The following is a 122,607-nucleotide window of genomic DNA, read 5'->3' on the forward strand; positions in this document are numbered from 1 at the left end:
GGGCAGTTAAAGAGTTAATTCCCCGGTTACTGTAAACTGCCTTTTTTGGTGTGGCCCTCTGAGGGGGAGGGGACGAGGTGCACTCCCCAGGGGTCTTTGTGGGAGAGGGGGTGGTGAAGCCATGTGGGAGACGCAGGGTCTGTTCTTCCCAGCCTGGCGGAGAAAGCACGTGGTCCTCCTGCAGTTTACTGTGTAAGATTTTCAGCCTGTAAACCCTCTATCATAATTCTACTAGCCTCATTTTGATATATTTAGTAAAATTAGTTGTTCCTCCTCAGATCGGTGCCGCTGTTTTTGTGTTTTTTTTTTTTTTCTCTTTCCCTCTTTCCCTTTGTCTTCCCAGGTTGTGGCTCCACAGCTTCTCTGCCGCTTTAGCCACCGGACCGCCCGGGGGCTGGCCCTTACCGCCGGCAATTTTTTTTTTTTTCCTTTCCTTCCTCTTTTTCTCGTTTTTTTTCTTTCGGGCCTGTTCCCCTTGTCACGGACACAGACCCTTAGATAATACCGTGACATCTGTTAAATGGAATTAGTTTGTTTTGTTCTGCATACCCTCTGAGCTTAAACATACATTAAAAGTACTTCAGCATATACCTCAGATAACCATGGATGAATAAGGAAAGAAGAATATATCAATATCAAACGGATTACTTCAGGACTTAAAAGAAAAAGCTCTAGCCACAGTGCTACACCAACACTATAATGTTAGCAGTCAGCCAAAGATACCAAAAGTTCAGACACTTCACATCAACATCAGACAGTAAACTGTTCTCTCTCCACTATTAGATTCCCTGCAAACAGGGAAAAAGAGGGCAGAGCCGGTAACACAGATTGCAGACATTGGCTCTCCCACAGAAAGTCAATATTGTTCATAAACTCTTAGCATCAACAATGCTTTCAGCTTATCTAATTTTATGAGCAAGCAAATATTAAATACATTACCTGGGAACATGTGAATATCAACTTAGTCTAAAAATACTAATAGCTAGCAAATAAGGCTGTAAATAAAATTGCTGCAATTCCAACTCATCAGAAGAGACGCAATCAGTTAGTCTTTGCCTAGTTTTGTATTTGTACTCCTCCAAAAACAACAACACAACCAGCTGTTCTATCACTTTCTGCATCTCCCCTGGCTCCCCTATGCCCATCATGCGCTGTGGGAGCAGGGCCAACAGGGACAGACTGGTTCCACTCTGCCTGGAGTGAAACCTGTCACCTGCCCCCAGTCTGCCACGAAATGCTCAGGAGAGCATATTTTAAGATATCTAACAGGCACGCACACACCAAGGGAGAGATGTCAGCCACCTGAAAGATATTTTTGCTGGGAAGTAAATAAGCACCACTTGTACTCCTTGCACATATAGCATCTCTATAGATGCTTTCAAATGAGCGTATGGACCACTTCTTCCCAACTACTTTTAAGTTATTTGCACAAAGGCATCACCACGTAACAGGAGTGCAGAAAGAGCCGTTAGTTGTTAGAACTGCACAATAACTTCCAGTCACCACGAGCCACCCAGCACCACACCCGCAACTCCAAAGAGAAACGAAGGCTCTCAGCCCCTTAGCCCCATATAAATAGCACAGCCACCTCCTCACAGGTGCCGCCTCCGCTTGGCAGCAGCTGATCATAACGCACCGCCGCTGGCACTGACAGGCAGACATCGGTCCGCCCCCGTCACGGGAGCCCCTAGCCTGGCCGAGCCGCGCCCTTGCTCCCGGGACGTTCCCAGGGCACCGTTGGGCCGCTGCCCTCTGCCTGTCCTGGCCCGGGCCCCCCGCCGCCAGCCTCCCACAGCACCTGCACTCACCGCGCCGCCCGCCTTCAGGCGGCCCCTCTTCACGAGCATGGCGAGGCCTCTGCCTTCCCTCAGCACTGCCAGCGCCTCCTCTTCTGCCTCCTCTTCTTCCTCCCCGGCCAAAGGTGGCGGCGGCTCCGGCTCGGGTCTCATTTTGCTCCCACCATCACCCGGAAGAGCCTGGCCGGGCCGCGCCAGACTACAGAAGCAACTAGGGTGGAAAGGAGCAGAGCGAAGCAGGGTAGCGAAGATCCAGCACTCAACGGACCACACAGGCCACCTCCACTGGGACCACGTGATCGCGCTGCCCTAGCAGACACGCCCCCTTAGCTGGATGGAGGCAAGTGGTGCGGTAGCAGGGGTTAGCTGCGCGCATGGGGCTGTTAGCGACCAGGAAGGCCCACACTTGCCTCTGGGCAGGAAAGCACATCGTTTTCCAGAGAGTGTTACTTGTGGCTTCCGTACACCGTGTTGGATTCCTCGCTGTATCGTCGCCGGGAAGGAGTAATGGCAAGCACTCTCTTTGGAGAGAGGAATTGAATTTCCTCTTGTTCAGTTGATGCTAGCTAAGGTACTCATATTGTTCATCACGTGGGCAAAAATTGAGTATTTTGAGTAACGTACTGGGAGTAAAGAGTGTGATCGCTACTAGTCCATGAAAAATCACAACAGCTAGTGAATTGCCGGTACAGAATGAGGTCTGTGCACAGCCAAGTGTGAGAGGCTTTCATCCCAAAAACACTTCCTTCCATCTTGATGTATTACTGGAATCAAGTCATTTTCCCAGGTGCTTCAGGTGTTCACTGTTGAAATAAGGGAGATTTAGGTTCAGAGATTTTTTATTCTGAGCGCAGTGAGGCACTGGCACAGACTGCCCAGAGAAGCTGTGGATGCCTCATCCCTGGGACACTGAAGGCCAAGTTGGATGGGGTCCTGGACAAACTGCTCTGGTGCCTGTCAGCCCTGCTCACTTGTAGGGAGTAGACCTCGGTGATGTTTTAGGGCCCTTCCAACCCAAGCCATTCTGTGCTTCCAAAGACCAGAACTCTTGTTTGCTGGAATCATAGATGTGGGAATCGAATGTTGTTTCTGCATTAGAACAAGATAGAGTTTTCTTGATTTCATGGCCTCTGCTGCCATTTGGGTCCTTTATTAGAACTAATAGTTCTTTCCAGGGGTCTTTCTACTTTATTGGGATTCTCTGATAATTTTCATTACTTATCCTCTAGATAAACCTTCCCCAGCAATGCATACTCATAAGTATACAAGTTTTATATATATATATCCATAGGTATTAGACAGATGGAGTAAGTTATAAGCACAAAGACTGCAGCTCCTGTCTATCCAGCCATCTGAAAAACTTCTGGGTCTTCATTTAAAAGCAAGATAGATGTAATAATACCTTTACAAATCAGAAACCCCTTGATGTTGGAAAACTACTAATTTTTGGTCCTGGATAGACCAGACCTGAGTAACAGAGAATTTAAGGAGGAGAAGTTAAATAATTAATATATATACCCAACGTGAGATTAAGAAAAAACAGTTCAAATGTTGGTCCAACCAGTTTATTACAAATCCTAGGCAATCAGGGAGATGGGGACGGGAAGGCCGGCGATTGTTGCGAATTACGGTGATGAGGAAGGGAAAGCAGGTGATAGGAAAGATAGGAAAGAGCAAGAATGACATGAAGCAGGGATAGTCACCACAAAAGATTGAGCAGCGTCCATCCTGTTGCATGCCGTTCCGATGGTCCGAGGCCGATTGTAGCGATCAGAAGGACTAATGCAATGGAAAAAGTGTTACAAAAAAGTGGAAGGAAAATACAGCGCTCACCCAGATCGGAAGATTTTGGGCTCGCAGGGAAAGGCTCCCACCAAAGAGGGATCTCCAGGAAGAAATCCTTCCTCAGTGGCAGTCAGCCCTTAAATGAGGCCTAAGAGGTGTGGAGCCAGGCTCCCCTTCTGGTTGCACAGGTGAATTGCCTTCACCTGTGCTCCCAGGGCTGACTGGGACTTTCCTGCAGGTGCTCAATCAGTGGTTCAGGCCCCACCCCTTCATGGCATGAACCAATGAAGGAGTCAGCTGGAGGGTGAGCCTTCCGTGATACAGGGGTCCGACACACCGCGACAATTATACAATTGCCCGTCGCGATGCAGGTTACCACAATGTGAGACGATTGATGATCAGTTCGTGGTTGAGGTTCATGTTGTCTCATGGGCCAGTGCTCGATGATGTTATTGGAGGCATGCAGTTGTTTGGTGCAGGTCCGTCTCATGTTCCACCAGTCCCACCAGGGCCATCACCGGGTTTTGTGCTTGATCTCACAGAGACACTGGAATGCTCCGATGACATTTCGCTCCTTCTAGATCCTAGAGACTCAGAAGACTCACAGGGAGCAATACAGGTGTTTCAATGGTACCAAGAGGGGGAGGTCTGCCTTCCATGGCAAGATACAGGCCGTATTCCTGTCCTGGGTCAACACTTCGGCTTGCACTGGGGCACGTCCCAGCCGTCTGTACCACACTCTTTGGCCAGATATCTGTGGCTGCATAACTATATCAGGTACCGAAGGGGGGGTCCTGATCTGCCACGAGGACATGATGATGGTCCCCTTAGCAATGAAGACCGGAGTGTTGACCACAATGTCAGTAGGCCATGTACCAATCACTGGAGGGACTACCGAACCTCCCACCTCCAATAATCTCCCCCAAGGCACAAGTAGGCCACAACACCTTGGGCCTACTTGCACCTTCCAAGGCCATTCTATCCTGTGGGTACCGGGCTCTAGATTCTCAGGGGCAGGGAGCAGAAGGTTATTTTCATTGCCAATTTGGGGTCTTACCTGATTGTCGGTGCCCATAATTTGGATCCTAAGAGGGGAGGCCCATGTTGTCTGTAGCATCTTCAGGGCACTGGGTCTGCCGTCTCTAGGCCTTTCATTCAGGTCCTGCAGGGTTTCACAGAGTCTCTTTGTCCACCCCTGCAGGGACTGAGAGTCTGTCTTCAAAGCAGCCTTCAGGATGCCATTATAACGTTCAATGAGGCCCGCTCCCGTTGGATTATAAGGCAGATGAAATCGCCATTCAATGTTGTTCTCCTCTGCCAAGCGCTGTATCATCACACCTGTGAAGTGTGTACCTTGGTCGCTCTCGATGACCTGTGGAGTCCCATATACCGCCATTAATTTGGTTAAAACCTTGATGGTGTAGGCCTGGTTTGCTTTTGGTACTGGATAGGCCTGCATCAGTCCGCTTGCCTTGTCAACACAAGTTAATGCATATCTGGCCTCCTCCAGTCACTGGAGAGGGCCTATATAATCAACTTGCCACCTTTGGAGAGGGTTATGTCCTCTGGCAAGGTGGGCAGTCATCTCTGGCAAGGCTTTTGGTCTCATTCTCGAGCAAGCTTCGCAATTATGACATGCCTGGATGACATCTGACATAGTTATGGGCAGCCCCCATGCCTTTGCAGCTGTCCACATTGTCTTCTGTCCAGCAAGTCGCAGCTTCTGGTGTAGCTAGTGGGCGATGTTTTTGGAAGAAGAGTTCTCAATCCACCGTTTTCGTGCCAACATATCAGCCTCATCATTTCCTGGTGACTGCAGGGGATAATGTCCAGAAACATGGTACACGCGTATGGTTCTATGTTTAACCACAGTCCATGTCTAACCGCATCTCCTTGCCCCAGATTGGTTGGGCGTGGATGGTCCAGTCTTGGGTGGCCCACTGTGAGCCCCTGATACACAGCCCAACTATCTGTGCAGATGCTCAGTGCACTATCACCAGGTTCCTTGGTGATAACCATCCACACAGCTCGCAGCTCTGCCCGTTGGCTACTTTGACCATCCCCCTCTTCAAACCAGATTGTGTCAGTGGAGGGATGGTATGCCACTGCTCTCCACTTGCTCGGGTTGCCTTTGCTGGACCCATCCATATACCAGGCATCTTCAGGAATGGGATATTTCCCCTCCTGAATGGGACTCTTCTCCAGTGGAGCAACCATTGTTTCTTTCGGTGCATCACAGTGATACGTCACTGGGCCTAAGACGTTTTGAAGTTCTTCTTTCAGTGGTGATGAAGACAAACTACTCCTCTGGCTGAGATAGGCGACCCATTGTGCCATTGTCTGTGCTTGGGCTACCCTTGTCTTAGGAAGGTGGGTCAGATCTTTCACCCACACCTGATTCGGCAAGGCGGTCTTAACTATGACCTCAGATGTTTGGGTTATTGGCTCTACTGCCTGTAATACAGAGTAGGCAGCCAATAACTGTTTTTCAGTCATGCTGTATCTTTCTTCTGCTTCTGCCAGACCTGAGGCCAAAACCCGATTGGGGTCCAAACAGAACTCTGGCAATGCCACAGGCCCCAGCCAAAGCCGTCCTGAGTGACATGAACATCTAATTCAGCTGGGAGGGTAGGATCAAATATACCCAGTGCCTGGGCCTGTTTAACAGCCAGTTTTACCTGTTGGAAAGCCTCGTGTTCCATTCTCCCCCAGTCCCATAGTTGCCCCTTCTTTGTGAGTCTATATAACACCCTCAGCAACTGCGCTAAATGAGGTATAAAGGAATGCCAATATCCCAATATACCCAAGAACTCCTGCAGCTGCTTTGGTGTTATAGGGACTGGGAATGCCTGAACCTTATCTATGACAGCACTGGGTAGTACTTTGGTCTTGCCTGACCAAACTACCCCCAGGAATTTCACAGATAGGCCTGGACCCTGCACCTTCTGGGGGTTTATAGCCCATCCTTTTTCCTGATGATAGGTAGTTAATGAATCTGCTGCCTGCCCTACTGCCTCCAGTGAGTCAGATGTCAACATGAGATCATCAATATAATGATACAAGTTATTATTAGGTTTTTCCCAATTTGCCAGGTCACGCGCCACGAGGTTACGGCAGTATGTTGGTGAATGCACGTACCCCTGTGGCAGGACCTGAAAGGTCCACTGCCTGCCTCCCCATGTAAATGCAAACTGGTCTTGCGATTCTTCAGCGACTGGAATACTGAAGAATGCATTCTCCAAGTCTAGGACACAATGGCAGGTTTTCATTTCCCTACTCAATGTGTCCATTAGGGACGCAATATTGGGTATGGCTGCGTGAACAGGCAGCGTGACCTTATTTAATTCTCTGTAGTCTACTGTCATTCTCCATGTGCCATCTGGCTTCCACACTGCCCATATGGGGGAATTATACGGGCTATGTGCAGGTCTTATGATGCCAGCTTTTTCTAATTCCTGCACAGTCCTTGATATTTCATCTTGCCCCCCCCAGAAGTCTATACTGCCGCACATTAGTGATCCGGCATGGTTCCAGCAGGTGAATAGGCTCATGCTTTGCATGGCCTCTCAATATCGCCTGCACCACCCGGATACTAATACACCTCTGTCGGAGTCTGAACTCTCCTACGGTTGTCTGGAGAGTCAGACCCCACAAAATGTCTATGCCCAAGATGTACTCTGGGACTGAGGCAACAGACACCTTATACTCCCAGGACAGGAGACGCCCAACCCCCAGTTTCAACCACATCTGGGTAACAGGAATGGTCTGTCCTCCGAAGCCACCAGTCATCACTCTATCCCCCTTAAACTTAGTCGGATCCCCATAAATAATTGACGTTTTCACGCCTGTGTCAACCAGTGCCATAACCCTTTGTATGTTCTTTCGGGACCAAAAAATGGTTAGCTCAACATAAGGCCTCCGATCCCATCTGGAGGCCCTAGTTACATGGGGACTAATATCCCTTATCAAGCCATGAATTGGGTGAGAGCCAAGTCTTTTTCCTCAGGTGGCTCGGGCATCATAGCCCGAGTCACCTGGGGCAGCTTTTTCCTTTTATTAGGGACTATAAAGTCCTCTAGATTCCAAGTATTTTCTGGTATTCGTTCAATTATTTGTACCCCTGTTCTTTTGGAGGTACTTTGAAATTTTTGATCGTCCCTTAGTTGTTTCCATAATTGAAGCAAAACATGATTAGGTTGGCAATCAATTTTAGCAAAAGCCACCCCGGCCTGTATGAGGTCATTAAACATCTGTTTATGGGACACTTGTATGGGGCCCGATCGGGGTGTCTGTGGGGCAGCTTTTCTAGTTTTAATTACTGGATATACCTCAGCCCCTTCCACTGTCCTAATATTACACCTTGCCCTTAAGCGCTCCATCTCCCCCAGATCAGCCACCAACTGGGCAGCTTGCTGAACAATGGCCTCTGAGGCCACCATGGAGTTCAGTATAGATAACAGTGTGCCGTAATGGTGGGAGGATGCCTGCTGTAAAATTAGGTTCCTCATTCCGGCTGAGAATTTTACTAAGTCAGGACTTTCAAAGGCATCCTCATAAATGGCCTCTTTCATTCCTAGCTCACAAATATACGTTTGGAGGTCCTCCATAGAGGACCATAAACCTGCATGCACTGGGATATCAGCCTTATTAGGCCAAGTGATATGGCATGCCACCATCAACCAATCCATTAAGGTATGATTCTCCTCATTATGTTGCACAGTGGCATACAGCCTTTGTCTGAGGGCAGGGTGCAAGGTAATGGATGCGAGCTTGGAAACTTCTGGCCCATTGACCACAACACTCACTGCCCCCATGTCCCATAATCGGAGTAACCAAGCTGGTACACTTTCCCTTGGTTTCTGCCGAAATCGTTGCACCAAATCCATCAATTCAGACACCATATAGGGGCAAGCTGTTACATGGAGATGGTTTTGGCCATTGGTCAGGGGGCACCCCTGCTGGTCTGTCCTGTATCTTTTTTGGTTTTTTTGCATCACTACAAGTCAGATCTCGAAGGGATCTACCTCAAGTGGGGCTTCGAGATCCGATCTAGAGATTTTCCCTGTTGGATTACCTGGGTCTACCGGTTCAGGGCCCTGAGTATTTTCCAATGCAATATTCCGTATTTTCTTTAAAGGAAAAGTTAGACTTGATTTTTTCCCTGTCAATAGGTCAAGCTCTTGCTCGAGTTTCTCAATGCGATCACGCAGTAGCTGGTTCTCATTTTCTAAAGTATTATTTGAAAGTTCTGCACAATTTAGAGCCATTAATAGGGGCCATGCCACGGTGGATGCAGCCAGTCAGCATTCCTTTGTAATCAGCATATTTTTATCTAATCCATAAAAATATTTTGCCATGCCAGATGTTGATTGGGAAATATTTCCACTATCCCATAAGGGACCCCAGTTTTCAATTATTGCAGCCAGTTCATAAAACGGTGAACCCAGAAATCCTGGGATGCGCCCCAGCCAGGTTTTATCTAGAGGGACGATGTTTTTCCCCTTGGTCCACTTAAAGATATTCAAAAGGAAAGCCATTTCAATATTTAGGTCTGCCTAGCTCACCAAATGTAGCAATCAGAAGGACTAATGCAATGGAAAAAGCGTTACAAAAAAGTGGAAGGAAAATACAGCGCTCACCCAGATCGGAAGATTTTGGGCTCGCAGGGAAAGGCTCCCACCAAAGAGGGATCTCCAGGAAGAAATCCTTCCTCAGTGGCAGTCAGCCCTTAAATGAGGCCTAAGAGGGGTGGAGCCAGGCTCCCCTTCTGGTTGCACAGGTGAATTGCCTTCACCTGTGCTCCCAGGGCTGACTGGGTCTTTCCTCCAGGTGCTCAATCAGTGGTTCAGGCCATGACTCAGCAGTTCCCATACACCAAAACAGGAGCAGGAGCACAGGAGAAGGCAGCAGCAGAGTGGCTGTCCTTAAGCAGCAAGCAGGTAGTCCAGGAGAAACAGACAGCAAGCAGGTAGCAGGCCCTGGAGAGTCCAGCAGCAGGCAGGTATCACATCACGAGGAATCTGATGTCAGAGACCTTTCTTCTCTTGGTTGTAGGTCCCTTTTTTATACTCCTTCTTCTGCCAATGTGGCATTCCTGGGCACTTTGGTAAGAGTCATGTACACGCATTCCTGGGTGCTTAGGTAAGAGTCGTGTGCAGCACCCTTGAGATGGCTATCTCCCTCGAGATGAGCCCACACAAAAAACCACTTCCAGTCCACTAAGCTGCTACTTATCTCTCTCTCCTTGCCCCTGGCCTGCAAATCTTCGGACAAAAGATTTTTCCAACTTTGACCAGGACTTGTCTGGACTTGTCCATCTGTGTTCCTCAACAAGCTCTGAGGCAAAGGTGCAAAAAGAATAACCTCTTACACTTTCTTACAGGTCTGTTTTGTTTCAAGTAAAAATCAGTATTGTAAGAGGAATATTGGAAACACTGAACAAAGTACAAATATAAACATATCTTTTTATTGTATAGAAAGTAAATCAATAGATATACCTTTGTGGCTTTTCCCAGACTGCATGTCTGTGTAGGGTTTCATGCTTTCTTTCCCATTTCTTATTTTATTAGCAGTGAAGCTGTAATAATGCCTTTAATTTCCCCAAGGGCAGTCATCACTATGACGTATAGGTAAGGTTTTTTTTTGTTGCTTTTGAGGGAGGAAAGGGTTAGAATACAGTTTCAAACAGACAATAAAAGATGGATGTGGATCAATGGGGCAGAGAAACCTAGAAGTTGCTGATTGGTCATTGGAACTGAACTGGAGACCTGAAAACCAGCCGAGGCTGGATCACCCTCTTCAACCGTGCCAAGGTCAAGAATATACAGTGAGGAAGAAATATGGCCTTCATCCCCATGACCCTCAAAGACGACCACCGGGAGGCACTACGCATGCTCAAGGGGTGTGACTCTGGGGTGGAACATATTATAATGATTTTTTTGGAATTAATTGTAATAGTCCCTCCCTCCCTCAGGAATGCTATGAATATGTATGCTTTTGATCTTTAAATATGGAAGTTTTCTGCCTTTCGTTGTGCAAGCTAGGATGGGGATATCCCCCTTGCACCCAGTGTGTGGGCGCAGCACCATAATAAACATACCTGCTTTATAACCTTCCCTGGTTGTAAAGTTTGTTTCTGCAAGTCCCTTTGACAATTTTTCTATTGGCATGAATCCCTTACAGATTTTTTTTTTTTAATTAACAGACTGCAAAATACTGAGATTTTTATAAAATTCCAGCAACTTCCTCAACTAAAAGGGTATAATCTATAGGTTTAATACAGCTTTTGTAAATTGATTGCACATATCTGTCATCATCATCATCGGGTTTGTGTAAAAAGTACTGCTTCAAGTTACCATTGTATTTTAAAATTTTTAGTATAAAAATGTGTAAGTACTTAATCCAATTCAGACATAAATTAAAAAAAGCAACAGTGAGGATATGAAATTTATTATATAATGTTATTCAGCATGACCAAGACCATGAAGAATATCATAAGCTTGAGTGAATGATAAGATGTCAGCTGAAAGTAACCTGATGAATGAAGATAAGTCATCTATGTGGAAAAGAATTCTAATTAGTCACTGTGTTTATAGATCTCTGAATTAGCTATTTCTACTTCGAAAAGATACTGGGAACATTGTAGATAGTCTCCAGAATGCTCAGAAATGGTACAAAGGGAAAGAGAAATCTGAAATTATTAGAATATAACCAGATCATTAAAATGTTGTGAATACTATGTCAAGATACTTTGAATCCATAAAGTCTCTATGTTTTTCTCATTTTCATCTCAAAAAGGATGTAATTAAACAAAACAAAAAAGTAGAAAACTAGAACGTAGAGACAAGGAAGAGCAGAATCATGGAACAGTTTCAGTGTGTTGGATATAGCTCAGGGAAGGGACTAATATGACAGCAATTATGAAACCACGACTGTTATTGAGAAAGTGAGTGTTCACATTATTTGGTATTTTCTTATTTTCTACCTTTCTTGAAGGAAGATGAGACACTAAGTGGAATGATTGGTAATATAACAAGTTGAAAACAAACAAGAGCAAATATTTTCCACACAAATTGTCATTAGATTGTGGAATGTATTTCCAAATAATACTTTGGTTCAAAAGTGCAAGTCGTTTTTACAAAGCAATTACATTAACTTGTGGAAGAAAACTCCATTAAGGACTTTTAAGCATTAGGAAGTCCCTAAGCTGCTGACTGCAAGACAGTGGGTGAGACTATCACTCTGATGTTGCTCTCTATTTGCACTTTTTCTTTCCACATAAGCATTCATTAATTTCCCAGAACCAGAATAGGTGTTAGTTTGGTATAGACTCTCATAGAATCATAGAATCACTCAGGTTGGAAAAGACCCTCAAGATAATCAAGTCCAACTGCAATCTCACCATACTACCCTAACTAACAACCCACCACTAAATCATGTCCCTGAGCACCACATCCAAACTGTTTCTAAACACATTCAGAGATGGTGACTCAATAACCTCCCTGGGGAGCCTATTCCAGTGCTTAACAACACTTTCTGGAAAGTTTTTTCCTGATATCAAACTGTAAACGGTTTACGGGCGTTAGGCCCGATTCCGTGACAAAGGGGACGGGGGACCCAAGGGCCCACGTCCCGGGAAAAGGGGAAAGGGGAAAAGGGTAGGGAGATGGCCCTGAGAGCAAAGAACAGCGGCAACAATCTGAGGAGAAACAAACTAATTTACTAAATAAAATATCGGAATGCAAAACAACACACTATAATTCAATATAATTACAATTTAAGCTGATAAATCCAATACAGAGAGAGAGAATGTCCCAAGATCAAGGTAGGCCTTACTCTACTACCGACGATAAGACGGCTGGAGAGCGAGGTGCTGCCAAGACGAGAGATGGCGGAAAAAGGGACGAGGTCTCGTGATCTGCAAGTTTTTATACTGCGAGCTTCTATCTTTTCCCTCCGGCTGGAAAATGGTAACAAAGGAGCAAAGTACCGTGGGGACTGTAGTAGTCCTTCTCTTCTGAGAACTAGGTATGTCCACTACATGATGTTATGATGTGGAGTACCAATAACCGAAAATCATAAAACCATGACACAAACCTAAACCTCCCCTGGTGCAACTTGAGGCCATTTCCCCTAGTCCTGTCACTTGTCACCAGTGAGAAGAAACCAACTCCGCTCTCACTGCAGTCACCTTTCAGGTATTTGAAGAGAGCAATAAGGTCTCCCCTAGTATTTTAATGCTCACATCTTTACAGTGTTGCAGACACAGACTTTGAAACAGAAGCTTTAATAACACCATCTCACTAAACTGCAAGTATCCAGCAGCAAGTCTGGCAGAAGTATGACTGCCCTACTTCTGTCACTGGCTGTATACTATAGATAACTGATGATAATTTTTATGGTAGTGCTGATAACCATCACTACTGATCAAAGAAATACAAAAGATTACGCGATCACTTAAGCATTCTTCAGAAAGTGACATTCTTGGTTGCACTCAGTGAGACTTAAGGAAGTGTCCTGTGCAGACTATTTAACACTCTCAGCACAGCTGTCTTGGCATGGTGCTGATGAAACTGCAGTGAGTTGTCTGGTGTATGGTGTATTTGCTGTGCAAGAAGTGTCTCAGGTTGATCTACAGAATAGACACTTACATAGTTTCCACATTCAATGCAAGCTGTATTATTTGAACTGTAAGTATTATTCAGTGTGAGCTACAGGTATTATTGAACACCCTCCAGCCTCTGTTTACTCCATACATAACAATTCCTGGTGAGAGGTGTATAGAACTGACAAGCCATCCTTCAGTTTCCGTTTCTTCACGTAATTAGAGAGGAGCTCAGCCAACAGAATGTGCTTGAAGTGCATTTCAGCTGTATGCATAGCCAGAATTTATTCCTGGATTGCAAATTCAGTATAATCTAGTTCCCAACATTCACTGCAGTAAGATTATTTTCTTCTACACTCTTGGATCCCCTTATAATTTTTTAATTTCCTATGACCACATACATGGAGGGAAATACATGCAGTTGGGGTATTTCACAGACGATTGACTACGCAGTTTTGTACTTTTCTACTTAAAATCACATCTCAAAAATTGGGTGGTTGTTTTTCATTATTTTGTTTTGTTTTTTCCACTTTGTTACTCTATGTTTTTTCAGACCTTGTTCAGATAATATAGTAGATAGTATTCCTTCATGTATCATCCATTCCCTCTGAGGAAAAAATGTACTGTGAACAAAACATGGGACTCTCTAGCTTTTATTTATTCATCGCTAATACAAAGTACTCAAAATCAGAGTAAAAAACACATAATATCCTACCAGTTATTGAAAAGGAGTCCCATTAGGTGGGATTATAGTTTCAAACAAAGAGCAATTTTAATCCACAAGTGTTTTTTACTTCTTGTTTTGACTTACCTACACAATCCTGTGAAGTTAGAATAGCTTATCTGTATCTATTCAGATCACCACTATAAATGTTTAAGTGTTCTGATTTATTTCATGCTCATTCTGCACAAGCTATTGTAGTTTTGTTTGAGTATTATTGTTGTATTTGGAGCATTGTTTTCACTGATCATAGTGATCATGATCATGGCCAAATGTCAGTTACATTTATGCTTAATGCAACTTTTCTTATTCACCTCTAGCATTCCTGTAGTGCTATTTTATATGATACCCATATAGCATTTACAGAAAAAAAAATCTGGCACAACTCATTTTCATTTTGATTTAGTAACACATATGGTGGCATAATCTTTGAACAGCTTATAACAGAGGATTATTTATTTATTATTTTTTTATGAAGGAGGACCGATTATTACGGAGTTGTCCTATAATTGATTTCAAAGCCCCCGAATGCAAATACTAAATAATAATATTAAATGTAAATAGCAAATTTTTTTAAGTCCCTGTTACTTCTTAGGTTTAAAAGGCACTTCTCTAGTGAGAATAAATCTAACATAGTAATACAAAAAAAGAAAAATACACAAATTCAACACTGACAAATTGAAGTCATTAGGCAAAATGTATTTTTGATATTGCCTGGTTTGTGCTTATTTTAAAACCTATACTAGTCCTATGTTTCCATATTTGCTGTTGTTATGTCTGCACATTTTCCTTCTTACATCAATTTAATTAATAATTATAATAACACCAATAGCTGAATGCCTATAATAAAGCCTACACTTTAAGAATGGTGATAGAAATCTCAAAGGTCTGCATCATTTTAATGAAGGTAACTGGTGACTTTTAATACAAATTAAACCAAATCAAATTTAGCTTTTAAAATCACTGAGGACAGGAAAAAAAAATAAAAGGAAGATGTGGGCAAGGACAGGAATCTAGGGAAACTAAAAGCAATCTAGTTGTAATACCAGTGAGGGGTACTGGAAAATTTACCAACTTTAAAAAATGTATCAAAGCCCAGTTTTCAAAAAGGGCTTTAACATCTTCCGTCTCCAACTGTGATATGAGTTATAGTTTAGTTTAAATTCAAATAATGGAATTTGTCACAATATGTTGAACTTGAACTTGTATGTAGTATGAGTCAAAGTGGCGCATAAAACAGGTGAGTAGAGCATGAGATAAAGGAAAAAATGAAAGTAACAAAAGAGGTTATTTTTGACTTCACTTCCAATTCCTTGATATTTAAGATTTTTTTTTAATTCTTACAAATGAGCTTTATATCTTAGAGGCTGTCAGAAATACTGTTCTTTGATTCTTGAAACAATAACAACAAGCACAACAAATATGCAGTGTCTATTTGCTTTATTCAGCTTTCTTTAACTAAAATAATTCAGTTAATTACAGTGTGGTTTTGGGCCCTTACAAATGAGGACTCCATTAGGCATCGAATTATTTTACTTCATTGGTTGCAACAAAATAACCTGAATAGCCTTCAGAAAAATCCTGGAGGAAAATTCCATTGCTTTGTGTATCATCTACTTTTCCTAAAATAGGTAGGATGCTTCCAATATGTGTAGGAGATGAGATTTGTATGTTTTGATTATGAGAATACCTAGGAATACTTTTCTCACTAGGAATTTTCATCTTTCTGACTTGAGTATATAGGCTTTATTGGTTTAAAATTACTCCGTTGTCAACAGTACAAAAAAAAAAAAAAAAAGAAGCTATGACTGATCAAAAGCTTACCATCAACAATCTTATTCCTTGAATAAAGAATTTATGCATGTGCAGAAACAAACTGTATATTTATATATATTCACTGGATTGAGCTGTGAGTTTTCAAAAATACAAGTGCTAGAACTGCAAAGATTTTAGAGCGAGAATCTAAAAATCAGGAGCCTACTACCACAGAGGACATTCCAAGTGCCTGTTTTGACAGAGAGGTGTGTTGCAGGTGGAGACTAAAGGACTGCACACTTCACTCATAAGAAGAATGCAGAAAGATATTTATTGATACAAATAGATATGGTAATTTGAACAATGATGGCAGCAACTTTACAAGATTCAAAATGGCTAGATATCCTTGATTATTTGCTACACAGAGGGTGGGGGTGCATAATGAATCAAATAATTAATCAAATCTTAACAAAGCTAGTATAACTTAAAAACAATAAATTGCTTATCAAGGATCTGTTGGCAAGGTGTCACCATGTCCCGAGTGAATCTCTGCACAGGTGTTAAGTAACCTCAAGAGGTGCCCCTACTCAGGGGGATATACTAGTGTGCAGCCAGCTGCTTGCAAGGGGAACTCTCTAAGGAGTTCTTCGGCTTTTTGTTATTTATGGGGTAAGATGCTTGACTCACAGTCATACAATTTGGATCTAATTCAATAGAATTGGATCTATTGAACTAAGTGTCTGTTATCTGTTCTTCAAGCATCCAGAAAATCTTGTTAACAAGGAAAACAACAGTAGGGTCAATATATGAGGGCTGCTCTGAAAGTAATGCCTTTTATTTTATTATGTTGGCTCAACCTGCAAAGTCAGAAAACATGTGAGACTAATACAGCTCCCTCTGAGTACATATAGTGATAAAATTTGTAACTTCATGAACCAACACTGTGTCCAGCTGACCAAGAAATTCAGTGGCATTCTGGGTTGTATCAGAAATACCATAGCCAGCAGTACTAGGGAAGTGATTATCTCTCTCAGCACTGGTGAGACCACATCTCAAATACTGTGTTCAGTTTTTATCCCTTCTCTACAGGGAGGATGTTGAATTGCTGAGAAAAGCAAGAAAGCTGATGAAGGGACAAGAAAACAACGCTTGTGAGAAGTGACTGAGGGAAATGGGGCTGTCGGGTCTAAGGGGAGATCTCATCACTCTCTCCAACTAGCTGAAAGGATGTTGATCTCTTTTCTCAGGTGACAAGAAATAGGATGTGAGGAAATGATCTCAAGTTGTGCCAGGGGAACGTTAGACTGGATGTTAGGATTAATTTATTCATGGCGAGGGTGGTCAAGCATCGGAATATGTTACCCAGGGAATTGGTGAAGTCTTTATCTCTGGAGGTATTCAAGATATGTGTGCATGTGGCACTAAGGGACATGGTTGAGTGTTGGTACTCCATAGATCAGGTTGTTGGTTGGACTTCAATGTCTTTTCCAAGCTAGATGATTCTATGATTCTGTGAGTCATGGTGCCTATGACTTTTTTTCATAAGAAAATTTTTCTCTTTCAATGCACAGTATAAACAATCCTCATTTCATGAAAATAAAAAGAAAAAATTGAAAAAGAAATGCCATTGTATTAGATTGTAGTGTCATCCACTCAGGACATTAGTTGATATGGAATCTCAACATTCTCAGAAGAGATCTCGGTACATGAACTAATAGTGAATTGGTCCAACATTTTGCCAGCCTTAGTTTAGGTAAGCCCCAAAGGAAAATGAACAACTCCTGTATTTTTCAGCACCAAATAAATACTAAACTTCAGGAGAATATTTTCTTCACTGGCGTGTGTTTCCATTTCACAGATGTGCTAGAAATTCAAGAGACTGTGAGAGATTAAGAACACAAAACAGACAAGTCTTAAATGTCACTGCATAAAATTTCCTGTTATACCCTAAACCTGAGTTTTGGAAAAATAATGATCATCATCATTTTGCCAGAATTTTGAATCCTGAAGAAAACAAAATAGTTAGCATCATCAGGGGAGACAGATATGTGGCTTGTAAAATTGTAGCTGCCATGATTTTGCTTGGCAGAGTTATGAGACACATCATAGTTAGAAGTGATAACTGACTTTAAAATTACTAGATGTACCTGAAATATTTGTAAGAGTGTGCACAGGTGCAAATATGCATGTGTCAACATGCTTCTGTATCTGTGTAAATGTACATGTGTAGAAAAGGTTTTAAATTTGTTTTGCACTAAAAGGAAGTTTTCTGCTGCTTATGGAGGAGACTGACATGTTAATTAAAACTGTGATGCTTTTATAGAGCTATAATCCTCAAACTACAAGACAAGACTAACACTCAAGTTGTGAAGTGGTATTGGCAGAAGACAGAAAACAGCAGTAACTGTTCAATTTCCTGTGAGCTGTCTAACTCCATTCCCCTACAGCAGGAAAATGAGAAAAGACTGAAATAACTGATATCAGGTTCTTGTTAGCCAAGGAACTTCCTCTCATTATGATCAATAGCAGGATTTCTCTGAAGAAGGGAACTAAACACTTACTGATAGTTGTTATTCCCACTTTCCAAGAGGAGCCATGCTGCCAGCATGTATACATTGTACTATCATTGGGATACACAAAGGACAGAGATTGCAGAGAGTATGACATCTGATGAAACAGGTAGGCCTTTTGCTATTCTAAGAGCCTGACACTGTCCAGATACATGACAAATCAGAAAATCACACAGCTTTCTCCACATTCCTACATCTATTGACATGCCATGAAAATATCAAACACAAACATGAAGTGTGCTCTTGCAGTCCAGAATGCCAACTGTATTGTGGGCTGCATCAAAAAGAGGAGTGGCCAGAAGGGTGAGGGAGGTAATTATCCCTCACTGCTCAGCCTTCATTAGAACCTATCTGGAGCACTGCGTCCAGACCTGGGAGCTCCAGCACAAGAAAGGCATAGAACTGTTGGAGAGGGTCCAGATGAGGGCTGGAGCACATTTCCTGCATGGAAAATGTGAGGGAGCTGTGTTTGTTCAGTCTGGAGAAGAGAAAGCTTCAGGAACACCTCACTGTAACTGTTCCATTTTCGAAGGAAGTTTATAAGCAGGGAGGAGACCGACTTTTTACACAGTCTGATAGTCATAGGAGAAGAGGAAACTTTTATTTTTAAACTAAAAATAGGGAGATTTAGGTTAGCTGTTAAGGCAGATATTTTTTACCCAGAGGGTGGTGAGGCACTGGCACAGGCTGCCCTGAAAAGTTGCGAATGCCCTATCACTAAGGTTGTTCAAGGCCAGGTTGGATGGGGCCCTAGGCAGCCTGATCTCGAGGGTGGCAACCCTGCCCATGGCAGGGGTATTGCAGCTAGATAGGCTTTAATGTTCCTTCCAACCCAAGCCGTTCTATAATGCTATGATTCTATCTTATGTCTCTCTGAAGGCCAGGAGACAATTGTCCTCCATGAATTGTTGCAACCTGCTGTGATACAGGACCCCGCCAGAATTCTGCCCATTGTGATATGGCCACTATACCACTAGGGCAGGTGCCAAGACCTGAGCTCCAGGGTATATGTCTTGAAAAAGTGTACAGAACTACCTTTGCCTGTGGCTTTGAGAAGTTTCTATCTCCATATGAAACCATAACGATGTACAGATTAGCACTGACAACTATCCAGCAGAAGAGGGAGAGGATAGGAGCATAACACAGTCTAATATCATCCCTGTCTGAGCATCCACCTGTAGCACTGAATGATCACTCTCCATCATCATAGGAGCCTCCTGCCCCCTCCACTGCCAGCATTTTGCCTGCTGTGACACAGCCGTGGTATAACCAGGGCTGACACCTGTTTAGTGCTGCATCAGCAGTGACGTGGTTAATATCTTCCAACATTCAAGTAAAAGAAACAATTGCATTTATGTACATGACAAAGCCAGAGAGAAAAATAAAGTAGCTGTAGCAGCAATCTAAAAGGAACAGCTCAGCAAAGATTAAAAGATATTTAAAAGTAGCAGGTCCTACCCACTGACCATTTAACGTTCGGTGTATACTAGATGCTGGTGTGAAGGCTAAATTCTGAAAGAAAAATACTTTTTGAGTTGCCCGAAAGTGATATTTCACACCTGTTGGATTAAAAACATGTCCAGTAAAAAACTCTGCGTCTATGAGTGACAGACAAGGCTGAGGGTGTTTTAGTAGGAACTGCAATATTCACATAATACCTACCCTGAAATGAATCAGGCATTTAGGGACTGTCCTCTGCTGTACAGCTTAATTGGACACTAGAACAAAATACACGGATTATCTTGCATCCAAATGGTCTCCTGCAGACTATTACATTCTCTTTAATTGACAGGGCAAGAGGCAGTGAGCAGAAACTGAAACACAGGAGGCTGCATCTGAATATCATGAAACACTTTCTCACTGTGCAGTTGACTGAATATTGAATGAGACTGCCCATAGAGGTGGTGGAGTCACTTCCCTCAGAGATATCCAAAAGCCATCTGCACATGGTATTGAACAACTGGCTCTACATGGCCCTGCTTGAGCAGGTGAGTTGAACAAAATGGCTTTCTGGGGTCCATTCCAATGTCAGCCATTCTGTGACTCCGAGTTTAGTTAGACATATTTAGCAGACATTATTTAATAGCTTGCTGGATTCATATGCGAACAGAGAAACATTTATAGAATCATAGAGTTGTTTATGTTGGAAAAGCCCCTAAAGGTCAGCAAGCCCAACTATCAGCCTGTCACTACTAAGTCCACCACTAAACCACATCCCTAGATGCCATGTCCAGCCGTCTCTTAAACACCTCCAGGATGGTGACTCCACCACTTCCCTGGGCAACATCTAGCATACAAAATGTTTTTTTTTCTTGCAATCCCTTTTAAAATATGTAATTGAATTTTGGATTGTCGAACCTGTGAAACTTGATATGTTTCACAAGGGACAGAAAGGAAGGACTGTGAGCAAGGAGCTCAAGAAAATTTTCTTCCCAGATGACTAACTATTCATTCCTTCTAGAATCATCTATGTCAGCAGACATAGTATGTGTTGTTTTCTAAATAAAATAAACACTTACAATGATACTAAGGTGGAATGATATGGAAAGGATATGTAAAAAATAATGGAAGTGTACCACTGTTGTGGTTTAATGTAGCTGGCAGCTAAACACCATACAGCCTGCCTCCCCAAGGAGAGAAAGTAAAGATTACAACTGTTAATATTTTCCAAGATACAGTTCCTGAAGTAAGAAGATGGCTGCAATACGGAATACAAATACCAGATTCGTTTCCAGACCAGTGTTACGCCATACAGAAAAATTGTTTGTCTTAATCCACCCTTGGAAAATGGTAAATAGCACAACATTGAAAATACATAGCAAATAAGATGCTAAATAATATGTTACCACAAAAAAAAAAAAAAAAAGGAAAGAAAAAAAAAGAAAACACCTAAAGATCTCCAAAAGTAATTTAAAAAAAAATAATAACATTCTTAAACTTCTATAACACTTAGAACAATTTTGTTTCAACAAATTGTGATCAGATCACAAACCTTCAAGCCTCACGTTAGGTGCCAAAAGTCATTGTTGTTGTTTAACCCAGCAGGCAGCTAAAAACACACAGACATTCACTCACTTCCTACCTTAGCAGTAGGATAAAGGAGAGAACTGGAAACAAAATAGAACTTGTGATTTGAAATAAAAAGTATTTAGTAAAACAGAAAAAGAAAGAGGATGGAAAGAAAGTGATGATAACCATATATATATTCATATCCACAATGAAATTACTCATCACCCCACCAGCCAAAACTCAGCAACAATACAACTGCCCACAGGATGACAGCCCTCATCAACATCCACCAGTCTCCAAGCAGCAGTCATCCCCAGCCACCTCCCCACGGCTTTATAGCCCTCCACATTATGTCACTTGTTGTGGAATAACACCATGCCTAATTCATGCCAGCAGTCCTGACTCTCTACAGGCCCTGCTCCCTGCCTGGCCCTAAGAGTGTTCCCATCACTCAAGAGAAACTGGAAAATTTGTGTGCCATTAACAATGTCTCGGCTAAAACCAGAGCAACCACACAAATTTTTTATCGAACATGCTTATTCATCAACAGTCATTCCCACTGATTGACTTTGGAGAAGATACCACAGAAGGTGTATATTGCTTGTGTCACAGAAGGACATGAACTTCAGTTAGAACATTTGCTTAACTCTAGACAAAAGCTGCAAGGATAAGAATTAGTTATTACATTGAGCAGCACAGGCAAATGTTATGGATGGGCTGTATAGCATATAAAAACACACAGCAAAAAATAGTGATAGAAATTGAAATGTTTGTTCCATGTGATCTACAACTGCTTGTGCATATATAGATGCCTATGAGTGGTAAATCATAACATGTTTCAAGGAAATTTTATGTAAATCCACAGCTGCAGGAAATGAATAATTTCCCACTTTTAACCAACCATTGTGGAAGTAAATTGCAATTTGATTTTGCTTTAGTTCGAGCACAGATGTAAAAGTGACATGCATGAGCACACAATTTTTTTTAATAGGTTTGCTTTATATTTATCTGTACAATGATAAAAACTTGTTTCCTGACATTTCTGTGAATGGTCATAATGTAGATATGATGCAAATATGATAGCAATAATTCTGGGAAAAATGTGTTATTCTCTGTGGACTGAAGAATATGTTATTCGTGCTATCTTTGTATTTTGTAGAAATATGTCCAAGAGTAGATATCAAGTTAGGTTCTGTTCAAATCAGTTTTGGGTGACCACTTTACTGTTATGTACATGAACATATAATAGGCAATTTAAACAAACTTATGTTTATATTCTTTTTAAAACAAAAGATGTACTTGTTGCTGAGGAGCAAGTCTTATTTGCGAGTTGTTAGTGCTGATCGAGAAGATTTGGAAGATTGGTGTGCGTGAATTTTCTAAAGTTATCTTCCTGAATCATTTTAAAAGGTAGTTGTATGGAATGTTTCTCTCCTCCGCTTGCTGTGAAATTTCCTCATAGCATGGGAAAGGACTAGTCAAAGGCAACTGAGTATTAACATTTTCCCTTGCAGTGTTGCTCCTTCTACGCCAATTAGAAAAACAGTTGCTCAATATAGCAACTCTGCATTGTAAAATGTAGAATAAATAATAGCCCTAATTAATGGTGATAAGTGAGAAAATTCTGGCTGGTCATCAGCTTGATAAGACTACTGAAATAGTATTTTATTCAAGTTCCAACCCTTCCAAGCCATTCTATGGTTTTATAGTTCTATGGTTCTATGGTTCTATAATCTATGACTACGCGGACTTTTCAACTGTGCTGTGCTGGGTAACAGCATCTTCCTTACACATTATCTGAGAAAAATGCAAATCGTAACCCTGCCCATGGCAAGGGGTTGGAATTGGAACTAGATGATCTTCCAGGTCCCTTCCAACCCAAGGTATTCTATGATTCTATTAATGTCTTCCATTATTTTTGACTCTAATGAGTACTACAGATCCCTTAAGACAATCCTGCTGGTAAAAGATATAACCAAATTTTAGGCATATACTTGTAAAAGAAAGATGATGTCCACCAACTGTCTTTAAATTAAGGACCCAGGATCCCTAAAATATCAGTATTTATTTAATTAAACTTCCTTCACAGTCATGCATCATTTCATTAAGGATATTCTCTGAATATCCTTACTATTACGGAACATACTGTTTCTGGTCGTATTGTAGAGTCTGCCACATCCATGTGCCAGTATTGGAAGTAACGTTTACTATTATGGTCTTGGAGGGATCAGCCACAGGGATTAACAGAACTAGGATACATATTTATAAGTCAAAATGTAGTATGCTTTCATTCTGAAGACATGTGCTAGTCTATAGGAGAATACATACACAGTCAATATGGGATATCTTGCTTCCTACAGCAGTGCTTAAAAAATGGACTGAAGTCTTATGTCTGGAAACTCATTTAGTTGATTTCCATTGAGATGTCAGTTAGAAGAAGGGTTCACTCAGTTCCTTTCACTCGGTTTCTTCAGTCATTCTGTAAGGAAGTAACATGTTCAACAATGCCTCAGGCATCCAGCAATGCTGTCAATGATATGTTTCAAATGCTCACTCACACTTGTATCACTGCGCTAAGTCTTGTTCAATATTATCACACTATCAAGGTATGCCTTCAAGTGGTTGAGATCTAGATTTGAACAAGTAAGGGACACTTTTAATTAGTACTATTTTATAAATTATAAGTGTTTCTGCTTTATATGCGCATATATTCCTGTCCTCCGTGTTGCCTGAGGGTTTTGGTAGTGGAATTTAATAACAAAAAAACACCTACGTTAAAATGCAGAAGAATCCTTCTCTTTACAAAGTGGAAGATTAGCTGTTTTCCAAAGTCAAATGCTAGGGTTCACACTTAAGTAGAAAGAAAAAAAGATAGTATTCAACTTTTATTAAAACATCTTTGTAATCTCAGTCTTATCTGTAGTGGGTGCTTCATACTCATGCTATTTTACAACAAACACTTTATCATCTTGCCACATATGGCTACATTTCAACAGTTTGCAGTCACTGTGTAATTTAACAGTTGAAATAAAGAATACCAGGCAATCAATTTGAAACACCCAAAAAGCTCAAGAAGGCAGGACATTTTTACTTAAATCTAGAATTGTTCAACAGATTGAAAATGTGAATGTAAGCAATTCCAAATTCCAAAACAAATCTTTTCCCTACTACCATTGTCTATCTGATGCTGGTGCAACTGTTCTCCCACTTCTCTGATGCGAAAGAAAGGGTTACTGAGCCAAATCCTAGCTTCAGATTTCATAGAAGTACATTAGAAAAAACATCCTTATTATGTTGTGTATATTCTCGACCTTAATATTACCTATATCACAACTTAAGGAAGAAGGCAGTTAGCACTTTTTATGTACACTTACTGAAGTAGTAGAATATGAATGACAGCGTTTTAAGCTGTTTTTGGAGCCTAGAGATTGGAGTATTCATAGCACTTCTCTTTGAATGATGGATTCACATACTGACAAGCATTGCAAAACAGTGTTCAGTGTATTCCTGCAATAGGGATGGCCATAACCACTAACATTGCTTGCCCTGATTTCTCATCCAATCCAGTTCTATGCTTCACTAAAGCAAAGCCAGATTACTGTGTTTCCCAGCAGTATTTCTCTCGGGGACAGTAAGTTTGATCAAGTTGAAATCAAGCATCAACATTGCATCAACTGCAGTTTTTAAAGGATATCTTCAACTAATTGTGGAAACGAAGAAGTGTTTTCCTTCTTTCTTCTCCCTTGCCTGAATTGAGCCCTGACATCACCTTCCTCGGTGAGCTTGGACACAGCTCGGTGAGAACTCACAGACAGATAGATTAGTAAATAGTGCTCTTTACTGAAGCTGAAGAAGTGCAGATTCTTTCGTATTGCCAGCAATAAATGCCTTGTCTGCAGAGCACGTGCAAGTAACTGGAATGTGAATAATACAGCCAAGGGCAAATGCACTAAATTACAGAATGACTCCACAGAGATTTCTTGTGGGGGGAGATTTAACAACAGAGAGCTCAACAGACTCTGGTAGATCTTATCGCTATGAGGCCTCCGGAGTCTGGAGACAGGGCTAAGGTGTAAACAGAATACTCCTTTAGTATGCACAGCTAATGTGGTCACATCTGCGACAGTTAAGGAACCCTTTGTTTGTTATCTATGATGCTGTGAAGAACTTAAGGATAATTAACTGTGAGTGGATTTACTGCTTACCAGTGAAGGATATATAAGATGTGTGTAAAACACAATAAAGAGGACTTACTATTCTGATGCCACACTGACTGAGAATTTCTCTAACGGGACAAGCACTGACAGTTTCTAAGGTTCCCAGAGAAGCACTCAGCCTAACCAGCTATGTGCATCTCATCCAATGGGTACACATCTGGAGGGGGAAAAGAGGCTCAGCCCATCAACTGATCCCAGAAGTCAGCGACGTCCTCCGAGCTTGCATGTGATGGTGTCTTCCTAAAGGACGGGAAACTCTGGCCACAGATACCATTGTTACCATTGCTGTAAATTCTCTTTGCTTTGCTTCTAAAAAAATCCGAGCACATGCTTGAGGAAGCAGGGTCGCACCTTGGAGGCGGGTAGGGTAGGCTTTGGGGTGGCAGTCTGTTTTGGTATGTTAATACGCTTACAATAAGCAAAGTTCACCCAGAGAACATGACTTTAACAGAAAATGACAAAGGGCAGTTTCAGGATGACAGCTCTATTTTTTTGTTAGTTACGCAGTAAAGCCTTCCAGATTTGAATGGAGCTCATAGAGAGAAAGCAGACAGACTTTTCACATGGTCTGAGATGGACAGGACAAGGGAGAAAGTCTTTAAACTTAAAGAGAAGCTATTTAGATTAGATGCTAGTGAGAAATTTTTCATTCAGAGGGCAAAAGTGGCTGCCCAGAGAAGTTGTGGATGCCCCGTCCCTAGAGGTGTCCAAGGCCAGCTTGAATGGGGCCCGGGCAACATCATACAGTGGCTGGCAAAGCTGTCCACAGCAGGGGTGTGGAACAAGACTGTCTTCCAATCCAAGCAGTTCTGTGATTCTGTGATATGGTGCTATGGTCGCGCTTGTGTGTGAACATTATATGACTCCTTGTTAAAAGAGCACAGAATCATAGAACGGCTTGGCTTGGGTTGGTTGGAAGGGGCATCGGAGATCATCTTGTTCTGACACCCTTGTTTGTAGGCGGCGTTGCCAACCACCGTATCAAGGGGCCCAGCGCGCCGTTCAAGCTGCCCTTGAACACCTCCAGTGATGTTTCACCTTCTGAGTGACATCCAATGGAAATCTCTCACCTCTTTGTGTTTAAAGACATTCTCCCTCTTCCTATTGTAATCACATCACATCAAAAGCACATCTACCTTCTGATTATAAGCTCCATTTAAATACAAGGAAGGCTGTAATGAAGTCTTCCCGGATCTTCCTCTTCTCTAGACTGAATGAGCCCAGCTCCCTCAGCCTGCCTTCACAGCAGAGCTGCTCGAGTTCTTTGATCACCTCCATGGGCCTGCTCAGGGCCTGCTCCGGCAGCTCCCACATCTTTCTTGTGCTGCGGTCCCCAGACCTGGAGACAGTACTGCAGATGGTGCCTCACAAGGGCCGAAGCAGGGGGCAAGGGCGAGCTGTCAATCCACTCACTCATCCTACTGGCCACCCTCTTTTGATACAGCCCATGATAAGAGTTGGTTTCCCATGCTACAAGCATGTGCTGCTGGCTTGGGTAATGTAGCTGACTTAGTCCACGGTACAACTAACCACACTAATCTTTGTACAGGTTTTCCATGACTATTGGTTGTGATTTAAATTTCTCTGTACCTTTACTCACAAAGAGCGGTCTTTCAAATAGATGCTATATTGTGAGCAGCAACCAACCATGATCATAACGAATGGAACTTCCTTCAATCAAGCAACTTCTCCATCAGTGTGATCTTCCTAAAACAAGCATAGAAAACAGGACAAAAGAATAATTTCTTGGTCCATCATGACAGTGAAGAAGTACATCAAGTTCTGGAAAGAAGAAAGGTGGAGGACACCAAGAGTGGGAAGTCCTCTTTCGGACCTTCTCTTACAGCAAGCAGAGTAATGAACCTAATACTTACATCCCATCAAAATTTTACTCGCACTTCTTGTTTGAAGCTTGTTCTTAACCACTGCCCTGATCACTGAGGTTTGGAAGATGGCTAAACAAGCTCCACTGCTGGAAAGAACCTGCTCGCTTGTATAACACAGTCTGAACTTTCGGTCGGGCCTGTTAAAGTAAGCAAGAAAGTGTAAAGTGCACGTACAGGCACAGAGGCAAAAGGTGAACGCAACCACCCTGTGGACTGATACATCAGCTACTGCTTGAATTGTGGTGGCACTGCCTCCTAGGCTACTCTGCAGTCTCATGTAAAAGTACCACTGTGCCTCGATCCTCCATGAAGTACAGTGAGTTGGGATAATCAATCACTCCGTACAAAACTGGAAATGCTGCTCCCGGAGCTATGGCCTGATCGAAGGGGTACCAGAACGGTAACAAGCTGGAGAGCACTGGAATGGCATGGTTAGGAGAGGGAGTACCAGGATTGTCTCTCTTGCAAGCTGAAGAGGCTTACGTTTCTCTATACTGACCTTAATCCCTCCAAACTGACTGAGAAAGAAGACGAAGGAAGGGTGTGCTTTCACTTATTGAAAGACGAGCAAAAAGAAAAGAGAAGGAGGGAAAGAGAAAAAAAAAATCAAAGGAAAGAAAAGCTAGTCACCACTGCGGATCCAGGAGTGCCCTGAGGGTCTGTTCTCCTCCTTATTCTGGCTGGTCGAGGACATGGTGGGAGGAGCGCTGCCAGCTGTGGGGTTTGCAAGGCCTTTATGCCATATGATGCTCCCTTCCAGTTGGGCCAGGAGCTGCTGCCAGGCACGGAGTGTCCCGTATCATGCATTGCACTCATGCCACCATCTGAAATCAGGCAAGAAAACTCTCTAACGCCAGTGTGGTGTTAGAAAGTGGCATTCCTTGATTCTCACGGTACAGAAATGGAATCTTCAATTATACCCACAGCTGTTGACCCTCATTCAGAAGGTGGTAAAACTCTCGGCTTGACACATCTCTTCTCTTTCCCTCTGCTCTGGCATTGAGTCAGGCTTTGTATTTTGGTCTTTGTGTTCTCTCGGGAGATCTTGCAGTGCGTGATTTAGAAAGAAAAGATCACCCCCCAAAAAAATGAGTATACTCCTCTGAAAGTAACGTCTGCTACTTATTTCCATGGAGTAGAGAACAGATAGAAAATGTACAATAACATTATTTGATAGAGCAAGTTATCAGCTGCAGTCCGCTGTTGTTCTGCACAGTCACCGCCATTAGCTTCGCATTTTTCACCAGCGATGAATGAGAACCAGCACGCCTTGCTCCTAAAAAAAAAAAAAAAAAAAAAAAAATCTGCACTCAGTGGAGGTGACCAACCCTCTGTCAAACAGCTGCTATGATGGCATTGTTCCCAGGAAAAGGTTGCCCACACAGACCATTTTTCCACATGCTTGAATAGATGGAAGGCACCGAGTCCTTACCCACTCTATACAGTACAGCCTTCAGATCCTGTTCTCTCCAGTCTACAGTTTTTTGGCGTGAGATCATGTTAAAGGCCTTACAGAAATCCAGGCAGATGGCATTGCTCAGTACTCTCGCCGACTGACGCCACAAGTCAATCGTAAAAGGCCACAAGATTGGTCAGGCGCAAGCTGCCCTTGGTGAAACCATGCTTCCTGCCTCAAATCGCCTCCATGTCTTGCATGTGCCTTTACATAGCTTCCACATTCCTAGAGATCACAAGCTCAACCAGGGCACGTTCTTTACAACCCAGGTTACCTTGTGTCTCAGCATTTTAATGAGCTCACCTGCATTGGTCAATATATGGCTTAAGTATGCCCTAAGTAATCATTGATGGTGTGTGTAAGTGTAATTGTTGATGGTATGTGGAAGTGTAATTATTAATGTTATGTGGAACTGTAATTGAGGAAGTTCCACAGTGGAACTGTGGAAAAAACAGCAAAAGGGTGAAGGAAAAACAGTGAGTTTGAGATATTAGAGTTTGTGATCTGCACCGGCCAAGGCAGATGTGTGCCGGCATGAGAACACTCCCCTGCACCACCCCTGTGCTGCAGCTCATAAGCAGAAATCTCAGAGCAAGTGAGAGGGAGCTGGGGCTGGTGACTCCTGTTGGGAAGAGTGTGTTACTTGTGAATGGGGCAGGTAGGGGACAGGTCTTTGGAAGCCAGAGTAGCCTTCATCTGCAGAGATGTAGGAAACCAGATATTACAGTGTTAGCACTGGAAGCCTCTGGGGGAAAGGAGGTTAGCATTTTTGTAATAATTTTTGTAATTTTTGTAATAATGAAAGTTTGGAAAGTGAAAAAGGTTTGAGAAAGACACAGGCTGAGGAAGGCAAAGATGAGCAAGGTGTAACAGGGATGTCAGGACCAAGAAGAGAAGTGAGGGATTTGGAAAAATTGATTGAGGAACAGAGATAGTAAGGAAATTGGGAAGAACAATAGCAGCTGCTACTGTTCCTTCACTAAGGGGACGTATAGATGGACTGTCAGCTGAATATGAGCCAGCAGTGTCCCCAAGTGGCCAAGAAGGATGATGGCATCCTCGTTTGTATCAGGAATGGTGTGGTTAGCGGGTCTAGGGAAGTAATCAACCCCCTGTACTTTGCACTGGTGAGGCCCCACCTCGAGTTCTGTGTTCAGTTTTGGGCACCTCAGTACAGAAAGGACATTGAGGTGCTGGAGCAGGTCCAAACAAGGGCAACAAGGCTTGTGAAGGGCTTGTAGAATACGCCCTGCAAGGAGAGACTAAAGGAACTGGGGCTGTTTAGTCTGGGGAAGAGGAGGCTGAGGGGAGACCTTATTGCTCTCTTCAAATACCTGAAAGGTGATTGCAGCGAGAGCGGGGTTGGTCCTCTTCTCACTGGTGACAGGTGATACAACAAGGGAAAATGGGCTCAAGTTGCACCAGGGGAGGTTTAGGTTGGATATCAGGAAAAACTTCTTTACAGAAAGGGTTTACAGAAAGCACTGGAATAGGCTCCCCAGGGAGGTTATTGAGTCACCATCCCTGAATGTGTTTAGAAACAGTTTGGATGTGGTGCTCAGGGACATGATTTAGTGGTGGGTTGTTAGAGCAGTATGGTTAGGTTGCGGTTGGACTTGATGATCTTGAAAGTCTTTTCCAACCTGAGCAATTCTATGATTCTATGATCAGTGGAGAAGCTGTCGCAAGTTGAGTGGGAGGGAACTATCTCTGATTGCAAAAGCTGAATGGCAAGAACCTGGGAAGTTACCTGGGAAGTTTACCCTAGCAGAGCCACTGGGTAAATTCCAGCTAGGGGAGCAGGGTAAAGGGGTTTATTTTCTGGTGGATACAGGTGCCTCTTACTCTGTGCTACATCAAGAATTATCACCCATAGATGCTGATTTTGTAGCAGTAGTAGGAGCTACTGGCTAACAAGGTAAAGCTTCCTTTTTTGAGACCAGTTAAATACAGGCTGGGAAAACAAGCAGGAATACATGAATTCTTGTACATGCCGGGTTCTCCAAAAACATTACTTGGGCAAGACTTATTAGAACAAATGGATACAGAGATTAATTCAGTAAAGAAAATTGGAGGTAAGAGTCAAGGCAAGACCAACTGATTGAAAATTTTAAGTCTGGCCTTAACACAAACTGGGAAAAACAATGTTGTACCTCCAGAAGTTACAGAAATCTTAAATCAGGTATACCCAGGTGTGAGGGTGTCAAGGATGCCTGGCAGAACCAAAAAAGCAGCCCATTACAAGTTAAGTTGAAAGTGGTACCCAGCACAGTCAGGGTAAAGCAGGTGCCCTTTGAGGATTCAAAATTGTAGAAGGATAGAAGAAATAATAGGTAGTTTTTGGAGTTCGGATTATTAACTGAATGTGAATCCAAATTCAACACCTTGCTGATGAAAATTTGGATGGCAAGAGCTATAGTTTGGTACAAGATTTGAGGGCAGTTAATAGAATTGTTAAAGATACATACACAGTCATGGCAAATCCATACACTTTATTAACTAAGTTAAGGAATGAGAAGGTGGGGTTTACCATCTGGATTTGAAGGATGCCTTTTTTGCCTGGTTTTGCCAAAGAAAATCTAAAGTTATTTGCCTTTGAGTAGGAAAACCCCAGTATGGGGAGAAAAGACTCAGTTCACCTGGACAGTGTTATCTAGGGTTGAAAGAACTGCCCAGTGATTTTTGAGAACCAGTTAGCTCATGAGACTTGGGTTCTTCCATCCCTAGGTGGAACTTTACTGCAGTACATGGATGCCACAGAAATGAAAGAAGACTGTGTACAATGGACTGTGAGTTTGCTGAATTTCTTGGTTTAAACGGTTATCAAGTTTCTCAACAGAAAGCTCAACTGAAAGCTCAACTCCAGGAAAAAAGCTCAACTCAAGGAAAAGGAAGCTCAAAAAAGCTCAACTCAAGGAAAAGGAAGAAAGCAATTTGCCGAACACCAACACAGAGCTACCTCCGAGCCAGCAGTGCGTGACTTCTTGGAGACTGTCTATGCCAGTCAGCCAGATCTAAAGAAGGAACCACTGGACGATGCTGAGGATTCCTGGAATCATCGATGGAAGCAGTTTTGTGAGACAAGGAAACTGTAAGGCAGGATATGCAGTAACTATTACTGACAAGGTAATAGAAGCACAACCATTACCTGTATGGACTTCTGCTCAGAAGGCTGAAATAATTACCTTGACAAGAGCCTTAAATATACGGACAGATTCTAAGTATGCATTTGGGGTGATACATGTTCATGTTAACATCTGGAAAGAGAGAGGATCACTCAAACATAAGGAAAACAAATTCAGCATGGTGTACATCTACCAAAAAGCGTGGCTATTATACATTGCAAAGGACATCAGAAAGGTGACAGTGTACAGGAAATTGGAAATAAGATGGTGGATCAGTTGGCAAAACAGGCAGTTAAAGGAAAAGAAATTGGTGAACTGGCTTTAATCCCAGATGGTAATCTTCAAATCTCTGAACCTGAGTCTGACCCTGTAAAGTATTCTAGAGGGGACAGGAATCTAATTAATGATTTAGAAGGGAAGAGAGCAAGCTGGCAGATGGGTGCATACCCAGATGGATGCATTGTTGTGCCCTTTAGTATCTTACGGAAATTGGTTCTAAGAAAACATGGCAAAACATACTGGGGGGACAGACACTCTTTGTAGGTACTTGAACAAAGTAATTGTACAATCCCTGTACCAGGAACAGGGTAAAAGTGGGGCCTTCTGGGAAAGGGAACCTTCCAGGACAACAATGGCAAATAGATCAGAATTTGCTAGAAAAGGGGGGTCTTGGTACTAATTAATGCTGACACTTTTTCAGGTTGGCCAGAAACCTTTCCTCAACAAACAAATAAGGCAAGGGAGGTTTCATGGATATTATTGAATGAAATAATACCCAGGTTTGGAGTGCCTGACATGATATTAAACGATAAGGGTACTCATTTTGTGAATGGGTATAATAACAAGTTAGTAAGATCCTAATAATCAGTCGACAACTACACACCCCTTATAGGCCCTAAGCAAACAACCAGGTAGAGAAGATGAACCGTCTACTAAAACAACAGATAGCCCTCCTACAAATAAAGGTCAAGCCTCAGACTTGAGGCAAGGGACTGTATCATCCTAACTGTTCTATCAATCCAGGGGATTTGGTATATGTTAAGAATTTTTCAGGTGATCCATGGGAAGAGAAGTGATAGGAATCCATTAACTGAAAGACCAACAGCTTTCCAAAGTTTGGGAAGGGGGGGAAAACCCCCCCTGGGGGTTACCAAATTGGAGAAGGAGATTGTCAATATTTCGGCCACCACGGAACAAATAGAGAATGCAACCACAAGAGCCCTAGAAAATCTGCAAGTAGAAGTTTCATCCCTAAGCAAGGTAGTGTTACAGAACCAAGTAGCCCTAGACATACTAGTAGCTGAAGGAGGAGGTGTATGTGCACTAATTAATACTAGTTGTTGTGCCTATATCAATAAAGAAAAAGAGGTAGAAATGGATATACAAGCAATCTGGGAAAGAGCAGCCTATTACATCAGGTAGCCCAGGATGATACTTCATTTGGGTTTACAGACATGTGGAATAAACTAATTAACTCGGTTCCTAACTTTGCTTGGCTAAAGCAACTGTTTGTAGCAATGGTTATACTAATTATATAATATACTAATACCTTTATAGTGTTACCTTGCATATTTGTACAATGTTCTCTCTGGTGCTGTTGGAAAGGCCTAGATGATTATGCCACCTGGAAGAGACATCATATGAACCACCAGGTGTTAACAGGAAAATACTTCAAGAATGGACAATGGGGTACTGCGGCAAAAGAACTGAAGCTGAGAAAACTGACAAAAAGTAACTTGACATGCCACTGAGTTATGTCAAGCAGGTATTCCCTTTATTATAGAGCTGGGTGCATGGGGTATCGCTCCACCACCAAGCGCACCAAGAGAAGCAACGACTACATATTTAAAGGTGTAGTGTACACATATCCATTACCTTCTAAGGACAGGCAGAAATTCCAAGAAATGATTAACACCTCTGGTGGTTGTGGGATACATCCTCACTGTAAATTTCCAACCCTGTAAGGGGGAGTAGCCCAAACCAGTTCCCACTGACATTATATTGAGCTGAGACATCTGTTTTGCCATCTTATCTTCAACAACAGGACATCGGTTCTACTTCATTATCTTCACTTGACAACAAGCTTTGCGACCTCCTTGAGCTTGAGCTTACATTTACACAAGCCTCCTGTCCTTCAGTTTATATCCACTCAAGTTACACAAAAAGCTGTTCTCATGATTCAACAGCTTAACAGCTATCACAAATCAGGAACTGGGTCTTAGTGACCTTTAGATATTTCCTGATATGCGTTTCTTCTTTTTTTAAACATGGCTTTTCTAAGTAGTGAAGTATATTACGAGATCACTCTGTCTCGAATCACAAGAACTTGTAATCGCAAGGGTGAGGAAGAGAGATTAAGGGCACTGAGGCAAGCAAACAATGAGAGGTTGACCAGCAGGCGTTATGATGAAGACAGTTCAAGGAAAACCACCGGATGGGCTATGATAATCTGAAAAGACCACTAGATGGCAGCAGAGACTGCTGACTGATGATATGGGGGGGCGTGATAATATTAATGATTTTTGGAAATATAATGAACGTGTAACATCTGTAAGAATATAACATGTTTGAAAACTACTAATCGGGGAAGCACTTATGGAAGATTCTTCCCCAGCACTGGCAATATCTGCTTAACGGTAATAAAACTTTTGCTGCTGAGTTTTTTCGCATCAATTTCTTCAGTTCAGGACCTAGATCTGCTTAACTACATGCCATCAATGCATTTCATGTCCATATCTCCTCTGAGATGCTGTTTGCTCCCCTGGTGCAATTCAGCCAATCCCATTAGCATCAGTCTAAAACGTTATAACAAGAAAGAGTCATATGTGAAGACTTAAGCAGCAATGCCATTTTGCACAGATGCTGGCCCTAGTATTCTCCTGTATGCATGCATGTATAGATGTAACCTGCAACTCTCCTGATAGAAATCAAATAGCTGTGTCAATACAGCATACAAGATGGTGAGAAGAAGAAAATAAGCCACAAAGAGGGAGGCAGCAATAGCATATGCATTTGAACTGAGGAAAACATAGCCACAATCTAAATCCCTATTTTGTATATCTAGGTATACTCACTTCCTTCTCCTTCTAATGTGTGCATGCTTTGATGTTGCTAATTGGCTGGTCCATATTATTTCTTTTGATTCATTAGCTGTCTGAGTGAAAAAAAAAAAAGAAAAAAAAAAAAGAAAAAAAAGGTTTATTTTCCACCAGCCTGATGAAAAAGCTTTTGAATTCTCTGGAACCACAGATAGAAAACATCAAATATCACTTCCCTTAGTCTTGGTACAATATACAAGGGCTACTCCAAAAGTAATGCCTGCTATCTTATTATGTTGGCCCATGATGGCAGAGGCAAATGTTGATGGTACAACAGCAGAGGCTGAACTTTCCCACCAATATTCTGTTATATTTTCTTGCCATGTGATGGATGGCAGCAGAGGGGCAATCAAACAAAACGGAGTCTGACATGGAAGTGAGGATGAAGCAAAGGTGCATGTAACAATCACAAAGATCAACGTGATGGAAAGGTGATACAAGAAGCGTAATGACAGAGGGACTAACACAATAGAAAGGTGTTATAAAAGAAGGAAAAGAGACTGCTCACCTGCCTCCAAAGATCTAGGCTCACAGGGGAAAACTCCACCAATGAGCAATCTCCAGAAAGAGATCCTTCCTCAGTGGCAGTCAACCCTTAAATGAGGTCTAAGAGAGGTGGAGCCAGGCTCCACTCCCAGGGCTGCCCGGCTCCTTTCCCCAGGTGCCCAATCAGTGGTTCAGGCTGTGACTCATCAGTTCTCATACACTCCCTCCCATCATGGCATGAACTCAATGATTGAGCTGGTTGAAGGGTGAGCCTTCCCCAATACAAGGATCCAACACACCGCAACGCTTGTACAATTGCCCGTCATGATGCAGGTTGACATAACATAAGATGATCGATAGTCGATTTGTGGTTGAAGATTGTGTTCTTTCATGGGCCAGTGCTTGATGACATTACTGGAGGCACACAGTAGCTTGGACCTGCAAGGGTTCGGCCTGCATTCCATCAGTCCCATGTAGTCCACCACTGGATGTCATGCTGATCTTACAGTGACACTGGAGTATCTTTATATCACGTTGCTCTTCCCAGTGATTCTGTGGACTCAAAGAGACTCACAGGGAGTAGTGCAGATGTCTTAGAGGTACTAGAAGCGGAAGGGCTGCCTTTCAAGTCAAGATACAGGCTGTGTTCCTGTCCTGGGTCAACACTTGGGCTTACACTGGGGCATGTCCCAGCCATCTGTACTATACCCTTTGGCCCAATATCTGAGGCTGCATACCTACACTGGGTACCAAAGGGGGAGTTCGAATTTGCCACAGGGATGTGATTAAGTTCTCCTTAGTAATGAAAACCAGAGTGTTGACCATGACATCTGCAGGCCATATACCTATTACCAGGGGGACGACCAATCCCCCAGCCTCCAATAACCTCCCCAAGGTGCAAGTAGGCCACACCATTTTGGACCTACTTGCTCCTTCCTAGGCCATTCTGTTTCATGGGTACCTGGTCTCTAGGTTCTCAGGGGCAGGGAGGAGAAGATTATTTTCATTGCCAATTTGGGGTCTTACCCAACTATCAGTACCTGTAATTTGGATCCTAAGTGGAGAGGCCCTTGCTGTCTGTGGCATCTTCAGGGCACTGGGTCTGCAGTCTCTAGGCCTTTCATTCAAGTCCTGCAGGGTTTCATAGAGTCTCTTTGTCCACTCCTGCAGGGACTGAGAGTTTGTCTTCAGGGCAGCCTTAAGAATACTGTTATAATGCTCAATAAAGCCTGCCCACTTCGGATTTTATGGCAGGTGTAATCGTCACTCAGTATTGTTTTCTCCTACTCAGCATTGTATCATCGTACCAGTAAAATGAATTCATCGGTCACTCTTGATGACTTGAGGTGTCCTGTAGGCAGCTATCAACTTGGTGAGTGTCTTGATAGTATATGCCTGCTTCGCTCTTGGCTCTGGATAGGCCTGCATTAGCCCACTTGCCATGTCGACACAGGTCAGAGCATATCTCGCCCCCTCAGACCGAGGGAGGGGTCCAGTGCAATTGACCTGCAATCGCTGGAGAGCATTGCGTCCTCTAGCAACGTGCGCTGTTGTTTTGAGCAATGGTCTTGGTCTCACCCTGGAGCAAACATCACAGTCTCAGCATGCCTGGTCGATATCAGACAGCTGTATGGGCAGACCCCATCCTTTAGCAGCTGCCCACATTGTCTTTTTTTAGGCATGCCACGGCTTCTGATGTAACCAGTGGACAATGTTCTCAGATGGTGAATCTTCAGTCCATCGAACTCGGGCCAGTGTGTCAGCTTCATCATTTCCCAGTGACTGTATAGGTCACTGGCCAGAAACATGGTAGACATTTATGGTCCTGTATCTAATCACATTCCAGATGTCTAGCCACATATCTCTACCACAGATTGGTTGGATATGGATAGTCCAGTCCTGGGTGGCCCACTGTGCAAACCAAAGAGTGAGCCCCCAGTACACAGCCCAACTGAACATGCAGATATTCAGTCACCGGGTTCCTTGGTTATAATTATCCACACAGCTCGCAGCTCTGCCCACTGGCTACTTTGACCATCCCCCTCTTCAAACCAGATTGTGTCAGTGGAGGGGTGGTATGCCACTGTTCTCCACTTGCTCAAGTTGCCCTTACTGGTCCCATCCACATACCAGGCATCTTCAGGAATGGGATATTTCCCCTCCTGAATGGGACTCTTCTCCAGTGAAGTGGCCGTTGTTTCTTCCGGTGCATTGCTGTGATACATCACTGGGCCTAGGATCTTCTGGAGTTCTTCTTTCAGTAGTGACGAAGGCAGACTACTCCTCTGGCTGAGATAGGTGGCCCATTGTGCCACTGTCTGTGCTTGGGCCACCCCTGTCTTACGAAGGTGGGGCAGATCTTTCACCCACACCTGAATTAGCAAAGTGATCTTAACTATGATCTCAGATGTTTGGGTTATTGGCTCTACTGCCTGTAATGCAGAGTAGGCAGCCAATAACTGTTTTTCAATCATACTGAACCTTTTCCATACCAAACCTGAGACCAGAACACAGTTGGGGTTTGAAGAGAATTTTGACACTGCCATAGGCCCCAGCTGAACCCATCCTGAGTTATGTGGACATTTAGTTCAGCAGAAAGGGTTGGATTGAATATAACCAGTGCCTGGGCCTGTTTAACAGCTAGTTTCGCATGCTGGAATGCTTCTTGTTCCATTTTTGGAATTTCTTCATGAGTAGATACAAAGGCCTCAGCAGCTGTGCTACATGGGATATAAAGGCACGCCAGTATCCCAATATACCCCAAAATTCTTGCAGCTGCCTTGGCACGGTAGGGACTGGGAATGCCTGAACCTTGTCTGTTATTGCACTGGGTAGTACTTTGGTCTTACTTGACCAAACTTCACACAGGAATTTTACAGACAAACCTGGTCCTTGCACTTCTTGTGGGTTTATAGCCCACCCTTTGTCTTGCAAATGAGCAGTTAATGGATCTACTGCCCTTTCTAATGCCTCCAGCTAGTCAGATGTCAAAATGAGATTGTCAGTATAGCGGTACAGTTTAATCTTATCAGGATTCTTCCAGTGTCCTAGGTCACACACCACTAAGTTATGGCAATAAGTTGGTGAGTGCACATACCCTTGCAGCAGGTCCTGAAAGGTCCACTGCTGCCTCCCCATGTAAATGCAAACCAGTCTTGCAATTCTTCATGAACAGGAATGAAGAAGAATGCACTGGCCAGGTCTAAGACACAATGGTAAATTTCTATCTCCCTACTCAATGTGTCCATCAAGGAGACAATATTGGGTAGGGCTGCATGAATAGGTGGCATGACCTTGTTTAACTCTCTGTAATCCATTGTCATTCTCCATGTGCCATCTGGCTTCTGCACCAGCCATATGGGGGAATTATATCCTTATAATCCCTACTTTTTCTAGCTCCTGTACTGTTCTTGATACTCACACTCCCCACCCCCCCGCCAGGAGTCTCTACTGTTCAGTAGAAGTAATCTGGCACAGTTCCAGAAGGTGAATAGACTCATGCTTCGCATGGCCTCTTAATATTGCCTGCACTGCCTGGACACTAACACACCTCTCTCAGTTTGAACTCTCCTATGGTTGTCTGGGGAGTCAGACCCCATACAATGTCTATGCCCAAGATGTATTACCTGAGGTCTCAGGTAATAGCCACTTTATACTCCGGGGGCGGGAGACACCCAATCCCCAATTTCAACCACATTTAGGTGACAGGAATGGTCTGTTCCCCAAAACCACCGATCATCACTCTGTTTCCTTGGAATTTAGTTGGATCGCCATAAACGATTGATGTTTCTGTACCTGTGTCAACCAGTGTCATAACCCTCTGTACACTCTTTCAGGATCAAAAAATTGTCAGTTCAACATAGTTGAAGTCCTGACTGGAGGCCCTACTTACAGGGGGACTAACATCCCCTGTCACACCATGACCTGTCTGATGACCAGGTCTTTTTCTTCAGGTGGTTCGAGCATTGTAGCTCAAGTCACCTGAGGAGGCTTTTTCCTTCTATTAGGGACTATAAAGTCCTCTAGGTTCCAAGTTCTTACTGGTATATGTTCAATTATTCATACCCCTTCTCTTTTGAGGGTATTTTGAGATTTCTCACAACTGTCACCATAATTGAAGTAAAATATGATTAGGTTGCTGGTCAATCTTGGCAAAGGACACTCGTATAAGATAATTGAACATTTGTTTCCGGGACACCCATATGGAGCCCAACCAGGGTGTCCAGGGGGCAGCCTTTACGGTCTTAATGACTGGGAGTACCTCAGCTCCTTCTACTGCCGTAATATTACACCTTGTTCTTAGGTGCTCTGTCTCCCCCAGATTGGCTACTAACTGGGACTGGGCAGTCTGTTGGACAATGGCCTCCAAGGCCACCATGGGGTTCAGTATGGATACTAAAGTTCCATAAAGGTGGGAGAGAGCCCGCTGTAAAACCAAGTCCCACATCCCCACCAAACATTTTGCTAAATCCAGGCTTTCAAATGTTTCTTCATATATTGCCTCCCTCATGCCCAATTCACGGATATACATTTGAAGGTCCTCCATGGAGGACCATAAACCTGTATGCAATGGTATATCAGCCTTATTAGGCCAAGTAATGTGGCATGTTGCCATTAACCAATCTATTAATGAATTGTTTTTGTCCTGGTGTTGTACGGTGGAACATAATCTTTGCCTAAGGGTAGGGTGTGAGGTGATAGATGCCAGTTTAGAAGTTTCTGGTCCATTAACTATAATGCTTTCTGCCCCCAAATCCCATGATCTTAAAAGACAAGCTGGCATACTTTCCCTAAGGTTTTGTCAAAATTGCTGTACTAAGTCCCTTAATTCAGTTGCTGTATATGGGCAGGCTGTCACATGCAGATGAGTTTGACCAGGGGACCATTCATCAGGGGGCACTCCTGCTAGTCTATCTTGTACTTCATTTGTGTTATTATAGGTCAGATCTCAAATGGATCCATCTCAAGTGGAGCTGCAAGATCCAACCTTGAAACTTTGTCTTTTGAATCATACAGGTCCATTGAGTTACGAGACTGGGTATTTTCTAATGCAACATTCCAGACTTGTTTTATAGGGAAAGTCAACCTTGATTTCTTTCCCTTTAAAATGCCAAGTTGCTGTTCTAACTTATCAATATAGTCATGTAGCAGTTGATTTTCATTCTCTAACATGTTATTTGAAAGTTCTGCTTGATTTAACACATTTAATAATGGCCAAGCCACAGTGGATGCAGCTACTTGTCACTCTTTTGTGAGAGAAAAGTCTTTATCTAATCCATGGAAGTAATCTGCCATGCGTGATGGGGAAGAAATATTTCCACTAACCTGCAGGGGATCCCATTTTTCAGTTATGGCCACAAGTTTGTAATATGGCAATCCCAGAAGTCCTGGAATATGTCCAGGTATAGTTTTATCTAGAGGGGTAACGTTCTCCCCCTTGACTCATTTAAAGATATTCCACAGAAAGGACATTCTAATATTTTTAGCTTGGCTGGCTTGCCAAATGTAACAATCAGAAAGATCAACATGACAGAAAGGTGATACAAGAGGTGTAATGACAGAGGGACTAATACAATAGAAAGATGTTGCAAGGGAAGGTAAAAGGACTGCACACCTGTCTCCAAAGATCTAGGCTCACAGTGGAAAACTCCATCAAGGAGAAATCTCCAGAAAGAGATCCTTCCTCAATGGCAGTCAACCCTTAAATGAGGTCTAAGAGAGGTGGAGCCAGGCTCCACCCCTTCTGGTCGCACAGTGAATTGCCTTTATCTGTGCTCCCAGTGCTCCTTTCCCCAGATGCTCTATCAGTGGTTCAGGCTGTGACTCAACAGTTACCATACAGTGTGCAACTGAATTCCTCCATGTGGGAGGAAGACCCATGGGCATTCATCAACAATTTCTGAATGTTTGTGGAGACCAAACAGTGGATGTGAGAATGGTGAGGTGGTGGATGATGCGTTTCAGCAGTGGCAACAACAACGTGAAAGACAAGCCACATTCCAGCTGGCTATGCATAGCTGTCACACCAAAAAATGCTTCTCAATTAGCTCATCTATGTGAATCAGCTAATACTGGTGACAACACTGAAAAATAGTGTTTTGTAGCTGAGAATTTGCTCTATCAAATAGTATTGTTCTGCTATTTGTATTTCTCGTGGTTTGAATGGAAATAAATAGGAGGAATTACTTTTGGAGCAACCATGAAATTCAGAATATGATTGTCAACACTGTCCGTTTCCGCAAGCACTTCAGACTTCCTTGAATGGGATGATTTTCTGCAACTAAACTCACCTAAGTTCTAAGAAGGAACTTATCATTTATTTGGCTTTCCTAATGAAAACAAATTTACTCAGGATCAAATATTAAAAGGAAGAATTTGCATTGGTCTTTTTCAAACCATTTTGTTCTGTAGTAAGCAGCATTTCAAATTTGTTTACTAAGAGAAAGCACAAGGGCATCACTTGTTCGAAATACCTATATTCAGAAATGTATTAATGGGAGTATAAATTCCTGGAGGCTGTTTAGCTCATTTCAGATGCAGCTGAATCATTAAAAATTTAAGCCAGAGCAATCTGAAGCAAATGTCCTATATTTTTCAATATTGATTTTATTTCCATTGGATATATGTCCTCTCCAGTTGTCACTTGATTTCAGGTTATGATTTTTCTGTCACTGTAGAATTGAGTAAAATTCTCATTTTTCTATGGTAGGAATGTTTTCCTCATTGAACCATTTGGAAATCCATCATTTTTTGTATTTTTTTAATAATAATTGTTTTGTAACCGTCTCCTTTCTAGAGTCTCCAAGATGTAGAAAATGGCATAAAAAAGTAAACTAATCAACTCTATGTCTTGAGATTATGCATGCAAATTTCAGTACACGGGAGTCTGTTAATCAGTGTTCCAGGCAAAAATGTGTTCATGGAAGGCTGAAAGAAAAAAAAAATTATTTATCTACCTGTTTGTGGGAATTTTTATTTCAAAAACATACAGCTGATGGAAGATTTCTAGATGTTTAAATGCAAATGCATAGGCTGGGGAAGAGAGCACTAACAAACTTAATTGATTTAAACCCGAATGCTAGATATGTTTCTCCTTCAAGTTAAGAAGGGAAGAAAATATTTAATACATAGGTAACAAGAACTTTACTTCAATCAGCTCCTATGAGTCTTACCAGTATTTACAATGTAATAGTTAAACTGTATGTCATCTGTGTATCATAAATATGTATCATCTATGTTCTGTCCTACTCAGTGGACTAGAGTGAGGTTAAACTTTTAATTCTCTGTGAGGTAACAAGAAGTAATGACAGTTATGCGAGGTTGAAACGAATCATGAATTTACTTAAAACTCAGCAGAATTACAACAGATAGCAGTTTGGCAAAACTTGCAACAATATTAGCCCCAGATAAATTCAGTGGAATTATAGAAAATAGTGGCTTAGCAAACCTCAATGATTTAAAACTCACCAGAATTACAACAGAAAACAGCTTTGCAAAACCCAACAATATTCAAAATTTGTAACAACAGAAAACAGCTTTGCAAAAACCCAACAATATTCAAAATTTGTAACAATGCTATATTTATGTGCCAAAAGTGAAGTCAGAGACTGAGAAGCAAAAAGTAAGGATATCCTTCACCTTGGATCCAGTCAAAAGTGAAATCAGAGAGAGATAAGAAAAGGCACCACTACCCTTGGATCCGGCAACAGTCTCTACTTGTAGTCATGGTCCTCTCGTGGTGGGCATGTGCAGATCCTTAGGTTTGTGCCTTTTATAGTATGGCTCATACATGTTCAGACTGCCACTGTTCTAGGGCATTCCAGAAGGGGGTTGAATTGTACTAATCAAGATTAAATAATAAAAAAAAAAAAAGTAGAGAAAAAATTGATCAGCACCAGCAAGGGTCTGGCAAATGTTACTGAGGGATAGAGTAGAAGTGAGTGCTAGTAGTAAATATTCCCACTGAAATTTTAGACCATATGAACTGAAACAACATGTCAAAACAACATGCCAGTATTTTGAAGTATAAATAGATATTTTTATTCTCCTTTTATGAAAGTTTCCCTTAGGCTTGTTTTTGAAAGTATTTTTTTATTTCCCCAGAAGAGAAAGAGTAAGGCACAAAAGGTAGTTATTTTGCATAAAATGCACTGCCATTGCATTGGGGTCTCCATCCTTCATTGACTGCTTGGCTCACTGCTGATGAGCAGCGTGGCTAACCCATGCTGTTTCCATGAAGACTAATGATGAAATTACCACATTCTGGTAACTCCATACATACAATTCCTGTATTTTGATGGCTTGTCTGTGGAAGGCACCTACAGAAATGGCTGCGAAGATCTTCTGTTAAGTCTTTTACCCATTGTGGTAGTGTAACCTCTTCCTGTTTTTTGAACAGTCTCCCAGAAGCCTGTCTCTGGCAAGCCTCATTGGCCTGTGGTGAAATAGGATTTATATGACATGCTTTCTTCAATACATTTAATGAATTCTCACAAATGGGCTGGTATGTAATAACTGTTCATCGCTACATATTGTACTAATTCAGTTTCTTTTTAACTTTTTTTTTTTCAGTCCTGAGGTCTCATACAGTATTCCCTTGTGAATTGCTCATACTTTACGAAACCATTTTTAGGAAGTGTTGCAAGTACATATGTATATAAAGGAACTGATGCTTCTGTGCAAGTGCGTGTTTTAGGTGGTTGCTGGTTTTATGAAGGCAGAAGTGTTAGTGTATGAGTTTAAGTGCACCTAGTAGTCTGTAGGTTATCATTTATTTTTATGTTCATCATTCTACTAAAACCTTACAGGATAAATATCCCTGTCAAAGCAGACTCACTTATATCCATAGACAATCAGAGCTGAGACAGCACTAAAATATAGTAAATCATGCTACCAAGTTAGGTACGTACTCCATCTGCAGTATCAACACAGAATACAATAGAGTTCAACTTTCTTTTCATACAAATTATGTGTAAAAAATAGTAAATGCATATACAATGAAAGTGACATGATTGTAATTTAAGCAAAAAAGGGTAATGAAGAAGTAAATGAAAGCAGATGAAAACAATAAATACAAAATCATACAAGTACTGTGAAAAAGAAATACAATAGTCTGCAGTATCTATTAATTAATCAAACATTACTGGAAGAAAAATCACACAAGACTATCTACAGAATATTTTCCATCTCTTATGGAAATAAACTTAGCTTGCTTAAAATCTATTAGTATTTCATAATCTTTTCTACCTCAGTATTAAAACTTTGAAAGAGCAGTCTCCATATCTTCTCCAAAAGCTCCCAGTAGATTGTTAGGATATCATGTCTTTTTCTTATATTTTTTTCATGATGTTGTTGTGTTGTTTTCTTTTTTCTTTTTCTGCCACTGTTGTCTGAAATGCAGATTCATTACTCAGTGTGCAGTAAGCCATTTTCATACACAGAGACAAGATAATGATTTATTGCAAAGTTGCGCAAGTCTGGCTGCTAGGTAGACATCCACAAAGCTAGAAATCTCCATAATTTTTATGATGCTTTTTTATTCATGTTTTTATCATCTGACCACTACACTGACACAAACGGTCAGTTACAGATAGGGCTAAACTCCCTACCTGAAGGCTATACTAGTTAGGCTAATTAACCACATATTTTTTCAAGATGCTTGAAAACTTGTCTCAAAGACAAGTTTAGTTGTCACATTGTGATTAAGAATTCTGCCTCAAGGGTGGGCATCCTGACGTAGATAAAAATACGTACTTGCTATATCTAAGTATACACATACAAAGACTTGTACAATGGTTAGTTCTTACTTGACTGACAACAATTCCCCCCTTTGAGACTTATCTAACAATACAGGTTAGATCAGTCTAATTTTCTCTAAAGTCTTTTTAATGAAAATCAAGCAACACTTAGATATACACTGTAATATACCATACAAATAAAGTTAGCATTACCAGAAATGCATCTGCAGAATTCCTTAATTCATAAACTTACATCAGGAAACCAGGAAGCTAACCTGGTGTGAAATATGAATACTTCCTTAAACCCATAAGTCTTACTGTAAAGCAGTCAATCGAGAAACTCCCTAAGACTCAAGTAGGAGGGTTAGGAAGTAGGCATTCTTTAATAACAGCATTGGATGCGTGGGGAATACTCTCCTCCTATCATGCATACCTTACACAAAAAAGTCTTCAGTTCGCATACATTCAGAGGCCTTCCTGGAGGTACATACATATTCCATACAAAGTCTCCTGGAACCTTCCTTATCTGTACAAAAGTCTCAGGAACCTCCCTTATCTATTTAAATACAAAGACGCAGACCCTTCCCATTATCTAAACAAACTACAAGGTTATCCATTAAAGGGACTTAACAAGCTGCAACTTGTATCATAAGCATTGCCTTTTTGAACCTCATGCAATATTTTTGTCTGCTTCCAAATTTCTTCCAAATCTGTAATAATCCTACCACCTGGGTCTTCATACAAGCAACAATTAGTGAACAAACCCCTCCTTTTGATGCTAACAACACATAGAGGGCCATTCTATTTTGAAGAGCCACCATTCCTGCTTGAGACACTTTTTGTAATGCATGTTCTTCCTTCACTAACTGTAAAATTTGTCCAAATCCACAAGTTTCTCTAAGATACATTAGCTGAGTACCCCAAATATTGAAATTTTCTGCTCAGCATGTTCTGGAAGATGAGCACAAGCCCAGCAATCAGACTTAGCAGCAATCTGAACTGTCTTTTAGATTATTTTATGTAAGATATTCTGATTTCATGAGTTCCCTCGTTCCCACATACTTCCTTCAGTTGTCTTACTCATTCAAAGGCAACAGAAGAGTAACATCCCTCTTAACTCCTTCCTTAGCTTCTTCCTGTAATGAAATCTATGTAGCTACACAAATGAGGAAAATATAGAGCAAGTAAAATCAGAGATACAAAAACAAAATAATGTTGCCCGAGTACCTTGTGTATTATTTTTTTTTATTTTTAGTTTCAGTGAATTGACTTCTTCAGCTTTTCACTTCTCCTGTGGATCTGTCTTTATACTGGTGTAATGAACCCGAAAATTAATCCTTTTTATTTTTACCACAGTATTTGTTGCTAGGAGTACCAGATAAAATCCTTTCCACTTCTCGGCCAAAGATTCAACTATACAAATTTGTAGATATACTTGGTCTCCTGGTTTGAAGAAATGTACAGGCACATTCAAGGGCACTGGAGTTCTTATTACAAAGAACTCCTGCCAAAGACAAGAGATAACTCTGTAAGTATTTGATCACCAGGTCCATGCATCTGATCACATTTTCCAGCCAAATTTATAGTATACTGTTTTCCATACAAGACTTTACTAACTACTTACCTAACTCCAGGGGTTATTCAAATTCTCAACAATGCCAAAATGAGAACTTCTACACATTTCACAGGTGTTTCCTGATACATTTTCCAATCTGTCTTTTTAATGTTTGATTCATTCTCCCTACCTGATCCACTTGACTGCGGTCTCCAACACACATTTAATTTGCAGGAACCTAGATATTCCTTGGGTTATTTCTACTACAAAATGAGATCCTCTATCTGACAAGAGCTCTTCTGCAACACTAAATATTGCAACTATTTATTTTAGTAAAATTTGACTATTTCTCTTGCTTTGTTGTTTTGGCATGGGAATTTCTCAGGTCACCCTGAAAATGTGCCAACCAATACCAATAAATATTTATACCCATTACTCTTCAGTCATTCAGAAAAAATCAATTTGCCAATATTCCCTGGGTACAGAACCCCTTTTTAACTTCTTCTGGGGGTGAGGGTTTCCTCTGAATGTTAGGATTATTTTTGAGACAAATCCTGCACTTCCGGACAGTACTTTTGGCAATGAATAACATATTCATTTCCATTGATTATCTTCTTCCACTTTCAATTAGAGCTTCTGTTACCATATGAATACTCCTGTGTGCTTTTTCCATGAACCCTTTCATTATTGGAGGGATAAGTCCATTGTCTGTGAAAAGTTTAACCATCATCCTTCAGTATTTTTAGTACAATTTCATATCTCCACTAACTTATCCTTATTTTTGTACAAACAGGAGTCTTAATATTTAAGAACTTCTCAGGAAGAAAGATTCCTGCAGTTACTGACAATGATAGTTTCCTGGTAGCTTCATCTGCTGTTCTATTCCTTTTGATGACATCAGCTTGTCCAGACTGGTGGGCCTTGCAGTGACTTGCTGCCAATTCTCTTGGTTTAACAACTGCATCAAGCAATCTCCTAATTTCTGTACTATCCTTCATAATGTTGGAAATATCCAAATAATTTATCAGGACGGTATCTCTGATAAAAGCAGATTTTATTCGCAATTGCAATGGCAGGCACCCTGCAAGCAGGAGAGCACCTATGGACACAGTATGACAGCTTTTGTACCTTGTTTCCCCCCCTTGCCTACCGTTCTCCCGTTTCCCCATTGGCTGGGTACTCCAGGTTCACAATCTTAGCGAAGGTCTACCTTTGTTAATTACATTCTGACACTTGTTCTATCTTGTGCCAATCAGTTGCCATCCTGCTGTTTCCAAGATGTCTCAGTACTCTTCTTATCGTGTTGATATGGTGATTTTCTCCAAAGCTTCTTCCATTCTGTCCGAAGGACACTTCCTTTGTTAAACAAAGAGCACCGAGGGGGGAGATGCCAGGCCTTCCCAATGCCTCTTTAGGCATTTCTTGGGCACGTCAAGACTTGTTCTCTGGTTTGATTAATCTCGTGCAGAATATTCTTGTAATGCGTATGACAAAGTATAACACGTATTGTCATGCTGGCTATACATAAATTGTTGCTAGCTCATATATGTATACTGTTAATTATTTAACTTCTCTTCCTTAAATTCTCTATTACTCAGGTCCTGTCTATCCAACACCAACAATTGGTAGTTTTTCTAACTTGTAAGGCTCAGAGGTATTTCAGATGGCTGGATAGACAGGAGCTGCAGTCTTCATGCCTATAACTTATTCCATCTACCTAATCTCTATAGCTATGTATGTATATATATATTACTTTACTTATATACTGAGTATGTGTTGCTGGGAAAGGTTTATCTAGAGAATAAGTAATGAAAACTATCAGAGAACTCCAATAAAGAAGAAAGACCCCTGAAAAGAACTATTAGTTTTAATAAAGGACCCAAATGGCAGCAGACACCATGAAATCAAGAAAATTCTTATCGTGTTCTAATGCAGAAACAACATTAGATTCCCACAGCTGGAATACACTTGTTCAATTGTTTGCAAACAATCATGAAATAGCTCTTCTCTCTCATTTACATGTAAAAGCGATGCAGGATATAAGATATTTTCAGTCACGCCATAATCCATGTTTTTCTTCGGTACACTCCTTATCCATCTAGTCCCAGAAAATTAAACAAACTAAAAGTTCTTTAATTACATTGACCAATGATGTCCGCTCCCAATAGAGTATCATCTATGTATTGTAGTAAAGTAACTGATGAGTTCCTACTTTGCCATTGTTGCAGTTTTCAGCTAGTACATTACCAAACAGTGAAGAACTGTTCTTGAATCCTTGGAGAAACATAGCATAGCTAAGTCTTTTGTTGTTGGGTTCTATCATTCAAAAGCAATCAAGTTCTGGCTCTCTTTTTCCAAAGGAATGCAAAAGAAAGCATCTTTCAAATTGTTTAGCTCTTGACTTCAATTCTACTTTTACCAGTTCAGCAGACTTGGCTCTCTCAAGCTTTTCTGTTGCCCGTATGAAGAGGAATACTGAATCCACGATTTCAGATGGTATTTCAGTCACTTGTCTTTCCTTACTTTCTTCTCTTTAACAGATTCCTGTGAGCTGGGAATTGGGGGCCTTGAGTTTAAAGATTAAGGGTATTGCTTAGCTATTGCCTAGTTTAGCTGTCCGTTAAATTGCTTAGCTTAGCTTTTCACTGTCAGCCATTGCTTAGTTTAGCTTTCCATTGTTAGCTCAAGGAAGTATTGCTGCAAGCCAGCAAGAAAAGAACCAATGGGAGAACAATGAAAGGGAGAACAGGTATAATAAGAAACTGCAAAGGCATGCAAGATAGGAGAGCCTCCTCAAACTGGGACAAAGGTCAGGAAAACATGGTGAGGAAGACTTCTGACTTCATCCAAGAGCAACAACCAGATGGGGAGGAAGACCTCGAGCCTTCATCCAACGACCACCAGAAGGAGCTACAACGCATGTGCAAAGGGGAGGGACAACATGCAAATGAATTCCCGGAAAAGTAATGAATATGTAACATGGCTCAATGAATATGTATAAGTTTTGGCTTTTAAATGTCTAACACTTTTGTCTAGGGGTGTGCGAGCTTTGAAGGGTGAAGGCCCCCTCACACCCGGCGTGTAAGCGCAGCGCTGAATAAACATACCTGCTTTATAACCTAGCCTGGGGTTATAGAGTTTGATTCCACAAGTCACCTGTAATAAACTTGTGCTTGCCAGGCATCATCTCAAGAAATGTGTATCCAAATCTTGTCCTTATCAAAAGTTACCTGAGCTCGTAGCTTGTTCAAAAAATTCCATCTCATGAGCGGTAACGGGCATTCTGGCATATACAAACACAAGTTTCACACATTGATTTTGATAGAGTTGCTATTACACCCCTAGCCCTTGTCCTCCGCCCTGGCCACTGTGACTCACTCCCAAGAACCTCCTCTGAGCATTCCTCTTCCTCTTTGATTTGTGGCATGGGCTATTACCATTGCCAAGAAGCTTGCCTGCATTTTATTATTCTTTTGCTTATCCTTGGTTTTTTTCTCTTTTCTACTTCCTCCCTATTGTTGTATATCTTATAAGCGATTTCAATCAACTGTTAAACAGACATCCCTGAAACCCCATCAACTTTCTGCAACTTCTTCAAGATGTAAGGGACAAACTATCCAATGGACATCTTAATCATAGTTTAATTCTCTTCCCCTTCTGGGTCCAAATCCTTCTAGATGTCTCACATAACCTCTCATAAAATGCTGATGGATCCTGAGTCAGGCTCTGTGTCATCTGATACAATTTGGATATATTATTTGGTATGGGTACCCCACGTTGTACCCACATGTGGGAGATAAAGTAATGTTTTTCCATAAGTAATAGAATGCTGTACCAAAGGGACATACCTCAGGGCCCTTGACATAAGTTTTTATCTCTGGTTAAAGAATAGAGTATGGGCATTCTTGAGAGATAACAGGAGACTCTGGCTGGCATGTTAATTTGCGTACTCCTCTCCCTTGGGGAGATAGCAGGAGGGAGGGTGGGCTACCGGAAGTAAATGCTGTAAGACATGCATCTGTACCCAGAACCGCATAATAAGTAATGAATTTATCTGGCAGACCTAAGGCGGGAGATAATGGCTTGGCGACTGCTTTATGAATTCTGCTTACTTGGAGAAACAAAGAGACGTATAAGCTACCTAGGAGATAGCAAGATCAGTCATGAACCTGGAGTACTCAAGCAACGAGGAAACAGGGGAGGAATTCTTAGCATCTGGGGGACAGGGACTGTGATGTGATTTTGGTTGTGTACTCTTGCTCGCTGAACCCCTGCCATTGCAATCTCAAATTAAAACAACTTCATAAAAGACCCGGTCTCCGAAAAATCATTTATTTCTCACACATATAATATTAACTGTTGATACTGTTTAACAGTTAGCTGCCGCCCATCAGTATTTGGATCCCATTTAGGTTCTCTTTCAGATGTAAACTGTTCTGGATCTTCCCTTGCATTTATCCTTCTATTCTCCTAATTAGCTTTCTCTAAAACCAATGGCTTTTCCTCAGGGAATAATAATGCATTCAGCAACACCTGTATACCTTTCCAGTCGGGGTTACAATTTAAAATAACCATTTGAAGGATTCTATGAACCCTCGCTGGGTTTTCCCTATAGACCCAGTGGACTCCTTCCAGTTTACCAAAACAGAGGTAGAAAAGTGGACCTGTACCCATACAGGCACTCCCGAAGGCCCCACAGTTTGTCTCAGCGGAGCCTGAATGACAGACAACTATTGTGATCTAGTTCATTCCAAGACAAGACTAAATCCTTAGGATCCCATTGCTTGATTTTCTCTTAGTTCCTCCCCACTATTACTCGGCACATCATTATCAGTTCTTCCCCCTATGCAACCAGCCACTAGCAATTGTACATATTCTTCTTCATCATTTTGCTTAATGCAATTTTTCCCAAGGTGCACATACTAATTCATTAATTATTAGTGTTGTTAGTGATAATTCTGATATTAACAATTGTAAACTCTTTTGTCTGGTGTAAATTAACAGTGATTAAGCATGAGCAATATGAGCTTTTGCGAAAGAATTTGCAAGCTTATTGAAAAGGGGGGAGCTGATTTGAAGAAGTAATTACACAAAATATTCTGTTAAGATATCCTTATAGAGATAGCCACTGTATTGTTGTATAATATGATTAATGCTTGCTTGCAACACCATAGTAGTCCTTAGATGTTGTCAGTAATAACTGCGATGTAGCACTGTAGATGGTGAGGCATGCTGTAAGGCTGTTCTGCTTTAACAAGGCAAGAGAAACACACAAAAATAGAAAAGCTGCACACCTGTTTTTGCAGTCCCTATGAACAGTTAGACTTATCAACATCAAAAGAAGCCAGGACCCCTAAATACACTCTGCTCTTAGGCATCTATGTGTATAAGCAAATACCAAATGTCAGCTAATTATCAAACAAAACAAAGAATCCCAACAAATCTAAGCTTCTTATTCCCCCCAACATCATAAATCCAATACCTTGATTTAAGCATTGCACTTCGGTGTCATTTAATGCACCAGCAGGGGAGAGAATCCAACTGAGCCCTCAAACAAAACATCAGTGTATGTTGGAGTCCAATAACTATCCCACTTCCAGCTGGCTGCAGCAAGACAATCCAGGCAAGGCCACACAACTGTCCCACCTGAGTCATCAGAAAACTGTTGTCTGAAAGGCAGCTTCCTTACCCAGTGTGCAGTAAGCTAACCTCACACACAGACAAGATACTGATTTATTGAACGGTTGTTCAAGTCTGGGTGCTAGGTGACTTTCCAAAAAACTACCACACTCCAGGATTTTTGTGATGCTGATTTTTTTCCATATTTTTTTATCCATGACCCTGATACAGCCTCCCGGCTAAAATTGTTAAGTTAAAGATAGGCCTAAACTCCCTACCCGAAGGCTAAGCTACCCATGCTAATTTTTTCAAGATGTTCCTATCTCAAAGAAAGTTTAGTCATCACATTGTGATTAAGAGTTCCTCTACTTAATCACATTAGCACCTCCAAGAATGGTCATCTCGATCTAGATAAAAGTACGTATTTGTTTCATCAAAGCATAAACATACAAAGACTTGTAACCTTTGTAGATTAGTTCTTACTTGACTGACAACATTATGTACTTTGTTTTGAAGAAGAAATTACACAAAATATTCCGTTAATATATTCTTATGATGATAGCTGCTGAATTTTATAATATGATTAATGCTTGCTTACAACTCCATAGTAGCCTTTAGATGTTGTGGATGATAAATGCTATTTAATACTGTAGATGGGGACGTATGTTCTAATACTGTTCTGCTTTAACTAGGCAAAAGAAAACACAACAATGGAAAAACTGTGCCTATTTTGTGGAGTCCTTATCAACACCAGAAGGAGCTGGGACTCCCACACCAGGTCGAATTAGCCTAAAATGTGATGGACAAGCATCAGGACATTCCCCTTTGTATTTCTTATCTGTCTGTACGGAGACTCCTCCGGTTGTCCTTGTATTCCACAGCAATCTTTGGCTGGGACAAAAGGAGTGTTTTTAAAATATAAAGACTGTTGGAGGAAGTAACCGATCCTTCCCTCCCCCTCCCCCCGCCCCAAGGACTAACAATGGACCATCACGATACTAGAAGCATGCTAGATGACATCAAAGACCGCCACATAAGGCTGTATCTGCTAGGCCATCACTGGGAGTGGATAGTACAATGATTTGGGGAATGTAACGAATATGTAATACATATGAAAATATAATCTTTGCACAAACTATCAACTGGTGGAGCATTTTTGGAGAGTTATCCCAATGCTACCCCAGCCCTGCCAATAAGAATATGTGCTTTACAGTAACAAAACTTCTGCTGTTAAGTCTCTTTGCATAGATTTCTTTGAATCAATGTTTTTAGTATTATTTTAGTATTATTCCTAGGTTTCCCTGGAAAGCATTAAAGCACATATCACAGACAGCACATGCATCTCAAATACTTCCAAATCTGCTTTAAAATAAAAATTTTCTGGATGAAAATGAGTATAATGTGTTTGCAAACTAAGTTGCTCATCAGGCTTCTCACGTTCCATAGTCCATCCAAAGACAATAACGAAGGAAAGATATATTTTGAAGTACTATCTTCCTTGTCTGTTACAGTTTTTTTTCTACTTACAAAAAAAAACCAAACAAGCAAAAAAACAACAAACCTGCTATATACTTTGTAAACCAAAAGTCTGATGACCACTACTGCTTTGTGTAAGTGAAAGGGAGGAGAGAAGATAAAAGAGAGAGGAAAAGGGTTTAAATTTCTGCAACAGTAGCATGATTCATTTAGTATTCTCTCTTGCTGTGACCAAAGGAAGTCTGTGAATAAGGGTCTCATCTTACATGACAGAAAGTCATATCTGTTTTAACGGGATGTCTGGGTAATGTCAGTGACTTCTCTTCAGGCACATTTACTAGTTTATCATTCCTTTACACATAGAAAGGGATCATTTACTTATCAAATGGATGTAACAACACTAGTAAAAAATAATTTTGCTGACTGGATGAAAAATCTAACCACGGATAGAGAATAAACTACAAACAAAGCAATTTTTGCCACTAAAAGTTCCCCATATTAACCAAATACTGGAAATGAAAATCCTGCCTAATTTATAGGTATTTACAGTAAATACATCAGCTCTCTACTATTAATAGTTCATTTTTGAAAGTCTTTTGCTGAATTGAACTCACTGAACCCAATAAACCTGAGGCTGAACTAAAAGAATCCTCTCAAACCTCAGGTAGTTTTCAGGTTTTACTAGAATTGACCATTATCAATTTAATCTCTTTTAAACATAATATCTTACCTAATTTTCACACATTTTTCAATTTTAAATAACGCAGACACATTGAAAGCCTGACACTGTAACACATTGAGCAGAAGTCACCAACTCTGACAGCAAAAGGTAGAAATGTCTGATCCAGTTTGAGTTTTATTTCAGTAGATGTTGGAACATTTCTCTTAAAAGTTCACCACTTCCTCATATTTGCAAGCATTCATGTAAGGCAACTTTTAAGGTAGATCACATACATTTGAAGCTTACTGCTATTGTACTGAAGTTATTAAAAGATAAATGGTTGATTCCTGTAAGCATGACACATTGCATCAATGTTGAAACCATCTGATATAGCAAACCTCTTGGAAGGGGGCCTATAGTTCTCTTGATTTAAGTAAGTCCTCTGTTATTCGAGCAACTTGCTTGGAAAAGACAAAATGACTAGGGAGCCAGCTAGATAACTGCTCCATTAAGGCAAAGCTAAAGCAGAAGTGGCTGAGTGATCCCTGCATTTAAAGTCAACAGCCTAAGAGGCAAGCTGTCATTCATCTTCAAATTCAGATCTTCCCACTTGGATTCATAAGTTTAATGACTCTATCAAAAGGAGGATATGATTTTTCAATAATTAAGGCTAATTCATTTTAGGCTGGAGGAGATCAGAAAAACAACGCTTTTTGGAATCACGGAGAACTTGGTTCCTATCCAAAGCTACCCAATAGTACCGAAAGCTTGTGGAAGAGTTTGGCCGCTCTATTTGGAGAAGAAATAAGTATTACACCAAAGCACTAAAAAGTTCTGGGAAGTTTATGTACAGCACTCTTTTTTAAAAAAGAATAAGTTAAAAGACAGTTCACAGGATATTATTCACTGGGCTAAGTTGCATTTTAATTTCACAGCATGACAGCCTTCAATCAGACTCTGCTCAACCCTTTGGTTATAGGAAGCCAAAAGAGTGGGTTTTGGCTCTTTTCATGTACTGAACGTTGTTTTACACTGTTTGAACAGAAAGATTGTATCACATATGATATACTTCCCATTCACTTGTGTTATATTTGTGTCTAACTCTCCCTGGACTGCTGCCCCTCTTCTAGAAGTCCCTGAATTTAACAGTCCAATAGATTACACTTGTCTGTCATCAAGCAATTGCTAATCAACTGTCTTGATCATCGGTAGGTTTTCCCCCATCTGGCACCTCAGGTATCATCCTTCAGCCACACAGAAGTTAAAAGCTGGGAGAACCCTGAACACTCCATCTAGACTGTACAAGGAACTTGTAACTAGCTTGTTCAGCTGGAATTTTAGAAACTTTGAATCACCGAAGTTGGAAAAAACCTCCAAGATCATCCAGTTCAACTGCTCACCTACCACCAGTATTTCCTCACTTAAACTATGTCCCTTAGAACAACATCTAAACGCTTCTTGAACACCTCCAGGGATGGTGATTCATTCACCTCTCTGGGAAGCGTGTTCCAGTGCCTGACGACTCTTTTGGAGAAGTTCTTCCTGATATTCAACCTGAACCTCTCCTGGTGCAACTTGAGGCCATTCCTTCTAGTCCTATTGCTAGTTATGGCAGAAGACACTGACACCCACCTTGCCACAACTTCCTTTCAGGCAGTTGTGGAGAGCTATAAGGTCTCCCCTGAATCTCCTCTTCTCTGGATTAAATAATACCTCTTCCCTCTGCTGCTCCTCATAAGACTTGTGCGCCTTTGGAGAATATCACTCATTCATCATCAAGCACCATCCGGATTTAACTCCATTCACCAACACTCTCAGGGTCCAGCCCTCCAGCCAATTCTTTACCCATCAAAGAGTGTACCCGTCCACACAACAAGCTGCCAGCTTCCCTCAAGAGAATACAGTGTCAAAGTCTTCGCTGAAGTCTAGGTAGGCTACATCAACAGCCTTTTCCTCATCCACCAGGCAGATCACTTGACCATAGAAGAAGATCAGGTTGGTCAAGTAGTGTCCCTCATATGCACACAAACTACTCTTTTTTGTTTGTTTCACTGTTCCCTGGATAGCAAGAACAATCTTGAAAGGAATCCTACTTCAAACAACCCCATCACAGAAACAATTCTGCCTCTCCTCCTACAGGAAGTCAGCTTAGCACCATTCTCTGCTTTGTCTTTTTTTCTGAGATCACACTACAGTCAACCCGAAAATTTGATGCTGCAAATTTATTCCAAGTTGGCCTCTATCACTAACACACATTACCTACTCATGTGATATGCAAGGAGTCTGCCCCAACTTGGTCTTCTCTGTACAAGCACAACCACTCACAGTTTCCCAGAAATCAGAACACCATTTGCAGGTAGTGTAACACAGCTCCAAGCTCTCACCCAGGCAATCCACTACATCACAGTCTGAGTCTGGTTGAACTGAAGCAGAAAGTCACACCCAAAACTGCAAGGTGTTAAAGAAAGGTTTTACTTCGCCTAAATGTAAGACAGGAGCTGTTTGCAATACAGAAGAATGAGTAAATGGGCTTGATGGGCAGTCTGCCTCCAATTGTCTCACTCAGCTGGAAATTCCTTTCAGCCAGTTCAGGGATCACACCACCACTAATGAGTTTAGGATGGGAAAGCATGATCATGCAATTCTCTTTCTCTGCAAGGCAACTGCATTCTTTTGTGGACAATGCCTAGCACCCAGAGAACATTAGGATGTTCTGCTAACTCTTGATGAGCCTGATCTGGATGGATTTCCAAAGTGATGCATCTCTGGAATCTCCCTTTTGTTCCTGGAAGACAACCATTAAGGACTGCCTTGACTCAGCCCAGGATCACTAGCAATCTTTTATTCTCTGCCTAAACTACCCCAAACACTTTTTGCACTAAGGGACCATTTTTCTTAGTACATGAAAATATTAAAAGATTCCAAGTTTTTCATACAATTATACGGTAACATTAACATTCATACAATTACAAATGCAACATGAAAGAAAGGTGAGGAGATCCAGACCAGATACTTGGACAACAAAACTTCAAGACAAGTGTAATTCTCCTCACTGTGTTTTTTCTTTCATACACATTCTCATACTTTGTCCTAATACTCTTGGAAAATTCTTCAGTCATCTTTGCAGAAAAAAATCCTTAAATTGTAAACAGACAATCTCCCAGCTTCTGGAAGACTGCCTATGAAGAGTTCCAAGAGATATAGCCCATGTTCAATGAAATTACAAATTGTGAAATGAGCAGAGATGACTAAAGTTACGAATGCATCTTTCCTGTTTTCCCATCAACACTCTTAAGCAAAATATAGACGCTTTTACATTCATGTTCTCGTATTTTCTCTCAAAAGACGACGGCTGGGAATTTGGACCTCACCTAGCAAACTTTACCGATGCCAAACTTAGAGATCCCAAACGTGTACTTACTTGAACTAATTTCCGGAAATCAACTTCAGTTGCTATACAGTAACTGTACCTGTCTCTCCCGGTCATGTCCTACACATAACAATTTTTAATGGCTCTGCTCACACCTTAAATTTTGTCTTACGAAAAAAATCTTCCAGAGGACTACAGCCTACGCATGCGCACTACGACGAGAAGCCTCGGCAGGGCGGGAGCGCACTTCCTGCGTTCCTGTCGCAGTTCAGGCGCCGCAGTGCGCCTGCGCGACTCATGGAAAGGTGGGGGGGGACGCGGCGGCGGAGGGCGGCGCTAGGCCCTGTGTTTTGAACGGCTCTATGCGGGTGGCTCACTATTTGGCAGGAAGGTGAGGAGGCCTCTATACTGGCGGCTGAGCTTGCGTAGGGAGAGGGGGTTCCAAATGTGGCAGAGGCGAGCAGGAGGCAGCGGTGGCGACGGCGGAGGGGTGCAAACGAGACAAGGGGAGCGGCCGTCCACGCTGCCGCCGCGGAGGAGCTGAGCGGCCCGGCGAAGCAGGGAGGGCTGTGGCGGCAGCGCTGGCACCCCTGGGCCGCCCGCTTGGCACCCCCGGGTGCCCGTCCCGGCGGCAGGTGAGCGAGCGGGAGAGGAGCGGGGGGGAGCGCGGCCCGTCGCGCCGCCCTTGGCCGGGCCCGGCCCAGTACCGGGCAGCGCCGGAGGGAGTCGCTGTGGGGGGACCGCGGCCGCCGCCGCCGCTCCCTGCCTTGCCTCGTTTCCCCACCCTCACTCCCCCGGGCCAGTGCTATGTGCGCGCCCGCGGCGCCCACACCCTGCCCCCAACGCCCGCCCGGCGCCCCTTCCGCTGCGCCCGCCCGGAAGCCACGGGGGTCAGGCGGCAGTCGGCCCCGGGCCCTGGACTAGTCCTGCAGCTCTCTGGCGGCCCCCACCCTTCCGGACTCCGGGGAACCGCCGCGTTCCCCGGCGCGGCCTCAGTACCCCCTTTCCTCTGCGGGGCTGTTGTGTCGCGTGTTGGGGCCTGCTCTGGGGCTGCTGGCGGCTAGCGGGGGTGGGGAGCAGCGCCGCGGAACGGCGGGGCGAGGGGTGTGCGCGCGGCGAGGCCGGGCTGGTAGCGGTGACCGGAGACTGTGGTTGCGGGAGATGGCGCGCTGACGCTCCCCGTGGTGCGCGCTGGGCTGGCGGCCACCGTGAGGCACCCGAACGTGTGCGTGAGCGCGAGGGTGTGCGCTGCGCCCAGTAGTGCGCCGTCCTTTGTCTCCTGCCGCTGCCGCCGCTTCCTCCTCCTCCCGCCATTCCCTCGCTCTCCGGTGCCTCTCTCCCCTCCCTCCCCGTCTCTCTTTCTCCCTGCTTTCCCCCTCTGTCCCAGGCTCCTAGCGCTGCTGCAGCTGCAGGTTTGTAAATACTCGACCAACACATACACACAACATGGCTGACGTTCACCCTGCAGCTCCGCCGGGCTCTCCGCCTTCTCCCTCTGCCTCCGCCGCTTAAGCCTCTCCTCCATGTAGGCTTTGTTTCTTCCCCCTCCCCCCTCAGCGCCCTTCAAAAAAAAAAAAAAAAGGGGAAAAAACAGTTCACCCTCCTTGTTGCACGCATGGTGGGATTTCAAGGGTAAGGATCCTTGCTTTGGGTGCTTTCTCCTTTCGTTTTGCTGTTTGGAACAAAATGAAACCTAAAATCAGAGCGAGTTTGGGAACCTGGCAAGGCTGGGGGAGGGCAGAAGGAAGGGGGAGAGTTAGATGAGCCCTGCAGAGGGAGGCTTGGTTGGAATGTGCGTATCATTTTCTTTTTTTGGGTGGGGGGAGGCTGATGCATCACATTGCTGGCAGAGGTGGAATACTGTATTACACTTGTAGAACGATCGAGGGCTGTTTCCTTCATTTCAGGGTGTAGTTTAGATTAAGGTAACAGCTCGCCACAGTCAGGTTGAAAGACCTGAACTACTGGAGTCAGAACAGGCATTGTGTAGGTAAAAACAATACCACAGGCTTTTCATGTTTTTTTTACATTCCGTATTTCATCTTGTTCATAGCTCAAACAGCTGGCAGGTCATGGAATACAAACTGGAATTAACATGTGCCCAGTCCTCATGTTGGTAGTTTTCTGTCACAGATTAATTTGCCCTTGTGAGTACAACAGCAAACTGAAGCACTTTGTCCTTGTTAAAAGGAACACTTCTGCTTTCCAGCTTTCCTTTTTGTTGAAAAGGTATGGCATTCTGGCTTAAGGGAGCTCCTCTATGGAAACAAGACAGCGTGCTTCTGACCTCGCCTATCACCAGGCGAGTGTTCAGTTTGTTACTCCTTGACCTCAGTTATTCAGAGCACCTCCTTCTGGCTTCGATAAAAATTGCTTATTTTATTGCTTTCTTGCAGCCTAAAACCAAAATAATGTTTGTTGTTGGGTTTGTCCAAAATGACCTGCTGCAGAGCCAATTTACATGTCAGTTTTAACTGTAGGGGTGAATACTGAAAGTGCAGAGATAAGATACTTGCTTTTGCTTTCAAGAAGTGTTATTGTAACTCATAGTAAATATTTGATTCTTCAAATATTGTATTTAAAGACGCGAGCTTTATTCCGAGCCTACAGACATGGATAGCCACGGCTTCTCTTAATACATGGACATTGCCCTAAAGTAACAAATGTAGTAGGCCTGTCATCTTTGTCTACTCTGCTTTGGAAGTTTGTAGTTGATGAGTGCTGGGACAGCATAGTCATATAATACATAGTTACTTAATTGTAGCATGAAAGTGTAGTATCACATATAAATACTTCCTAATTTTGTGACTTTTTTTTTCATCTGTTTTTTCCTGTCATTAACAAGTGTTGATTAACTGGGCACAAGGAGAAAATAAATGATAGTAATGAATTTACAACAACGTAAAACTTGACTGGAGTCATCCAGGTTACAAGATCATTTTGGAATGTTTATCTATGTCATGGCTCCTGAGCCAACTGTACTACTCTGATGGAAAAGTCTGAGCAAAAGTCTGTAACATGTTACATCATTAGGTTCCTGCACAGTTACAGTTTCTTTATACTTAATAACCTGCCCAAGAAGGCAATGTTGGTAAAGCCACTAGAATAGTTTACTTGTTGTAGGTAATATGTCGTTATTTATCATAGCCACTAAATTTTGCAGTCACACTGTTTTTCTGCTAATAATGTGAAAAGTTTCTGAAAGCAAACTGAGATATGCAGCTCCTGCCTCTAAAATAGGTGTTTGGATACTTAAGTTGGTCCTTAGGCTACTGAACAAAATGGTCAAAATGTACAAAATAAAAATACACCATACACAATGCATGTGTTTAGATAATGGATTTGTCTGAAAAGAACGACTTTAATAGTCACATTTCTTACTCTGTGACCTAGTTTTGTTTCTATAAATTGTTCTGTAAAATTCACTTCCACTTTGTTCTGGTTAATTGACACCTAGAAGATAGTTCTTCTGCCTTAGATGTGTTGATGAGTTGGTTAAAAAAAGATCTATAATCAATCTATCTATATATATGTATATCAGTACTGTTGGTTAAAGTGTCCCATGATAATCTGATCTAGTTCCATAACTTGCCAAATTGTCACGCCTCTGGTGTCTTGAAGTGAGGACAAACAAGTGTTTTTTTTTTGTTTTTTTTGTTTTTTTTTTTTCATGTGGATAGTGTAAGGCTATGTCTAGCTAACTTAAAAGCTAAATCTTAGTAAAACCTTCTTTTCTGGAACTGTTCACTGTCTCATATTGGGAATCAGGCCTGAGAGAGAAGCCTTTGTGATCAGTTTGTTGGTTACATTGGAAATGAACAGATACATTTTTACAAAGAAGTATTTTTCTGTGAATTCTTTTAAGTCATGACTCACTGTAGTTCTACATATCTGAAATTATCAATTAAAATGTCAAGCCCTGAAGAGAACACATACCTTTAGTTTATCTCATGCTTTAGTATTTTCTGTGTACTATTTTGATTTATGTAGCATTCTTATGTTGACTTCTTGTCCTTTACCTGCATTGCTTACAGTTGCCAAGCTCTGTGCTCTTTGATGTCTTGAGATCTGTAAATAGCCAGCTGATGCAGTAGCTCCTCTAAAGTGTTTAAGTTTGTTGATTGTTGTTTTTTTTTTCTTAGTGTAATGCATTACTTGCCTAGTGTTAGAATAATGAAAGAATTTCAGTAAAGTTCTATTCTGAAGAAAAGACCAGTCTTTGCAGACTTTAAGGCTTGTGACATTCTTTTATTTTGTTTTGCCTGGCTTACTTTCCTCTCATGTATTAGGTCAGACTTGACTTCCTAATCGTATGGGTATCTGAGTATGTTTTTATAAGTTACCCTAAAACTGATGTGACAAATAGTTTAAAACAATAGTGTTTAGAAGTTGTTAGCTGAAGTTAACTAAAGGATAGAATCACTGTAATGGAAGGTCATCTTCTATGACCAGGCAGCTTGTTTTTCATAAGAGGTAGGAGAGATTTTTATTATAGATTTTCTCATTTTCTTTGTCTGACTACTCTTCAGAATTTGGTAGTTTTATGGTAGGAGAGCAGATGGAGATCTTGATTGTTTTCCTGGTAAGTACTTTCTGTGTATGAAGATGCTTGCTATGCAGATGCTACTTAGGTGTCAGCATACTGCATGACTTAAAAGAATGGGGAATCTGACCTTCCTTCCATCAGGTTTCAGACTACTTCCCATCCCTCCTGTCCACATCTTCATAGCATGGATAAGTGTTTAGTTCCTTGAAGTGGTGTAGTTAACTAATATGTATTTATGTGTATACAGTTGATTCTAGTGACAAAGAGGTGTCATATCATTAAAACATTTATCAAATGAGGGTAAAATTATTTAATTCAAGGAGTTCTTTCATGATGTGGTAGTGGTTTGATTTAACATCCCATTATAGTCTAAAATGTGAATTTGCTGAAGAATCTAGGAGGTGAATTGATTTGGTTGTTGGGTTGCTGTGTATGCTCCTGCAGATGCACAAACATCTTTATTTGCTTTGATTTTGTAAAATTGCTAAATCCAAGCTATGTGAGGTCTTGTTTGATCTACGTACTTGCAAACTTTATTGTAATGGTTCCACAAAATGTTGTTAGAAACTGTTGTCATTAACTGTGGTGAATAAATACTACCTGATTATATATTCCTGTATTTGCAATTATTGAAAAGCAGTGGAGATGATGTTGAGGTATATGATATGTTTTATATATATATTTAATTTTTGGCATCTGTTTGCAGTATAAGATTTACTAGAAGTACTGTAAACACAGGCAGATATTTATAGCCTTTTGGTAAAGGTTAGTTTTTATGGGTTTTTCTTACCACTTGGTTGTGATTTTTTTGTTTGTTCCCCTTGCTTTTTGAATACTCAGAAACATTATTCAAGTTATACACCTGCAAATGCTGGTGAGAGTAGTGTTTGTTTTAGGAGTAGTTGCATGGATTTCAATTATTTTAGAATGACAATTGAGCTTCAATTTTATATGGTGGTTTGAACAGCAGGTAAGTATCATTTCACCTGTTCCTGTGTTGTGTTCTCAGTTTTGCATTTGCTATTACGTAGCTGACTTATGGTAGCTTTTTTATCACGATAATCAGTTGGTTAAATCCTTAGCCATCTTTGATGACTTGTCTTTGTTTACACTTGAATTCTGGCATTGCTGTATGCATACACTTTTCTCAGATGATTCTGAAGCTGGTAGTCCCCATGTAACTGTGCCAGCTATCCCAACTGAAGAGCGTGGGGTTCACTCACTAGTGATTAGTGGCATGTGGTAACGAAACAGTTCTTAATACTTGCTTCAAAAAAAAAGTTTTTTTGTTTGACTTAGCCCCAAACAATTGGGGAGCTACTTTAGTGAAGTCTAAGACTACTTGTATCTGTAAATTTGAAAATGCTTGCAAGTTAAAGTGCACCAATAAAATGTATTGCTGTACTTAAGGTGAAAGGTGAATCTTTCTTTTGTTTTTAGAGTCTTCCTAATGCTTCAGAGCTAGTCTTGCATCATAAGTTCCCAACCTAGACAAAGTAGGTGTCTAACTTTGGGAGTAAGTAGCCTGTTAAGGTGACAGTTCCTTCTGAATGTGTACCTGTCCTGGTTTCAGCTGGGACAGAGTAGATCTTCTTCATTGTGTCTGGTTTTGTAATGGCAGAAGGACCAGCACAATAAGAAAACGTTACCAAAAAAGAAGAAGAATGCTCACCCATTTCTGTGGATCCATGTTCACAGAAAAAAACTCCACAAAGGAAGGATCTCCAGTAAGAGATTCCTCAGTGGCAGTCAACCCTTAAATGTGGTCTAAGAGGGGTAGAGCCTGGCTTCACCCCTTCTGGTCACACAGGTGAATTGCCTTCACCTGTGCTTCCAGGGCTGACTGGGTCTTTTCTCCAGGTGCTCGATCAGTGGTTCAGGCTGTGACTCAGCAGTTCCTGTACACTCTGCCCTTTCATGGCTTGAACCAATGATTGAGTCAGCTGGAGGGTGAGCCTTCCCTGATACAGGATCCAGCACACTGCAACACTTACACAATTGCCCATTGTGATCCAGGTTGACACAGTGTAAGACAATTGATTGGTTCATAGTCGAAGTTGATGTTTTCTCATGGGTCAGTGCTTGATGGTATTACTGGAGGCATGCAGTTGCTTGGTGCAAGTCCGTCTTAAGTTCCATCAGTACCACGTAGGCCATCACCAGGTGTCATGTTTGGATCTCACAGCGACACTGGAGCACTTTGATGACATTTCGTTCCTTCTGGTGATCCTAGAGACTCAAAAGAGTCACAGGGCGTAGTACAGGTGTTTCAGTGGTACCAAGAGGAGGAGGTCTGCCTTCCATGGCAAGATACAGGCCGTATTCCTGTCCTGGGTCAAGATATCAGCTTGCACTGGGGCATGTCCCGGCTGTCTGTACCACACCCTCTGGCCTGATATCTGTGACTGCATAACTATATCAGGTACCGAAGGGTGGATTCTGATCTGCCATAGGGGTATGATGAGGGTCCCCTTAGCAGTGAAGACCAGAGTGTTGACCACAATGTCAGTAAGCTATGTACTGATTATAGGAGGGGCTATCGAGCCTCCCACCTCTAATAATCTCCCCCAAGGTACAAGTAGTCCACACCATTTCGGTTCTACTTGCACTTACCAAAGCCATTCTATTCTGTGGGTACCGGGTTCTAGATTCTGAGGGGCATCGAGGAGAAGGTTGTTAAGGGTCTTACCTGACTGTCAGTGCCTGCAATTTGGATCCTAAGAGGGGAGGCCCAGGTCGTCTGAAGCATCATGAAAGCACTGCATCTGCCATCCCTAGGTCTTCTGTTCGGGTCCCACAGGGGTTTCATGCAGTCTCTTCATCCACCCGTGCAGGGACCAAGAATCTATCTTCAGAGCAGCCTTAAAGATACCATTATAACATTAAATGAGCCCTGCTCCCATTGGATTATATGGCAGATGAAATCGCCATTCAATGTTGTTTTCTTCCACCCAGCGCTGTATCATCATGCCTGTGAGGTGTGTACCCTGATCATTCTTGATGACCTGTGGAGTCCCATATACCACCATTAACTTGGTTAAAGCCTTGATGGTGTAGGCCTGGTTTGCTTTTGGTACCGAATAGGCTTGTACCAGTCCACTTACCTTGTCAACACAAGTTAATGCATATCTGGCCTCCTCCAGTCACTGGAGAGGGCCTATATAATCAACTTGCCACCTTTGGAGAGGGTTATGTCCTCTGGCAAGGTGGGCAGTTGTCTCTAGCAAGGGTTTCGGTCTCATCCTCGAGCAAACGTCGCAATTATGACATGCCTGGACGATATCTGACATTGTTATGGGCAGCCCCCATGCCTTTGCTGCTGCCCGCATTGTCGTCTGTCCAGCGTGTCGTAGCTTCTGATGTAGCCAATGGGCGATGTTTTTGGAAGAAGAGTTCTCAATCCACCGTTTTCGTGCCAACATGTCAGCCTCATCATTTCCTGGTGACTGCAGGGGATGATGTCCAGAAACATGGTAGACACGTATGGTTCTATGTTTAACTACGTTCCATATGTCTAACCGCATCTCCTTGCCCCAGATTGGTTGGACGTGGATGGTCAGTCTTGGGTGGCCCACTGTGCGATCTAAAGAGTGAGCCCCTGATACACAGCCCAACAATCTGTGCAGATGTTCAGTGCACTGTCACCAGGTTCCTTGGTGATAACCATCCACACAGCTCACAGCTCCGCCCGTTGGCTACTTTGACCATTCCCCTCTTCAAACCAGATTGTGTCAGTGGAGGGATGGTACGCCACTGCTCTCCACTTGCTTGGGTTACCTTTGCTGGACCCATCCGTATACCAGCCATTTTCCAGAATGGGATATTTCCCTTCCTGTTTGAGACTCTTCCAGAGGAGCGACCATCGTCTCTTCTGGCACATCACTGTGGTATGTCACTGGGCCTAGGATCTTCTGGAGTGTTTCTTTTAGTGGTGTTGAAGACAGACTTCTCCTCTGGCTGAGATAGGCGACCCATTGTGCCATTGTCTGTGCTTGGGCTACCCTTGTCTTAGGAATGTGGGTTAGATCTTCTGCCCCTCTCCCCCCCCCACCCCGAGTTGGCAAAGTTGTTTTTACCGCAATCTTTGCTGTTTGAGTTATTGGCTCTACTGCCTGCAACGCAGAATAGGCAGCCAATAACTGTTTCTCGATCATACCTTATCTTTCTTCTGCTTCTGCCAGACCTGAGGCCAAAACCTGACTGAGGTCTGAATGGAAGTCTTGCGTTGCCACAGGCCCCAGCCAAAGCTGTCCTGAGTGACATGAACATCCAATTCTGATGGGAGGGTATGATGAAATATACTCAGTGCCTGGGCTTGTTTAGCAGCCAGTTTTGCCTTTTGTAAAGCCTTTGTTCCATTCTCCCCCCAGTCCCATAGTTGGCCCTTTTTTGTGAGTTTGTATAAAGGTCTCAGCAGCTGCACTAAATGAGGTATGAAGGAACGCCAGTATCCCAATATATTTAAGAACTCCTGCAGCTGCTTTGGTGTCGTAGGAAAGGTTCAGGCATTCCCAGTCCCTATTACGGCAGTGGGTAGTACTTTGGTCTTTCCTGACCAAACTACCCCCAGGAATTTCACAGACAGGCCCGGACCCTGCCCCTTCTGAGGGTTTATAGCCCATTCTTTTTCCTGCAGGTAGGTGATCAATGAATCTGCTGCCTGTCCTAATGTCTCCAGTGAGTCAGATGTCAACATGAGATCATCAAAATAATGATACAAGTTATTATTAGGTTTTTCCCAATTTGCCACGTCATGCGCCACTAGGTTGTGACAATATTTTGGGAAATGTATGTACCCCTGGGGCAGGACCTGAAAGGTCCACTGCCTGCCTTGCCATGTAAATGCAAACTGGTCCTGAGATTCTTCAGCAATTGGAATACTGAAGAATGCATTCGCCAAGTCTAAGACACAATGGTAGGTTGTTATTTTCCTACTCAATGCCTCCATTAGGGAGGCAATACTGGGTACGGCTGCATGAACAGGCAGCGTTTCCTTATTTAATTCTCTATAATCTATTGTCATTCTCCATGTGCCATCTGTCTTTCACACTGGCCATGTAGGGGAATTATACGGGCTATGTGCAGGTTTTATAATCCTAGCTTATTCTAATTCCTGTGCAGTCCTTGGTATTTCATCTTGCCCCCCAGGAATCTATACTGCTTCACATTAGTAATCCGGAGCGGTTCCAGCAGGTAAATAGGCTCATGCTTCTCATGGTCTCCCAATATTGCATGCACTGCCTGGACACTAACACAACTCTGTTGGAGTCTGAACTCTCCTATGGTTGTCTGGAGAGCCAGACCCCATAAAATGTCTAAGTACAACTTGAGTACTGGAGCAATAGACACCTTATACTCCCAGGGCGGGATATTCACAACCCCCAGTTTCAACCACGTCTGGGTAACAGGAATGGTCTGTATCCCAAAGCCACCGATCATCTCTCTTCTCCCTGGAATTTGGTTGGATCACCATAAATGGCATTTCTGTGCCCATATCAACTAGTGCCATAACTTGCTGTATATTCTTTTGGGACCAAAAAATAGTCAATTTGACATAGGGCCTCCAGTCCCATCTTGAGGTCCTAGTTACAGGGGGACTAACTTCCCCTGTTGTGCCATGACATGTCCAGTGACCAGGTCTTTGTCCTCAGGTGGCTCAGGCATCATAGCTCGAGTCACTTGAGGAGGCTTTTTCCTTTTATTAGGGACCATAAAGTCCTCTTTTTCTGGTACTTGTTTAATTATTTGTACCCCTGCTCCTCTGGGGGTATTTTGAAATTTTTGGTTGTCCCTTATTTGTTTCCATAGTTGAAGCAAAATGGGATTAGGTTGGTGATTGATTTTAGCAAGGGCCACCCCGGCCCGTATAAGGTTGTTAAACATTTGGGACACCCGTATGGGGCCCAGTTGGGGTGGCTGTGGGGTGGCTTTTCTGGTTTTAACAACTGGATATACCTCAGCCCCTTCCACTGCCCTAGTATTACGCCTTACTCTTAAGTGCTCCGTCTCCCCCAGATCGGCCACCAGCTGGGTGGCCTGCTGAATAATGGCCTCTGAGGCCACCAGGTGTTTTAGTATAGAAAGTAACATGCCGTAATGGTGGGAGGGTGCCTTTTGTAAAATTAGGTCCCTCATTCCAGCTGAAAATTCTACTAAATCCAGGCTTTCAAAGGCTTCCTTATATATTGCCTATTTCATGCCTAGCTCATGGGTATATGTTTGGAGGTCCTCCATGGAGGACCATAGGCCTGTATGTACTGGGATATTGGTCTAATTAGGCTAAGTAGTATGGCATGCTGCCATTAACCAATCTGTTAATGAGTTGCTTTCCTCATGATGTTGTACAGTGATATAATCTGCCTAAGGGCAGGGTGCAAGTTAACGGATGAGAGCTTAGAAACGTCTGGTCCACTAACTACAATGCTTTCTGTCCTCATGTTCCATAATCAAAGTAACCAAGCTGGTACGCTCTTCCCTTGGTTTCTGTTGGTTTCTGCTGCATGTAAGCATTGTACTTTTCAGTCATACTTAGGCCTCTAAGCACATTTCTGGGAGACTGTACATTTGGGTGGGGTTGGCACAAGGTTAGATATAAAGCAGGGATCCACATGACAGGCAGGAGTGGTCTTGTGTGCACTCTGTTTATCTACTGGACAAATAGAAATCTGTATATAGAAGGTTAGTCTGCTTTTATGAGAATGGATACCCTGCCTTCTGAGATGCTATTTTCATTGTCAGATGTGTATGTTTTTCCCTTTCTGAATTTCTTTGTCCCTGTCTGTGAGAGGCGGTTTCTGAACCCTTCTTTTTTTTTTTTTTTTCTTGGCTCAAAACTTGCTTTGTGAGGCCTTTTGGCAATAAGACTCGGACTGGCAACTGCTGCTTATCTAGGAGGCAAGTGGTGGGAGTCACCGTGCCACAATACTTCTGCTTATGATTGTAAAGATAAGCAAAAGCTGGACAAGCAGGCTTTTTCGTGGCCGGGGGGGGTTGGGGGGGGGGGAGGGACTTGAAGGAGCTGACCACTGCAAAAGGCAATAATGCGTGTACATTGGCAAATGAAGGACCACTCCCTGCTGTCTTATCTGGAGGGCCAAGAGTGTCTTGCTAACAGTGAGAAAAGAAGGAAAAAAAAAAACAAACACCTGAGAAGCTAGGGATAAAAGGCCCCCACTAAACTAAGCAGTTGGGGGAATTCCCTGAGGAAAAAAAATTCTCTTAAGAAGGAATCCCCTGGGGCCTGCTTGCTGCTACGGTGCAAAGCTTCTGGGCTTTCTCCCATTCCCCATGGTGACTGGATGAGTTCCTTGGACCAATGGATGTACTATGAGCAGCGCTGGATCCATGGTGGTGACTGTCTCTCCCGCTTCCTACAAAGACTCCTTGCTTTTATTTCCTATCTCTTTTCTACTGCCCGTCTTCCCTTCCCCGTCTCCCTAAGCAGCTAGGATTTGTAATAAACTGGTTGGGCAAACGTTTGACCCGTTGTGTCTTAATCTCACTGTCAGGTTTACATATATCAAATAATCTTCTCTCCCTCCAATAATTGGAGCTAGACACCTTCTCTGTGAGTAGACTCAACCTTGTTTAAATACTAAAGATCAGTTTAGTTTCTCTCTCTGCATCTGTACTTCCAAAACAAGGAAGGATGTGTTTTTTCTTGTTATCATTAACTGGAGTGATTCAAAATCTCAGAAAATCTCAAGAAATAAGTCGTAGTTAAAAGTTTGTTAGTCGATCTGTTTCAGGTCAGATACAAAGCTTTCTGCAGAGATTGCCAAACTAAAAGGGAGAGAAGGACCTCTATCTGTCTACCTGTTGTTGCTGATTAAAGATGTTATTCTTGATGTTTCTTGAAGTCCTGTCTTGATGAATGTGCTTTCTTATTTTTCTCATTTTTGCAATAAATTATTTTCATATGCAATAAAACAATTTGAACACAAGATTTTTGGCCAGAGTTTACTGTCATAGTCCAATGAATGCATGTTATCTGTGAGGGAACAACAGTGATTTCAAAGCAGTTTTCATTCTTAGTGGCTTGACTTCTTGCCCTCATTTTACTTTTCTCTTTTCCCTCTCAACTTCTACATATGGAGGATGCGTTTTATTTTCCACCAGAAAATCAGACCTGAATATAAGCAAAATACCATATTATGTTGAGAGCTGAGGGTTCTCATCTTTTATTTAAAAAAACAAAACAGTATAATCAGCAGCTGAATAAGTTCTTACCATTCCATTTCACATTAATCCAGTGTTGACGGAGTATTTAAATGATCAGTATTAGAGATCTGGGTTTTTTTTCTCTACAGCAACACAGCTCTTCTACAAGTAAGAGTTTTCATTTCAAAGTACTCTGGCCATCCAAATTTATTGGAAAAGAATGACAAAAAAACTAGCTTATTTAGCTGTAGCTGGTAATATAATGCAGGATTTTGTTCTCAGTGGCTTGTGTATTGCAGCTATTCACCATATAAAGCTGACAATCTATTTAGGCTGGTAGTTGCAGTAATGTCATAGATACAGAATGAATACTCAGCACTTGATCTGAAAAACAAAGAGCACGTTATCTGTTAGTAGCTGTGGCAAAAGAATTAAAATTCTTACCTTCGATCACTTAAGTGATATACTTTTCCAGTGCAGATAGTTACTTGAGTGCTAGAGAACTGTTTTAAAGAAGAATAAACTCTTCTTTAAAAGAGAGGTTTAAATACATGGAAGTGGAGAAAATAGGTAAGACAAATTCAGCTGATGACTGTAGTTGCTCAGGTTTTTCAAGATGAAAATAAAAGGCAAGGTATCAGTTTCGGTGAGTCCAGTTTTTTTCTCTTGATCAGAGAAAGGATGAGGGTGATTACTACTGATTTAAAGTGTCTAACAGTGTCCGTAAGCTTTTCCTAGAATCAAATGTATAGGTAGAAATGACTTTTTTTTCTACTCTTTCATTAGTGGCTTAGTATCTCTGTATCAGCATCAACCTGCAAAATGTTAATATTTAGTCTTTCATTACAGTAACTTTCAATGAAATTACTTGTCCATTTTTCATGTGACTAGAGGAGGTTTTTTCAGTTCTAACTTACTGTCTTCAATTCCTTTCCCAGTTAATTTAAAAAAAGAGAACCGAGATTTTGAACAGTGTTGAGGCAGTCAATATTTGGGTAAGACAGAGATCGAAGTGAATGTCTCTAATACATTCTACGCTGTCTGTTATGATGTTACTATACTGTTAATTATGGAAGAAGTATAGGTGTGCATGTCTCAAATCCATGACTAAAGGGCTCATAGAACAACTTGTCATCTTTTTGATTGTATATAAAGGTAATGCATTGTAATTGCTTTTTCAGAACTGTTCCATGTCAGTTATTTTGTTACTCTGTATTTTTGTGTCAAATTATTATTTATTTGTCAATATCCTTATTGGTTATTTAGCTTAAGGTTTCTAGCATTTATTTATTTATTTATTTTTATTCATTGTTCATATTAATTTTATTCAGTGTGAACAGTGGCTTGTAATGATAAAAATTTTGAATGTTCATTATCTTTGCCTGCTTTTAAAATTAGCAATTAGTTGCTGTGTCAGAAGTCTTAAATATTGATATGAAGGCAACTGATGTCATCTACCTGGACTTCTGCAAGACCTTTGACATGGTCCTGCACCACATCCTTATCTCTAAATTAAAGAGAGATGAGTTTGAAGAGTGGACTATTCAGTGAATAAGGAATGGTTGGATGGTTGCAGCCAGAGGATTGTGGTAGTTGACTCATCCAGGTGGTGGCTGGTCATGTGTTGGGTCCCCTAGGGGTCAGCCTTGGGACTCTTTTTAACAGCTATATCAATTTCACAGATGATGGGATTGAGGGTGCACTTAGTAAGATTGCAGATGACACCAAGCAGAGTTGTGCAGTTGCTACAGCACATGGAAGCCATCCAAAGGGACCTTGACAAACTCAAAAGGTGGGCCTGTGTAAACCTAATGAAGTTCCATAAGGTGTTGCACTTGTGTTGGTGCAGTCCCAGATACATGTACAGACTGGGAGAAGATCACCTTGAGAGCCCTGCTGAGAAGGACTTAGGGCTCCTGATAGCTGAAAGACTTGAGTCAGTAGTGAGCACTGAATACCAACTGCATCCTGGGCTGCATCGAAAGAGGAGTGGCAGCCAGGCAAGGGAGGTGACTGTCCTCTGCTCTCCTCTCGTGAGGTCCCATGTAGAGTAATATGTCTGGGTCTGGGGCCTCCAATTCAGGAAAGATGTAAAGCTTTTGGAGGTAGTCTGGAGGAGAGCCACAAGGACGATCAGAAGGCTGGAGCACCTCTGCTACAAAGACAGACTGAAAGAGCTGGTCATCTTCAGTCTGGAGAAGAGGAGGCTCTGGGGAGACTTCATTGCAGCCTTTGAATATTTAAAGAGAAATTATAAATGGGAGGGAAAAAAACATTTAACACAGATAGATGGTGATAGGACAAGGGGAAATGATTTTGAACTAAAGGAAGGGAGATTTAGATTAGATGTTGGTGAATTTTTTTTCTGAGAGTGGTGAGGTGCTGGAACAGGATGTCCAGAGAGGTTGCGGCTGCCCCATCCTTGGAGGTGTTTAAGGCCAGGCTGGATGGGGGCCTGGGCAGCCTGATCCAGTGCTTGATCCCAGTGGCTGGCAGCTAGGTAATCTTTGAGAGATTTTGAAGATTTTGAGATCCCTTTTAAATGAGGCCCTTCTGTGATTCTCTGTTGTATGTAATTACTTGGCTTATTTTGCTTCATGGTGGTGTTGGCTTGTTATGACATTAAATTCCCTAAACTGATAATCTGCCACTGCATATCTTCAATCAAAGAGTGATTTCTTTCTGAGTTATAAAACAGCTGCAGAAGTTGAATGTGGATTCTTGAAGACTGTCATGTCTGAGGGCAGGAAACAAAATATGTTCTTGATTGTGGAAGTTATTGAATGAAGTTGTTGAAGCCTTAGGAAATAATGTTCCAAATATGTAATCAAAATAATTGCTCTACAAAACTAATGTCAAAAATTCTTAAGATTGCTTAGAAAAATTTTGTTTATTATCAATTCAGTGTCGTGGTGGCTTCTCTTAGTCCAGTACATCGTTGAGAATTCAGGCATTCTGGATTTGTAAGTTCTGAAAAAGCATTGCTCAAGAAAATTCTTTTTACTTATAGTCTACAGAGTACTGATGAAAGTGGTCTGTGAAATTGGCAAGTCTATTTTTTCCTCTTTCTATAAAAATATGATATCAAACTTACATTCCTTCAGTTGCAGCTGTATGTAGCAGCATCTGCTAGCTTGATTTGTTGAGAGCACTGGCGGTTGGACCCTGAAAAATGTTAGTGAAAGATCAAACAGCCTCTTGGATAGATGTGAACTCAAGAGTTTGATTTACATAGGTTGCCACACTTCATTCAGTTTTACCACTCCATTACCTTCTAACAGCCAGGCTGGTATGTTTGCCCTGGTATTGCTCTTCAGAATGTTTGGGGCATCCTCGTGCCTTCATTTCTCAGACAACAGCAATTAAAACTTAGATCATCAGCCTTTGTTGAAAGACTAGCTATGACCTATGAGGAGGCAGTTAAACAGAGAACAGAGAAATACCTCACTTTTCAGGTAGATGTTTCCTTGTCTAATTTCCAGAGATCTGTCTTTGTAACTATTAACCAAGCAATAAATCTTCTTACAAATATATTAAGTGAGCTGCATCTTTAAAAGAATGAGTAAGGCCAAAACACTTGCATTGTAGTACTTAAAGCTGCATTTACCTTAGAATGGTAGCAAACACAATGATGGGCAGTGCTGTATTATGATAAAGTGTCCCAAGCAGTTGTTGGTTTTGTGTGTATGCTGGTTTCAGGGAGGAGAGTGGCTGTCTGTTAGTGATGAGAAGCTAAGAGAATTCAAATTTGCTACAGTGCAGAAGTTTTCAACTTAAGGCAATTGTAGTGACCTGTAACAACTTGTTGCCCTGATGTCGATAGATGTTCTTCCCTATGGTTGAAAGCACAGTAGTTTGAAGTAGGCTGAACAATTATGGACAACTTAAGATTACCTTTGGACTTTGGACTTGAGATTTGCCTTTGAATAAAGTTATACAGGGAAGATTCTCTGGGATTTTAATAAATACTACATCCTTTCAAAATATTTGTGAAAGCATAACCTTCTAGCATTTATTAAATGATCAGTCACTGGAATTGGAACATACACACAAGGTTCAGTCAGCAAGTAGTTTCGAGTTGCTGTTTAGAGTAACTGGGAATGGTCTAAGAACCCTACTGTGCTTCAGAGTCCTGGCATGTTTTGTAAAGCCACAGGAAGAATTGTAGCAATGGCACAAGCAGAAAAGTCATACCTTAATATTACTGAGAGATATACTAATATTAGGGAGGGATTCATTTTACTGTTTTTAAAGCAAGGTGGCTAAACCGGCTGTTTTTGGAGTAGAATAGAAGAATGCTGAAATTGTGCTGTTAAATTTCTGTCTCATAAGTCTGCTTTTGTTAGGTAAACATATTGTTCCAGAACAACACAAGTTTTTCCTAGTCAAACTGCTTGAGGGAAGAGTAAAGTACAGCTCTGAAAGAACTCTTTGAGAATGCTGTTCTACACTTGTGTCTTCAGAGTTCTAGTATTGAAAGTATGCACAGTATTGCAGTAATTAGCAATATAATTTTTGGAAAATTGGTTTAGTTGTGCCAAAGAATGCATATAAATAAGTATTATGGTTTTTCTTCCTACCTGTTGAGAGGGAAATAGATTAGTAGTTAGTTTTTTTTAATTTAAAAATCTGTACATGAATTAATGTGGAAATTAAAAGTTTATGTTAATGAATAATTTTTTAAAGTGTGCTATTGCAAGCTCATTTGACTTTAGCCTACTCTCTTTCTTTTTTTAGCTTGATTCCTGTCCAGTGGAACAATCAGGATGTGTTTTTAATACCAAACTTTGGATACATTTTTTTTTGATTTTTGTGTTCTGTTTTGGTTTGTGTTATTTGGATTAGTTTGGGAAACAAAGAACTCTTCAAAGAACAACCATATGGCAAGATGTAAATATGGCAGTATTTAGTCCGTTAGCTAGATATTATTACATGTAGTTGTGATGTTACTGATGTGGGAGACAGGTCAAATAAGCAACTGTAACATTTAAATCAGCTGGCTTTATTGTTGGTAAACTCTAAAAGCAGACTAAATCTGTGAAGTTTTTTCCAATACCTTCTCTTGGAGAAAACTTTCTTTTGTTCCCTAGGTATTATTTACATATTCTTGAAGTGTAGTCCTTTCTCCTGATACCTGGAGGGAATTTCAGAAGGATAATTTTACTTAATTCAACCAAACTTCAAACCTATAATTTAAACAAGATTGTTGGGGTTTTCTTTCTTATTATTTTTTTGAGTGTGGCATACGTGTGTCATTTCCCATTTCCAACCCCTTTACCTCAGGATTTTAATTCTTTAATAATTTCATTACTTCAGTTTTGTCAAGGCTTTTTTTTTTTTTTTTTTTTTTTAATGTGTGTTGTCTGTCTTTGTTCTGTTTCAAGAAAAATCCTAAGCCTGTGGTTAATTGTAACCATCAGCTGACACATACTGATTGCCTGTCTGGTTTAGTGAACATACAGTGTTATCATCCGTTACTTATAGTCAGCCCACGTGACTTGAGGATTGGCATTTAAATATTATTACCTTTTGGATGTAAAACCCACTGGTGTACCATTCCTTCTGCAGTAGTTTGTAGGCCTTTCTTCCTTCTCCGAAAAACTGCAGGAGAGTAGAGTAACCGGTAATTAACAGGTAATTAAACATAATGCAGAAGGATTTGATCAGGAGTTCCCAAACTGCTTCCAGTTTATCTAAAGCCCAGAAGAGTGGGAGAAGCCTTGATCTCTGAATTGTTGATTCAAACTAAGGTGAATGTGTCTTGCAGATGTGCTTGTCAAAGGAACATCAAAAACTTTGAAAAACTTTAGACAAAGATGAGCTAATTCCTGTGCAGAAGCACCAGTTTGAATAATGCATCCACTCATGGCACTTCTGCTGTCTTTTACGAGAAAGCAGGATGAAAAACAGATCAAGTGTGTTTCTTACAATGAAAGCAAAGCTAGTCATCCCATTTTTATCCTTTGTCCATATTTTTAAAGTCCACAAAAAGGAAAAACTAGCTGGCCTCTGGTTAGCTTATTGTTTAGAGGGATGAGATGCAGGGGAGACAGAGATATATCAGGTCTTGTATATCTGTACTTCCATTGCAATTGCGAAATTCTGGTGTACATGAGTGTATACATATCTGTGTGTGACAGAGTCTGCATGCTATGCAAGTTCCCAGAGTTCAGAGAAATTCTTTAATTTGCTGTGTATACTCAAGATAAAGTTGTCTACTAACTTTTTTTTTGTATTACTTTGCCTTTAGCGGTTGTTATTCTTACTATTTGAGTAAGCATGTAGCTTGAAAAAAGCTACACTAGAATATTTTATGGACACTTTGTTGCTCATAGATTTTACAGGAGGTTTCTACAAATCTCTGCCAAAGGATTATTCTTTCTCCTGTCAGTAAAGTGTTCTTCTCCGAACAGTTTCAACAACAGTGTCAGCCACTAGAGGGTTTGCTACTTAGCCACATTTCACAGCTGCCTGTTTGAGGATTGAAAGTAGTTTTTCCAATCAAATAATATTATTAAAAGCATGTGAAGGCAAAAGAGAAAGTTTGTTGCTGAAATTAGTTGGGTTGATTTTCTTTTTTGACTGTGTTCATGCAGATATCAAAGTATACTTAAAACACTTTGTGGTGATTTTTCAGGTGTTTATGTGTGTGTTTATACCAGATTGCCAGGCTGTAAGTTTGTCATAACCCCATATTTATTTACTAGTTGTATTTTTATAAACTGTATTTTTGCTCTGCAAGGATCTGTCACAACGGCTAGTCTGTTTTGTGAATTTTGGAAAGAAAGACTGTAATCTAATACAAGTATTTTTCTTAAATATACTGGAGCCTAGTGAGGAGATTGTATTGAAACAGGTGGTAGGCTATTGCTATTTACATCAGTGCATATCTATCTGTAAGTCATCAAATGTTCCCTGCATAATCTGCTAACTTGTTTTTGTAGGTGTTTGTTTTGCCAGCGGATGAGATCAGCACAAAGGTCACAGACACCAAGTTAAAGAAATACATTTATCTTTTAAGTTTAAAGCAGTGAAGTAATAAGTGAAACGATACAGCAAGAATAATGCAGAACAAGGCAGAGCACCTAACCGTTACTGCTTGAGGATAGCAATAGTGATTAAGAAACATGCATCACCAGTTTCCCTAATACTTTACCATCATCGAGATCCGCAGTTGATGGGGAACCCTGGTTGCAGCGAGGATTTGCAGAGCCTTTCCTGGCAACTGGGAGGTCCTACACAGTGCGTCCACTTGTAGGTAAGGTCTCCAGCTTCGCTGCAAGAGCATACAGCTTTCATATTGTTGAATAAACAAGTCCACAGTTAGGTGGAAACATCTGGTTTTGTTCTCCCTTTGGATTCCACCTCAAGCCTGGCCAGGACTCAAGGAGGAACGAAGTAAGTTTGTGTACTAGTAGGCCTTGACACTATGCTTCTAAACAAGGAAAGGTTAATACATTATCATAACACTTTATCTAAGCTACATCTCTTGCTAATGATGTGTTCTGTCCAAGATACATATTTTGCAAATGATCCTATACTGATGATATGTAATGCTGGGTTGTGAGATTGATCTAGAGATCAACTTTGGTTTGAGGCCTACTGTTCAATCCTTAGTACTTCAGCGTTCCACAGAAAATCCAAATATGTAATAGTTCAGATTCTTTAAAATGTCTGTTTAATATAACAATAAAGCCTTTACTTAAAAGTAACCAGCATGGATGGGGTGTAATGGTAAAACTTGGGAAACTTTTTTTGGTGGATGGTAGGTGCTGCTACTAGCTGCAGTGAGGAAATTTTTCATACTGTTAGCTGGAAGGAAATCTTACTCAGTAGCCCTGTACCCTGTGAATTAAGCAGCAATGCAGCTCTTACCGTGATTTGAAAAATAATAAGGTTTATTTCATCAATCACTTAGTCTTCTTTAAATGAAAAACTCTGGCTTGCTTTAACCTGCTTATGGAATATCTAAGTATAAAAAATGAATTACAGATGTGCACTAAGAGGTAATATTTATTAGCAAGGTTAGTTTCTTCCAGCTGAAGATGGTTCTTGTAGGTATAAAATGTGAAATAGTCTCCTGGGGAGTTCTAGTAAACAGTGCTTATCATGTGCTTGGATAAGTTTTCATTCAAGTTCAGTTAGTGATTTGAAAGGTAAAATGAGAGTATGCTTACATAATCTGAGAAGAATTTTAGGCAGCGTAGTTCCTTAAAAACAGGGATGGAAGATATATAGGAATAGTAAACAGAAAATGCAAAATATGGTCTAATGTCTGGTAAGTAAACAGATCAGAGGAGGTGACAATTTTGGGAAGTATTTAAGGCCTACTTCTCTAAGATGCTATTTCGTTATACATGTTGCAGAGAGGAGGGGGAAGCACTTGCCTGTCTGTGCAGCCTTCTGCATACACAGTAGTTGAGGAGCAGTTGGAGCAACTAGATGGATAATATAGACATCTTTAGGAAAACTTTCTTTATTTTTACATGATATCATTACCATTATTTTCAGAAACTTTAGTAGAAGAAAATACTAATAACTCAAATACAGCTCAAGAGATTAGTTATTGAAGATGTCCTTCTACTGTTTTCAAAAAACAAAACATTAAGTTTGAAAAATGCTTTTCTTAAGCTGTATGAAGAGAATTTAACACTGATAAATTTGTCTTGATTAGAAGGTCGCAATTATCGTATTCTGTCAGGACTGGACTTCCTACATGTTAGTAGAATTAATCATTAAGGCTTCTAATGGAAGAAATAAAACTCCCAAACTTATTAGTTAAGTCATAATTCCTGGTATTCCAGGAAATTAAAGGAATAGGAGAGAGACTTTATCTAATCTTAGTGGGTTTTTTTGTTTTGTTTTTTTTAATGTTACTACAGAAGAAACATTTGCTCCGACTCTACTGGAGGCAAAAAAAATTCCTTAAGTACTTACTTAATACTTCTTGCAGAAATAAAATTATATTAAATTGCAGTTTACGTTTTATACCACATTAGCAGTGGTCCTGAGCATAATAATTTTAGGTCATTGGACAGGGACAGTTGCCTCCCTCTCTGCTGGCCACCCCTCTTCTGATGCAGCCCAGGATACTGTTGGCCTTCCTGGCTGCAAGCAGACACTGCTGGCTCACGTTAAGACTTTCATCGCCCAGAACTCTTAAGTCCTTCTCAGCAGAGCTGTTCTCAAGACTGAGAGTTCTCCCAGTCTCTGTACATATGTGGTATCGCCCCTCTCCAAGGTGGTAACAGGAATGGATTTTCTGAATGTCTGCTATTGGGAGTCTTAATTAGTTCACCTGTTTTTAATTATAAAATAACTTTTAGCTCTTCCACTCATTGGCGTTCTTACTCATTCTGTGTACCTAAAGACTGTCACTAGCTTATTGTTTGCAAACTATCTGCCATATAGGATAATCAAATTTTAACTTTATCTGTTTTATTAAAGGCTTTCATGGTTGTAGAGCTGTTCCACCTTTTAAACCTGTGAGATGATGATGTCAACTAAGTTAGTAGTATAGTTCTTATAAACAGTTATGCATGCATGAATGCATGTGCTTAAAATACATTGACCAGTGCTTGTTTTCACTAGCTGTCTTCCTAAGTGCTGTGAGGAAAATGAAAGTTTTTTAGTTAATATTCATTCATCAGGGGAAAAAGGCTGTTGTGGTTAGGGCTAATGAAGTGTTACTTGACAGAATTTTACCTCTTAGCAATGTTGCTTTTAGTCCATTTTCAAGAATTTGGTAAAATTATTCGAACTCTAGAGATGAAAAATGCTTCCAAATCCTTTTCTTTTGTTTCTAAAATAATGACTAGTGGCTTAAGATGAAAACTGTGAGCCACTGAATTTTATGCATTGTAATGGAACATTTGTTGGGATTACTTAATGTTTTTTCTTCCAAATAATATTTTGAAAACATTCTCTTAGATATATGAAACTGCATTTATATGGCCTGCATTGTGCTGTAGCATGGCTTAAATCTGTTAAATACTTAACTGAAAGTGATTTGTAACTCGACTCGTCAAACATTAGGTTAAGTTTTTTGGACAAATATGGTTCCTTAATTAACAGTCAGTACTAAACTGCAGTGTGTTGATTAAGAGCTGCCCAAATGCTACAGAGTGTATTCATTCACCTTTAAGTTTTCATTAAAGTAGTAGCTGATTAATGGAATTTTGCTGTTTATGACTGTTTATGAATGTGGATAACCTTGTGAGTTATAAACGTTACTTGATTGGTTGGAAGGTGGGAGAAGACTACCCTGGGATGCATCGGGTCCAGCACTGCCACCTGGCAAGGAACAAGGTCCTGCTCTGCTCTGTGCTGTGTGGCCTCACCTAGGGTGCTGGGTTCAGGGGGTGGTGTCACAATATGAGAAGGAGGTTGAAACTATTGGAGAAAGGAACAAAGATGGCATAGGATCTGGAGAAGAAGAGGTATGAGAAGCAGCTGAGGTCTTTTGGTTTGTTCAGAATAGAGAAGATGAGGCTGAGGGGAGGCCTCACAGCAACCTGCAGCTTCCTGTAGAATACTTGCTAGAGGTGTCTTGGAAATTAAACTTACATTAAAGGTATGGCATTGTTCACACATCAAGGAAAGGTATGAAAACAGAGTGCAGCTGGTATGCAAGGAAGCCATTCTTTGCAGAAGTTCCCTAGGCAGCCTTCGTTGTTGGCAGCATCATAGAGCTTGATGTGCTTGCTGACTGTAAGAGAAACAGCACAGAGGGTGGAGTGAAGATATTGCTGCCAGGCTCTGTGATATCACCTTGCCACTCTGCACCAATAGATTATTATTTTTTGACAGAAAAATAGTTAGGTTCCTTTGGGTGAACTTTCTTCACTGTAATCTCATTGTAATACCAAAACACACCTACATCCCAAAAGCTACCTGTTGCCATGATATGGCCACTTCTCATTTAAGTTGCGTCCTGAGTTCTTCTAATCTATACCTTTAAAAGTGGAGCAAGAAAATTTTGCACCAGTCATAACAGAGGTGTGTATCACTAGAATCACTCAAGCTCCACCTGAAAAATAAGAAATTGTATAAAAGTTGCTTGAGAGAATGGATGTCAGGGAAAATACCATTGGATGTCAGGCACAGTCCACCTCTGACTTGTGAGATCAGTTGACAGGCTGAGCGTCTCTTTCACTCCCATAGGGACACCTTGGGTTAAGATTCAAACACATGGTTATATTGAGTGTTTCCCCAGAAAACTTGGAAATCTCTGTTATTGTTCTATAACTTCATGCGTTTGTGTCCAGGGTGTATTTTTCTCATTCTTCGTCTTTGCATGTGCTTTGCAGACAGTGAATTTATCACTGGCAATCCAACAAATCTGTAGTTTACTTAAGCAACAGATAGACACTATTCATCAGTCTAGCCATGAGAGTTCTTACTGAGTGCGACCAGATTCCTTAAGTATGGCTGTGGGAGTTCACTGAGTGCTACTAGTCTGGAAGTGTATTGTGTTGGTAGTACACTTGTAATTGTGGTAGTTCAATATATTGAATATGACCAGACTATTAACCCTGAATTGGGCATCATTCAGAATGAAAGCCCAGAATCCCCAGCCCCTCTTCTATCTGAGGACAAGCTGGGATGCAAAGGTGTTTATTTTCTGCCAGATTACCTTGTCCTTTAACTCACTGGGGAACAGAGGGATGGGGGCTGATCTCTGCTCTCTGGTGACAGGGACATGGAATGGCATGAAGCTGTACCACAGGAGGGTCAGGGTGGACATTAGGAAAAGGTTCTTCACCAGAGGGCACTGGGCATGGAACAGGCTCCCCGAGGTCGTAGCCCCAAGCTGCCAGAGTTCAAGGAGCATTTGGACAGCACCCAAACAGTAGAGTTTGAATTTTGTGTGTTCCTGTGTGGAGCCGGGAGTTGGAGTCAGTGATCCTTGTGTGTCCCTTCCAACTGAGGATGTTCCATGAGGCTGGAGTGGTGTAAATGTAATGGGTGAAAGACTATCCTTTATGTATTTGTTTGATTCTTATGTAATAGTAATACGTTTTAGCAAGTAACAAGGATCCTATTATTGGAAGGAAAAAGGTTGTAATCATATAGCTAAATACAGTAACAATTATTTTTTTGCCAGAAGCTTCTGTAGAATAAAACTCTTGCTTTATAAATTGTTGAGCAATGTTTGAATGCAAAAAAAAAAAAAAAAGTTTGGTTCAAGGTTTGTTTTTTGAATTGCGCTTTTCCTAATTTTTTTTAATTACGGCTGAAATATTTCTTATTGTTTTCAGTATGCACTGTATTGTATGCTGCATCCTCTCTGTGTATTCAGATTGAATAATTTTTGTGCAGTTTTTTCACTACTGTGAAATGTGAGAATAAGTGAAATGTAAACATCAGTTTTGTTATTATATTGGAGTTTCAGCAGCTCTGAGAGTTTATATCATGTTTCTGTAATAACTTGATCTATATTTTCTGAAGCAAGTTTCTTTTCAGATTTCTTACGCCAAAACCATCTTGGAGTTCTAGATCCCAATTTCACTTCAGTTTAATAGATCTTTTAAGAAAACGTGCTTGGAATTAACTTCCTGAAACTGATCTCTGTTGAAACACAAGTCTTATGAGGAGTGGCTAAGGGAACTAGGATTGTTTAGTCGAGACCTTACTGCCCTCTACAACTGTTTGAAAAGAGGCAGTGGCGAGGTGGGAGTTGGCCTCTTCTCCAGGTTCAGCCTGGGTATTAGGAAAGTGAACTTCTCAGAGTGGTCAGGTGCTGGAATGAGCTGCCCAGGGAGGTGGTGGAATCACCATCCCTGGAGGTGTTCAGGAAATGTGTAGGTGTGGTACTAAGGAATGGGCAACACTGATGGTAGGTGGATAGTTGGGCAAGATGATTTTGGTGGTCTTTTCCAACCTTGCTGATTCCATGATTCTATGATTATGGTAAAATATTTATCCAATTGCTAAAATGTTTTTAAAAGCGTTTATAAATAAAAACTATACTTTGCTGTCTCTTGCATTCTGCATTGTCCTCGCGGAGTTAAAGTACAGAACTTTGCTGAAAGGTAAAAACACTTGTATTTAGTTCCAGAATAATTACACATTTTTTTTCTCTGTTGATAGTAGAGTGTATTTTATTATGTTAGCTTTTAAGAAAGTCGTCTTTGTACAGTACACTGCTTTCTTGAAGCATCTTCTTTTCTAAAGCAAAAAAAAAAAAAAAGTTTCTTTCCCTTTGTACAGAAAGTATATTATTTACAGCCCCTTCTTAACAGAAGCCTTTCCTGTTGGCAAGAAGTGGTTGCTTACGTTTCAGATTCTTTCAATCTTCTGTTGAATCATCTGCAGATACATCAGTATAGCATTGTAGACAGAAAATTTATTTTTTAAATGTGTGCTTTGTTTTTGTATACGTGAATGCACAGGTGTATGCCAGTGTTATTAGTTTCTGTACAATTCTAGACAAATAACAATGCACCTATGAGTTTAGGAAAAACTGTAGAGGCTGCTATCGGAAAGTAATACTTGATTTAGTCGTCAGCTGATAAAAAATCCATGATTGAAATGTATTGCTCTTCATGACTGTCCGATTTTCAAATAACCTTTGTGATCACTGGGTTTATGTACTGTTATCTTTCTTGTTAGGTGTTATCAATCCTCGAAAATTCTGTGTATAGGAGTAAAATTCCTAACAAGAGAGGGGCTGATGAGCCTTCAGATTACTTCAGCAAAGGCTTAGAATTTGAATGGCTAAATTCTCACAACACAGGAAAATAGGATTTTGTTGTTATTTTTGTGTTTTTGAAAATAACATAAACTAAAAGTAGGCGTGTGTTTTTATTCCCCCAGTTATGTAGGGGATATTTTAACATTAGTACCCTCTTTTGGAGAGGGAAGATTGCATGGAATTATCATTTCTGTTCCTATGCTAAAATTCAAGTCTAAATAAGATACCTGCTTCATCCAACTAGTTAACACTGAAGTCATGATTACTTCACATGCATATACTAACATCTCAGAGCTCAGTTACAGAGACTGAAGTGTTATGGAACCAAGAAATTCCTTCAGCCAACAAACTTCATTTCAGAGTGACTCCTTGCCCTAAGCAGTCTCCTGACACGTTGCTGGCCATTGCTGAGCAGGCTATCAGTGCAAACCGATGGAGAGTAGCAAGCAAGAGGAATGTTTTCGGTACCGCACTGAAATGTTAAGAGTGCATTAGGTGGTGCCAGAAGGCCTTCTCCCTCACAGCTGTTAATACTGGAGCAGACTTTGGAAGGCAGAAGACTTTAGTTGTTATGAGAGATGCATATTCTGAATCTACAGTTGTGTATCTTGAGTTACAGAAAGATCATGCGATATTGCACTGTCTCTTTCTAAGCATTTCCCCCTTGACTGAATCACTGCCTCAGCAAATTTTGCTGTTTCCTTCTGTGTTAATGGTGATTAAAGGTTACATACGCTGTTCAGGGCTGAAGTCTTCAAGGTTGCATTTATTAGTATTAATTATCACTGCTGTGTTTTGTGCTGCCTAGTACTCCATTTCCATGGTGGTAGTATGGTCTTGCTTTCACAAGAATGCAATAAACATTTTTTGTGCTGTGTATTGCAGTGAAGTGCGTATCATTTGGTGGAAAAGCTAACATGAACATTAACTGAAAGTTAAGCTAGAAAATTGTTTTAAGTGGTTATATTTATTTTTACAGAGCTGAAAGCTCACATAAAATGTTTTCATTTTTATAGGTAATTAAGTATTTGTAGAGAACTGTTAAGTGCTTCACAAGGAAGGCTGCATGTCTAAATGCATCCTGCTTTTTCTCCTTTTACCTTTTTGCTGGAAAAGTACTTCTTTTAATGTAACACATCTTTAGACGTGATTTATCTTCTTCCCCACTCTGATAGGATGATTTTACTGTTCTCATTAAAACTGTATGACTGATAGTTTGTAGGGCTTGCTGATTTTAATCTTAACGCTTAACGTTTATTGCGTGAAACATACTGCAATAATTAAAACAATATCAGACAACATATTTATCTAACTTCCATATTATTTTTTATAAGTATGCTCAGATCTAGGAAAGTCAGGAGTGGATGGGGTCGAAGGGAAGTAAAAAATCAGTTGCAGTTGATTACAAGTCAGAATGCCTTTTTTTTTTTTTAATAAATTCTGCAGCTGAATTGTTGGTGACCTTTGCTGTCAAGTGTGAAGTAAATCAGTACGAAGTAGGTAGTCTGTTCTGAAAGTTACCAGCAATCTGTAAAAGGCTAGTATAGTTTGTTTTAAATGTGGAAGTTTGCATTCAAAAAAGCTATTTGTCTTTCCTTTGCTATGTGACTGTAGTAAAGGGCTTTGCATTTCACGAGGTTTTTCTTTTCCTTGATTTTCCATATTAATGGCCTAAAATATTTAGGTGATGGTACTAGTTATGTTTTTTTTAAGAATCCAAAAATGTGTTGTGTTTTTTTAAAATCAGGTGAGAATCCGAAGTTTCATATGCTTTAGAAATCAAGATGTTCTCAAAGTGCATCAGTTGGTCTTCAGAAAACCTGATTTTATCCCTCCTGTGGTGAAGACATTGAAACTGAAATGTGAATTGAATTCAGAATAATAGCTCTAGAAAAACTTGTTTCAGTGCTTTTCAGCAAAAACCTTACATAAGTCTTTGAATTAGTGAAAGTTACTCCATTTTTAGAAAACCTGTTTGTACTACTGAATCAGCTCTTCAGTAGTCTTGAGCCTTTGGTTTAAGGGAGTAGGAAACAATGCTAGCAAATGAATTTTGACTTTAAGAGGGTTAGGAATTACTTTTCTTTTTAAAAGGAAATTAATATGTATAGCATAATAGTGACTGGGGCCATGTCTTGTCATTAAAATGCCAAAGGTTTTATGGTGCTTTAGTTACCTTTGAAAATATAGCCTCTTAACAACTGCTTAAATTAAAATATGTCGTACATCATATTTTTGCCATAGACTAGGAATCTGGGGGAAAAATAAACACAACATGTAATACTTTTTAGTAGGAAGTATAATAGTAGATTGAAGTTGATTCTGTATGAACTGTAGGGAAAAAGGTACGTTTATCTTAAAGCGTACACACAGTGGCTGTGAGATTCAATATGGTAATATATCTGAGCATGTCTGTGAATTCAGAATTTGTCTTCACGATCAGGAATGCTGCTGTTCTAAAATATTTTAATCTCTAATACAATGGTTTTTTAGCTTGGTAAGGAAAAATGATGTTCATGCTGCATTCTAGAAAAGTGGTTAAAAAAATTCCTTCATATTCTTTGGCATTGTTGTGTATACAGTGGTAGATTGCAGAAGAGATGAAACATGGAAAAAATTACACGGTCCTTTAAAGAATTTTGAGTTTTAACTTCAAAAATTTGTAAAAGTTCCTGACTGAAAGTCCACCGTAGTTTTTCCAAATGCAGGTCTTTCCAAAAACTGCAAGTTGACAAATACTTGCTTAAACTAAGAACACCAAAAATTAGTATGTAATTTTGTCTCCCTATTGCTCTTTATTCCAAGGAGTATGTCTCTGTATTGTTCTTATATACCTAGAATTTAAGGAATGTAAGTCATGGAAGAACTGGCAAATGCTGTTAGATGTAAGCAGATCTTTCCACATGATGCTTGTATCATACCTCAAGACATGTATATTCTATTGTTTTTCAGTAAGACACAAACAAGATACACATTGTCTCTTAGCTAGGACACGGGTTTAAGTGTATTCTTCTGTTTTTAGCCTGTGTGTCAAAATTGACAGCAGGTTCCAGTATCTAATGGGGACCTACAGGGACAGACTCTTGAGCAGGGTCTGTAGTGACAGAACAAGAGGAAATGGTTTCAAGCTCAAAGAGTGTAGATTTAGGTTAGATACAAGGAAAAAGTCTTTCACAGTGAGGGTGGTGAGGCACTGAAACAGGTTGCCGAGCAATGTGATTGATGCCTATCTCTAGAGACTTACTAGGTGAGGCTGTACAAGGCCCTGGGCAGCCTGATCTATCTGTGGTCTCCCTGTTCAGTGCCGGGGAGTTGGACTAGATGGCCTACAGAGGTTCATTCCAAATCTAAGGATTCTGTGGTGGTCTATCCTATTATGTTGATCTATCTGTGCTGTTTTTAAGTGTTATCCGGGTGCGTCCTAAATACCAGCACAAGGAATCAGTCACCTCTTTAGGAACCCTGTTCCAGTGTTTGACCACCCTCACATTGCATAGAAAAAAATATTTAAAACCCAAAGTTTTTCCTGATGTCCAGTCTGAACTTGGCATGGCTTTGTACCATTACCACATCATGCCACTGATCGCAGGGGAGAAGAGATTATCACCTCCCTCTAGTCTTCCCTTCCTCAGGGAGTTGCAGAAAGCAAGGAGGATGCCTCTGAGCCTCCCCTTTCCAGACTGGTTAACCCAAGTGTCCTCAGTGTATCCCCATAGGATGTATCTTCCAGCCCTTTTATCGGCTTTGTTGCCCTCCTCTGGAAACTTACAAGTACTTGATCATCCTTTTTATTTTGTGGAGCCCAGAACTACACACGGTATTCAAGGTGAGGCTGCACCAATGGTAATTGTAGTGGAAGACTCACCTCTTTTGACTTCTGGCTGTGCTGTGTTTAATGTATATCAAAATGTCATTTTCCCCTTGGCTGCCTGGGCACACTACTGGCTCATGGTGAGCCTGCTTGTCACCAGCACCCACAGGTCCCTTTCTGCTGAGCTGCTCTTCCTGCCGCTCGTCCCTCAGTCTGTTTCTGTCTCTGGCATTACTCCATTCCAGGTGCAGAACTCAGCTTTTTACTGTGTTGAACTTCATTTTTTTGCTGATTGACCACTATTCCCATCTACTTAGATCCCTCTTCAGGGCCTCTTGTTACTCCAGGCAACACTGCCTCCCAGTTTAGTGTTGTCAGACAATTTTTCATGAGGCTGCCTTCAACTTTTATACCTGCATAACTGATGGATGTGTTGAAAATGGCTACAAAATTGTACACTGCGGAACACTGCTACTGTCTGTTTGTCAGCCACGTCTAGCCCCATTAACTGCAAGCTGTGTAGCCAGTTCATCACAGTTGTACAATTTGTCTAAGAGGATACTGTGGGTAACAGTGTTGAAAGCCTTGATAAAACCAAGGAAACCTACACCCACCACCTGCCCTTCGTCTATTAATTGGTTGATCTTATTGTTGTGGTTTATCTCAGCAGACAGCTAAGCACCCTCTCAGCTGTTCACTCAGTCCAGTGGGATGGTTGAGAGAACCAGGGGAGTGGTGGGGAAGTAGGACTCATAGGTTGATATCAAACTATTTACTAAGAAAAGGAAAAGAGAAATAATAGCAATGATAATATATGTGTATGCAGAAATAATATATATACAAGTAATATTTGTATATATTTACAAAACAGATGATGCACAGTACACCTGCTCACCACCTGCCCAGCAAGTACTCAAGGAGCAGCTGCCCCTCCTCATCAACACCCCCCCAGTTTTATAGTTTTTTCACATGATGCCACACGGTATGGAATATCTCTTTGGCCAGTTTAGGTCAGCTGTCCTGGTTCTGTCTCCTCCCACACTGACAGGACAGTACAAGAAGATGAAATGTTCTTGCCTCTGTGCAGCATTACTCAGTAACAATTAAAACATTGTAAAATATCCATGTGTTATCAGCATTGTTTTTCTTCTAAAGCCAAAACATAGCATTATACCAGATGCTGTGAATAAAATCAACTCTGTCATAGTTGAAACTAGAATGGTTATCAAATTAGTGAGACAGGCTTTTCCTTTCAGGAACCAATGATGACTGCGCGTGGTGGTTGCTGTGTCCTTTAAGTGCGTTTTTTTCAGGCAGTGAATTTGTACTAACAGGTCTGTAATTTCTAGGTTTTTCTCTTGTGCCCTTCTTCAAAATTGGGATAATGTTACCTTGTTGACATGCAGTTCTTCAAAATTCCAGGTAATCAAGAGGTTCCTTTAATTTAAATCCTAAATAGAACTTCCAAAAGTCCTCAGTTACCTCCTTGATCATCTAGATGAATATGATGACTAAATAGTTCAGGAATTAGATGAGTTTAGAGGTAGATAATCACCAAGAACTTCTGCAGGTCTTCTACAAACCAGTGACTCATTCAGCTAGTTGATGACTTGAGTCTAGCAGTGGAGTTCATGTTTTTGGTATCTTAGTGTTTCCTTTTTTGTTCTACAGATTTCTTTTTCAAACTCAATGTAGAGAAGTTACTCTGCTGTGTGGGTCTTGTAGGAATGGAATGTTGTTTCTCCATTTGAACGAAGTATTTTATTCCGTGGTCTCTGCTGCCATCTAGCGTCCTTTATCAGTACTAATAGTTCTTTTCGACGGTCTTTTTATTTCATCGGGGGTCTCTGATAGTCTTCATTACTTGTCCTTTAGATGAACTTTCCACATTGGTGCATGCTCAGTAGATAGGTGAAGTAATTTGTAGTCACAGAGATTAGGTAGACGGAGTAATTTATAGGTATGAATACTGTGGCTCTTGTCTGTCCAGCCATCTAGAATACTTCTGAGCCTTGAGTTAAAGACAAAGTTAGACATCCCACTCCTAAACAGTGTGATAATGCCTTTACAAATCAAAAACCCTTGACAAGGATATCAGTAGGCTTATTATGTTTGAAGACTACTAATTTTTGGTGCTGGACAGGCAAGACCTGAGTGATAGAAAATTTAAGGAGGAGAAGTTAAATAGTTAGCAGTGTATGTGTTTAGCTAGCAACAATTTATGTTTTGACAGTATCCATATGTTTAGTTAAGTGTCAGGAAGATTTGTGAACCTGAAGTACTTATCCAATGAGGAACCAGGGGAGGAAAAGGTAAGTGTTGGGTAATAGGTCATAAAAGATGTAACACTGTTTCTGCAGGAGCGCTCCTGCTTGCAGGACATCTGCCATTGCAATTGTGAATAAAATCTGCTTTTATCAGAGATACCATCCTGACAAATTATTTGGATATTTCCAGCAGACTGAAGTGCGTTATTTCCAATAAGTAAAAATAGTAAATGTGAGCTTTACTTCTGGTGAAAATAGTACAATTTATTCTTATGTCGGTCAGTGTTTTTAAGCTAGTAGTCATTCTTCCCTGAGCTAAGCTAAGTTGTTCTAAAGAAGCCTTCCTCCATACGTGTGTGTGCAGTTGACTTTCATCTGATATGGAGCTTTCCCATGGATATGAGAGGAAAAAGTAGTAGTCTTATTGTTTGTTTTGTTGTCTTCTGGTCTACGTGCCCTCTGTTTGCTGAATGTGCTCAGGGACTTCCTTTCAAGAATATTTTGTTTCATTTTAATGCTTATTTTTAGTTAAGTCTCAAATGAAACTACTTACTCTTTGCCTACTTCGTTTTTCAGAGTGTTTCTTCTACGTTTGAGGAAGAACAAATTCAAGATTGAATAGTGGATTAAGTAGCTGTTTATCTTTGAAGAGTAACATATCCTGAGAACTGGGAAGAACTGGATTTTCACCCTAGTCCAGCAGCTTTGCTGCTCACTTAAACACAGATGAATGAAGACCCCATTTGGAAAATCACCAGGTCAGCGATCCAGAGCTGATGCAGGTAAGCCTGCTTTTCAGGCTTGTGGATTTTGTTTGCTTGCTTGCTTTCAGTAGGTAAAAAGCATTCTTGCTTTTATAGATAGTTTTTATGTATTAATCTTTATACAGGTGTTATTACTTGTGTCTTAAGAGTGTTTACTCATGTTACAGAAGCTGACAAAAGACTTAAGCAAATTTAATTTAACCATGCAGACCTGCATATAAGAAGTGCTTAATAGTCTGTAATGTAAAAATATTAATGGAACTGTAAGTTAAACACAATTTTAAGGAGGAAAAAAATGAGTTTGTTGTAGACCTACACTGACATTTTCACAGAAGACTTTTTCTTTTGTTTATCCCAGAATTGCTGAAACAAATAGAAATGTATTCCCCATGTATTTATAAGTTGCTATAAAACTTCATCAAAAATTGTAGAAGAGCATCTGTTAAGCACTACAAAAAGGTTTGTTTAGATCTGCAGACTATTGGTACTATGTGTTTTATCTAAATTGAAGATAAGTCAAAAGTACTTTAAAATCACATAAATGCAGAATGTAAGTAAGCATGCTTTATGACCAGTTAGGCTTGTTTAAAGTTTTACAGTTTAATAGACTAACAAATCTCAGTCAGTCCAGTGTACTCTGTAGTAAGGATTATCAGCAGTGTTGCAAATAAAAGCATGAAGTGACTAAGAATTTTTCTGTGTTTTTCTGCATGGCCCTTTAGAATCTAAGCAAGTTCAGTCTTTGTTTCAGTTACTATTTAAGTAATGTAAATCATTCTATATAATTAGTCATTTTTCTGCTGTGAAATTACTTAATGTTTTTCAGGGAGAAATAAAAATGCCATTTTTATTGTGTAGTGAAATGAAACTCATTACTGACCAACACAGTAAAAAGCTTTGTAGATGCATGATGTAACGCCTTACCTGAAATCAGTTGCTTTTCTAAAAATGTCAGTAAACCAAATGAATTTAATGCAAAATTGGGAAAGGCCAGTCATCTTTAAAAATATCAAAGTCAATTCTGCTGCTTTCAAATACTTGTCCAGTTCATTCAGAACTGAAGCACCTCATGAAGGAAAATTTCTCTGAGACCTTTCAGTAACTTATTGTTTTTATGAGTGATTAGCTTCCACTAATGTTAATTTGCTGTCTGTTGTTTGAAACATCTACTGATTTCAGATGTGACTTCTGCAAATATTTTTAATAAATGGTGTGAAAGGAATAATCCTTTCCAAAGGAATGATCCATTGCAAAGACTTAGGCAGTAGCTTCAGTGAGTTTTTATACAGCCAGCAGAGAAGCGATCTTTCTTCTTGCCACTGGCAGAATTCCTGTGAGACGAGAATTGTATTTGTGACAGAATAGAAAGGAAAACAGATTGTGACTTGGTATTTAATTTCAGTGTTGTTGACTTCTAAACGTTAATTAATTAATTAAACACTGCACCAAGTTCAAAGAATTCCGAGTCTGATTTTTTAAGGAAATTGTTAGAAGAATTTTTGTCTAATAACTTAATTGTGATATACATTTAACAACAAAATTGCAGCACAGGTTTGAGGTACCATAAATGAAAATTTATTAAAAGGGTGATGATGTGTCTAAACTCCTTATTAACTCCTTATATTAAAAAAAAACTTTGAAATTTTACTTCAATGTTCCATTGAAAATATTGCTTTCTACTTGTTCTTCCAACTGTTTACGAATTCTTTTTTATTTTCGAACATATTTTGCACTTTCCATTAATATCCCATTGTAGTTTATCCATCACAAAATCATTTCTTCAGATACTCCATTTTCTTTTTAGTATCCCTGTACAGCTTTTTCACAGTGAAGTTTTCTGATCTTAACTGAAAAGTCCTTAAATCTATATTAATTTCATGAACTTAGTATCACTGTCATTTAAATACAACACATAAGTTACATATGTTTCGTTGTCATCAACTCTTGCATAGCTGCTTGCCTAGGCTGGGATGTTGCCAGCTTTCTCTAGCTTTTCTTTTCTTGAGGTAGACAGCTGCTGACTTTCTTCTGTTTTCATTGTATTTGATGGCTTCTTGCTTTGTAGGAAGAAAAATATGAGGGTGAAATTGTCTGCTGTTTACTTCCTTATTAAGGATAGGTAGGACAGTGGGCACTTGTCATTAGAAGGACTGCATAGCCAACTCGCAATGAAGGCTGGGTAAGAGATTTTGTTTAAAGACAACTACTGAGCAAGAAAGAGAACATGGGCTTATCATAGTAGTTTAACTGAGACTGATAATTTCCTTTCTGTAAAGAAAAGCAAAAACAATAATTGAGTTCATCAGTTTATAAAACCATTTTGAAGTCAGGAAGAGAAAGGCCTTGCAGTGTGATATGGATTAGAATTGTAGTGGGTTAGTCATATTTTTTGTCTTTGGCAGAGAAATCAAAAGTACGGCTAGGTCAAGTGCTAGAGTGGTTAAGTGAAGACTGCCTCTTCCTTGTAAAATTTGTCATTGGAAACAGGTTAAGAGTTGTTCTTACTCAATTACATGTTAATAAGTTTATTTGCCAGGGAGGAATGACTGAGTTGTTACCTGTGATTGTCACAAAATCACACCTGTTCTGTGTGTTAGGATTAAATATGTCAGCAATCTTTGTGACTGTTTATCGACTTAGTATATTGTTCTCCTTTTCTAATTTGAAAATGTTAAGGATCTACCATACTATTGATAGCAGTGATCCTACTAAGGATAATCCTAATAGGATTTATTCTCCTAGAGATTTTCAGAAGGAAGCAAATGCATTTGTGATTACTGGACTTGACCACTATTTTGTTTAAAATAATTGAGAACAATATTAACAATGTGGAGAGAATAAGATATTTGGTACCTACACAATAATGTTTAAACAACTGTGAAATAATTTGCACATTTATAAGTAAGTTTTAAACAGCATTTGCTGCTTTTTACAGCAGTGTTGATGCAAATGTCTTTGCTATTTTGACATTTATTGCCTTCCTTTTTTGAAGATAATTGCCACTTCCAAGAAACTACGTGAACAAGTAATTCCTTTTTTGCAGAACAGCTAGATATTTCCAATGGAAAAAAGTATTTAAAGTCTTGCCATCAGAAGTAGCATTGTCTGAGAGTAAACTAGATTAAGTTGGTATATTCTATTATTAATTTTTCTTCCTAATTTAAGAGAAGTTATCAAATTATGCAATTTTTAAAACATTTACACACTTTCTTTCATTTGCAGATGATGTAAAATAATCATGGAATTGTAGGAGACTGGGGTCATGTACAGGCAGCAAAAGACAATCTGAGGATCTGTAATCTAGTGATTGTGTCAGGCATTCATGTGGGTGATGAGAATTACCATTAAAATTAATATATTAGCAGAGCTTTTTGCAATTGATATTGCTTTCATTCAGTGGTAGAGACTTATCAATTCGTGACATTGCAGGTATAGCAGCTTCTTTGATTAAAAAAAAAAAAGAAAATGCTTTTCTTTGCTGTAAAGTAAGTGTAAACATACACTTGATTAAAAAACTTAGGTTTCTGAAATCTAACTCTAATAAAGAGCATGCTTCATAGGTCTATCTTGAGAAATAAAGGGGAGGATGGAGAAGGAAAGGTGGATTTTTTTATTATTATTTTTTTCCCCCTCACAACAGTAGCTGCCCTCTGATTTTCCCAGAAATGTAGAGAAGTTTTCCAGGATGTAGATTTGGTAGATCACCCAGCTGATACACACCGCAAGCACAGCCTCTCAGAGTTCAGGTTCTACATTTGAGCAGTTAAGATACGCATATGCAGTACTTTGGACACGTAAGTACATCCTAATGTCCCTTTGGGCATGCTCAGTGGTATATAGGGTGTTCAAGTGTCCAGCTGCTTCTTCCCTAGTTTTCACCATCAGCTTAATCGCTGAAATCTTTGACCCACTTTCATCCACTTTTCCCCAGTTCAGAAGATTTCCATTGCTTATTTGGCCATAGTGAGCCACTTTTTAAAAACAGTGTACGTGGAACCCAAGGAGAACGTCCTTGCACATTTTGAGACAAAGATGGTAGTATTGTATTGTGACTCCAGTACTTCTCATAAGGCAAAATCATTGAGGCAGAAGGTGAAAGTATTCCTTTATGTCCTTAGTGCAGAGTTATTGAGGAAAACAAGACTGTTCACCCATTAAAGCTGAAATGGAAAGTTTTAAAACTGTCGCTTCTGGATTCCTTTTTCTTATTGGTTCTTAAACGAATGTACTAATCCCTATTGCTAAACAAACCAGCCTATATCAGTATCAGTACAACACTATAGGTGTAATTCATTAAAATCTCATTCATTTACGAACGAGCAGCTGATAAAGAAACTTGACAAGCTCTTTGTGGTTCTGAATAGGAAAGAAAAATCATATTTCTTGCCACTGAAAAATAAGTTTTCTCTGTCTTATTTTATAATAGTTGTATTTTTTTCCTTTGATCTTGGGGAAAAAAAAATGAAATACATAGGACTTAATATGTCCTAAAACATTAGAAGGATTTTAGTACTTCAAATTAATTCTTTGAACTCCTGTAGGGAAAAGAAAAATGGAAAAGCATTTCACATTTCTAAATGTAACTTGTTATAATGGATTTTACCATTTCAAAGGAATAATGTTCGCAGCCCGTTAAAGACTGTCTCATATTAGCTGCTTGAAACAAATGTTTTTATCTTGACAAGGATCAGATGGTATTCTGTAAGAGATGGGCAGTATAGGTACACGTTAGTGCATCATCAGTCCTGTGTGTGACAGGGGTTGCTCAGTGTATATTTTCACGCTTTTATTAGTGGTGCTTGTTTGTGGAACATTCTTTTTGTGCCATCTCTGACCTTTTGTACAAGTACCAAATAAAGAAATGTTCTTCCACACGCTGCTGTTACACAGATAGGAACATGTATATCTTGCTAAAGCAGTGTTGAGGGTTATATGGTCTAGTGTTATGTAGCATGTAGTCTTTAGCTGAGAAACTTATTTTCGAAGGTTAAAAACTTCATTTGCTTCTTTAAATAACATCTAATTATTTTAGCTGTTATTTTTAAAAAGTAATTAGGTTTTAAAACCTTTCTTAATCGGAAAAACAGCTGTATGAGAGTTTTTGTCTTACTACTGTTTTACCTAGACATATCTTCGTCTTCCTGTGCCTGAAAGATACTCAGGCAGGGAAATCTGTTTTGTGACTTTTAACTGTTAACAGTACTACAGTTGTTAAAGTTGAGCTGTCCTCTACATATGTAGTTAGTTGGGACCCACCCCCCTGCCTGTCTTGATTTAAAAATTCTTACTGATAATTGCAAGGATTATTGAGGTATTTCTTCAGTGTATCTTGTTTAGCAGTAACACACATGCTGTCAAGAGTGATAAAGTGGCATGTGTTACATCTTGGAGACTCTTTCCATTCACTTTGAAGTATAGCTACAACTCTGAATTGCCTGTGGATGCTCTTGAACTTTCTAGTTGTAATGCCAAAACTCTTGCTGCCTCTGTTCTCCTGAACAAAAGGAGACTTGCGCAGGCTGATTTGTTGGATTATTTTGACTTTGGCCTTGTTATAAAAGGTTAAAATTGGAATATGGACTCTTGTTTCATCCCCCTTAAGAAGGAGAAATGATCATGAATCAGTGAACTATTGCTACAATTGGAGATCTGCTAGCTGAGTGAAGTGCTGCATAATTCAGTAGTTTAACCTAAGATGTCTTTAAAATGAGTTTGCATCCTTCTGAAATGTTAATGGAAAATATGGAAGTGACTTCAGGACAATAGGCTTATATTTAGTTCTGCAGTGGGTTTGTTCTATTGGGATCTTCACATATGTATCATCTTATCTTCTTGTAAGATTGTTGTATCTAAATGCTGTAACTTATATATTAAATATAAATGTCTAAAATATTGACGTGAGGAGCTGAGCATTGGTCAGTCTCTTCAATTTAAAGCTTACTTTAAGGAACAAACAAGTTCCTTCAGGAACTGTCAAGCTTCAGCTGACAGCAAAAAAGAGTAAAAGTCACCTCTCAAACCCTTAGCAGACTTTTGTTTTTAGCATGTGTTAGCTTGGAATGATGCTCACGTGCTTTCGTGAAACAGGGTCAAAGAATGCACCTACTCAGCAAAGTACTGAGGAATGACTACCAATACCAACACAGGATTCTGAGAGAAATGCAGTCCAGCACAGAGCTAGACAAAAATGTAATGAGGTGGGTGAGCAGTTGGCTGGCACGTCAGGCTCAAAGAGTTATAGTAAATGAGATTGCATCAGGCTGAGAGCCAGTCACTAGTGGGATGCTGCAGGGCTAGAATCTAGAGCTAGACTTCTTTCAAATTTTTATAAAGGATCTGGATGTAGGACTAAGTAAGGTGACAGATGATACTAATTTAAGAGGCTGGTGAATCACAGACCACATGAAGTTAGGGCCACAAAAATGATCCAGGGGCTAGAACACCTCTCCTGCGAGGACAGGCTGAAAAAGCTGGGGCTGTTCAACCTGAAGAAGGCTCTGAGGTGACCTGATAGCAGCCATTCAGTATCTAAAGGGGAGCTGCAGGAAAGAAGGAGACAGACTCTTTATCAGGGTTTGTTGTGATAGAATGAGGAGAAATGATTTCAAGCTTAAAGAGAGTAAATTTAAGGTAGGTATAAGGAAAAAATCTTTTCTAGTGTGGGTGGTAAGGCAGTGGAGAGTGGATTGCCCATAGATGTGGTGGATGGCCCATCCCTGGAGAGTTTCAAGGAACAGGCTCTGAGCAACCTGCGGTGGATGTCTCTTTTCATTGCAGGGGAGTTGGACTGGATGACCTTTAAAAGTCCCTTCTGACTCTAAGGATTCTACAAAGAGTAACAAGAGCTAGTGTGATATTCTGTGCCAGGAACGCACATCTCTGGGTTTGTTCAGTCCAGAGAAGAGGAGGCTGAGGGGAGACTTCATTACAGCCTGCAGCTTTTTCATGAGGGGAGTGGAGGGGTGTAGAGATCAGAAGGACCAACACGATGGAAATAGCATTACAAAAAGAGGTGGAAGGAACAGCACAATAGCAAAGCGCTACAAAGGAAGGGAAGTAAATTGCTCACCCGTATCAGACGATTCTGGGTTTCCATGGAAAGGCTTCCACCAAGGAGGGATCTCCAGAAAGAGATCCTTCCTCAGTGGTAGTCAGCCCTTAAATGAGGCGTAAGAGGAGTGGAGGCAGGCTCCACCCCTTCCAATCACACAGGTGAATTGCCTTCACCTGTGCTCCCAGGGCTGACTGGGTCTTTCCTCCAGGTGCACAATCAGTAGTTCAGGCCATGACTCAGCGGTTCCCATACACTGGGCAGGGCTGATCTCAGCTCTTTCATGATTAGCGGTAGAACCCAAGGGAAGGGCATGGAGCTGTGATAGGGAAAGTTCAGGTTGGATATCAAGAAAAGGTTCTTTGCAGAGAAGACTGTTTCATTCCACTCAGTGAGTTGTGAAGAAGGTGAGTCTTCGGAATCTCCCAAATAGCGATACTCTCTCTGTTTGACAGGGGTTGCCAAGAAAAACCAATTCAGGCAGTTACTCAAAGGAACAATACAAGACAGTTTACTGAGCTTTCTAACAACAATTAATCAACTACTTCAAGGCAAAATTAGGCAGTTTTCTAATGATAGTTACTGGTCATTATGGATAAGGGTACTTGGCATTGGTGTTTTTTCCTTATCAGCTGCTTTTGGGCAAATGTAGGCAACAGTTTCTGAAGAAAAATGAGTAAAAGAAGATTGAAGGAAAGAGGAGAGACAGGCAGAGAGGGAGAAATTTCACCACTTAACTTGGATCCAGGGTTGTCTTGAATCTTGATCAAGGGGTAGTGGGTCAGCAAAGATAAACATGCGTGTTCAATGTTATATACTGTAGTTGGTCGCAGACTGCCCTTGGGGTGGCAACCCACCTGAGTCTAGAAGATTTCAGGAATTTTCAACAAGGGTCTGGTGATCATGCACTCCCTCCTCAGTTAATACTGATGTTTTTTCTACAGCTTGTGCTTTTCAGCCTTAAGAGGAAGTAAGGATAACCAGTCTATCACTGCCTTCACAGAGTGAGGGTCCATAAATCCTCAAAGATTCTGACTAGTCATTTAGACCCCATTCTTTGTTGTTCTGTAGCCAACAAATTCCTCCTTGGTCTCAGACGAGGGTGATCATGTACTGGAACAGGCTCCACAGGGTAGTGGTCATGGCACCAAGCTCACCAGAGTTCAGGAAGCATCTGGACAACTTTCTCAGATGTATGGTCTGATTTTTGGGTGGTCCTGTGTCAAGCCAGGGTTTAGACTTGATGATACTTATTGGCTCCTTCCAACTCAGGGTGTTCTGTGATTCTGCTGAGCTGTTTTAGGCAAAACCATCATCAGTAATTTGAAACATGTTAATGTTCTGATGATGCAGATCCTTTATGAGAAAATTTTTATTTCTTTTTTTTAATATTTATAGTTTTAGTTAAACACCCCCATACTTTTAATAAAATAAATGTTGTTGAATTAAGTATAAATCAGACACAGCCAGCTCATATACAGAAACAACTTTAGTTGCAATCAATTCCCAAATTCTTTAGTGTTTCTAATGAAACTTTTTGTTATCTTCTTAAATTATTATTGTTTTCTCATTAAAAGTTCATATGAACATGCTTAAGTACAGTTCTAATTGTATAATCTCCTAAAAGTCTAAATTGCAAATAAGATCTCTACTGTAGTATTTACCCTGAAAGGCTTGTTTTTGTAACACAGACCTTTTAGATGTCATTAGAACTGGATGCACAATTCTGAGGATTTGATTCAAGCCTGAATGTTACAAATGTAAGATACAGTATTATTTTAATTCTGCCATTTGTTACTTTATATGTCCTCTCTATTTTTCCATTTGAAAATGCAAGTATAAGAGTATTATGGAGACAGATGGTTAAGAGTAGTGTTAGTGCTTGACTCTCTTGTGTGATACTACTATGACTATCACGAAAGATTTGAGAAAATGCATCCCAAAGCTATGCTTGGAACACATACATACTGTTAAATATAGAAAGATTGGTTTGTTTAGAGCTGCAGAGAAACTTGATTAAATATTTCTCTGTAGGTGTTTATTTAAGCATTAATAGTCAAAATTCTGAGCATGCTTATACACATGAGCATTTACAGGTGCTAGTTACACATGTCCAATTAGTTGCACATTAGTTCACCTCTCTTGACAAGGTTCTTCTGGGTACTGCCCACAACAGGGTTCTGTTTTAGTGCCCACTTTACCCCTGTGAATGTATTTGATGTTAGATGGGATTTTCATTTAGCAGAGCAATACATCGGTATACCAAAATTACAGCACAATCATAATATAGCAGTTGCACTGTGATGGTGGCTGTCATGGTGCCTTCCTCCTGGCATTAGCCACCTCCTGCCTTTTGTTCTCAGCACTATAAAGCTCCCCCTCTAGCAGGCCCACAGTTAGCTGAAAGCTTCTTGACACTGTACTGCCAAGGAAATTTGAGGGCTCCCTGACCTGACCCTACAGATTTGGGTCTGTCAAGCCTGTCTCAGGTGACAGATTTTATTAGAGCTGTTTGTAACTCTTGAGCATTCTCCAGCCAACATTAACCTTCTGATCTTTCTCGTCCCTCCTGCTCTCTGCCACTGCCCTTAGCCATAGCTGACAAGCCGTTGTCTGGCACAGCAGACAGGATGAGGTCTGCCTATTGCAGTGCTGATGTTTATAGGAGTAGCCTTGTTTCTAATACTAAACTTTGAGCCTCATCTGTGCAGAAGATGACCTGGTTTGCTCCAGGTTATGCTTATCACTATAGGGAGGCATCCATTCTAGGTATATATTTCCTGGCTTAGTTTTGAGATCAGTTTATTCCAAGGAGTGCATAATTATCCAAAGTGTGCATCTGGTGCTTTCTCAATTCATATGATAGAAATAACCACTTCGCAGTTATTCTCTTTTTCTGAATATTATAAATAATCACGAAGAGGACTGGGAGAATCAGAATCAAGCTAGATGAATGCTCCTGAGCGTTCATAATCCTCAATATATACATAGCAGCTATGTCTTTAATAGGGTCTATTTGAGTAGACTGTAGGAAATAATCTCTACACATTGGGCATTCACTGTGTTCTGAGGATGTAGTTTTGATTCAGAAAACTTACTTTGTTTTTTTTTCTAGATATGTTCATCATGTTTTGTCCATCATGTTATGTTTCATGCAAGAATCAAATGCTAAAAAAAGGTTATCTCCTAAGTTAACTACTGTTCACAAGCAGCATTCTAACAGCCATCACCAGCCTTCTTTTCTCCTTTTCTTTCTCTTATTATATACTTTTAAGTTTTCAAATTCATCCCATTTACCACTGGAGTAAGTGCAATGCCCTTCTGTCCATGAAAAATCACATTAAAGATTTCTGTCCCTCCTTCAAATTTATCTGCTAGCTTCTTCCAGGCTTTGTTTGCACTCGATGATTGTTCCTCACCTTTTAGGAGCCCATCTGCAGCCAGTGTTTTCACTACTTTTCCTAAATCACAGTGTGAAGTACCTTTCTTTAGAGTATTTATTCATGTCTGTACTGCTGAATTGGAATTCTTAGTATTGCTTAACATCTGCTTTGTGATGTCATGGACTTTCTTGTGCATTATGCCCTCTACTGGCAAGAATGCAGCACTCTCTTACCAGGTTCTTTTACATACTTCATGAAAGGAGGTTTTAACTCTTTAACACCTTATTTTAATTCTTTAGACATTTCATTGCTATTTAATCTAGCAGAATATTACAGCAATTAAATCACAAGTGTAAGTTATGCTTGTCAGAATTAATACAGTAATTGCAATGTGCAGCTGAATCAAAATACAAATAAGATTCTATTTAATTGTGTCTATAACATGCTTCTCATCAATAATAGTAGACATTCTTGTTTGCTCAGAAGGAATATGTGACTTGAAGCCAGATCAAGAGACCTGCTCTCTTCATGCCCCTTTTTGTTTATTGCTTAGTTTTCTTATGTTTCATAGGCTGAATCATGTCTACTTCCTCCATGTTGGTCTGATTAATTCAGCAAGACATAATTTGCATTTTTTTGGTTAGCGTAAGGACAGAGTTACAAGGTCAGTTGTTTTACTCAACTGTTGTAGCTAGCTGGACATCTCAACTGTTGTGGCCATTTTTCTAGAACACAGACCGTTCAGGTCCCTGTTACGTGAAGTTCAGCTTTCTTTTTAGCTACTGTAGCCCCACCACTCTTCAAGCTTCACAAGGATGTAATCGTTTCTTATTTCTGTAGAGCCTTCTCCCATTTCAAGAGTTCACTGATCAGTCACAACATGAAGTTTTTGGATTGTGTACATTTTAGTGTTCATAAGGAAATTTTTATATAAGCTAGATTTTTGTGACATTGTACACAGGCTTTATTTTTCAGTAATTCCATCATTATTTATGTTGTAGGTCATGCAGGAGTCTCTGCCAGCATGATGAAGAAAAGAACTTCCCACAAGTAAGTTGTTAATATTTTTACAAAAATGTAGCTGTCTATAACTGGAAGGACTGTTTCAGAAATATATCTGCATTGTTCCAATCGCTTAGCTTCTGTAAAACTTAGGGAATAGTGTTCAGTCTTTTTGTGTAGAGTCAGACTTCAATTCTTTCTGGAGGGTGGTAGGAAAGAATAAACCACTAAGGGATGTTTTAAGCGTCATTTTTGAATGTTACCCTGAAATTATCTTGTGACTACAATTTACAATTACTCTGGAATTCAGAGAGAAGAAGTTGCAAGCCAGAAACTGGTCACACGTACTCAGAGACCTCTGTTAATCTGGCGAAATGTTCATCTGTTGTTAACAAGGTGACAAAAATTGTAAAGCATACTTATTGGTAGACCAGTATGGAAATAACCTTAGAAATATTTTATCTTCCATTCACTAGAACTGTAGTTTTGAAAAGGGATTTTCACTTTTCTGAAATAAAGATTATACTGAAGTATGTCTGTTAGAAGGCTGCTATTCTTGTGTGAAGGATATCTTCTTATGCTGTACATTCATTACATGCATTATTTTCTGTACAAGGTCTTTAAATATTAGCAGCTGAATACTGCTGAGTAGCTGTGAGAAAATAGTTAATACTCTGGGCATTACTGATCTTAGTGTCAAACAGTGAGATGTATCCGACTGCATCTTTGGGGGAGAAATCTAGGTTGCTTTAGCGTGAAACTTATTAAAAAGTTACTAATTCCATTTTAAGTGTGAAGTCCTATAATGGTGGTATACGATATGCAGCAATCCAAAGCAGTTTGCCTAGCAAGTGTGTTTTCAGTAATTTAACATATTTGAATGAGTAATAACTGTTTCCCAGAGACAGCACTTGATGTAAAACTACTCTAATCCCTTCCACCAACTCATCATTATCCATTCTTGTCTATCTTCATAGAAGGCAAAGACATACGTTTATTTGTCTAGAGGCAGGTAGAGTTGGTTAAAACTTAATTTCTCTTGTTCTTTTTCAACCGCTCAGAGAAAGGAGTGTATGATGGGAAGACTATCAGAGGTGGGTTGCCTTTTGTACTTGAGGGTGGCTAGATTTGTCTTTACTGTTGTGTTAATATACAGTTTTTAAATACCTAAATAGGTTGTGCATTTGTTAGCATAAAGGCTATATGATATGATTTTGAGGCATTTAACTATCCGGCTTAGTTTTATGTTAATTTAGCCTAGTTCAATTGTTTCTGGATCATTTAGTAAAGGTTTTATGTGCCAAACAGAGATATGTGCTATTCACTGACTTACCTGAGAATAAGAGAGACTAGCAGAGAATTGTTTACATGCATAGTTTACAGTAAGAAAGTGAGATATGGATGATTCTGTAAAAATGCATGCTTATAATACTCTGAGCTGTTACAGTAGACTGTAAGTTAGTAATGCACACTTTATTGTTGATTTAGTTACCATGTCTTTTATATTCCTCATTTAAAACAAAACAAGAGGAACAAGCCTATTGGTATGCTAAGGCCATAGGGAAGACCTCATACACGCTCCAGAATTTTTGAGGCAGAGGGAAGAGCAAGGAGCATGTAAGAGAGCATGATTCAAGGAAGTGATCATATGAGCAGTGCGGATTACTCTTCTGAGCTCATTACTAAGTGGTAGTCAACTGTTGAGCCTTTTGGAAAGGATTCACACATGGTTATAGGTCAGTTGCATAAGGACAGATCTTCCAGATGATGTCAATGGATAGTGACGATCTCTGTAAATATGAAGCTGACCTCATTGGCATCGGATCAGTCAGTAGTCTCTCGTATGTCATTCTTTTTCCACTCTTGGTGCTTAAGAAGAGAGTACAAAAAATGATGTATATATCAATCGTTTCTTCTCCCCACATTTCTTGTAGTTTGCAGTTTGAGGATTTCAAGGTGCAGATCGTACCTGCAGTTTGACTACCAGTGAATCTAGCCTTTTGAATTTCTGGTCCCTCTTTAAACTGACTTGTAATCTTGGCTCCTGCAGCATCATAAGATTTTGCAGTTGAATGATGAGTTTTGAGGGAGTACAGAAAGCGCTTTGTCTAATGTGCCTCATAGTCTGAATATTGTGAAAAGTAGTTAATAATAATTCTCTCATTGCTGTTCTGCTATTGGTGTTAGTCTGTAATAAGATCACAACTGTAGTAAGTTTGGGGTCCTATTTTTAATAGCTTTTCTACTTTATACCATGAAAGCCTGAAATTGTTTGGACTATTGCCATTATGCTCCACCTACACAATTTCAGAGTTTTCTTCACAGTTTTTTTTGCAGCTGTGCCTTTTTTTTGCAAATCTTAGGGATATGGCTTTCTTTCATCATTTGCTGTTTCTTTCCTTAGTTCTACCTTGTGATGTTTCTCTGACAGCTGGGAAAAATTTTAAATTTTAAAAAACATAATTGAATGGACAATTTGATAGACTATTGGAAATTGCCACGCTCCTTTTATAAATACCGATTTGTCTTGTAAGCACGATCCTGAAGTAATGGTTCTCAACTGCCAATCCTAAGTAGTTCTGCAGTACACTGTTTTTCCTGATGGCAGCTGCCAAATGAAAGTTTGTATGAGGACAATCTAAACATAATCGAAGAAGTAGGAAGATTTCTTTCTGCTTGTGTAGTCTCTGGCAAACCTGGTTTCGATAATGAAACCTTTTCACATAATTAGGTTTTCTTTACCAGCTTAATGCCTTCAAGATATGGAAGAGGATCTGAAACACTAACACTGAGGATATATCTGATGTGTTGAGAGCTATTTCTAAGACTTGCTATTTTTTGGTTTGTCTGACTCCATGTGTTACATGTATTTAGAAAAATTGTTATGTCAATCTGAAAATCTTAGTGGAATTTTTAAAGAGAATTCTAATAGAGGTAAACATTTTGGGTCTTCTGTATACAGCATCTCAGAAGGTTATGTGTATTTTTATTATTTGGTGTATTACAGAAACAGCATACTGCTGAGGAGTTACTTGGGTTGATTACTTGCGTCTTGTATGAAAACAAACTGGTAGCTATTGCTTAAAAAGCTGTACTTTCTTTCTTACCACATATTCATATGTAAGAGAATATAAATTTTCCTTGGAAATTTACTAGTTTAAAGATCTCATTTCTTACATTAAAAAATACTGCAAATGAGAATGAATGGCTGTTTAGTAATAGAACAGCCTTCAAAAACAACTTGATCTGCAAACATACTTGGCTGGTGTTTGACTTATAACTACATTTGCCATGCTATTTACTCTCTCCAAGGCATTTTAAAAGGTAGTTACTAGTTTGAACTCACTTATGTAGTATTTTTCCATCACATTATTTAGAATGACTGTGAAGCTTTTCACTTCATTGTTTCACTTTAAACATTACAGGGAGATTATGCTTTATAGGTGGAAAGCAAAAATCAACATTGAACAGTACCTTTAATCTTTTCAACAGTCAGATAATTAGCAGTATATACAAACTTAAAAAACTGACATTATTGTAACTATTTCAGGTTTTTTTTTTAACTTTAGTTTGTTTTATTCTGCCTTATATAGAACTAAGATTCATTAGAACTAAGTAAATGTAAAACTCATTTCTATTGATTAATCTCACTTAGTCATAATAAAGTATTACTGAAACTATTATAATAAAAAAAAAGAAACACTTGAGCAAGAGTTTGAAAATGCATTATAGTTTCTGCATAAAATTAAAACCAACTGTGAGAAAGAGCCTCTTGGCTGGATAGTTTATAATAATTTATGCTTTCAGAAGTTCGGACTACAGACTCTGTAGGCTTCTCTTGCTGAAAAAGTCAAATCACAAAAGGGGAATTTTGGTAAATTGTACTATTGAAGTTCCTGCTAAGATCTTTTCTGGAGGTGGGACAAGCTGTTGAAATAATAAGCTGATGAAATGATCATATATCTTGTTTTTGATAGAATTTTGATTACATCTTCAGCATTATGCATTCTAGTTTCATATAGTGAGTGCATTATTCTGCAGGACTGAGATTTCACTGTTATTTTGTATTTTTGTTATGTCTTCTTTGGATCACTATCATACATACACTGCTCTGTGAGCTCTCATAGTTCTTTGAGGCATTTATCTTCAGTTACTGCTGTCCTTTGCTTGCAACCATTTTCCTTCTTTAGATGTTGCTTTTAAGAATGTTACTGCATATTTGACTGCCGTATAAATGAAGTATGTAACAGGTAGTAGCTAATAAAAACATTTATTTCAGTATTAGTTGAGATTTGCAAGTATTTTGATGTGTCACCGCCCCGAAATAATTATATTAAGAATTAATATGTGTATCCTAACATGCTAAAATAGACATAGTACTAATTTATTAACCCCAATATACTGTCATAATGTTTGTATGTTTCTTCCAATTGTATTCAAATTGTCAGTGATTTTAATAACTGCATAGAATAAAACTTGTATGAAGCTGTCAGTGCTTTGAAACTGTCAAATAGCTTATGTGATTGCTGATCAGAACAACTGATATTCACCAGAAGAAATTTTCCTGCAACTTCCATGAAAACAAGAAGGGTAGAAAAATGTATTTAATGAGTTTAGTGCACTAAGAAGTGTGCCTTCTATTGCCATTACCATTACGTATCATTTTTAACTGTGTTGTAATAAAAAAGAATGCTAGAGGAATGTTATTGCTGACATACCTTTAAAAGTACTTCAACTCCAAAATAAGAGCAGAAGGAAGTTAAATATCCTTCAGCTGAAAACAGGTTACAGGAGAAAAAAAATGCCTTAGAAGAATTTTAGTAACCTGCCAGTAATATTTCCACCCATTTCTTCATACCGGTGTGAGGGATTTATGTTTACTATTCACAAGAGAAAGAAACAAGATAGTAAAGTTATGTGAGATAACTTTGTGCTTAGAGACGTGATCAGGTGAGTTTTACAACTGATAGTGTAGCAATTTTGTTATTAAGCAAACTACTTTTAAATATATAATTATGAAACTTGCTTTACAAAACGTTGTCGGGAGTAATCCACTACTTTTCAGTACAATTTTGTTGGGTTTTTTTTCCAGCATAGTGTAATAAGCTTTATACTTCTATTTCTGTAAGATATACTAAGCTATAGACAAAGTATACCCGTCTTATCTGGAGTAGAATTTTGAATATGTACTTGTTTAATATTATGTTTGTATCTGTGTACAGAAAGCACAGAAACAATGTGGGACCAAGCAAACCAATTTCTCAGCCACGAAGAAACATTGTGGGCTGCAGAATACAGCACGGATGGAAAGAAGGGAGTGGACCTGTAACACAGTGGAAGGGCACAGTTCTAGACCAGGTTCCTGTAAATCCCTCTCTTTATCTTATAAAGTATGATGGATTTGATTGTGTATATGGACTAGAACTGCACAAAGATGAAAGAGTTTCTGCACTTGAAGTCCTTCCAGACAGAGTTGGTAAGTGTTTTTTTTTTCCTAAATACGCAGCATATAACCTGACACTTATTTTTGAATGTTCTCTCTCAGTGTCTCCTGACATCCCCAAGATGACAACTGAACACTTTTATTTTATTAATTAATTTTTGTCACGTGGCAGATAATCTTAAATGTTCTGGTTAAATTTACTGATTTCACAAAGATTTGGCAATACCAGAGAATCCAGTGGTGTTTTTGGGGGGTTTTTTTGGTTTTTTTTTTTTTGGTCTTTAAATAGCATATAGTACAGTCTGTGAGTTTTGTTTAAGGTCTTACCTTAACAAGATTATGAAAAGTTAACTTTGATTTTTCCATTAAAATTTAAATTTTAGATTATGTTGGTTGTGTGCAGCGTCTGGTGGTGATATTTTTCCTTCTGTACATTCTCTAAGTATTTCTAATAACAGCAGGAGGCATTTTCAAAGACTTGAACTTCCTAGAACTGCTATGTGTTTGGCTTCTCTTCCTTTTTCTTGGTTGCCTGACCTACTCCCTGCCCAATATCTATCTAAAATACAAAGTGCTTTCATTGTTGTGGCCTACGCTGGTTTTCCATTACCTTACATTATTATTATTTGATCTTGAGCAATACAGTGATTTGTTATTTTAACAACCTTACTAAAATTCTACATTTCTTCACTAAGTAAACTCTCTGGAATGGACAGTATTTGCTTTGTATATGAATTGACTAACTTCGAATAAAATTTGTTCATGAATTATGAAAGAAAACCTGTTTTTCACAGTGGCATATATTTGTGCTTTTGAATGAACTTACGGAATGCTGTCATTGCAGCTTCATCTCGAATTAGTGATGCCCACCTGGCAGATACAATGATTGGCAAAGCTGTGGAACATATGTTTGAGACAGAAGATGGCTCAAAAGATGAATGGAGGGGCATGGTCTTGGCTCGAGCTCCTATTATGAACACATGGTTTTATATTACCTATGAGAAAGATCCTGTCTTGTACATGTACCAACTCTTAGATGATTATAAAGAGGGTGACCTTCGCATTATGCCTGATTCAAGTAAGTAGGCCAGTTACATCTTTTTTTCTTCTGGAAAGTGTTACCTTTTTATATAAATATTTGCTTGTGGTTTATTTATAGACATGGGAGTTTTTTTTTTGTGGACACAATCTTGTACAAATGCACTTCTGTTAATCTGAGAATTTGTGGGGGTGGTTTATTTGTTTCCTTGTTTGTCTATTTAAAAGTGCTCACTCACTCTAGATACATTTCTGGAGATACCTCTAGATTGGTCTAGAGCTGATTGTGGATGCAGTTCCAGATTTGATTCTAGAGGGTTTGGGTTGCATGGAGCTTGCATTTGGCAATTATGTAGTTGAGAAGATATCCTCTGCATAAGGGCTAAGGAAAAGCAAATTTGTGGATGAACAGTTGTCTGATGTGTTGGGGTCAAAGAGTTGTAGTAAATGGGGTTACATCAGACTGTTAGGGTTTCCAAGGCTCCATTTTACCGCCAGTTCTCTTCAGTGTTTTTATAAGTGATCTGGACACAGTACTCAAAAGCACACTAAGTTTGCAGGTGATATAAAAATAAGAACTGTTGAGAAATTTCATTTTTAATCAGTAGAGGCTTATGCAGTAAGTAGAGGAAAGCCATTTTCTGTAATTATTCCTAACTTTGCTGAAAATATGTACTTGCTACTATGTAAGAGATTCTATCTGGATTTTTTACTAGAAACTGACAAATGAGAAGCTTTCCACTATTGTTCTTGCATAGAAAGAGGTATTGTAGCTCACAGAGATTGCTTTTGATTTGTATTTCTGAAGCAGTTCTTAAAAGAATAATATTTGGAGGCTAACTAATGTACTCAGATTAATTTAACTGTGGTAGGTATCTTCAAAGTGGAAAACTTTTGAGTAGTTTACTGGGGGAAGGAAACAAACTTGAAAATTCATTTCCTTTCACATGTTGCAAGATAAAGAAAAAAATCAGTAGATTAGTGGAATGTTTTTTCCTTGTTTCTTGAAGTGAATTTGTTTGTGGCTTTTCCTAGTAATGCAAAGAATTTTCACAGAATAAGTATTGTTCAAGATTATTGGATGGTCAGTACAAAAAAAAGAGGGGAAAAAGCTTGTAAATAATACTTCAGTTTTATTTCTTCCACACAGCTAACACACTCATATAACTTAAGGTCAAATTAGTAATCAGATAACTGTAGTAGTTGGCTACATAGTGCTTGTAAAAAGTAAGCCACAGATGTTAATGATGTAGGTGACCTTCCTATTCCTAACGAAATAAAGCCAAGTGACTGTCTTCTGCTTCCCTCTCTTTCTAAAACTCTTCAAAGTATGTGCTGCCTTCTCTGAATCTGGATGATCTCCAAGTAGTGTAAATTGTCCTTATGTCATGATAGAGTGGCAACCGTAGTATTATTTTTCAAATCAGATTTTAATTTACCTGGAATTATGTCTGTAAGTTTGGTAGAATTTGCCGTAGTGTTAAAACTAAAACTTAGAGGGAAGTTTCTTTTTGTTTTCTGAAGCACAGGTCATTACTTGCCTTTGTGTACGTGAGGACATTAAAATGTCAATAGCTTCTCTTAAGCTTTTTTTTTTTTGTAAGGGAAAAATACATTATTGGTTTGGATACTAAAACTGTGTAAATACTGCACAATTCTTTCTAAATTAAAGTGTGTTAAGCATACGTTTTTGTCAACAAATGCTTCATATAAAACTGATTTTGTGGTAACTATTTGTGATGATGCATTTATTGAGAAACTACACTTTTACAGAGAAACTTCATAAAAGAAGCAGAGAAAGAATGTTTGGGGTTTTTTTTAGGTGAGGTTAGAGTACACTGCTATTACTGCTTATCACATTTGTTCTGTAATTGACTTGTCTTTTTGCATCCACATTTGGCATAGACATTGTCCAAAAATAGAAGGGCACTTCTGGGTAGATTTTGCTAGCCAAGAAAATAATATGGTTAGACTTTACTTATGATATCTATTCCGGTGTCAAATCAAAAGCCCTTTCTAACAAAGAGGTTACACGTAATAGACATCTTAGAGGTGTGCTTGTTGCGTATATTCAAACATCACATTATGTGTGTGTAGAGGGTAGAAAGAGCTGCTGATGAGATCCAGTCTTGTCCATACTGGAGGCTTAAATTCAGTAATGCACAAATTGTGCATTACAATTGTAAATTGCAATATTTTTGATAACATGTATGTAAACAATCAAAAGTGCTGTTTTTGACTTTGTAAAATTGAACTGTTGTATTATTGGCAGGCTAAAAAAACATGCAACTGTAGTTTCCAGAAGTACAATGGTTATTAAGTGTTTGTCTGAACAAAACTAACAGTTTACTATGTATTTAAGAGTTCTGATAGTTTCTTAATGGTTTTGCAGATAAATCCGATGTTGCTTTCCATACTGAAAGTCCATCTATGCCTACCAGAGTCCAAAGTACACTGTTTTTGTGTTACAGATGATTCACCTCCTGCAGAACGGGAACCAGGTGAAGTTGTGGACAGCCTGGTAGGCAAGCAAGTGGAATATGCCAAAGAAGATGGCTCAAAACGGACTGGCATGGTCATTCATCAAGTTGAAGCCAAACCATCTGTCTATTTCATCAAGTTTGATGATGATTTCCATATTTATGTCTACGATTTGGTGAAGACATCCTAGACGTCATTGTGAACTTTGCCAAATTTGTGGAACTAATAAATGTAAAATTTGTAGACAATAAGACTTGACTGCTTTCCAGTTTAATGAAAGCTTAAATGTCCCTGCGAACCCACAATCTCTGCCAGCAAAACTGTTTTGTTCTGAATAATAGGAGAAAAATTATGTGAACATGACACATTTTGTGTAAGAGAACTCCTTTTCTTGGAGAAAGTCAGTATATCTGGGCAGGAGGGAGTTAAGAGCAAAAAACAGCTGCAAATTCAAGCTGTGTGAAGTTGATCTAGTATTGTAATCCTTAATCTAAATTTTTTCGTAGATTTTAACTCACTTCAACTTTGCACTCACCTCATCCAAGTGTAGTTTGATATTTTGATATGCCTTCTTTTGTAACATTAATTTCTTGGCTACTGGCAGTCCTTGTTTTCAGGGTTGGGACAGAATTGATGTTTCTGAAAGGTTTGAACGATTTGTGCAGCATTAAGGAGTGCCTAACCCAAGTAACACCAGTCTGCTATGTTTCTACACTTTAAATTTAGCTTCCTGAGAATTTGCAGTACATGGAAATACTTGTGCATTTTTAGTAGTCACATGGCTGTAGGATATCAAGTGTTTGACTTGCGCACCTTTCAGTGAAAAGTCTTTAAACTATAAAAATATATTTAATCTGTATAACCAGTTAATTAGAAAATGCAAGGTTAATGGCCCATATTTACAAATTGTAGGAGCCAGTAAAATACACGCAACAAGGCTGCCTTCAGTCCTAAATGTTGTACTTCTTTATTTGTTCGTTACACAATCTTAGCAAAACCCAAGTGCTTGGTGCCACAAGTTTAACAGTATATATGCTACTTCAGAAGAATTTAGACTACGCATTGGCAATCAGTAGTCCCTCATCTAATACAAAATCCAGCAACCTGAATGTTTGTGTTAGATGCCTAACAATAGTTAATATTTTACGTGGTAAATATAGTCTCAAGGGGGATGGAGGGCATGGAGTCATTTTTTATTGAAATCTTAGTTGTAGAGAAGGAGGGGCGTTTGTTGCCTTCTGCTCAGTCTGTTGCATTCTGTTGTTGTTTGCTTGATTTTGCTGTTGTTGTTCTGTTTTGTTTTCTTCTTTGATTTTTTGTTTGTGTGTTTCTAACCATTCTGGTTCAAAAAGGCACCTTCCCAACTTATTCTTTTTCTGGCTTTTCCACATAAGGAGTGTCCAGACAAATCTACAGCTTAAATCTGTTGTTGCCTTTTGTGGTGTACATTGTACTTGCTTTGCGGTATGCTGTTACTTGAATTTCATTCTGTGAACACTACAGTTCTGCATGCCAGTGGTGTGCTATCTCATGGAAGCTATAGGCAGTCTCAGTGGTTCAGCCATCTGCATTAGATTGTGAAAGTACATAGCAGCCCACAGCAGCAAAATCCTTTCACGGTTTTAATCTTGCAGGATAGTTGCAAATGAAGATTAGGGTTGTTGGCCTTTTTTTGTTTTGTTTTTGTTTGTTTGTTGTTTGCTTGTTTTCTTTTAAGTGTGGCAGCTTTTGAAAGCATGAGAATGGCAACAACAATCAGCACAGCAACAAAATTGTCATGTTACACTAAGGCGGAGCTCTGCAAGTTTCAAAGAACTGCTTCATGGAAGTGCAGTTTTGTGAAGACAGCGCTGTTGATGGAACGTGTACTCTGAAATCCGCCCTTACGCCATTAGTGGAAAGATGCAGGAGAGATGCTGTTAATCAGAGATCAGAGGTCTGTGTGGCCTTAGATTTGGGTTTACTGAAGACTCGGTGGTTTAAGCCCCTTTCTGTCCACTTTTTTGCCTGATTTCGTATTTTAGCCTTAAGGCTTGTGCCTCATTATGCTGTTGAATGGTAATAAATACGCTCCATATAAATACGATACCTTAATTCTTCGTCCATTGCTATTATATTGCATTATGTCTGGTTATTTCATCATGGGCAACCAAAGGCAGGCTATTGTCTTATAGTGAATAGGTTCTCAATGCAGTCCTTAAGCACTAAGTACCTGAGTAGATGTTCCTTGTGTTTTGAACAAAGTGAGCAGATTTGCAACACAGTGTTTTCATCCTGCAGATCTGTTATATGTGTTTTCTATTGACTCTTAAGAGTCCTGCATGTAAATCTCAAAGCTGAGCCTGGCTCCATGAGCCCAAGTTGATTTTTCTGGCACAAGAATGAGTGAGTGTATTGATTATACACAAGACACACGAATAGCTTAGTACACTGAATTTGGGGCTATACATCTAAGGAATATGTTTGTTTTGAAAGATCTGAGGTTTAGATCTACCAGAACATTTTTAGCATTAGGCTTGCATTTGTGGGTTGTCTGCAAGCCACTTTAATACACCACATATTCTGCCAATTAGAGAATAATCTATAAACTGTAAACTTTATGGTTGTTTTTAAATGTCCCCATTGTCTATTGTATGGGTATTCTTTTCATCTTTTCTTCTCTTAACTTTTTCTTTCTTTCCTTTTTTTCAGTAGCTTAAACCAACTTTTTGAGGCTTGAGACTAATTCCACTCCCTGCCCATCTTCTTTGGGCTTTGTTTTAGGCTCATGTTTCAGATCTGCATGCAGTGCTTGCGTTACCCTGGTAACTAAATGTTGGTTCCTTGTTCTAGGGGTTCAACATTACTTTCCAAAATTACATAAGGCCTGTGATGGCACAGGCCATGGACCTTTGTACAAAAGTTATTGGCCTTTCACATTCACCTGCTGTAGTATTGTTGTATATTGTGTGCGTGTGCGTGTGTGGTGTCAGGCTGCCGTGTAAAACTTTTTAAAAGGAAAAAAGTTAAATGCAGACCATCCTTTTTTGCATGCTTTAGAGAGTTAGAACGTTCAATGTAACAAACTAAAGTTGCATGTTAAAAATGTTTAGGTTTTGGTTTTGTTCTGTTTTTATTTTGTGTTCAGTTTTTTGTGAATTTGCTTATTGTGCTGTTTTAATGGTTGTTAGTAGGATTAAATGCACCGGTGAGACAAGCATAGTGCCAACAGAAGGTAATTTTCCAGTTGTGTGTGTCATGCAGCATTTAAAGGGACCGTGTATTCTGTTTAACAAATAAATAAAATCACACCTAATCAGTAAAACACTGCATCTTTCGAGTGCCAAACCCTAAACTAAGTTGGAGTGAAGTATGGGGAAGCCCCTTTTTATTGAAACAGGTAGATAATTTCATTTAAAAAAAGAAATAAAAATGAAGGCTTTGTCTTCAGATAAAATTAAGTAGTTGCTTATGGGAAAAGAATGACAGTAAAAACAGTTTCTGGTTCCTTGAAAATGCTGTTTTTTGTATTTTACATCATTAGTGCAATTTGGATGGTTCTTGGTATATGTATAGCTCAAAGGTCTTCGTGTTCACATTTTAAAATTAGGTAATGACTTCATCTTTAGAGCTTGGTTTCATTATTTTTATTTTATTTTGAACAATGTAGACAGTTCCCTGTTCTCTGCATTTAGAAGTATAAACACTTCAAATCTGTTACTTAATTCTGTAAGTAATTTTTATAATTATGATGTAACTCTATCCTTAAAACATTTAAAATAAACCCTTTATGTGCAACTTATGACTGTAAACTCTGTTCTCATGAAGAAAATGTAGTGATATGTTTTCAGATTGTGAAGAAGCAGTTTTACAGTTTTCTAATCAATACTGAGCAATGTATGCTGATATAATACCTTATGAAATAGGATTGCTTGCAAAGCTAAATCTTTATTTGACGAATGTGAAGCATACTGCTTAAATCGTATTTTACCAAACAGAAAAATGCCCCTTTGGGGGATTACACAATGCTCTTATGAAGAAGCATTTATTTCCAGAGCACACAAGAATTATTTCAGTGGTGGGAAAATGCAAAAGCATTTGGTAATTGTTAGGTGATACATTTGTCTGCTTTGACTTACTTTATTTTTTTGTTGTTGTTCTTGTTGTTGGTTTTGTTTTTTAATTACTAAGAAGAACATCGAAAACAGAGGTGACGAGTAGTGAATCACAAATTTTCTTAAGCTATAGGAGCTTTTCACACTACTCTATGAAGACTTCATTCATTTATGTTAGTAAAGATGAATTACCAAGGCAGACGTTCCATGTTGAATCTCTACTTTATTCTTCCCTCAAGGTGAAAAGTATTGTACAGATACCACGAAATACATGTTTTGTCATCAAATGGAGAAAGCTCATTAAACGTAGTCTGAAGATCTGTGTGTAGCATGCTAGCATGCTGTTGGGATGAATACCCAGGCCTCTTCTATTAATTTAGTTCTCTCCTTTTTATTATATCCTTTTGCATGACAGACTGGTCCCTCTGTATATTGTATACCTCTGCCAATTAGAAGGATCTAAGAATGCTTAGCAGAAGCATCACATTCATCGGCCAAATGTTAATCTGCACGGGCTGCCTACATTAAACTGTAGTGAAAAAACATAAATATTTTGACTAATGCCTGAACTTGTTCTGTATTACAGCTGTTGAACCAACCTCTGTTTTGTAGTATCTGTTCTCTTTTCATTAAGGGAAATTTAAACAAAGCCTTATTTAAATGAAGACATTTACGTTCTCCATTACTGTAGTTAGAAAAATTCCCCGTGAATTCTGGTTGCTTAGGAGGCCACTTACAAGCACTTCCACTGTCTGTGCCTTGAAGACTGTAATGATGACAGACATCAAATCACAGAATCATTTAGGTTGCAAAAGACCTCTATGATCATCTAGTCCAACCATCCACCTACCACCAATGTTCCCACTAAACAACGTCCCTTAGTACCACACCTGCACATTTCTTGAACGCCTCCAGGAGCGATGACTTCAGCCATCACCCTGGGTAGCTTGTTCCAGTCCATGACTCTCCTTCCAGTGAAGTAGTTTTTCATAATATCCAACCTTAGACTCTCCTGATGCAACTTGAGTCCATTCCCTCTAAACCTGTTGCTGGTTAGGTGGGAGAAAAGGCCAACCTCCATCTTACCAAACCTCCTTTCATGTAGTTGTAGAGAGCTCCAACTTTCCTGTCTCCCATGGGTGTCCTCCAGACTAAACAGTTGCCTCAGGTGCACCTCATAAGACTTGTGCTCTAGACCCCTCACCAGCTTTGTTCCTCTTCTCTGGACACTCCAGAGCCTCAATGACTGCTTTGTAGTGAGGGGCCCAAAACTGAACACAGTACTCAAGGTGTGTTCTCACTAGGGCTGAGTACAGGGGTTGAATACCACCCTGCTCCTGCTGGCAACACTTTCTGATACGAGCCAGGATGCCACTGGCCTTTTTGTCCAGCTGGGCGAACTGCTGGCTCATGTTCAGTTGAGTGTCAACCAGTACCCCCAGGTCCATTTTCTCTACACAGTCTTCCAGTCACTCTGCTCCAAGCCTGTAGTGTTGCCTGGGGTTGTTGCGACCATAATGCAGTTGGTCTTGTTGAACTTCATCCCAGTGGCCTCAGCCCAGTGATCCAGCCTGAGAAGATTCCTCTGTAGGGCCTTCCCACCCTCAGACAAATCAACACTTCATCCCAACTTGGTGTCATCTGCAAACTTACTGAGGGTGCACTCAATCCTCTCACCCAGATCCTCAATAAAGATATTGAACAGAACAGGCCCCAATACTGACAGCTGGGGAGCACCACTCATGACTGGTTGCCAGCTGAATTTAGCTCCATTCACCACCACTCTCTGGGCCTGGCTCAGTTCTTTTCCCAGCAAAGAGTGTACTTGTCCAAACCATGGGCTGTCAGCTGAAGTCCAGGTAGACTACATCAACAGCATTTCCCTCATCTACCAGGCAGGCCACTCAATCATAGAAGGAGATCAGGTTTGTCAAACAGAACCTGCCTTTAATGAACCCATGTTGGCTGGACCTCATCCCCCAGCTGTCCTGCACGTGCTGTGTGATCTCACTCAAGATTTCCTGATCTGTAACCTTCCTGGCACCAAGGTGAGGCTGACAGGCCTGAAGTTCCCCAGATCATTACAACACTTCTTGTAAATGGGAGTCACGCTGGCAAGTCTCCAATCCGCTGGGACCTCTCAGATTGACCAGAACCATTGATAGATGGTGGAAAGTGGCTTTGCAATCACCTCTGCCAACACCCTCATCTCCCTTGGATGGATCACATCTGGCCCCATATACTTGGAGTTGTAGGTCTCTGTCTCCACCTGAATTGTGGGGGGTTTATACTGTTCCCTATCACAGACTTTCAGGTCAGGGGTAGAGTACCCTGGGGATAAGAGGTCTGACTTTTAAAGAGAGATGTGAAGAAGGCATTGAAAACTTCAGCCTTTTCCTTATCCTCAGTGGTCACCTTCCCCACCGCATCCAGTAAGGGCTGGAGATTCCCCATAGCCCTCCTCTTACTGTTAATATATTTGTAAAAAAGTGTTTTGTTCTCCTTTAGTATGGTGGCCAGGTTGAATTCAAGCTTGGCTTTTGCCTGTCTAATTTTCTCCTTGCACATCCTAACAACTTCGTTGTACCCTCCCCAAGTCAAATCACCCATCTGTCATGGTTTTGTGATTTTTTGTTGTCGGTATTCCACGTCATAACATCATGTAAAGCACTGGCAAGTTAAATAGTTAATGTCCTGGTTTCTGCAGAGTGCCTTTTTTGGGTGCTTGGTTTTCTGAGGGGGAGGGGAGGAGCTGCATTCCCCAGGGGTCTTTGCATATGGAGGGGGATGGTGAAGCTGCCTGGCAGACTAGGAGTCTTTCTCTTCGTACACAGAGGAGAAGCACGTGGTCCCCCTGCAGCTTACAGGATAAGAATCTCAGCTTTGAACTCTCTCTGTTTTGATTTGCTGGCCTCAATTTCGATAGAATATTTAGTAAATTAACGTTCCACCTCTGATTGGTGCCGCTGTTTTGTTTTAGATATGTTTATGATTTCCCTACCTTTCCCCTTTTCCCTTTGTATTCCCCAGGGCGTGGGTCCACGGGTTCTGTTATGGAAGGGAGAGAGATTTGAGTTTGGTTTTTTTGTTTGTTTTTCCCTATGCTGTTTGTCCCTATGCTGTTTATCCCTTTAAATATGAGGAAGGAAAAGTGACATCATTATACCTTTCACACAGAAAACAGATTTTGGTCTGCTGATTTTAGTCCTGCTGCACTAACTAGCAGGACTAATCTACAGCAGAACTGCACTAACTATACACATGGTATGTAATTACCTTTGAACTGGGTTGTTGATGACTTCTTACACTATTTTCATGAAGATTTTGATCTTCCACTGGAGTCATGTGTCCCAAGAACGCTGGTTATTACTCTTTCTGTAAATCTAATTATTGAATTTTATAGGACTGCTTACTAATTCCTAGACAGTTTTAACTTGCAAAAGCAGATGTCTAACAGTCATGAATATGATGAATTAGAAAGCAAAGCGGCCTTTCAAGATCTGTGTGTCTGGGGAGCAGATTTGCTGAAAGGAACCTGGGGTCTGGGTGCACAACCAGCTGAACAGGAGTCAGCACAGGTGCTGCTGCTGCAGCAAAGGCAGATCCAATCCTGAGCTGCATCCTTAGGGGATATGGCTAGCAGAGGCCATCCCAGGCCACACCTGCAGTACTGTGTGCAGTTCTGGTCCCTACAATTCAAAAAAGATGTGGATTAACTGGAGAGGGTCCCGAGAAGGGCCACAGAGCTGTTCTAAGGGCAGGAGAACCTGTTCTGTGAGGAAAGACTGAAGGTGTAAGGTCTTTACCCAGAAAAAAGTTCAGAAGGATCTTCTTAGAGTATTCTAGCATTTAAAAGGGTGGTTACCAAGCAGTCACAGGCTCCCACTTCACAAGGAAATACATGGAGAAGATGGGGTCAATAGCTACAAGCTGCACCAGGAAGGGTCTCATCATCATAGAATAAATTTTTGCCATATGAGCAATCAGACACTGGAACAATTTCCTCAGGGACTTGATAGAATCTCCATCACTGGAGGTTTTCAAGTTGTGATTGGACAAGCTGCTAGATAATCTCATCTAGGCTCTTTCCCACAAATGGTGGGACCTGATGACCTTTTGAGGTTTTATCAAACCTGGGCTGCTCCATGTCTCCATCTTTTAAGCTTAAAGAACAACAACAACAAAAGAAATCAATAGTAGAAGCAATATAAAAAAAACCTTATAATTCAGAGGTGTTCAAAAGCTGTAAAAAGGATTGCAGCAGCAATCCTACATTACCACACGCTTAATTATGGTAAGATGAAACAATATTTTGCTGTGGATCCTCACTCGTCTCACATTCACTTATTCTCAGTTTCCTGAATTGAAAGAACATTCATTCTGCCTCACAAAATTCTAGTGCTACTGAGATTTAGTGTATTGTCCACTAACAAGCTGGCAGACAGAACAGAGTGAATAATTAGAGTTCTGGGGCAGTTTTAAAAGTGAAGTGGTAAAGCTAACATCCTTGAACAGGTGAACAGTCTTGTTTTTCCTCAATAATTTTGCACTGGGGACATAATAGAATACTTTTATCTTCTGCCTCAATGATTTTGCCTTATGAGAAGTACTGGAGTCACAATAGAATACTTTTATCTTTTGCCTCAAAATGTGCAAGGACATTTTTCTCGGGTTCCACATACACTGTTTTTTAAAAGTGGCTCACTATGGCCTAGTAGGGAATGGAAACCTTCCAAACTGGGGAAAAGTGAATGAAAGTAAGTCAAAGGTTTCAGTGATGAAGCTGATGGTGAAAAATGGGGAAGAAGTAGGTGGGCACTCGACCACTCTAGATACCACTGAGCATGCCCAAAGGGACAATAGCACATATATATGAGACCTTGAAAAAGATTAAATATGTATGCCAATGTGCTGCATATGTATGTCTTAACTGTTTAAATGTAGAACCTGAACTCTGAGAGGGCGCGCTTGCTTGTCAAGTCGCCCGGTGCACATTGTGAGGAATAAAAGAATGCCACTTTCTAACACCACATTGGAGTTAGAGAGTTTTCTTCCCAGATTTTGGATGAAAACTGGCAACTAAAATTACAGCTAAAATTGCTATCAAAATATAGAGAGAGAGAACCTGAAAGGAAAATCTAAATTGCTTGAGATTTATAGACTGTAGTAGTTTGTGGAAGCAAGGGAAGTGCATAAGTTCAAAATCTCACTTCAGAAAACATGTGATGCACACGGTCATCTCCCTCAGAAAAATGTTTTATTTATTGCTTTATTCCAAGTATTCCTCTGTGAATTAAAAACTTTTTTTTGTATTCAATACAGGGTGTAAATTACAAAGCTAAGTGATACTGATGACTTTCCACTTGGGTCAGTAAAGTACAAGGGAAAGAATACATGGTGCTGCTGAAAAGAGAATTTTGAATCCTGTAGATTCTGCATTCAGATATATATCTGCTTTTCAACAGTATTACATTGCTGGCTTACATCTTAGAAATAATTTCAAGGAAAAAAAAATAGGAAAAAATCAGGATTTTAATTTTATTTTTATTTTACTTTTTACCTTATTTTATGCTAAGTTTACTCATTAGTCTTGAATGGCTACTTGGCAGATTAAAGGTGCAATGGAGCGAAGTGGTCACCTGGCCAGCTTGCTGTAATTCTGACCCACCTTTTGGGATGGCAGTGAGGCAACAGGCTCCAGGATCCTACAGTGAATGGCAGCTGAATCATCTCCTTTCTAGGCTTTTTGTCATAGCTATAAGGAGATAAATTCTTGGTTCTGCAGCAGTAATCCTTCCATTGTTGGGCTGGATTAAGGTTGGTCCTGTCCCATGCGCTCTTTGCTAGATGATTAATCACACGGAAGGCAGGCTGCCTCAGTGCTCCACATCACTGGGGGACTTCTCTCCCGTTCTAAAGGTCTGCTGCTTGTTTCCAAGATCCAAGTCCATCTTGCAGAAAGAAATACTGCAACAACCAATGTGAGACGAAAAATGTGATCTGTTTCACTACAAACATTACCGACTTATGCTTTTGTGAGAAATAACTCAAACGATTTTTTGGAGACTGGATCTCTTGTGAAAAAGTTTTAATTTGTGATTGCAGTGGTGAACATCATGCAAGCAGGAGCACTCAACCAAAAACACATTACAACCCTATCAATACCAAGAATTCCTCCTCTTGTTTCCTCATTGAGTACTCCAGGATCACAATCTACCCTACACTTACTACTGTATCTACATCCTGTCGGCACTTAGTCCCGTTAGTGAATTCTCTCAGTCATGGTAGCATCAGAATAGTAAGCCCTCTTTACTGTGTTCAACATACATCTTATATATTCTCCACTAGCAAGCAGTAAATCCACTCACAGTTAATTGGCCTTAAGTTCTTCCAAACAACATTGATAACAAACAAAGGGTTCCTTAACTGTCCCAGATGTGACAAGATTAGCTGCACATACCAAAGGAGCATCCTGTTTACCCTTTAGTCCTGTCTCCTCTCTGTCTTACTTTACAGACTCCCAAGGCCTCATAGTGATAAGGTCTACCAGAGTCTGTTTTGCTCCTTGGTGTTACATGTCCCCCCACAACATCCCAGTCCCATCAACCTTTAATCTCTCTGTCATTCTTGCCTCAAAATTTGTTACCTCTTGTTTGTCGTGTTTGTCCCATCCATTTCCTTAATCTTGACAGTTAAGCTTCTCTCTATCTGCTTATCTTTTTATATAGAATCATAGAATTGCTCAGGTTGGAAAAGACCTTCAAGATCACCAAGTTCAATTGCAACCTAACCATACTACCCTAACTGTCAGGAAGTAGGAATGTTTGTTCAGGACTGATAAGCAAAAGGGGCATAGCTTGCGAAATGTTTGTCAGGAAGTAAGAATGTGTAGCTTGCAAAAACCTATGGAACTTGGTATGGCTTGCGAAATGTGTAGCTTGCAAA

The 122,607-nt window shown here is 40.2% G+C and overlaps 1 protein-coding gene and 2 long non-coding RNA genes across 11 annotated transcripts; 1 reads left to right on the forward strand and 2 right to left on the reverse strand.

The window, feature by feature from the left end:
- Window positions 1-25,403: 25,403 nt before the first annotated feature.
- LOC110391045 lies at window positions 25,404-35,948 on the reverse strand. The gene is made up of 3 exons (XR_002433952.1): window positions 35,531-35,948; window positions 34,999-35,078; window positions 25,404-28,619 (listed from the first exon to the last, which is right to left on the reverse strand). It is a non-coding gene; the product is annotated as an uncharacterized LOC110391045 (long non-coding RNA).
- Window positions 35,949-42,828: 6,880 nt separating this feature from the next.
- Window positions 42,829-58,153, reverse strand: LOC110391044. Its single transcript, XR_002433951.1, has 2 exons — window positions 57,978-58,153; window positions 42,829-44,897 (listed from the first exon to the last, which is right to left on the reverse strand). It is a non-coding gene; the product is annotated as an uncharacterized LOC110391044 (long non-coding RNA).
- A 33-nt stretch (window positions 58,154-58,186) lies between these two features.
- SPIN1 (spindlin 1) lies at window positions 58,187-115,349 on the forward strand. 9 transcript variants are annotated; one of them, XM_021382717.1, is made up of 7 exons: window positions 58,300-58,317; window positions 77,577-77,890; window positions 90,983-91,188; window positions 102,606-102,654; window positions 107,829-108,082; window positions 108,894-109,127; window positions 111,559-115,349. In XM_021382717.1, the coding sequence occupies exons 3-7, from the start codon at window positions 91,137-91,139 to the stop codon at window positions 111,756-111,758; spliced, it is 789 nt and encodes a 262-aa protein (XP_021238392.1). In that variant the 5' UTR covers window positions 58,300-58,317; window positions 77,577-77,890; window positions 90,983-91,136; the 3' UTR covers window positions 111,759-115,349. The 9 variants fall into 9 exon arrangements, with proteins under 9 accessions (XP_021238390.1, XP_021238392.1, XP_021238388.1 ...); XM_021382713.1 differs by lacking the exon at window positions 58,300-58,317 and adding an exon at window positions 58,331-58,561; XM_021382715.1 differs by lacking the exon at window positions 77,577-77,890 and having other exon boundaries at window positions 58,187-58,317.
- The last annotated feature ends 7,258 nt before the right edge of the window (window positions 115,350-122,607 follow it).

This window comes from Numida meleagris, unplaced genomic scaffold (genome assembly GCF_002078875.1).
Source record: "Numida meleagris isolate 19003 breed g44 Domestic line unplaced genomic scaffold, NumMel1.0 unplaced_Scaffold276, whole genome shotgun sequence".
NCBI classification, from domain to species: Eukaryota; Metazoa; Chordata; class Aves; order Galliformes; family Numididae; genus Numida; species Numida meleagris.

What these genes read in the sequence shown, in the direction of transcription:
- SPIN1 (XM_021382710.1), top strand. Translation starts at nt 101,783, where the DNA reads ATGGACTTTCTTGTGCATTATGCCCTCTACTGGCAAGAATGCAGCACT. An exon ending in TACATACTTCATGAAAGGAG is followed by an intron (nt 101,868 to 102,605) that starts GTTTTAACTCTT and finishes TTTATGTTGTAG; the next exon opens with GTCATGCAGGAGTCTCTGCC. An exon ending in TCGCATTATGCCTGATTCAA is followed by an intron (nt 109,128 to 111,558) that starts GTAAGTAGGCCA and finishes TTTGTGTTACAG; the next exon opens with ATGATTCACCTCCTGCAGAA.